Below are 140,598 nucleotides of genomic sequence, written 5' to 3' on the forward strand. Positions count from 1 at the left end.
GGAAGGTCGCAGGGCGGGGGAGTAGTCAGGAGACAGGGCCAGCAAGGGCAAGGCAAGGGCAAGGCAAGGGCAAGGGTGTTAAGACAATGGGGTGTGTGCTGGAGGGTAAGGAGCTGAGAGGAGGGGGAGGTAGGCTGCTAAGCGGCTGCTGGGGGGGGGACTTCTGGGGCAGGGCAACCTAAGCCCCTTGCCATCCTGTGTGCCTCTGTGTGAAGGGCCTGGAGTCAGTCGCAGCCTGTCCCCAACAGCTGGCTTGCAGCTGTGTGTGCCCTGCCTTCGAAGTTGGGGGGGGTTCTGGGAGAGAAGCAGTGCACACGGCAGGCAAGCTTTGGGTCATGGCCCCCCTTTCAGCAGGAAACCCTGCCTCTGGTGGGGCTCCCTGGAGTGTAGAGTCTGGAAGCCTGGGACGTGGCCCCCAGGTCAAGGTCCAGCGGCTTGAAAGGGGTCCCTACCAAGGTGACAGCAGTTGAGAGAGCTCCCCCTGAGCTCCAGCCCACCCAGCTGCTGGGCCCATGAACCTCTGGGGCCTGGAAAGAAGAGCACGGCCCTGAGCTCCAGGGGCCCTCTGCCAGCCCCCTCCTCCGGCCTTCCTGGCCTCGATGCTGGGCTCTGTCTGCCTCTACACGTCGTCACCCCTCCCATCTCTTCTTCCTGGTTCCTCGCTGCTTCCTCAGATCTCCCATCTGTCTCTCTGTCCCTTCCCTGGGCACTGAGTCGGTCAGTGAGCCCGCCCTTCCGCGGCCCGCGCCGACGCACGTGCTACCAGACCAGAAGCCACACGGGCAGGCTTCTCCCAGCGCATCCTGGCTTCTGTGCTCAGGGCGGGGCCACAGAACAGGGAGGTGCCCAGCAGGGATGCAGCTCAGACGCGCATGGGGGTCACTTCTTGAGCAAGTGACCCCGCCCAGAACTTAGGCAAGATCTCTGAGAGGGCCCTCTAGGCTCCTGGGCACCGCGGCCCCTGAAGCCAAGCCAGCGTCTCCAAGTTCACGGCCTCACAAGTGGGCCTCACTCACAGTCTGCTGGCCTCATCCACTCCCAATCTCCACACCCTCAGTGGCGGGTCAGCGACAGTGGGGGGGGGGCAGGCCCGTCGTCAGCAGGGAGCAGTCCTTTCTACCCAGAGCATCCTTGGAGGCTAGAGTCAAACATTCAGGCATTTGGACATTTGGGAGCCCTGAGGTAACATACCTAACTGGGCTCAGGAGACCGTCTGGGTGCAGGGGGCTGGGAACCATCCCTGATGAGGCTACCCTTTGGACAGACCCAAGAGGGAGCCGAGCTGCGGCGGGGTGCGCCGAGCCTCCACTCTCTGGAAGCTTCCCAGTGCTGATAGCCAAGGTGTGGCCAGTGAAAGCCGGCACTCTCCATGCCACAGCTTTTTTTGACCTTCCCCTGAGGACATAATCACACAGCGGCTCTCTGCCCCAGGCTGCCAGGGCTGTAATTTCAGGGCCCAGAGGGGTCTCCACGGAGGCGGGGCCTGTGTCTAGCTATGTTTAGCGAGGCATGGTCTGGGGTGTGCCTAGATGAGGGAGGCATCTCTGGGCTGTCCGCGGAGCCGGTGAGACTCAGGGAGGCCATGAGGCGCCCTGGCACCCGCATGGTCTTCCCCCAGGGGGAGGCCAGCCCCTAGGAGTGTGCCTGCCTCTTCCTGCCGCCTGCTGGGCGAGGAAGCTCTGGTGGGGGCTGTGCGGAAGGACAGGCACAGGGGAGGGGGCTGGGCAACCAGTGTCTCTTAGGTTGGCCCTGCGTGGCTGCCGTCTTGGCGACTGCTCCAGGAATAGGGGCTGGGGGTGGCAGGGCCTGGGGCACCCCATGTTAGACACAGCCTGGCTCCTTCCTGAGCCTGTTTCTTCTGGATGCGGGGGGCCTCGAACCGAGCTTGCCACCACGTGGGGGTGTGAGGCAGGAGGCAGTCCCGGAACGAAATGTGCAGAAAGCTAGGCTGGGAGCCTGGTGAAGGAGCGGGGAGGCTGGCCCTCACCGCGGATAGCTAGGGCTAGAAAGGAGTAGGCTGGCTGGAGGAGAATTTGGAAGCTGATGGCCAGGACTCCGGGACTGTGGCTGGGAGGGGTGGACAGAGATACAAGGTTCTGCTGAGGTCCTGGAAGGAGATGTCGGTCCAGCTCCAACCGGTACACGTCTTCTCTCTGTCCCCATTCTCTACAATGGCACTTGTTGGCTTATGTGTCCCTTTTCTGGTCCCCACTGTCCGAATCCCCTCCCTTCCCCTACCTCAGTACCCCTGTCTCCACCCGAGGGCTGATGAGCGAGCAGCAGGTACAGGGTCAGGGACATGGGTGGAGAAGGGGTGGCTACAGGGCGCTGGTGGGGTGGTAGTGGTGGAGGGGGGCCTTGGTCCTGCCAGCAGGCATCACACATATTGTGCTCACTGCCCTGGCTGGGGCTCTGTCTGGGGATGTCGCACTGGGGCCATGCCAGGCCGCCTGAGCCATCTCCCCTCTAGGACGGAAGGCCCCTGGCCTGCAGCTGCGGACTCCCTCTGCCGTGAGCTCCTGGCCCTCACGAGAGAGTTGTACTCTTCGCATGGCAGCCTCTGTAATGAGCGCCGACGCGGCTTGGCCGGGGCATCCTCGGTCACAGGCCAGCTTCTTCCTGGGCTACTCTCCTCCCCTGCCCGAGGTGGTGTCCCCAAGAGCCTCCCAGTAAACTTCCTGTGAGCTGACCCTTTCCTCTTAGCCCTAGTGGGCTTCTGGGGAGCTTAGTGGCCAACACCCATGGCGGCTTGGCCGCATCTGCGGGCGGATCGTCCAGGGTTGGCTTCTAGGCCTGGGGTCAGCCCACCTGACAGCACCCCACAGGCCAAGGAGCTTCCAGGCTGCAGTGGAATTTACCACAGTAACACCTGTGGGCTGCCCCTGTCTGTCCCTCTCGTCCTAGCTCAAGGCCAGGTTGCCCTGACAAACTGTGGGCCCTGGGATGTGGCCCTTCTTGTCCCAGGCCCTTGGACCTCATCTGCTCAGCAGAGGTGAGAGCTGCCAGGCGGAGAGGACGGCAAGGGAGGGGCATCTCCCAGCCTGAACTTCCTGCGCCTGCCAGGCCCTGACCTCTGTGACTGGGGAACGAGGGGACTGGGGGCTAACTGTAGCAGGAGAGCAGGGGACCAGGCCGGGCAGCCAGCTGGGGAGGAGGGGTCATGAGAGCTGGGAAAGCAGCAAGCCCTCCCTCCCACAGGGGCCAGCGCCTTGAGGGCTGCTGACCTCTGACCCAGCCCAAACAGGAAGTGCCATATCTGTGGGCCCGGGCCCCAGCGAAGAAGGAATGCAAGGATGAGTCCAAAGCAAACACTCCCAAGCTTCCCAGGCCTCTCCCCGCCCCCTGCCTGAGTCTGGCCCTTTCTCTGCTGAGAATTTGGGGGTAGAGCGGGGGTGAGGGTTGGGGGTCGGGGCCTGGCTGTAGGATGGGACCCGCACAAGACTCGCAGTTCCCCAGCCCAGACCCCAGCCATTGGTGGTGGCCGGGCAAGGACTCTGCAGCGAGTACTTGGTCCCGTTTCCTTCACTCCGCCCACAGCCGGGTAGCCCTGAGAGCTAGGGCTGGTCCTGCTCCTGCTGCGTCCTTGATGCCTGTCACTTAGCTGTCTCTCTGGCCCCCAGACCACCATGAGCCTCCGCCACCTTGGGGGCAGGGGCTAGATCAGCTGTGCTCTCTGCTGCTCCTGGCCTCCCCAGCATCTGGTGCAGCGGCATCATGAGCCGTCAAGACTGACCTGGTGACCCTCTCCTGTTCCTGTGTCCCCACCCAGCTGTCCTGTCCTGTCCTCAGGGCTTGGCAGGGCCGAGCTCTCACAGCTTACCTGTCTCTGCCCCTGCCACCCCCACCAGGCAGACAGGCTGTGACGCTGGCCAGGGGTCAGTCACCCCTGGGTTCCCAGGGCCAGGCCTGGCCTCCCACAGACCACGCCCTCCCCACCCTTCGCCGGCACCAGGTCTCACAGGGGTACATCCGGGTCCCACGTCACTGCATGCCTGCCCCTGCCCCTAAGGCCTTTCAGTGGGGCCCTGGTGACCCACAGACTGGCCGGGGGGGATGTGTATGCACCAAGGTTGGGGGGAACCAGGGTAAGGGTCCTGGGAACTGGATTAGGGGCAGAGGGAGAGGCAAGGCCTCTCCGGCCTTGGTGCCGGTGTGAGCGCAGCGGCTTTAGAACAAAGGGCAGGCGCTCCTCCTCCTCCTCGCCGTGTCTGTGGGCCCACACCTGGTACAGGGATGCTTCCTGGAAGAGAGACACGGATGCAGTCTGAACCGCCGAGTGGCTGCAACTTGTGGAGGGTGACTTCAGTACCCTGGCCAGGGCAGGTAAGGGTGGGCACGCTCTTGGAGAAGCTTCTGGAACCAGGCTGTGTTTACTCCCTGGGGGCTCTTTGCAGAACAAATGCAGCTTAAATCCGGGAGAGACAGGGGCGGGTTGGTGGAGGCTCCTGGCTTGAATGAAATGCATTTACTGTGTTGGAGTACACTGAGTGAAGCGGCCTCAGCAGTCGGAGGGAAGGGGGAGCATCTGAAGCAGCAGTGTTTTCCAGATCTTTCTCCAAGTAGTGCAAAGATCAAGTACAGCTAGGCTTGCCCCCGCCACCAGTTTTAAAGGAGCAGGGTGCTCCTAGGAGCCCTCTGCCGCCCCCTCCCCCTGCTGAGGCCAGAGGACCGCGCTGGGTAGACCCCGATGCAGGAGAAGGTGTTGTGGGTCAATAAGGTTGTTTCCCAGGTGTGCGGAGATGAGCTTGGGGTCCTGAGCCACTCAGGGTCATAGATGGAATTCAGGGCCACGTGTCTATAGGGTGGGGACAGCAGAGTCAAGGAGAGGAGAGAAGGCCCCCAAGAGCGAAAGCAGGTATCACACAAGAGGAGAGAAGCAGAGGGTGGCAGGACGACCGAGTCACAGTCCCTGGACCCAAGGTGGTGGGTCAGGCATGTCCCTGCCGCCACCCAGCAGGTCCTCGCTTGAGGCTCAGCCCTTGTTGCTCTGGGCCAGGGCCCTCCCGCGTCCCCCTCGCCATGCCTGCCCAGATTTTTGCTGTCCGCGCCTCTCCCCCTGGGCTACCCTGGGCCCGCCAAGCAGCGGGCACAGCCTCCGGTTATGGCAACTGAGATGGAGAGATGGGGATGGTGAAGGGTTCCTCCCAGAGGCACCCCCCGCCTGGGAGGGACCCCTGGCCTCAGCGTGGAGAGCCAGCGGTGGGCTCCACCTGCTCTTGTGGCTCAGGTGCAGCACCCGAGGGCCGGCAGCTGGGTTGTGGTGCAGAGTCAGATGCTGAAGGCCCCCGGGGCACCAGCCACAGGTCAAGGGTCTCCAGCTTGCTGCAGGAGGGCGTACAGGCGTGGAGTGAGGGAGGGGAGTCCGGCAGGAACTGGAGCCCACGGCCGAAGCCCCAAATCAAGGTGCCTGGTGCACACCCCAGAAGGGGGTGGGGGGTTGGCTCCTTGACGGCGGTGGCAGAGGCTGCCAGAGCTCCCAGCAGCTGGGAAAGGGTGAGGAGACCAGCTGCGGCCTGACTGTGAGCCCCGCCAAGCCTCGTCTGGCTTCTGCATCCTCCCCTGCCTGAAGAGCCTGGGAAGAGGGGATCTGGGTGGGGTCCTTCCTTGTTCACTGCACGGCTAGTGAGGCCAGTCGTGCCCCCAACTCAGGGACTCCTCGAACGTTCGAAGGGATGAAGGAAGCTCACCCCAGCCTGGTCTCATGGCCTATGTCCTCTTGTCCTCTTGTCCCTATGCTCTCTTGCTGTCTTCCTGTCTTACCCGGGCTGATAAGCAGGAGAAAGATGGGGAGGGAAAGAACACTAAGGGTCTCCCAGGGGTCAGGGCTGGGGATGCTGAGGGATCAGGGAAGCAGGCAGTAAAGCTTGGGTGGCCGTGAGCCCAGGTCACTCACTCCGTGGCAGGCCATGGATCAGGACCAGGGTCGGGTGATGAAAACCAGAAACACTGGGTCAGACAGGAAAAGTGCCCCCCCCACCAGCTTGCTTTGCCAGCAGCCCCCTCTCCTTCCAGCAGCTTGACTGGCCGCCAGCCCCCTGCCCAGGCCCCGTGGTGGGAGTGGACCAGCGGCTGGATGGCCCCACCCTAGGCTGCTGTCTGCTTCCCTTTGCCCCCTTGGCAAGAGGGGGAGAGGAAAAAAGAATAATTAAACCCAAACGTCCTGGTAACTTTTTCCTGGAACAGCAGGGTGCGGGGCAGGAGGCTCTGGTCCTTGGAATGTCAGGTCGGAATGTCTGTTGACCCCCACATATCACCACCCCCTGTCCTGCCGCGCTGGTCGCCAGACCCATGGATTGTACCCCCCAGCTCTCCTGCTGCTTCCCAGACCACATCCTACTCTGCAGGCAGGGCCCATGAGAGCTGGGTCTCCTCCTGGACCCCTTTGGCTGGTGCCTCCACCCAGCTTTCCGAACCAGATCATAGAGCCTCGTCCTGGACCCTTCCTGTGGGGGTGAATAGTGGTCCCAAACATATCTGCCCAGAACCCGTGAACGCGAACTTATTTGGCAAAAGGGTCTTTGTCGATGTAAGCAAAGGATCTTGAGATGAGCTCCTCCTGGATTAGGGAGGACCTCAAATTCAACGATAAGTGTCTTATAAGAGACAGAAGGGAAGAGACCCAGAGCCACACGGAAGAGAAGGCCATGCGGCAGCAGAGGCTGAGACTGCAGTGACGCGGCCATGAGCCCAGGAACACCTGGGGCCACCAGCAGCTGGAACAGGCAAGGAAGCATTGTCCCCTGCAGAGAGAGTGCGACCCGGCTGACACTTCGATGTTAGACTTCTGGCCTCCAGAGCTGTGGGAGTAGAAATCCCTGTGGGTCCTGAGCTCCCCAGTTTGTTGTATCTGTCTGGTAACCCCCAGGAAACTCATATGCTGTTCTCTTCCATGCCCCTTCCTGCCCATCTCCCCCTAGCTAAACTCGGAAGCCGAACCGTTCTCAGTGCCCACGCTGTCCCTGTCTTGGCCCACGGTGCCACCCAAGAAAGCTGGCTGGGAGCCTACAGGGCGAATCCAGGTATGGGCAGAGGAAGGGGTTCCTGTGACTTTGGGGATTTTGCTGGGTGGGCGGCACAGGGAAATCCTGGAGGAGTAGGTGGGCAGCTGAGGGCCCGGGTCACCCTGAGCCCTAGGCACGGAGGCCGATGACCCACCTGAGACCCTCCTCCTTACTCTCTGGGTTGTTCTGGCCACCACGTGCCCGTCGGGGTAAAGCTTGGACTGTGCCAGGGCAGGTGGCAGCACTCATGGGAGTGCAAGCGTGGGAGGCCAGCTGGTCCTTCTGGAGCCCGTTGTGGCTGAGCCCCAGCACGCTTAGGCTGCAGCCGTGGCTCAGCATGCCCTCGGTCACCTCCTTGATGACACTGGTGCCCACGTGCAGCTTCTAAGGCTGGGGCTGAGGGTGAGGGTCCACCCGCCCGGCCCGACTCCCCGTCCCTCTGTCCCTGGCCCCATCTGTGGGACCCAGGTGTCACCGTCTCTGCTGCTCCTCCAAGCCCCACAAGGCACAGCCCCAAGGAGTGCCATCAAGCAAGGGGGCCACGTGGCCCAGGGAGGGCCTGAGCCTTGTTCAGGGACACCCGGAAAGTCCTAGACTATCCCCAAAGCCCATCTCCAGGCCTCTGGAAGTTTGGGTCAGCCAGAGGAGAGGACCCTGGACACCAAGGCCTTGCGGGTTTATCTTTGAAACTGCCTTCCCGGGCAGCTGTACCTGCTGGCTGCAGGTTGCCTGCAATCTCGGCTCCCCTGGCCTAGGAGCTCACCTGCAGGGAGGTTGGCAGGCCCGGACGAGGTGGGGTGGGGGACGGTCCTAAGACAGTTTCGGTCTGGCCTCAGGTAGAGCAGGCTGCGAAGGGGTCGGAAGGGCTCCCTTCCATCTCTAGCGTCAGCAGCTGGCTGAGCCCTGCAGGGCAGGTGGGCGGAGGGGCAGTGAGCCCTCTGCAGAGCTCCAGAGGCCCCCTGAGGGAGACTCCCCACCCCTAGAGGCCAGGGCTGCTTTCCCAGGCCGGTGCTCCCTCCTCTGTCCCCCAGCCAGTACCCCCCCCACCCTGGGGCAGACCCTTCCCTCAACCACGCCTTCCCTCGGCCTCCCTGGCTCCCCAGGCCCCCTCAGCCCCTTCCCCTGGGGCCTGGCCACACCCCGGAAGCTGCTAGGCTGTCGTTGAGCTTGAGGTCCTGCAGGGAGGCGGGCAAGGCTGGCTGGCTCTGAGGGTAGCGAGTTCCCATCCAGGTTCAACCGCTCCAGCCGCGTCAGATTCTGGGGAACCGTGTGGCAGAGGGGAGAAAAGAAGGCTGGGGACTGAGGTGTCACCAGCCAGGCTAGGCTTTCTGGGCATGGCTTTGGGCTGATCCTGCCCAGGGGACACCTATCTGGCTGCATTGTGGCTTCCCTGTTCCCACTTGGACCAGGTCCGTGAGGGTTTAGAGAGCCGCTACTCAGTTTCTTACAGAACCGACGCTCCCTTGTGGGGCCTGAGGATCTGTGCTGCTCTCCACACCCAGTTCTGGGCCGTGTCATCCCAAATCATTGGGTCCCCGCCATGCTGGGGACTCCGCGCAGCACCCCTTCCAGGCCTTAACCCCCAGGAGAGAAGCAATCGACACCTGGCGCCATCTCAGACCTGCCAGCCCCCCTCCCCAGGCTTGACCCCCTGGTCGCAGTGGGGGTGGGGGGGCCTGCTGCACACCAGGAAGGCATAGGGGTGCAGGCCTCGGCATCCAGCTTGTTCTTGCGCTGGGACCTTTGGCAATTTCATTCTCTGTGCAGACGTGGGGTGGTTTTATCCCCTCTGCCGGGACTTCCCCAACATGAGCCAGAGTAGCTGGCGGTTCTGTTTTTTTCTTTGAGAGTGAGAGAGCATGAATAGGGGGAGGAGTAAAGGCAGAGGGAGAGGCAGATCCCCCACGGAGCAGGGGGCCTGATGCGGGGTTCCATCCCAGGACCCCAGGATCCTGACCTGAGCCAAAGGCAGATGCTTCACTGACTGAGCCACCCAGGTGCCCCTGGAGCTGACTCTTCTGACTGTCCCAAGTCGGGGCATCTTCTCACTGCCAACCAGGACCCACAGGGAGGCGGGCCTTTTCCGGGGACCTCGAGGCAGCAGTCATAGTGGCTGAGGGTGTGGCCCTCTCACTCGGGTCACAGGGTGGGTATGGGGGCGGGGGTCACCTACCTGCCAGGTAGAGCACGGATAGGCCAGGGTCAGCCAGGGCAGGGATGTGTTTCGTCTTGAGATTGTTGCAGGCGACATCTGCCTGCCTGGGTCAGGACGCAGGAGGCAGGCAGAGAGGGCATGACCCGTTCTGCAGTGCCCAGGTCTGTGAACCTGTGTCTGGGCCCTTGCCAGCTTCTAGGCCTTTTCCACCCGCAGCCTGTGGTCTCCTTGGTATTGCTGCTACCTTGGCTTTGGCTGAGATCCTTCTTTTGATGCCGGCCCCCTGAGCCGGGGCGCTGGAAGGCCCCTGGAGGACAACAGACACGGCCCCAGGCTGGTCACAGAGCGAGAGGCCTGCCGAGGGACAGGAGATGCCTGGGCCCCCCGGGCCTGCCGGCAGATTGACCAGCCAAACTGCAGCACAGCACAAAGGACAACAGCTCAAATGGGGGCCCTGAAGCTAGGGCAGAGGAGCTGCCTTTGGAGGTTCCTCTCTGGCCTGCCCTGGGGCCGCTTAGGTCGGGCACACAGAGCAGGGTGGGGCCGAGGGGCCAGTGATGCCAGTGTGATTGGTGAGGACCAGACCAAGCCTCAGCCACTGGAGATCAGGCACAGCCCCGTCACCCGCTGCAGGCTCCATGTGGGGGTTTCCTGTCCTGGCCAGTTCTCACCTTTGGGAGGCCTCCTGGGCTTTGGGCCCTTTCTCCTGGCTCCCTGACCTCCTGTTTTCCTGCCTTGGCCCTCTTTGGTAGCCACTGCCCCCTCTTGGGCTTGGGGGATCCTGCTGGCCTGCAAGGGCCTGAGCGTGGCAGCCTGGGACCTTGCTTCAGCCCCCATTTCGGCATTGTGGCAGGGACTCCACTCTGCCCCCAGACTGCTGTGGCGCCTCCTTCCTCTGAGCCGGCCCTGGTCTGGCAGGAGCCTTCCAGCTGGGTGCTGCGGCCTGGCTGGGGGCTTTGTGGGCTCCTTCCTTGAAGGCAGGCTGCACCTGTGGCCAGTCCGGGTGCCCTTCCTCAGGTCTGTCCAGGCCGCTGTTGTCAAAGGTGTGCCGCGCCTGACCTGTAGAAGGGGCTGATAGAGACTGGCAGGAGGTGCTTGGCCCCCCACCTGGCGGAGAAGCCCCCCACCTGGCGGAGAAGCAGCACTTCCATCCTAAAGGGGCGATCAGTCACAGGTTGGCACCCCTCCCTCCTCTCTCCGCCCAAGACTCACTTCTGCTTGTCTCTCCTACCCTCAGGAGCTCTCGGCCTTCTGTCACAGACCCTGGAGGCCACCAAGTATCTCCTGCCTGCCCTTCCACAGCCCCAGAGCAGAGGATCCCAAGCACCAGAGAGAGAGCAGAGTGCAAGGTTACCCTGCCTGCCTCCCCTCTAACACAGGGCAGCCCCAACTTAACAAGCTCTGACCATGGGCATCCCTTGGGGGTCCTGGGCCCAACCACCAGCTCCTCCCATCCCACACCTGGGCCTCGGGGTGGGGCACACAAACACGGTCACACGCTAGCGGGTCTCCTGGGGCCCCTTGTGCTGCCTCTCCCAAGCCCTGAGTCCCGCACTTTCAGCCTCCCACACGTCTCCCGGTCTCTTCAGTAGTTATTAGGGCAGCTGACTCCCCACCCAGCAAACCTGGTTCCATTACTCCAGTCCCCTGGGGGGGCTTCCTTTCCTCCCCTGCCCTCCCCTTGGGCTATGGGCCCCAGGCCTCCCAGAGTCTGTCGTGTCCCCTTGCCCTCCAGAGAGGGTTTCCTGAGGCCCGTGGGTACCCCCCAAACCCCTTGGAAACACCCAAGGTGAGCACTAGGTGGGCAGCCTTGGGGCAGACTTGGGGTGACCAGGCTTCTCTCCTTCTGCCCCCACCCCTGGGGGGAGAGTCCAATAACAAAGTAGAGGGTCCCCTCCTGTCAGCCTTTTCCTGCTGGTGCCACCTACTCACCCCTGGGGGGTCCAGGCCAGCTGGGCAGCGGTGGCTGTGGGGTCAGCGGGCCCACAGGGGTTGGTGTGGCCATGGGCTCTCTCAGGCTCGGCCCCTGCTTGGCCAGGGCCCCTCCAGGGCAGCACCCCACCCAAAGAGCTGGGACTGGGAGCATCAAGCTCTTCATGGCCACTTCGCTTGGGCCAGCAGAGGGGAAGAACGGCTGGGAGAGGTGGAAGTGACTGCCACTGCAGGATGGGACGCGAGCGGGACAGTGCACCACAGTCCTGCTCCCTGACCTCCCGGCCCTGGCTGTAGCGCTAGGAGCCTCCCCCACCTACTCCAGTCCTCCCCCAAGAAGGACCCCCCCCCAAAACAAATACCTCCCTAGGCTTTGCCCTGAACCTCCCCCCAACAACCCCTTCTCCCACCTGAAGAGAAAGAGAGATTGATTTTTTTCTTGGACTTGAGTGCTCTTGGTCTTTTGCTCTAAGGCCTGCATTTATTCTCCACTGGACTGGGCCCAGGGTCCCCCATGAATGGGGTTTCTGTCTCTATACACAGCGGACCTGTGAGGCCCACCACAGGCCAAGCCGCCCGCCCCAGGCTGCCAGGTCCTATGGCCACGGCTGGGAAAGGAGAGGGGCTGGGCCTTGCAAGCAGCCTGTGGGCTTCTGCCATGGGCTCCGGGACCAAGGCCTCCCAATTCCTGCGCAAAGCACACTTGGGCAGAGCTAGGGTGGCAAGCATGGACCCCAGCCCTTAGGGCCCCAGCGGCCTCTGGGCACAGGCCAGCTCAGGCTGGTCCTTCTACCAGCTCCCTGGCTCCCTCGAGGCAGCTCCTTTCCCTGGAGCACCCCATTTTGTCCTCTGGAAAAAGCCGGGGGTGGGAAGTTCCACATCCCCCAGCCTCCCCAGCTGCACCCCACCCCCCACACTAAACTGTTTGTGAGCCCGGGGCCGCTGGGTCCCAGTGTAACCATCATCATCGGGCAGCCCCACAAGGCCCCCTTGCCTTGGGCGTGCCCTCTTGGTCAGAGGGACACCTGTGGGTCAGGATGGGTCGAGGTGAAAAGGAAGCCGGGCCTGAGGGAAGGGGGTGGCTGACCATTGGCCTCGGGGCCGACCCTCAGAAGGCCCCAGCCCCAGGCCTTGCTGTGGGAGCCGAGGGCGGGCGGGCGGGCGGGTCGGGGCTGGCAGAGAGGCCTCGCCTCACCACATGGCTCTTTGGGGCCAGCTTTGAGGAAGCTTTTCCTACAGTTCTGTCCAGCGTTGACTTATGTTTGGAAGCAGTCTGAAGAAATGAGTTAATTGTGGGCAAGGCTTGGGTGGAGGGGAGAGGGGGAAGTTGGGGGAGGGTGCAGGGAGAGGGGAGCAGGCCAGGAAGAGCCATGTGGAAGGAGCTTCCCACTACCATCTGGGGTTCAAGGTCTCCGTCCAGGGCCACAGAGGAGTGAGTGAGATGCAGGAGGGGGTGGGGGGCGGTCAGGGAGGGGAGCTTCCAGCAAGATGGTCTTTGCTGGGCTCCTCGACATTTGCACATGGGGGTCTGCGAGCAGGGTGCGATGGGGATGTGGGCGTTGCTGCCTTCAAGGAGCCCCCATGCCAGCTGACAGTCCTTTGAGAGCCACACAGGGTCCACTGGCACCCTCTTCCTTGTCCCATGCAGGCCTCTGGTTTATGGCCTGAATCCGGGACTAAGCCACACACAGACCAGAGGCAGAGACTGTCTGCGGAGTGCGCGTGATCAGGTACCTTGGGAGCCAAGGATGAAGCCTCCCATGAGCCCGCAGGGCCCTGGGGCACACAGGGTGTCCTGGGCTAGAGGATTGCTGAAGCTCTGGGAGGGGGAACCTTCAGGCAAGGGAGGCCAGAGATATGCTGGGGAGAGATGAGAAGTTCGAGAAGTTCGTCGAGAGCACTCCCAGCCTCCCCAGTACAAAGAAGGAAACGAGAGGGGGTAGGGCGTGCCCAAGTCAAGGCATTGTCTGAGGAGGGGTCGTGAGATGGGCCCTTGGAGGGGGACTGCGGCTGGAGCCCTTGCTCTGACCCTCCCCCTGCCTGGGGAGGGATTCTGGAATCCTGGCCCCCAACCCATTTCCCCTGTTCGTGCCGCTCCCCAGGCGCTGACTAAACATCCTGCCATCTGGTTCCCATTAGCTGGGCTGGGGGCGGGAGGAAGCCTGCTCCCAGGTTTCTCTGGCACGGCAGGCTGGAGGAGGGAGGGACCCCGCTTCTACCCACCTAGGCAGGAAGGGGTGAGGCCTGGGCCCTGTCAGTTTCCCAGCTCCTATGGAGTCCTGTCTTGCTGTGCTTCTCCTGCTGGGGACCCAGTGGCCACCTGGCCACCTGCTATGTCCAGTCTTGCAGCACCTGGACATCGTGGGGACCTCGAGGAAACCCCCAGCCTGCAGGGGTAGAGGGCTCAGCAGAACGAGACACAGCTCACTCGTGGACTTGGGCTGGGGCAGGCAGGGCCCCCGGCCAACACTAACCCTGAGCCTAGTGTCTGGAGCGCAGGGTGGGAGGGGTGTCGGGATTTTCCAGGAACCAGGGATACAGCCTGGGGGTTGCTGGAAAGAGTTTTGGGCTCACAGCTCTGCCCTGGACGGACTGGCCATGTGATGTCGGGAGCAAGTCTCCCTGCTCAGGGCCGCGGCCTCTCCATCTTAATGTAGTGGGTGTGCGCTGCTCACCAAGTTCTAGAATCTTCTCCTCCTGCCCTGCCCTGCCACGTGGCCCACTGTCCACACGCTCATGTACACCCATTCACACACGTACCCATACAAGTCGGGAGGAGGGGCCAAAGCAACACTTCCGTCCCTCAAGTCTCCTTAGAACCGCAGAGCTGACAGTTCTCACATCAAGAGAGGACTGGAAAACGGGTTCTTCGCTCAGGGAATGTTCCTGGGCCCCCTGCTCCGGGTGACACCATGCCGGGCACTGTGTGGGGAGCCACGCCTCCAGCTTCCCTGTGCTTCTCGAGCTGGCTGTGTAGGGGGGAGCATGGGGAACCCCGTCAGAAGGAAAGAGATGGCCACAGTGGCTGGAGGGAGGGCTACTTTTGAGGGGGATTCATATGAGGGCCGTGAGGAAGGGATGTTCGGGGGGGACTCTTCCATGGAGCTTTGCCTGCCCCTCAAAAGGGCAGAGGAGTTAGCCAGTAGGCCAGTGTGGTGCAGCAGCCCACGGGAGGGAGGAGGCCGGGGAAGCGCAGCCGGGCTGGCTTCGCAGGGCGTTCTGTGGGCGGCAGGCCGGTTTTGCCCATAACCTTGACGGAAACAGGGAGCCATGGTGGGCTTCAGAGCAGAGGACTCGCACAATCTGACTTCCATTATAGAAGGATTTCACAGGCGACTTATTAGGGCACAGGTGAGAAGATATGAGCCAGCTACACCCCCTGGGGAAGAGGGGAGGGTGGCTCCGGCAGGGTAGAGGCTGCAGGTAAGGGAAGTGGGGAGAGTCAGATGCTGAGGGCAGAGTGAGCCTGGGGCGGGAGCTCAGGAATCCGCCTCCTGACCTGTCAGGTGTGAGGACGGTGATCAGACAGCCGAGTGGCGAGGTCCGGAGGGTATTTCCACGCATGCATCTCCAAAGCTTGAGGCCACGGTCCGGGCTGCTCGTCCTGCCCGCCCACCATCGGTCGCTTGCTCAGTGCATTGAGCCACCACTATGTGCCAGGCCCTTCCACAGTGGCTCTGCAGCCAGAGACACACCCTCAGCATGACCACCAGGACGAGGGAGCAGGCCCATTCCTGAGCCTTCGTCATGTGTCCAAGCTACATGGGCACGGGGCTCTGTCTGTGGGAGCCCGTGGGAGGGCTTCTCTAGTATATAAACAAGGGTATGGGGGCCTTTTCCGCCTTCAAGCTTTGAGAAGAAAAGAGCTAAACTTTCGATGCTCTCTTCATGTTGCCAGCAGTTTCTTCCTCAGAGAAAGCCCATCTTGTTGCAATGCCGTTAAAACCTCAGAGGATCTGGTCCCAATTAAACAACTTTTTTTGCAGACGCTTTTGTGAGCACTAAATACATCAGGCCATCCTGAGACCTGGTGTTCCTGAGTGGGGGCGGGGGGAGAGGGAGAGGGAGGGCAAGAGACCAAGAGAGACAGGGAGACTGAGAAAGGGGAAAGAGGAAAGGGGTGGTGCAGGGAACCCCAAGCAGGACGATGATGGCTGACGGTGGGGCGGTGCTCAGGGTAGAGGAATGGGGGCACGTGGGGGCCACTTGCCCATCTCCCTTCCCCCTCTGAAATTCAGCCTGTTCCTACCCATAATGTGGGCCCCGCTCCACTCCATGTGGGAGCTAACCTCTGCCCTTCCCAATGGGCATGGGGGGGGGCGGCTCAGGCAGGAAGCAGAGGCTGGGTGCTAGCTGGGGGTGGGGTTCTGGGAAGCCGAGGCTGAGCACCCCCTCTCCCCCGCCTGGCCCTCCGGAGTGGGCACGTTCGTGTTCCAGTCCTGGCGCCTGCGTCTCCAGCTCCAGACGTATGTGACTCAGCCCTGCCGGCTCTGCCAAGCCGTCTAGACCCAAGTGTCTCCCTGTGGAGGGGGCCATCCCGCTGGCCATTTCCTCTTCTGCTGCCCGGGGAGCGCCTGAGCCCCCGCACACGTGCAGCTGCCCCCTCCCTGTCCCCCGGCTCCTGCCCCTGCCCCCTGCCTTGTGGCCTCTGCCAGCACAGCGCGGCCACCCTCACCCCTCACCCTGCGGGGCACATCGCAGCCGGGGCCCCTGCCCAAGAGGAACATGAGGGCTTGAGCTGGGACCCCAAAGGCCTCCAGGGGCCTGGCCTGCACTCCTCCCCACCTCAGTTTTGGAGTCCGGGTCAAGAGGGCAAGTGAACAGCTTGACTGTGTCCGCCCTGGCCCCTCCAGCCCCGTGTTCATTCTCACTAACGGATCCATGGGACTCCTGGGGGTCCACCTCCTGGTTGGCACCCTAGCTCTGTCCACACCCCTACAAGACCCTGCAGGGTGGGAGGACTTCACAGACCCTCTCAGACCCTAGGGGTGGTCTGCGATCTGATCTGGGTCTTAGGCGTGTGAGATGCACCCTTGCAGGAAACTGTGGCCTGGGAGGGACTGGCATCCCCTTGGCTCCAAGGACTGCTCAGCAGCAGGAGGTGAGGCCGGGGCCTTGGAGTAGGAGGCCCAGGACAGGCCAAGGTTTCCTTACGTTTCCTGCGGGCAGGGAGCCTGCTGTCCCTGCCTTAGCACAGGGACCAGAAGTGACAGGAAGAGGCGGCCAAGGTCCCAGAACAGCCTCTCCATCCTCATGAGCTGGTGGACTCCCGGCGTCCACACGGAGGTCTAGAAGGACAGCATTCTAGAATGCGCTGTCATCAGTCAGCTCCTAGATCGATAGTCTCACCCGTCCTGTGCTTGGGGCAGGCTCCCATCTGTCAGGTCTGTGGTGGCAGCTCCAGAGCCCTCTGGACTTCCGAGACTCCAGGTGTGTGTGCTTGGCCAGACCGGTCCCCGGGGCCTTGAGGTGGGTGAGTAACAGCTCCCCGAAGGTTATGTTGACATCACCTGTGTTCCAGGGGCCCTTTAGGTCTCATGGCCCGTGTGGAAGTTTGGGCTCTCACGTACAAAATCCCTTACTTCCCGGTTTTCCGCTCCTCCTCTCATCGGTGGGAACGTGGCTGGTTTTGAGTAGGCTCCTGGCTGGCACAGATGTCGTGGGCCGGCTGCGGGACCAGGGCACCAGGGCTGACGGTAACCAACAGCTTGGCACAGTAGCTCAGTCAGGGGCAGAAGAGAGAAGTCGGGGAAGGAGGGGGGAAGGGGGGCACAGAAGAGACAGACTTTATCTCGCCACTGGAGAGTCCTGGCCTCAGACTGTCGTCAGCCTGACCTCATTGCCATGTCTCATTCCTCCCCCTATCCAGTGTCAGGACTGGAGAGGCTCCTTGTTCCATAACTGAATCCTTCCTCTAAAATGTCACACACTCCCCACTTGCCTTTTCTTCAAGTGCCTGCGTGTGGTGCTTACCAGGGCGTGTGGTGACGAGTCCCTTTACTTCCTCTAAACTTGGGGCTGAGGAGAGTGGGAGTTGGAAGGAGCCTCTGTCCCTCAAAGGCTCCCCTCTTTCAGGGGCAGGAGTTTATGGGGAACAAGGCCTTCAGCTTCCATCAGAAGCAGCAGAAGCCAGTCTGCTTCCTCCTCCTTGATGGAGAAGGTAAACCCTTGAACTCCAGCTTCCTTTGATTGGCAATGTCTGCTGGTGGGGGGCGGGGTGGGAGGGGAGCCCTGGTTAAGGGTCCCCCCCACCGAACCCTGGGATCTGAGCATTATGGTGGGGATGCTCTCAGGGCCCCTCCTCCTGCCTGATGCCCTGCACAGCTCCCACCAGCAGCTGCTGGTCCAGGGCTGGGAGGCCGTTGGGTGAAGGCATCTGGTTGGCTGCCCATTTCTATGCCCACTGCACGAAGTGAGGTGCCTCACGTGGCTGGCTGCCTTGGCCTGCACCGGCTGCCAGTCCATCCCTGGCACAGTGGGGCCGGTGCCTGTCAACTGGCCTCATTTTCCAACCTGTTTTCCAAGTACTGACACATGGCTGAGGCCTTGCTGGGTGGGACCCATGGCCAAGTTTCCCCCATGATCAGGAGGCTGGCTCTTGTGGCATGAAGTGCATCTATCTGCCCAGGGAGCCACACTCTCCACTGACCCCCTGTCCCCACCGAATCCCCTCCTCAGTGGACAGGTCCTTCAGCCTCATTTTTGGCCCCTCACCCACCCAAGCCTCCTTCACAGAACCCAGGGGGCTTTGGGCAGAAAGGCCTCTTAGAGGCCTGTCCTCTCCTTCCTCTCCGTAGTTATCTGTCCTTTCACATCCCTACCCACCTCCCTGGGCTTACACACCTCCCAGGACAGGGAACGTTCTCCCTTTCCAGGCAGCCAGCCGGGGTTTGGGCAGTGTCCTCTGGGAGAGGTGCTTCCCTGTATTGAGCTCGAGTTCAAGTTTCCAGAAGCTTCTATCAGTTGGTTCCTTCTCCCCTCCCACCCCAGTGAGAGGCCCAGCAGTCTCTGTTCCCCTCCCAGTCTCCAGCCTTTCCAGTGGCGGATGCTCAGGAGGCACCATGATTTAGTGTGGTGTGCACAGGTCTTCGGCAGCCACCTCCATGAGCTGAGGGCTGGCCAGCCCGTCCTCTGTACAGGACGATGGACCTCATGACCTCTGAAGATGGTTTTGTCCCTTCGAGGGCATGCCAATCCCTCCACGTCGCACCCCATGCCATAGACAGAGCTGCTGAGTTGGGCAAAGGCTGCTTAGAGCACTGGCTCCATCAGGCTGGGTGGAGAAGGGGAATTTTCTTCCAGAATACACAGGGGCTTGTTTCTTCCTGATCCTCAGGAGCAGAGGATATGGGGAGGGCGGGGGAGGCCACCACACTGCTGTGGTTTCTCCCGCCAAATTCCCCAGTCCTAGGAAAGATCCACAGAAAAACCCACAAGAATTTGAATGTCTGAGCTGGGGCTGTGATTGAAATGAAATTTTTTAAAAAGAAAGAAAGAAAAACAAAAACAAAAAGAGGAAAAAAAAAGATAAAAAAAACAACAACAACAGCCCAAAGCCCCTACAGCCTTCAGCTGCCAGAAGGGCCCAAGGCGGCAGCCATGCTGGACAGGGGAAGGGGCCTTATGGCGCTTTGCACGTCCCTTCAGCTCACTTCCAAGGCTCTGTGTCCTCAGAACAGCCTGGAATTACAAACCATTCAGTCGGCAATCACATCCTGCCCCACAAGGCCAGGCTCGGGTCTTTTTCTAACCCAGACTCTTGGAGACCCCTTTGTCCGAGGACAGAGCTGAGAGCCCCTTCCTGTCACTCAAATAACTGTAGTTGTGTCTTGCGAGGTCCCTGGGTGTCCCTGTCTCTAGATTTGCCTCCTGATCCCTCTTTTCAGAAGGTGGCAGGGCAGGGAACAGAGGACGGAGAACTCCCGAGAGGACAGAGCTGGCAGCAGCTGCCTGCCACTGGCTCTGGACTCCCTGGGCAGCAACCACCATTCAGCTCCTTCCCGCCTCCTCAGATCAGCAGGTCCCAGGGATGGGGGCGTTGGCGGACTGGAGGCAGATGGGTCGTCAGATATTATGCCAGACTCATTAAGTTCAAGGGCTGTGAGAGATGCAAAGAAATTTGTAAGTGGACAGGGTGGGAAGGAGCCACAGAGCCTTCCAGGAAGATGAAAGACAGAGTGGGGGAGGAAGGGGGGTAAGCAGCAGGGTCCAGCACAATAACAGTGAACATCTACATGGCGCTTTGTACGTGCCAGGCATTGTCATAGGAATTATTACCTCATTCCATGTTCATAACAATCCCGTGAGGCAAGTGCTCTCATTTATTCCCCATTAGGTGAGGGCAAGAAGGCACAGAGAGGTTAGGGAAGCCGCCCAAAGTCATCCAGCTAGTGAGTAATGCGGCCGGACTGGAACCCAGGAACTGCCCTCTATCTGCAGCAGTGAGCGTGGGAAACGGGAGATAGAGCCCCGCACAGGGAGCCAGGTCCGGGTTGAGTCGCACCCGCAAGGCGCCTCCCCATTCTCTAGAGGAGCAGCCGACCGAGGCAGGAGCGCCCTCTCCTGGGGAAGGCTCTTCCCGACGTCCGCTCGGCCGGGGCCGAAGAGAGTCCCGCCCAGTTCTCCCGCGCCCCGCCCCTTACTCGAGGCCCGCCTCCTGGGTGGTGCCCAGGCGCGTGTGGAGTTGCGGCCCAATGGGAAGGCGCAGCGGAAGAGGTGTGGGAAGGCCGGCGCGGACCGGAGGGCGGGGCTTTGCGTGTGATCGGCAGCCGGGCCGGCCAGTGAGGCCGAGGCGGGGGCGGCCGCGGATCAGAGCGCGAAACATGGCTGGGGTGGGTGGCGGCGTCTGTGGCGGCGGCTACAAGAACGACGGCGATGAGGGCGACGAGGGCGTGCTGCAGGCGGCCGTGCAGGTGTTCGCCAAGCTAAAGGTGCCGCGGATCCGGGAAGCCCCCCGGGGCAGCCGGGGGCCGGGCGGCGGGCTGGGCAGGGCCTACTGCGGAAGTCGACAGCGCCACAAGCGCGGCCTCGTCTCTCAGTTACCGGCCGCGGCCTTTTCCGGCGTCCCTGCTCCTCGGGCGGCCTTGGGCCTTCGCGCTTGCTGTCTCCGCGGTCCGCGCCTTCTAGTTCCGGCCGACGCCACGCGCGTGCTGCGCCTTAACTTACGGACCTCGCCGGGCGCCCGAAGCATCTGACGCGGGGACGGCACGGGCCCTGGCCTCTGGGAGCTCGCGGGGTCTAGAGGGAGACAGGCAGAGCCCGTGCCACCCTGTGGAGTCAGTGTCAGGTGCCCGTGGTGACAATAGTGGGGTCAGATAACCATCCCGGGTGCCGCGCGCACAGCCGCTGCCCTGCCTCACTCCGTCGCCGGTCTCCCATCACTTTCCGTCCTCCCACTTCCCTCCTCCCACCCTGACACTCCAATAGGCGCTATTCTGCCTTCTCCCAGGCCTTTCCCTCTGGTCCCATAGCTGGGAGCCTGGCTCAGAATCTCAAGAATCTTGCCAAAGCCTCTAGTTGCCGCTAAGTGTAACTGCTGTGCGAGCCTAGAACGGGCGTACTTACCGGAGGTTAGGTTACTTACAGGCCGCTGGGGATGCGCACTGAGAACAAGGAAGACTTAACTCTGGGCAAGGTGGAGGGAGAGCCGTGCCCCCTCTCCGGGGTTGCCAGCCGCAGAGCCTGTGTATGCTAACAAGCTTGGTGTGTGCTTGGGGGTTACTAAATGTGTGTGTGAAGGAAGGAGCATTTCAACCCTTAAGTCATACTCACTTTCTAAAGCTTCCTGGTTTTCCTTGCCTTGCTTAGGATCTCAAGTGCCCGGTCCTTGAGGGTCTTTATATCACAGAACCTACGACCATTCAGGAACTGCTCTGTAGTCCCTCGAAGTACCGCTTGGAAGTCCTGGAGTGGATATGTGTTCGGTAACGTCTCCGTTTGCTCCTCCCCGTCCCCCCGGTGCACCAGGCACCACTTAGCTCACCCGGGGAAGCGCGGGCGTTCGATACTCCCACACAGCTCCACACCTCGCTGCAGGCCACCGTGAGAGCAGCGGGTTGGGTAAGAAGTGCCAGCCGTGCAAACCATGCTCAGATTTGCCTTGGAAGTGCTGCTCCCCGTGCCCCGGCCAGTGCTTTAGCTGCTGTTTGCCACCTTGCTCTGCTAGTTTCAGAGCCGGCGGGGGCTTCAGTCCTTTTATTCTCAGACTGGACTTGTGACCTGTCTTGCGTCTGGCCGTTGAGGAGTGACAGGCAAGGCCAAGACCCTGTTTTCCCAGTCCTTCAGGTCAAGAAGTGCCATGGTGAGTGTGTGTAGCTCCGTGCAAGGGAAGCGAAGGCTACCCAGATGGCAAGGTTGGTGCGGGAGTCCCTCGGGAGGCCAGGTCTGGGCCCGTTCCTCCTCAGCTTGGCCCCTGTGCCCTCACAGCTCAGGAAGATGCCTGGGCACGAGCCTGCCGGTGGAGCAGTGGGCATGCGGCCTGCCCCCAGCGGGCGCACCTACCGTACCGTAGGAGGTCAGCAGGCCTGGCCCTGGGCTGGGTGTCCTACGAATGGCTGGGACGGATGGAGGCATTTTCATGTCTGAGCCGTTGTACTTCAAGCCGCCTGTCCTGGTGTCCCCCAGGCCCTCCCCCAGGCCCCACCCCAGGGCTCTGCTCAGAGAGCTCTCATACCCTTTTGCTCTCTCCCCTGGAAACATTCTCAGGTCTGCGCATAACCTTCAAAGACCCGGCTCACACATCCCGACTCCTTTTGAAAAGTCTCCAGCTCCCGGGCCAAAACCTATCCCTCTTTCCCTCGGACCCCCACAACATTTCGAGCACACCCGCCCAGAGCCCTCAGCACATTGGTTCTGTCTTGGCCTGCTGTCCTGTCTGGCTCTTCAAAGCACTGGGAGCTGCTGGAGGGCAGGTACCAGGCAGGACTTGTGTGTCAGCCCCAGAAATGTGCCCCTTGAAATGTGCTGCAGGCTGTTGGCTGATAAGCAGGTTCACGGACACACGCACACCCATGTATCATTCCGGGCGCCTCAGGCACGGATGGGTGTCCTCAAGGAGCGGGGGCTCTGGTGGCTGCAAAAGGCCCCGGCATGAATCTGGGTGTTGGGCGTACCTCAGCAGTCTGAATGTTACGGATGTTGGCGTGGGGGAGGTGGCACTTGCTGTGGGAGGGGACAGGTAATGGTGGGTGCTTGTTTCAATAGGAGTGCAGAATCGAGATGTGGGAGGCAGAGCTGGGCAGCAGTGTCCTGGCCAGCAGCTTGGGGCAGCTCCTGCCTTGCAAGCCACAGGAGGGCCTTTCCCCTTTCTGCTCTGGGCAGGGCAAGCATGGGGCCTGGGACGCAGCATACTAAAGTTGGCATTTCGGCAGGGTGACTCAGGGGTTCTGTGGTGGATGGCTTTGGAGGGGAGACAGTGGAGGCGGGGAGACTGGTATGGAAACTGTTGAAACAGTCCCAGGCAAAGATGGCAGGAGCCTGGCTCACATGATGGCCACCGCCAGCCCTGGAAGGACCAGTGTGTGGTCCAGCACTCTGGGAGGAGCGGCAGTGGCGGGGATGCCTGGGCCAGTGCAGGGGTCTCGAGTGTTCCCCCCAGGAGGAGGGGGGCCACAGCCATGTCTTGGAGAGGCTCTCATGGGAGGGAGCCCAGGTTTGCCTGGCTTAGGCTGAGGCTGGGCAGTGGGTCACCCTGCTGGGTGGGAGGGATGGGTGGTGAGTCTCTGGGTACATTCTTTAGATGCTTTTAGTACTTTTATAAATACAAGCAGCTGAATTCTTTGAAAGAATACAAGGGAACATACAGTTGCTTCTTGTGATCCCAAGCTGGCAAAAGGCCATAGGCCTTTTAAGGTCCCAAAAAAGAGGATTGGATAGAGTTCAGCTTCTCCCACATTTCAGATCGGCTTTCTCTGCACGTGCCTTCACCCCTTCAGCCCTCGGTCAGGGTCGCCTTGTCCTGCCCGCTCTGGGTGGAATCTGGAAGCTGCAGCCAGCATTGGCCTTGGGGCTCTGGATGGCCCGGGTGCTGAGCGGGCCCTCGGTGTGGGGGCAGGGCAGAGCTGCAGGGCCCCCGGGGTGGCCTAATTCAAGGCACCTGCGTTTCCTTGGCTCCTGAACTGTACTTGCTCTGGAGGCCTTGAGTGCCTGTACTTTCTGCCCTGCTCCCTGCTGCCTCAGGAAGATCCGCTTCAACGGAAGCCCTTCCTCAGTGAGGTCACTTCGGCTTTTGTGGATTTGTTCTTCAATGTGTGGAAGTGGGCTCCAGCCTGATGGGGTGCTGAGTGCGCTCTGCTCCTTGGCGCCTCGTAAGTGGGAATGTTGCCCAGCGACCGGGCCCCGGACCCAGCCTCTCATCACTTTCCGTGGTAGGGCCTCTTTCTGCCCCTTCTGCCCCGTCCCTCTTTGGCAGAAGAGCTGGTTGCCTCACTGAGTCACGAAGTCACAGGCAGCGCAGCTGAGGCCCACCCCTCCGCTGTAGTCCTGCTGTGCGGGGCCCCGGACCTCAGGTCCGGGACAGCCCCGCCTCCTCCCAGGGCCCCAGGACGGCCAGGGCAGGTGCGGCCTGGGAGGTGGGCATTCATCTGGAGGCATGGTCCTGGGGAAGGGGCAAGTGAGCCCTCTCCATGGGACAGCTACTGTGCCCTCTTCTGCCGCTAGGTGGGCAGGTCCCTAGCCCCGGCAGGCGTCCACACTGTGATGGCAGAGTAGATGGCGGAAAGAGCCTCTCAGCTTTCTGTAGGGAGGGCCGGCCCTGGCAGCCAGCTCCTGGGGCTCCCCGGCAAATGGGCAGCAGTCTCGGCTATGTGAGCGAGGCTCCCACGGCCTAGGTGCTGTGCTGGGCCTGGAGCTCATGTGTGGGGCTGTAGGGCTCAGACGGAGCCCCGCTCCCGGCGGAGACGTCCGGGAGGCCTGCCCGGTATCGTAGCCCTTTACTGCCTTTGGATGTGGTCTGTGTGTGGAAACGGTTTTGCCCATCAGCTTGCTGTCTCTAGGCAAGGTGCTTAGGAGTGGCCACTGTCCCGTTTATCTGTCTGGTCTCGCCAAGGCTGGGGCCCTGCCGGACCCACGGGAGGCGGCTAGGATTGCTGTCTCCCAGTCCAGAGGCTGCAGCTGTGGTCCCAGAGCCTGTCACGCGGGGAGCCCTCAAACGGTTTGAAGCTGTGACCTGGAGTAGGATAATCTCGCGGTGCTGTAAGCTTTTCTAAAAGGAGAAAATGTCTTTGTTTTGAAAGAGTGAAGCATGGACGTGTACTAATGGCAGATTATTCGGTGGCAAGAGGCCGTGGCGTTTATTTGTTCACATGCACTGCTTGCTTTGTTTGTGCCGGCTGCCGTGGCCTTGGGCCCCGAAAGTATGGAATGGAAGCTTATCGCGTGGCCTCCGCGAGCCTGCCGTCTGGGAGCCTGGTGGGAGGACCGTGCCCAGGTCCTGCTGGGCCGGAGGGTGCCAGAGCGCCCGTGGGCTTGCCTGGCCCTTTCCTAGCTTCCCTGGGGAGACGGTGTCAGCCGTGGGCTTCTTGGGATGAGGCCGAGCCAGTGAGCTGGGGTGGGAAGAAAGTACTCCAGGCCCAGAAGAGCAGACGTCCACGTGTGCGGAGTGTGCGCGGAACCCAGGCAGGATGCGCGAGGGTGCCGGAGCGGGCGGGGCCTTGGTGGGCCTCCTTCAAACGAGCCTGCGCCGTGGTTCCTTCTGAGAAAGAGCTCAGAGCGCCAAGGAATTCAGGATTTTCCACTTGGGCAGTCATTTTGTGTTTTTATGGTGAGAATTTAAAGATTTTATTTACTTATTTATTTGAGGGAGAGTGTGCACACAAGTGTGAGAGACAGAGCACGAGCAAGGGTAGGGGCAGAGGGAGAGGGAGAAGCAGGCTCTTCGCTGAGCAGGGAGCCTGCCGACAGGGGACTGGGTCCCAGGACCCCGCGATCATGACCTGAGCCGAAGGCAGACGCTTCACCAACTGAGCCACCTGGGAGCCCTATCGTGAGAATCTAAATTTCAGTATTCAGATTCACATTTCTGAGCTATGCTTTCAGGAATATTTTGTGGTTTTTTTCCCTAGATAATTTATGGAATTGAAATTTACAACACATAAAATTTACATCACATAAAATTATACATCTTGAAGTGAATATTTCAGTGTAATTTAGCACATGCACAAATAATTCACTTTTCTAGAGCATGTGTAAGGAGGGGTCATGAGGAGACCTCTGCTGCCTGCTCAGGACTGATGAATTTTGCTCTTTCCCTGCAGGGTCTGTCCGTCCTGGCAGGACAAGTTCAGCTCGCTAAAGGGGGCCCCAGTCGAGGTGAAGGTCCAAGGTGGGTCTGTGTTACGGGAGTTGGAGTTGGGTGGTGGATTCTGGACAATTCTGAGCTGGTGCGTGGCCTCCTTAGCAAGTTGTACTGAATTTCCTATTGGATGGTGTTTACTTCTGGCTGGTGCACACCCTGGAGATCTTGCCAGAGCCTTCTAGAATCAGGGCACGCCCTTCCACACACTTAGACACTGTGCATGGGCAAGGGGGACAGTTCCTCTCGTAGGGGCGTGCAGATGAGACCAAGGATGGTTCCCCTCTGCGGCCCATCCAGCAAGGCACCGGAGGCAGAGACTGGTTCTGGCTGATGCTTCCGGTGCTTCTGTCCCTGTCTTCCTGCTGTGTGCACGCTGGGCCGCTCTCCTGGGCAACCGTCCGTAGGGGCTTGTCTTGTAGCAGCTTCTTTTTGATCTTTTGTGGGCAGAAACTGTTTGTAATATGGCTCAGCTACTCCAGGGTGGGTGACCTGGACCCTGGAACCCCAGTGCAGGCCCCCGCTGTCACTGCCAAATTAATTACCCAGGGATATTGCCCCCCCCCCCCCCGAGGCTGAAATGGGCTGACAGAACAGGGTGTTGTGTCTTGGAGCCTGTAGGTCTGGCCTATGGGCTGGCCTGGGCTACACAAAAGTGTTCCCCCCCCCCCCCCGTGTGTTATGTCTGGCACTTTCCTACTGATGGGACCGTGTCAAGGCCAGGCGAAACTGGCCATCAGACTGCATAGGAATTCTTTAACACGCACCTGCACACGGATGCCAACCCCGCCCTTAGCTCCGCCAGAGACTTGACTTGCCATTCCCAGCCTTAGTTTCTTCTTCCATCAAGCAAGGGTGATAACCTGAGCCTTGCCTGCCTCTGGGGAGTGCGATGAGTGTCAGAGCAGGCGCCAGATACGAGTGTCTGTCAGAGGGTATAACCCTCCGAGGAGGATCAGGGTGATTCCTAACTCTTTTGACCAGTGTTTAGGAGCACCTCCTACGCACCCGGTGTCATTTTGGGAGCAGGTAGTGCTGCTCACGTGGGCCTTGTGAGCAGGCTGAGAGAGACCAGTGGTAAATGAAGGCAGGGCTGTTCTGTAAGGGGTGCTGAGAAGTGCCATAAACCAAGCCAGGTGAGGGCAAAGTGGTACGTGGGTTGGGTTGGGAGAAGGGTGGTACTGTTGATCTAAGATCATTGGGGAGGCCCTTTCTTTTAAACACAAATTTGCAGGAAGGGAGGAAGCGAGCCAGGGAGCTATCAGGAAGAGCAGTATTCAGGGCAAAGGAACAGCAGGTGCAAGGGGCCTGAGGTAGGCTTGCATGTGCCTTGCAGCTGTGAGGAATACAAAGGAGACCTGGATGGCTGGTGCAGAGTGGAGGGCAAGGGGAGAGTGGTGAGGGCAGAGAGGCAAGAGGGCCAGCCAGATCAGGCCATGGAAGGACAACTCTTATTCCGAGGAAAGGTGTGGCCGAACTTCGGATTTAACAGCGTCCCTGAGGCCACTGAGCTGAGTACAGGAAGCCTGGGCAGAGGCCGGGAGACTACTGGAAGGCTTTTGCAGTGATGCAGGCAAGACATGGGAGGGGGCAGTGGAAGTGGGAGTGTTGTTGGCCGGATCCTGGATTTATCGTGAGGGGAGGGTTGGTCAGACTCACCAAGACTTGGATACAGGCTAAGTAGGAGAGGAAGTGTGGAAGACAGAGGGTTTGGGGTTCGGGCTTGTGGGCAGGGGGCATGCTTGAGCGTATAACTGGTATTCCTTCCGTGTTTCCAGGGTTACTGATATTTTCACACAGACATCCTGCTTGCTTCTTGCACCAAACCTTCCAGAGCAAATGCCAGAGTTGTGCCTGTTCCGCTACTGAACATGCTGGGGGGAGGAGATGGGCCTTGCCTACAAAGGAGTAAAGACGCTGCCATGGAGCTAGGTCGGGGATGCTGAGCTGGCATTGGCTGCAGGCCTTCTAGCTTGGAGTCCTGGCCTTTATGTATCAGCTGGTGGCTGGGCAGTCCCTGTACCATGCACTGACTCAGTTTTCCAATCTATAAAATGGAGCTGCGGCCCACCTTCTAGAGTTGCCAGCAAGATGAAAGGAGATGATGTTGATAAAGGCCTGTACGAAATTGACACATGGGAGCCATGGTTCCTTTTGCTTTGGCCTGGCAAGTTCTCTGAAAGGGGGGCATACAGCAACTTCAGAAGGTTCCCTGACCTCTCAGCTCCTCATGTGGCCGGCTGGCTTCTGCTAGAAGCCAGATTTCCTTCTGTGGAAGAACATCCAGTATGACCCCTTATTTCAGTGCAGGAAACTCTCGCCCAGGAGGAGCAAGTCCCATGGCAAGAAGCAGTCCTGGGCATACTGTCCCCCCGCCTCCCTGTCCATGCAGGCTTTCTGGGCCCAGCCTGGCCTCTTGGGCACTGGCCTGCCAATGCCAGAGCAGAAGCCGTCTCCCTGGAGCAGCACTTGGCACTCTGCTGGGTGCACGGCCTCCTCTCCTGTGCGGGCGGGTGTCTGCAGCAACAGGGTCCTTGTGTTCCGACAGAGATGGTGAAACTCGGCCATGAGCTGATGCTGTGTGGGCTGGATGACCAGGAGCTCGTGAAGGTAAGAGAGGGTCCTCTGTCCCCACAGGCTGGGGGCCTCAGTGAGGCTGGGTCAGGGGTGGGAGGCAGAGCTCTAGTTACGGTGACTGATAGAGCAGAGCACATGCTGTCCTCGGTTGGAGACTTCATACCCACTGGCACTGCGTCAAGTACTTCGTATGCCAGCAGTTGTCACGCTCACCTATGGTACTAGGTCCTTGTCCTAGTCCCAGTTCACAGGGGAGGTGTCAAACCGCTTGTTCTGCATCACCTAGTGACAGAGCCTGGCCTCAGTCCCAGGCCCCTGGTCCGAAGCCCCTGCACTTCCCCTTTCTGGCTGTTCCCCTGCAGCTTTCTATACAGAGGTGGCCTGAGCCCCTGCCCACATCAGTCAGAGAAACCCTGCCCCTGCCCTTAAAGTCTTTTTTTTATTTTAAATTTTAAGTTTTTTATTTATTTGACAGGGAGATAGCACAAGTACAGCGGCAGGCAGAGGCAGAGGGAGAAGCAGCTCCCCGCTGAGCAGGGAGCCCGAAGCGGGGCTCGATGCCAGGACCCTGGGATCATGACCTGAGCCGAAGGCAGAGGCTTAACCGTTTGAGCCACCCAGGCACCCCTCTGCCCTTAAAGTCTTGTCAGGCTTTTGGAATAATTAGTTTCACATTTTGGGTAGTGCAAATAATGCTATGAATGTCACTGTATACTTTTTTTTTTTTAAAGATTTTATTTATTTGACAGAGAGAGATCACAAGTAGGCAGAAAGGCAGGCGGCGTGGGTGCGGGGGAAGCAGGCCTCCTACCGAGCAGAGAGCCTGATGCGGGGCTCAATCCCAGGACCCTGAGATCATGACCTGAGCCGAAGGCAGAGGCTTTAACCCACTGAGCCACCCAGGCGCCCCATCACTGTATACGTTTTTAACTGAAGACGTGTTTTCCGTTCTCTTGGGTGTATAGCTAGGAGCAGAATGGATAGGTCAGTGTAATAATCATATGTTTAGCTTTTTGAGGAACTTGGTGCCAAACTGTTTCCCCAAGTGACTGCACCATTTTACATTCCTGCCAGCAGCGTGCAAGGCTTCTAGTTTCTCTACATCTTCACCCACATCTGCTCGTCTTTTTGATTGCAGCCATCCTGGTGTGTGGGAAGGGCTGTCTCATGGTTTTGATTTGCATTTCCCTGGTGACTAATGATGTTGGGCATCATTTCATGTACTTGTGTCCATTTGTAGATCTTCTTTAGAGAAATGTCTGTATTCAGTTCTTTTGCCCACTCTTTCATTGGGTTATTTGTCGTTCATTGTTGAGTTGTAAGAATTCTTTATATTTTCTGGATACAAGCGATGTCAGACATTTGATTTATAGATCTTTTCTCCTATTCCCATACCTGATGTATACTTTGGAGCACAAAACTTTCTAGTTTCGATGTAGCCCATTTTATTTACTTTTTCTTTTGTTGCTTGTGCTTTGGCATTATGTCTAAGAATCCACTGCCAAATCCTGAGTCATGAAAATTGACACTTGTGCTTTCTTCTAAGAGTTTTATTGTTTTAGTTCTCACAGTTAGGCCTTTGATCCATTTTGAGTTAGTTTCATGTGTGGTGTATGGTAGGGGTCCCACTTCGTTCTTTCGCCATGGCTGTTTAGTTTTCCTAGCACCATTTGTTGAAAAGACCATTCTTACCTCATTGAATTGTCTTGGCATCCTTGTTGAAGATCAATTAACTGTAAATGTGTGCGTTTATTTCTGGAATCTCCATTCTGCTTCATTGATCTGTATATCTGTCCTAATGCCATGCTATTTGGATTACTGTAGCTTTATAGTCAATTGTAATCTGTGAATCCTTCAACTTTGCTCTTTTTAGTGATTGTTTTGGCTATGGGGAATCCCTTGAATTTCCATATGAATTTTGGAATTAGCTTGTCAATTTCTGCAAAAAAGCCAGTTGGAATTTTGGTGGAGATTGTGTTGAACCTGTGGATCGTTTTGGGGAGTGTTGCCATCAACTGTATGAAGTTTTCCTATCCATGAACATGGGGTGTCTTTACATTTATGTAGTTTTTCCTTAATTTCTTTCAAAGCTGTTTTGTAGCTTCTGGTGTACACATCTAAATTTGTTCCTAAGTATTTTATTCTTTATGATCTTATAATTGGGATTGTTTTCTTTTTTGAAAATTTTTATTTGGATTCAATTTAGTTAACACACAGTGTATCATTAGTTTCAGGGGTAGAATTTAGTGATTCATCAGTGGCATAGAACACCCAGTGCTCACTACATCATGTGCCCTCCTTGATGCCCATCACCCCCACCTCCCCTCCAGCAACCCTCAGTTTGCTTCCTAGAGTTCAGCGTCTATTATGGTTAGCTTCCCTGTCAATTTTCATCTTATTTTATTTTTCCTTCCCTTCTCCCATGTTCATAAACTCCACATATGAGTGAATTCATATGACATTTGTCTTTCTCTGACTTCGTTCGCTTGGCATAATACCTTCTAGTTCCATCCATGTCTTTGCAAATGGCAAGATTTCATTCTTTTTGATAGCTGAGTAATGTTCCTGTGTGTGTTTGTATGTGTGAGAGAGAGAGAGAAGGAGAGAGAGAGAGATACACACTCCACATCTTTATCCATTCGTCTGTTGATGAACGTTTGGCTATTGTGGACATTGCCACTATAAACATTCAGGTACACGTGTCCCTTCAGATCACTACATTTGTATCTTTGGGATAAAAACCCAGTAGTGCAATTGCTGGGTCATAGGGTAGCTCTATTTCCAACTTCTTGAGGAACCCGCATACTGTTTTCCAGAGTGGCTGCACCAGCTTGCATTCCCACCAACAGTGCAAGAGGGTTCCCTTTTCTCCACATCCTTCTTGAACATCTATCATTTCCTGACTTGTTAATTTTAGCCATTCTGACTGGTGTGAGGTGGTAGCTCACTGTGGTTTTGATCTGTGTTTCCCGAGTGATGCCAAGTGATGTTGAACATTTTTTCATGTGTCTCTTGGCCATTTGTATGTCTTTGGCGAAATGTCTGTTCATGTTTCCTGCCTATTTCTTGATTGGATTATTTGGGTTTTTGGTGTTGAGTTTGATAAGCTCTTTATAGATCTTGGATACCAGCCCTTTATCTGATATGTCATTTGCAAATATCTTCTCCCATTCCATAGGTTGCCTTTTAGTTTTGCTGATTGTTTCCTCTGCTGTGCAGAAGCTTTTATCCTGATGAAGTCCCAGTACTTCATTTTTGCTTTTGTTTCCTTTGCCTTTGGAGACATGATGTGTCTAGCAGGAAATTGCTGTGGCCAGGGTCAAAGACGTTGCTGCCTGTGTTCTTCTCTAGGATTTTGATGGATTCCTGTCTCACACTGAGGTCTTTCATCCATTTTGAGTTTATTTTTATGTATGGTGAAGAAAATGGTTCAGTTTCTTTCTTCTGCGTGTGGCTGTCCAGTTTTCTCCACGCCATTTATTGAAGAGACTGTCTTTTTTCCATTGGACGTTCTTTCCCATTTTGTCAAAGATTAGTTGACCATAGAGTTGAGGGTCCATTTCTGGACTCTCTGTTCCAGGGATCTATGTTTCTGTTTGTGTGCCAGTACTATGCTGTCTGGATAAATTACATTGTTGTAATAGAGCTTGAAATCTGGCATTGTGATGCCTCCAGCTTTGGTTTTCTTTTTCAGCATTCCTCTGGCTATTCAGGGACTTTTCTGGTTCTATACAAATTTTAGGATTTTTTTGTTCCAGCTCTGTGAAAAACACCGGTGGTATTTTGGTAGGGATTGCATTAATGCGTAGATTGCTCTGGGCAGCTTAGACATTTTAACAATATCTGTTCTTCCAACCCATGAGCATGGAATGTTTTTCCATTTCTTTGTGTTGTCCTCAATTTCTTTAATATTCTGTAGTGTCTAGAGTACAGATTTTTTACTTCTTTGGTTAGGTTTATTCCTATATACTTACGGTTTTCGGTGCAATTGTAAATGGGATTGAGTTCTTGATTTCTCTTTCTGCTGCTTCATTGTTAGTGTATAGGAAGGCAACTGACGGGGTGCCTGGGGGGCTCGGTTGGTGAAACGTCTGCCTTCGGCTCAGGTCATGACCCCTGGGTCCTGGGATCGAGCCCACATCGGGCACCCTGCACAGCAGGGAGCCTTCCTCTCCCTCTCTCCTGCCTGTTGCTCCCCCTACTCATGCTGTCTCTCGCTCAAATAAATAAATAAATAAATAAAATCTTAAAAAAAAAGAGGGGTGCCTGGGTGGCTCAGTGGGTTAAGCCTCTGCCTTCGGCTCAGGTCATGATCTCAGGGTGCTGAGATCGAGCCCCACATCGGGCTCTCTGCTCCACGGGGAGCCTGCTTCCTCCTCTCTCTCTCTGCCTGCCTCTCTGCCTGCTTGTGATCTCTCCCTCTCTGTCAAATAAATAAATAAAATCTTAAAAAAAAAAGAACTGCAACTGACTTCTGTGCATTGATTTTATATCCTGTGACTTTGCTGAATTTCTGTATCGGTTCTAGCAGTTTCTTTTTTGATGGAGTCCTTTGGCTTTTCTACATGGAGTATCATGTCGTCTGCAAAGAGCAAAAGTTTGACTTTGTTGATTTGGATGCCTTTTGTTTCTTTTTGTGGTCTGATTGCTGAGGCTAGGACCTCCAGTGCTATGTTGAATAACAGTGGTGAACTCGAGTGGGCACCCCTGTGTGTTCCTGACCTTTGGGGAAAGCTCTCAGTATTTCCCCATGGAGGCTGACCTTCGCTGTGGGTCTTTCATACATGGCCTTTATGGTGTTGAGGTTTGTTCCCTCTATCCTTCTATGCTGGAGGTTTTTGATCAAGAAAGGATGCTGTATTTTGTCAGATGCTTTTTCTGCATCTATTGAGAGTATCATATGGTTCTTGTCCTTTTTTTTATTATGTTGTGTGTCATACTGATTGATTTGTAGATGTCAAACCACCCTGTAGGCCAGGAATCAATCCCACTTGGTCATGGTGAATAATCCTTTTGATGTACTGTTGGATCCTGTTGGCGAGTGTTTTGGGAGAATTTTTGCATCCATGTTCATGAGGGTTATTGGTCTCTAGTTCTCCTTTTTAGTGGGATCTTTGGTTTTGGGATCAGGGTAATGCTGGCTTCATAGAATGAGCTTGGAAGTTTTCCTTCCATTTCTATTTTTTGGAGCAGTTTCAGAAGAATAATTCTTCCAATGTTTGGTAGAATTCCCCTGGGAAGCCCTCTGGCCCTGGACTCTTTGTTTGTTGGGAGATTTTTGATGACTGCTTCAATTTCTTTGCTGGTCTGTTTGGATTTTCTATTTCTTCCTGTTTCAGTTTTGGTAGTTTATATGTTTCTAAGGAATTTCTCTGTTTCTTCCAGATTGCGTAATTTGTTGGCATATAGTTGCTCATAATATGTTCTTATAATTGCATTTCTTCAGTGTTGGTTGTGATCCCTCTTCTATGATTCATGATTTTATTTATTTGGGTCCTTTCTCTTTTCTTTTTGATAAGTCTGGCCAGGGGTTTATCAATCTTATTAATTCTTTCAAGAAACCAGCTCCTAGTTTTGTTGATCTGTTCTGGGTTTTTTTTTTAATTTCTATGTTATTGATTTCTACTCTAATCTTTATTATTTCTCTTCTCCTGCTTGAGTTAGGTTTTATTTACTGTTCTTTTTCCAGATCCTTAAGGTGTAAGGTTAGGTTATATTCTTTTCTTGCCTCTTGAGGAAGGCCTGTATTGCTATATATGTCCCTCTTAGGACCACTGTGCTGCATCCCAAAGGTTCTGAACTGTCGTGTTTTCATTTTCATTTCTTCCATGTATTTTTAAAATTCTTCTTTAATTTCCTGGTTGTCGCATTCATTCTTTCGTGGGTTATTCTTTAACTTCCATGTATTTATGGTCCTTCCAAATTTCTTCTTGTGGCTGCCTCAAGTTTCATAGCATTGTGGCAGTCTTAAAATATGCATGGTATGATCTCAGTCTTTTTGTACCAGTTGAGACCTGATTTGTGACCCAGGATGTGATCTGTTCTGGAGAATGTCTCATGTGCACTAGAGAAGAATGTGTGTTCTGCTGCTTTAAGATAAAATACTCTGAATATATCTGTGAAGTCTGTCAGTCCAGCGTTTCATTCATAGCCCTTGATTCCTTGTTGATCTGTCTAGATGATCTGTCCATTGTTGTGGATGCAGTGTTAATACTATTATGGGATTATTATCAATGAGTTTCTTTTATTTTGTTAGTAATTGGTTTACATATTTGGCTGCTCCCACGTTACGGGTATCAGTATTTACAGTTGTTAGATCTTCTTCTTGGGCAGACCCCTTTATTATGATATAGTACCCTTCTTCATCTCCTTTTATAGTCTTTGGTTTAAAATCTCGTTGGTCTGATAGAAGGATTGCTACCCCAGCACTCTTTTGATGCCCACTCTTTTTGATGCATGATAGATGGTTCTCCACCCACTCACTTTCAGTCTGGAGGTGTCTTTGGGTCTAAAATGAGTCTCTTGTAAGCAGCATATCAGTGGGTCTTATTTTATCTATTTTTTGTCCTTTGTGATACCTTATGTCTTTTGATTGGAGCATTTGGTCCATTTACATTCAGAACAATTATTGAAAGATATGAATTTAGTGCCATCGTGTTACCTATAAAGTCGTCGTTCTTGGCCATTATATCTGTTCCTTTCTGGGCTTTGTTATTTTGGGGCTCTCTCTCTGCTCATAGGATCCCCTTTAATATTTCTTGCAGGGCTGGTTTAGTTCACTAATTCCTTTAGTTTTTGTTTGTCCTGGAAGCTTGTTTACCTCTCCTTCTGTTCTGAATGACAGCTTTGCTGCAGATTTTTCCCACTTAGAACGTTGAATGTGTCATACCAGTCCTTTCTGGCCTGCCAGGTCTCTGTGGTAGGTCTGCTGCCAGCCTTATGTGTCTAGCCTTGTAGGTTAAGGACCTCTTGTCCCGAGCTGCTTTCAGGATTTTCTCTTTATCCTTGTAATTTGCAAGCTTCACTGTAATATGTCAAGGTGTTGATCTATTTTTGTTGATTTTTAGGGGTGTTCTCTGTTCCTTCTGGACTGGAACTTCCCAGATTAGGGAAGTTCTCAGCTATAATTTGTTCAAATAAGCTGCCTGCCTCTTTCTCCTCCTCATCTTCTGGAAATCCTATAATATGGACATTATTTTGCCTTACGGGATCACTGAGTTCCCTCAGTCTACCTTCATGATCTAATAATTTTCTTTCCCTCTTCTTTTCAGCTTCATCATTTTCCATCATTTTATCTTTTAGATCACTGATTTGCTCTTCTACTTCATTCATCCTCTTTTTTAAAAAATAGATTTTATTTATTTATTTGACAGAGAGAGAGAGACACTGAGAGAGGGAATACAAGCAGGGGAAGCGACAGAGGGAGAAGCAGGCTTTCTGCTGAGCAGGGAGCCTGATGTGGGGCTCGATCCCAGGGCACGAGGATCCTGACCTGACCCAAAGGCAGATGCTTAATGAGTGAGCCCCCCAGGTGCCCTTATTCATCCTCATTTTTATGACCTCTGCTTGGGACTACATCTTGGTTATAGCATTTTTAATTTTGGCCTGACTAGATTTTAATTCTTTTATCTCTGCAGTAGGGGATTCTCTAGTTTCTTTTATACTTTTTTCAAGCCCGGCTAGTATCCTTATAATTGTCTTCAGTTCTCGTTCAGACATTTACTTGGGTCTGCATTGATTAAATCTCTGGCTATCATTTCTTTCTGTTCTTTCTTTTGGGGTGAATTCCTCAATCTTGTCATTTTGGAGGGAAAAAAATACAAAAAGAAATAAGAAAAAAGAAAAATGAAAAAAAAACTTTAAAAATTATGTAAGATAAAATAAAATACATATAGGAACCTAAATCCTAGGTGTGCTTTGGTCTGCTTGTGACGAGAAGTTTCTGTGGGTCATTTTTCTGGTTTGTCGATGTGTGAGATATTCTCCAAGACTTCTGATCGATTTCATGGGTGTTCAGAATGATCCAGTCTTTATCTAGCTGTGTTCCATTCACCCTACTCCTCTGTCATCTTACCACTCAACCTGGAATTGTTTTCTCAATTTCATTTTTGTGTTACTGTTTGCTAGCGTGTGGAAATACAATTAACGTTTGCATATTGCTCTTGTATCCTGCCGGGTTGCTAAACTTGCATACTAGTTCCGGTGATCTTTCTAGTGGATCCCTTAAGGTCTTCTATATATAAGGTTGTGTCATCTGCAAATAGAGATCGTTTTATCCTGGCCTTTTGAATTTGCATGTTTTAAATTTCTTTTTTCTTGCCTAATTGCTCTGGATAACACCTCCAGGGTGGTGTTGAATGGAAGTGGCAAGAGTGGGCATCCTTGTCCTGTTCATGATTTGAGGAGGAAAGCATTCGATCGCCACTGAGTGTGATGTTACCCCTATATCAGGTGGAGGGTGCTCCCTTCTCCTTCTGTTTGTTAGTGTTTATATCCTGAAAGGGTGTTGACTTTTGTAAATGCTTTCTCTGCATCTGCTGAGCTGATTGTGAGGTTTTGTCCTTTATTCTTCCTTCTTTTGTGATGTTCCAAGTTTCTTTCTGGTATCATTTCACTTCTCTCTGAAGGACGGCCTTTAGCAATTCTTTTGGAAGTGTTCTGCTGGGTCCAAGTTCTCTCAGCGTTCACTTATTTGAGTATGTCCAGTTCCCCTTTGTTCTTGGTGGATATATTTACTGAATACGGAATTTTGTGTTGACAGTTCTTTCTCCATAGGTTCCGATGAGAAATCTGCAGTCATTTGAATAGTTTTGCCCCTGTGGGTCATGCATTGATTCTCTCCTGTTGCTTTAAAACTTTTCTTTGTCATTAGTTTTCAGCAATTTGATTATGTGTTTGTGGAACTATTTCTTCGGGTTTGTCCTATTTGGATTCACTCAGCTTTTCAGATCTGTAAGTTTTTGTCTTTTTCTGAATTTGGGAAGTTTTCAGCCATCATCCCTTCAAATATTTTTTCAGCCCACATGTTTTTCTCCCCTCCTTTTGGGGCTTCTATGACACACGTGTTCGACCTTTTATTATTGTACCACATGTCCATGAGGCTCTTAATTTTTTTCGGTGTTTTTTTCCTTGCTGTTGCTCACAATGGATAGTTTCTGTTAATCTGTTTTCAAGTTCACTGACTCTCACCTCTGTCCCTTCCAATCTGCTGTTTGGGCCACAAGTGAGTTTTTTATTTCAGTTATTCAATTTTCCAGCTCTTAAAGATATTTCCTGCTTTTAAAAAAATTTCTTTGCTGACGTTTTCTCTTTTAACTTTTGTTTCAAGAGCGTTCGCGGTGACGTACTGAGCATTTTTGTAATGACCGCTTTAACTTTGTCAGGTAATTCCAGCATCTGCACCGTCTTGTGATGGGTGTCCGCTGATTGTCTTTTCTCGTGCAAGTTGAGATTTTCACGGTCTTCTTCATGTGCCAAATAATTGTGGATTGCATCCCGGACATTCCTGACTATGACTTTGTCTCTGGGCCTTGTTAAATTTTACGGGGCATGTGGGTGTTTGTGTTTCAGCAGGCACGTGACCCGCTCAGGGTTAAGCCGCACGTCCGGCCTCCTCCTCGGGCCTGTGGCTCCAGCCGGCGGCAGCTCAGCGTCTGCAGCCTCAGTGCTGCTGCTCGGCCCTGTCCTGCGCGCGCCACCCGACGGTCGCCCGGGACCTGGGTGTTGGCCTCGCCCCTGTAATCATTCTTTGGGATGTTCATCAAGATCAGATCTACCCCTGCATGTGTGGGGGTGAGCCCAGGCATTTGTAAACAGATTTGTAGGGTTACTTTCCTTAGATCTTCCCTTCCTGTCATCTCTTTGGTTCTACCTGGCTTCTGGGGAAAGGGCCATCCTTTGCTGTCCCACGGCCGTAAACTAGCCACTTCTGTGACTGTAACACCGTGCCGGGAGGGCAGAGTGGAAGAAGCCGTGAAGGGTTTGCTCCCCCTCCCCCGCGTAGCTCCACTGAATGGAGGGGAAGGTTCCCTGCTCCCAGAGCAGTTTTCTGTTATTTGCTACCTTTGTTGATGCTGCCGCCCCTGCCATGACATTGCCTGGCATCGGGGGTCGTAGAGCGGAGAGAGAGAAGGCCTGGGATTTCCCTTGTTCTCCCTGAGTGTTAGGGGTTTCCTTTTCTGGAGCTCTCTGTACCATTTTGCTCCCTTCTGGGTTTGACCTAGGCTGAGTGCAGGTTAGAACATGGTAAGTTGTCACCGGTCTTAGTGGTAACCTTGGACTCTGGCGTGCCTCCCTGACGTGCCTGCTGATATTGGCCCTTCCAAGACTTTAGACACCCAATGCACACATTCTGTCCCACTCCTAGGTGTGGGTGCTCACTGGGTGGGGAAAGCTGGTCTCTCGGTCTTACCTGGGACTCTAACCCCTCTTTCTTTTTATCTGTAAAGATTTTTTTCATTGTGGCAGATTGCACATAGCATAATATTTACCCTTTACAAAAGATTTTAGTTAGAGAGAGAGATGGAAAGCACAAGTGGGCAGTTGGGGGGAGAGGGAGAAGCAGGTTCCCCAGTGACCCTGGTGTGGGGCTTGATCCAAGGATCCCAGGACCATGACCTGAGCTGAAGGCAGACGCCTGACTGAGCCACCCAAGCACCCTAATATTTACCATTTTGACCATTAAAAAGATTTCCCAGCAGGATCTAAAGGGTTCTTTTTTAAAAACATTGTTTTGTTGTGGTGAAATACACATAACATAAAATTTACCATCGGAACTATTTTTAAGGGTGCAGTCAGTGGCACTGAGTACATCTGTCTAGTTTCAGAACATTTTCTTCACCCTTAAGGGGACCCCACGCCCATTAGGCCGCCATTCCCATTACCCACAGACCCTGGCCTCCATCACTCTAGGGTCTCTGTTTCACGTAAATGGAGTCACATGGCGCGTGGCCTTTCGCAATGGCTTCTTCACTTAGCATGATATTTGCACATGGATCAGTACTTCATTCCTTTTTATGGAATACAAAATAAAAACAAAAAAATAAAGTATGTCAGCATATTGGAAGCTGGGAGCCGGGGTACCGGGTATAAGATCATTAGGTTTGGTGGAAGCCCATCGTCTGGAATTTGAGCTGGGAATATCAGGGTGAGCTTTTAATGTATTTTAACTCAAAAACAGTGTGTGGATATATATGTATTTCTTTGCTTCTTGGCCTCTTAAAAGGCCAAGAACAACGACACTCCGGTTGTAACACAGGCCTGGGGCGAGAGATGTACCAGTTGTGTCAGGAGCACCTTGTCACACGAGAGAGCAGGGCAGATACCCGAGACTTGCGTTACATGTGAAGGACAGTGATGCAGCAGACTGAGCCCCTTCTGTGAACTCAAATCCGTGAGTTCGTAATATTTTTAAAAAGTCATTTTGATACGAAAGCACAAGTAAAAAGAAAAAAAATAGATCAGTTAGACTTCACTAAAATGAGCCACTTTGGTGCTTCAAAGGACATCGAGAAAGCGGAGAGAATCCACAGACCGAAAGAGAGTCTTCGTCAGGGTGCCTGGGTGGCTCAGTGGGTTAAAGCCACTGCCTTCGGCTCAGGTCATGATCTCGGGGTCCTTGGATCGAGTCCCACATCGGGCTCTCTGCTCGGCAGGGAGCCTGCTTCCTCCTCTCTCTCTCTCTGCCTGCCTCTCTGCCTACTTGTGATCTCTCTCTGTCAAATAAATAAATAAAATCTAAAAAAAAAAAAAAAAAAAAGAGAGTCTTCGTCAGTCGTAGATCTGGCAAGGGTCTACCATCCAGAGGGTACAAAGAACTCTCACAACTCTGTGAGAAAAAAACAAGTAGCTCGGCTCAAAAATGGGCAGGAGCTCCGAATACATTTCTTCCAAGATCAGCAAATGGCCAAGGAGCATGTTTTCAGGTGGTGCCCGTCATCGGGGGCGCAAACCCAACTGCCATGAGGTCCCACTGCACAGCCCCGAGCGCGAGCAGACACGGGCAGCGCCAGGCGGTGTAGCCACAGGGGCACGTGGTCCAGTGGCTCCTCCGAGTGGTGAGCCCCGCAGGGGCCCCGTGACCCGTGCTTCCGCTGTCAGCTGTAGGGCCGCACAGAAACTTGTCCTGGAGCGGGAAGTATTGCTTAAGAGCCAAAAAGTAGGGAAAAACCCCAATTCTCCTTAACTGGGGAATGCACAAACAAGCAATAATGAGGGACCTTGAAAACGCGATGCTGAGTGAAGGGGCCGGTCCCCAAAGCCCCCACACGTGAGATTCCATTTATAGGAAGTGTCCAGAAGAGGCAGATCTGTGGGTGCTGGGGACTAGGGTGGGGGTGGGGGGTGGGGACAGGAGCGCTTTGGGGGTGATGGTGATGTCCCGGACTTAGCAAATGGCAGTGGCTGCACAGCTCTTTGACTGTCCTGATAACCACTGAGCCTTAGAAAGGGTCATTTCCTGGTGTGTGAATCTCAGTACAGATACCAGTGGGGCTGAACGAACAGGGTTGCTGGTGTGATCGGCACCACAGTCCCGGCTCTGCCCCAGGCCGGCCGAGCCCTGAGCACTGGGCCGGGGTGGGGGCAGCTGTCAGAGTCAGGGCTGTGCTGAGGAGGGGGCAGCGGGCAGGATGTCCCAGCTCTGGCCACTGGTCAAGGCTTTGTGGGGTCCTGGGTGATAGCTGCTCTCGCGTTTCTGCCCAGGCTGTCTCCTGTCCAGGTCGTGTCCTGTGCCCTGCACCTCAGCTCTGCTCCAGGGTTGTGTGTGGGTGTGACTCTCGGGCTCTGTCACTGGGGCAGACTGGGAGGACAAGGCAGCAGGAGGCAGTGATTGGTCCAAGGAGCCAGTTTTAGGCTGATGAGCTTCCAGAGTCCCCCGCTCTCGACGTGGCCACGCAGCCGAGGGCCAGGCCGGCGGGGAAGGCCTCCCAAGGAGCCGCGCTGGAGGATGCGAGCTGGGTCCTGCGCGAGGCTGGGAGCGCTCAGTGACTGCAGTCCCCAAGCCAGTCGCAAACGCCACCGGCCCAAGTGCTCCTTTCCAGCGGCCCCAGCAGGGCAGGGTGTGGGGTGGGGCCCCCGCGCGTCTGGCTAGTGAGCGCGCCCGCTCTTCCCTGCCCAGGGCCGGGCCTGCGCCCAGAAGCAGTTGCACCTCCTGGACCAGCTGCTGGATGCCGTCCGGAGCCTGACCGTCGGATACTCCAGCTGCCCCAGGTAAAGGCTCAGGGTGGGCCCTCCGCGGAAGGCCCAGTGGGCGCCCTTGGAGCTTTATGTGGAGCTGGCGAGTCTAGGGGCCCACGGGGCGCCTAGGCCCAGCAGCAGGTGCATCTCCAGCTGGGGTCTTCACTTCCGCGTGGGCGGCGCAGCTACATGCTGGCCCGGTCGGGGGTGAGTCCAGCCTCACCTGCCGGGGAAGGTGGGCTCTTGAAGGACCGGGGCCCGGTCCTGGCCACCCTAGCAGGGCAGGGACTGGGGGAGACATCGTGTCCCGGCTCCCCCGCCCGGGCTCCTTTTGCCCTCTGGCCAGGGGTCTCAGCAAGTCTGCGGACAGGCCCCGGAGGCCATGCTGTGGCCAGTGACAGCATGGCCTTGGGGCTGCCTTGGCAGTGTGAAGGAGCACTTCGAGGGGACCAGAGAGAAGAACGAGGCACTGCTGGGGGAGCTCTTCTCCGGCCCCCGCCTGCAGACACTCCTGAGCCCAGAGTGTGACCTGTGGCCCCTGGATATGCAGCCCCTCCTTGACCAGCAGAGCACTGACTGGCCGAGGTATGTGTCCCACTGGGTTCCGTCACCTGAGACCAGCCCTTGCCCGTGTGGCCTGCGGGTGCTCCGATGCCTGGCATGGCGCCCAGCCGGATGTGTCCTCTCTCTCCCTGCAGGGCCAGCCCCCCTGTGCAGCCGGAGGAGGGGAAGGTGACGGAGCTGGCCGGAAAGTTGCGGGAGAGTGCTGCCAAGCTGCAGATGCTCAGGGCAGAGGTGAGGGGTGCCAGCTGCTGGGGGCTGCGGTGCTTGGGCGGGAGGGCCTGACCAGGCCCTTCGTGGCTCAGGGCAGGGAGTGTCGCTTCCCCAGGCCTGGCTGGCCCGCCTTTACCATGAATGTGTTACAAGGCAGAACTGAGGCGGTATAGGCACCAGGGCTCAGTGGGTTCTAGAACGCTGTGGGTGCTCAGCCCATGGGAAGGAGAGAGGCAGGCAAACTTCGGGCAGATGTGGGGAGGCTTTCCGAAGAATGGAAAGGATTGGCCTCCTGCAGGCGATGCACTGGGCCCTGGGGTCTGGGCTTTCATGCGCTTTCTTACAAGTGGCCTTCCCAGCAGCCCTTGTCCTGGCCTCCTCCTTTTCCCAAGGAGGAGGCTGTGGCCCCCACAGGCAGAGGCCTGTGGCAGCTTTGCTCAAAACCCACTTGCTCTTTTTTGCCTTTGGTCCTGAGTATCTGGTGCGGGAGGAGACTTGGTAGCCCTGGGGTGGGCAAGGCAGCCTCAAGGGTCCCTCCGCCTCTGGCTTTGCAGTGCTTTGCACAGCACAAGCAGGGGGCTGCTGTGAGCACTGCCGGCCCCAGCACCCTGGACCAGAAGCTGCGCCTGGTCATCTCGGACTTCCACCAGCTCGTCGTGGCTTTTCTTCAAGTCTATGATGACGAGCTGGGTGAGTGCTGCCCGCGCCCGGGCCCCTACCTCCACCCGTGCGGCCCCGTCATCCAGGCCGCGTACCAGACTCTGACGTCGTGCAGCCAAGTAAGAATCCCCCTTTCCCCCCCGTGCTTCCCCTCCCTCCCAGCTGCTGCTGCAGCTTCGGCCACAGCTGGTGGGCGTGCTGGGAGGGGCTTGGTGCGGTTGGGCTCTGGCCTCGGCCTGGGGGCTGGGGCAGGTGGGGAGGGCGCTTCTCCTGGTGCCTGGAAGGGATGAGGGCTGGCATGGATGTTCCCCTGAGAGTCCGTCGCACTGCACTTCGGGGTCTGTTAGCTGAGCCAAGACCCTGGGCCTGTCCTGCCTGCACTGGTCCTAGCTCCTAGCCTCTGTTGCTGTATCAGTGTCACTCGGGCCACGTGATGCCCGAATGTATCATGGCCAGTTTGTGTATGACCAAGAACTCTGCCAGACACACAGACAGATGTTTGCCAGTCTGTGCTCCTGACCCAGCTCACATAGGAAAAAGTGGTCTCACGATGCTGAGTCGACCACATAAATATTTACTTATTCATTTTTTTGTTCCGCCTTTCAGACCCCTGGAGTCCAAGCTAAACCTCTGATGTTGGCTCAGGGCTTCCGCCACATTTGCTTTGTTTTTTCCCAATTTTAGTTTAAGTGCTGCTGAAGCAAGCATTGCCTTGGTTTTTTAACACGAAGACTCCCAGACTTCCAAAGCTCTGACCAGCCTGTCCTTTGCAGCTCTGCCAGCAGGGCAAGAGAGGGAACATTCCTTTCTCATCAGGAAGGCCCTCCCCTTTTGTTAATCTTGGGACATTGATTTTTCCCACTGTGCCCGTGGCTTTGCTTGGCTACTAGTGTGGGATGGGACACGTAATTGTGTGGCATCCCCACTGGGCCTGGGAGAAGGGACTTAGGATGGAGAGCTCTGCTCCGTGACTCTCCAGCTCCTGGCAGTCCTGTCCTCTCCCGGGGCTGTCCTTGGGGGTGAAGGCCCCGTGCTTGAGGGTCTGGGGAAGAGCACATGCTCCGTGCGAACCCGGGGGGCGGGCAGGAGATGGCGTCTGCAGATCAGCCCACCAGCGTTTAATGCCTGCGTGCTTCCCTCTCTCTGTCCCTCCCAGCTGTTGAAAGCGGTCATGGAGGTCACGGACACCTCGGCCAAAGCCGTGGAGATGGCGAAGCGGCAGCAAGGCGAGCAGATCTGTTGGGGCAGCAGCAACTCTGTCATGAGTCTAGGTATGTGGTTGCCGCTCGCTGGGGCTGGGCCTGCCTGCTCCGTGGTCAGAGGCAGGGCCGTCCCCATGCGCCTCGGCCTGGTGCCTGCCTCACACGCGGCTGCTGCTTGCTCCACCAGGATTTGGGGAGTATTTGGGGACCGTCCCTCACTTTCTTATTCTTCTGATGCATAAGGTTTTTCTTCCCTGGGGGAAAAATGCTTTCTACAGATTATAAAATAAAACAATTGTGGGAAAATTGGGATGACCCCAAGCTGTGCAGAGGTCTACTAAAAACAGTCCATGACCCGGTGGCCCAGAGATGGTTGATATTCATATTTTGGTCTATTTATCTCTATTTTTTGTCCTTTCATCCTTTTTTATTTCTTTGTGTAAGTGTCATCACAGCACATACACACTTTTATATTGTGTTCTTTTCCTGGGACCACATGATAAGCATTTTCTTGGGGCATCTGGCTGGCTTAGTTAGTAGAGCGTGTGACTCTTGATCTTGGGGTTGTGAGTTCACGCCCCACGTTGGATGTAGAGATAACTTAAAAAAAATGTTATAAGCATTTTCCCGTGTTCTGGAAGTAACGTTTTCAATTGTCAAACACACTTCTGTTTAGGTGTTTGCTATAAGTTGCTTAACATTTTCTATTGTCCAGCCTATAGGTCATTTTCAGTTTTTTGCTATTATATATGATGCTGTTGCAAGACTTATAATAGCAGAAAATGGATACAGCCCTCCAGGTTTTCACGTTGGGAGGTGCTTTGGTAAATGATGGTGTATGATTATGGTGGGATAGTGTTTGTTGTTTCCAAGGTTGGTTACGGCGACGTAGAGTTGCACGGCACAGAATGTCAAAGGGAAGCTGCGGGCCCATCTCCCCTGTCTAAAGGACAGACAATGTAGAAGACCCTCTGTGGGGAGCGAGCCGGGATGTGGACGCTGCTTTCCTCTGTGTTGGAATCAGAGGCGGTGTTATTCATTTCTTTTCTCTCTCCTGCTCTGTAGTCTTCAGATACTCCTAGTGAACACGGGTAATGCACTCCTTCCCCTGGCAAGCTTGCCAAAGGATGCAGGAAACATGTTGACATAAAGTGTGTTCCCATCGTTGACTGTGCCCTGAGGATGGGGCTCCCGGTGTCGTGGTGGTGAGGCCTGTCCCTGTGGGCTAACTGCGGCGTCTGTGCCAGATCGGATCCTTCTGACATTTCTGTTATTGGATGTGGCAGATGGGATCTGCATTTAGTTTCAACTAAACTTTTTTTCTGAGTAAATTTACCATTTTATTATGGAAATATGCATTCAGAAAAGCTCTTTTTTATAAGAAAAATAGTGCTTAGTGAGGAGCCTCAATTCAGAGGGAGTAGAATAGGAATGAGAGATAGTTGGGTATTTTCCCTGCGCTCTGGCCAACCCCCTTTATTCCAATTCAAGTGATTTTAAAGTGAATACTTGTGTAACCATGACCCAGGTCAAGAACTAGAACATGCTAGCACCCTAGGAAGCCCCATGTGTCTTTTCCCGTTGACGGCTAGCTGCCATCCTAACCGGACGGTGTTGACATCTCTGGGAGACTCGCGTGCCATGTGTGTCTGTCATTTGTTCGTGTCTTCGCCCCGTAGCTGATGTTGGCAAACTCTTAAGGAGCCAGGTAGGAATCTTGTGTTCGGCTTGTGATGTGAACCCAGCTGCAGACCCTATGGAGACCCTTCCACGGGCCCTCTGCTCCTCTGGGGCACAAGAACCGCTTGGTCTTTGGCTCTGGACAGTCAGATTCAAATCAGTCTTGGTGCAGATGGCCTTGACTTTCTCCCTTTCGGAGTTCGCTGAGTTTCTCAGATAGGGAGCCTGGCTTCTCATCAGCACTCAGCCAGACAGTTGACAGCTCTTCCTTTTCCTTCACTTCCTGCTTGTTCTGAGCCTCGAGGTCAGCCAGAGGCGATCATTCAGGTCCTTGTCCGTCCTCTCCTGGGTACTGGCACAGCCCTGGGTGTGCATGTGGCCTTCTAGACTGCTAGGCCTGTGGAATTCCTCAGAGCCCTGTGGACACCCCACTCCCCACCTCTCCCAAGCCCTGGCGTTTGCTTGTAAATGTTTACCCACAGGGCACCCCCAAGAAGTACCTTAAGGTCACAGAGCTCTGAGCCTCCCTCTGTGTGGACTTGCAAGGCAGTCAGCTGCCTTGCCGCTCTTGGCCTTGCCACGTGTATACCGGGCACTCGTGGGGTCTCTTCTTCCTGATGGGCCCGCCACAAGGTCATCCATTTTAAAATTTGTCCTAACATTTATCCTAGTCACCACTGTCACTGTGACTCCCCCCGCCACTGTACATAATTGCTGTTAATAAAATGCCATCGTTAATGGAATGATGGTCCTTAGTGTCTTTCACAGGACTGCTGGAGGGCTAACCGTGACGTCTGAGCTGTGTGAACCCCTCTGTCCCCCACCTTCTGCGGGGTGCCCCTCAGGCTCACCCTTGAGATCCTGGCCCCCTCGGTGGGTCTGGAGAGTGGGGAGGGAAAGCACGGCCCCTCCAGATGTTGTTTCACATGAGTTCTTGGGCCACAGACACACCAGGGAAGCAGTCCATGCCGACTCCCTGCCAGGGCCAGTCGGAACGGCCTTCCCGCCCTCCCTGTGTCCCACCTGACCGAACCCAAGGCCTCGGCCTGTGGCCTCCTCAGGACCTTCAGGACCCGCAGCTGTGGGAGGTCTGCGTGTTGGTGGCCCTTCCCTCCCCAGGACAGGAGGCTGGGCTGCCTCTCTGTATGTCAGTAGCCAGGCTCTGTTGGGAGCACATCCCCACGTTGCAGTGGGGGGCTGGGAGGGCCCGCTGGGCCTGTGTCCTGAGCCGTGCTGCTGCGTGTGTCGAGAGGGCCTCCCATCATCGTTCCCCAGTCGCCGTCTCTGCCGAGTGGCCCTGAAGCCCCATTCGCCTCAGTGCGGGGAGCGTGGGAGGGGAGTTGATCGCACCAACACGGAGAGATGGAGAAGGCCACAGCCCAGGGGAGAAGAGTGGGGCCTGTCTGGTAGCCGGGCTGCTGTCCCAGGACCGTGTGGCCCGCGGCCCTGGGGGGCAGGGGCAGGGGGCGGTGGGGAGTGGGCCGGAAGCAGAGGGTGCGAGCAAGGCCAGTCCGTACAGAGTGCTGCCCCCCGTGAGACTCTTGCCTGTCCTGTCATAAAGAAATGGACTGAAATAAATGGCTAACCCAGGCTCCTGGCATGGCTTCAGCATCCCAACCGAAGCCTGCTTTTTTCTGGTGCAGGTGTCCATGACATGATGGCCATGTCCATTGCCTTGTCCCCCCACCCCGCCCGCAGAGCCCCTGCTGGGAAACACAGTGCAGGACGTGGGACGCAGGTGTCTCCACCAGAGCGAGGCAAGACCAGCACAGCAGCTTCCCAGGCCTTCTCTCCCCAGCCTGGCCTAGCACCATGGAACAGAGAAGAAAGACCTGGAAAAGTCATTCAGAAATGAGCGCTTCCCAGCACACCCTAACCTAGAAAACCATGAGAAAACAACAAAGAGGAAAACAAGCAAAGACCCTTAGAAGTTAGAAGTGGTTGCCAGACAAAAATAAAGGGCGAGAGCTCTGTGGGGGCAGGACAGCAGGAGCAGGCAAGCAAGTGTGTAAGAATAGAGAGAAAATGCACAGATCAGCAAAATGAGGGCCAATCCCAGTGGCTAGCAGGCCCTGCGGAGGAGGAGGAGGAGGGAGAAATGGAGGCTAGAACCCCGAATCACGTGCCGGGTCCAAGCTTTCGGAACGTGAACTGCAGCCTCCGGAGGCTAATTCCTTGGCTTCTGGCCAAGAGAGCCTAGGATGTGCGAGCCGGTGGGGCACCCAGCATTGAGGTGGCCCCAGGAAGCACAGTGGGCAGGCCGGGGGTCGTGGCAGAGGCGGAGGACTCTGGAAGGGACCTAGGAAGACCCCACGGGAGGAGGAAGGTGATGGGGACAGGAAGCACAGTCGAGTGCGCTCAGCAGGAGCGCTGATGACGAGTGGAGGGTCGCAGAGGGGCGTTGGGGCCGGGCTCGTTCCCCTGAGGCACACCACGTGATGCTTGAGCCTCAGTGTCCCCCTCTGGACAGGCGGGACCAAATGTCGATCAAAGACCTTGCCGTGGAGGGGGGGGCAGGGGCCGGGCTGGAGGCAGAGAGGTGAGGAGAGAATAGGGAGAGAATAGGTGTGTATTTAAGGGAAGGCGCCACTACCCGGAACCGAAGGAAAGAGCCCGGAGGCCCCAGGGTGGGAGAGGGGAGTGAGCAGAAGTCCCTGTACTTGGCACCCTGCGCTCATTACCTGCATCGGGCGGGACCTCAGTTGCGGCGTGCTGTGCGCCTCGGAAGAGCCCCTGGCTCCTGGGCTCTGTGGTGGGGGTTGTGGTGGGCAGGGATGTGGCCTAGGGAGTAGAACCTGCCCTGGGGATCAGCCTGGAGCCCCCAGGGCCTTCCATTCTCTGCTCTCAGTCACCGACCTCCTAGCAGCTCCCGGCTCAGCAGCTTCCAGATCTCGGTGGCAGTTGGATGCCCAGGTTGCAGGCCCCCCGAGGGTCAGGCGCAGGGAAGCCTGGGGCTGAGGAAGGGCTCTGGGTGGGGGCAGGCAGTGGCCTCTTCCAGGCTGGGAAGCACGAGGCATCACTTTGCTGTTCGTTTTGTTTTTTTTCTCTGCAGCCACCAAAATGGAAGAACTAACCCAGAAATACAAGATCTTCCATGACAGTCTGCAGAAAGGCATGGAGTAGGCTGTGAGCAGGAAGCTCCGCGCCGAAGAGCCAGGTGGCGGGGGGCGGGGGGCGCAGGGCGAGCCTCGGGCAGGAGAAGCAGCTTGGGAGGGAAGGAGGGAGGAGGCAGAGGTGAGCTGGAGAGAAAGGAAGGCTCGGGTTCCAGCAAGCTGCCTCGCGCCTGCCTCCTCCTGCCTCCTGACCAGAGCTGAGGGGCCAGGGCACCCCGCTGCTCCATCGGCTCCTCTTCCCGGGCTGGCACCCTGGATCCCGGGCCGCACCTGGCCGTGGGCTTCCTGCCGTCCCAGGCGGCTCTAGCCGTGCCCCTCTTCCTTCCTTTCCCCTGCCCAGTTAAACTGATCCATGTCAAGCCCCAGAAGACTGCATCTCGCCGTTGCACCTGACTGCCCCCTGCTGCATCCATTGTGACTGGCCTTTGGGGTCCCACGTGAGGGCCACGGCCCAGCCACGGGCACCCACTCCATCTGGGATCCAGTGGCCAGGCCCTGTGTTTCCCTCCTCCTTCCTCCCCAGGGCTCCCTGCACCGGCCTGGGGAATTCTTGCCGGTAGCCTGACTGGTTGTCCAGGAAGCTGCTCTCTGGGCTTCCCAGGGTGAGCCAGTATCTCCCTAACCCTGAGCAGTGCGCCTGTCACGGCCACCTCCCTCCCTGCAAGCATGGGAACAGGCATGACTGGTGGGGCCTCTGCCTCCCTCAGACCAGCCACAGGCCAAAGGGGCCTCGAGGAGGGGCCTCCCTCCCAACACTTGGTCCACTGCAGAGGCTGGCCCTGGCTGTGGGCCTCACCTGCTTCTGTGCCTTCACCTCGTCAAGCCCCCCCTTGGCTGCTGCAGACAAGGAGACCGCTGGCGGAGGCCCAGGTTCACTGCTGCCCGGCTGCACCCACAGCTTCACCTGCCAAGGGACTCGTGCGGGCCCGCAGCGGGCAGGCCGCAGCCAGCCTCTCAGTTGCCTGCCTGTGCCCCTGGCAGGAGGCTGGGCCTGTGGGCACCCACTGCCGAGGGCGGACACGTCTCGCTCCGGAACGAGATCCTCAGGACAATGCTGCCCACTTTCTGGCCAGGGAGGGCCTTCTTGTCCGGGTTCTGAGGGGCTGGCCTTCCCTCCCCCTCCCACGGGGCTGGGGGTGCTGCAGAGGCAGCCTCGTACCCCCACCTTTCCCGTTGCTCATCCTTCGTCATTTGGTGGGGCAGGATTGGCTCAGCTGGAGCCCACGTGGCTTGCCAGGTGAGGCCTCGCCTCTTCCTCCTTCCTGGCAGCCTCAGCTAAAGGCCTCTTCGATATTATGGGTCATTGTGCCCGTGAAACAGATACCATCTCCCCTTCCTGCTGGCAGGCGAGCCTGTGAGAGCCTGTGGGAGCCTGTGGGAGCCTGTGGGAGCCTGTGGGAGCCTGTGGGAGCCAGGCAGCGTGGAAAGTGTTCAAGGTCACTGGGGTGACACCCAGGTCCCATCCCGAGGGCGCCTTTCCCTTTCTTGGCTAAGCAGGGCACATGCACACACCTCTTGCCCACTCCCGAGCTCTCTTTAGCCTCATGGGGGCCAGCCTGGTCCCTGTGACACGGGTGGAACTCTGCTCTGGAGAAAGGGACTTGCCACCTTGCTGGGAGTCGCCCCAGTCAGCTGCTAAGTCCTGGCCCCGGTCAGACTTGGAGGCCAGGCCGGGTGGCTCGTGTTTCCTCCTTGAGCCTGTGATGACACGTTCCTCCAGCCCATGGCCCGGCTTGTGGGGAGGCTGCGTGTGGCCCAGGAACCTGCTTTCCAATTTGTAAACACAGGGCGTGTGTCTAGCAGCCTGTGAGTGAGCGAGGGGGCGGTGAGCCTGCTGCACAGGTCCTGCGGCCTTAGGCCTCCTCGTTGCCCAACAGGCGGCTGGGGGCGGGCCATGGCCACTGATTAAAGGCCGCCTGGAGCAGCCTGTGTGGAGACAGGTGCCCAGCAGCCCAGGAAGCCGGCCAACACCCGCCCCAGGTAAGCCATCGCAGCAGGGTCGGTGAGGACAGCCGCCGGGAGCCCAGAGGCAGGTGGCCCAGTTGGGGAAGGCACCTGGTGTGCCAGGGAGGCCAGTGGAGGCCAAACCAAGGAGGCTAGGCTGCCTGTTTCCCGACAAATGACCCTAGGACTGCAGGCTCCCAGCCAAGGTGTCTCAGTGAAGATATCATCCCGGGCTGGCCCCTCCCTGGGTCCCTAGTGACACGGGCCTGGTGCACTTGGCCTCTCAGGTACCTGGAGGTAGGTGGCAGAGGCCTCCAGGCTGGGATCTGCGCAGACCGGCCCTACCTTTTGCTGTTTACTAGTTGGTAGTAGTGACAGTGGCCAGGGAGGGACTGGGACACAGAATGGAGAGCGTGCCAAGGCCCTGGGAGGCCTCATCCTGGACAAAGGGACTTGGAACATTGGCCCTGGAAGCAGCTGTGTGTGGCTGGGCCCAGGCAGCCCCATCACTCTGGCCCTCAGGTTTTGTGCCTCTTACCCTGGCAGCTTTAGGCTCTGCTGTCCCCGTGAGCACATCGCCATGTCTGAGGCGCCCCGGGCAGAGACTTTCGTCTTCCTGGATCTGGAAGCCACCGGGCTCCCCAGTGTCAATCCTGAGGTGGCCGAGATATCCCTGTTTGCAGTGCACCGCTCCTCCCTGGAGAACCCAGACCGAGATGAGGCTGGTGCCCCTGTGCTGCCCCGGGTCCTGGACAAGCTCACGCTGTGTATGAGCCCGGAGCGCCCTTTCACGGCCAAGGCCAGTGAGATCACTGGCCTGAGCAGTGCCAGCCTGGCGCGGTGCCGGAAGGCTGGCTTCGACGCCGCTGTGGTGCGGACGCTGCAGGCCTTCCTGAGCCGCCAGGAGGGCCCCCTCTGCCTCGTGGCCCACAACGGCTTTGATTACGACTTCCCGCTGCTGTGCACGGAGCTGCGGCGCCTGGGCGCCCGCCTGCCCGCGGACACCGTCTGCCTGGACACACTGCCCGCGCTGCGGAGCCTGGACCGTGCCCACAGCCATGGCACCAGGGCCCAGGGCTGCAAGGGTTACAGCCTGGGCAGCCTCTTCCGCCGCTACTTCCAGGCGGAGCCCAGCGCAGCCCACTCGGCCGAGGGCGATGTCCACACGCTGCTCCTGGTCTTCCTGCACCGGGCTGCCGAGCTGCTTGGCTGGGCCGACGAGCAGGCCCGAAGCTGGGCCCACATCGAGCCCATGTATGTGCCACCCGATGGCCCGAGCCTTGAAGCCTGAGTGCCAGGGGCTTGGCGAGGCCACCTCCCAGCGGGGATGAGGCCCACTCCCAGCACCGTGGGCGGCACCGGCTCTGACTGTTCCGTTGGGCTTTGGGGCCTGGAGCTAGCCCCAGACCAGTGCCCTGCTGTCCCTCCCTGTCCTCTTAGCCCGCTAGCCCTGGGTGTGTGCAGGGCCTGCTCCTGGCCCTGGCCTGTGTAGCCCTGTGGCCCGAGAGCTTTCTCCCGGCCCCCCGGACTGTGCTCTAGCGGTTTGCTGCTGCAGGCTCCCGCCCTTCACCTGGTCTCAATAAACATCAACAACCACTCAACAGCGAGTTTCCCGTTGCCCCTCTACGCCCTGCGCAGAGGGGGCAGGTGGGGAGCCAGGCCAGAGCAGAGCCCCCCCCCCCAGCCGCCCCCTTGTGACCTATGCTTGGCGGTGCGCCTCGTGGGTGGGTGTGCGGGTGAGGATCCCTTGCTCAGAGGCTGGTCCAGGGAGCTGACGGGCAGGGCTGGGGGTCCCCCACCATGGGCCTCCTCCCCTTCTGGTCTGCTGTTGCCTCGCTCATCACCCACTCCCTGCATTGTCACCCCCAAGGCTCAGGAAATTGGTGGTGGGGGGGCCTTAGGATCATCCGCCTTGGCCCCGAATCTGAGCTGGGGACGGAACCGGAGGAGCGCCTCCAGGGAGCCCGGGGTGCTGTGCCCGCAGAGCCCCGTGCCTGCCTAGGTGCACAGCCCAGCTCCAGTTCTTGCCCCTTGTGGATCCTGGGCAGCTCTTTCCTCTCCCGAAGCCTCTGTCCCTGCCCTGCGCGGTGGCAACAGGATGAAAGATGGGCCCGTAGAACAGCCTGACCTGCTCCGGGTGCGGGAGAAATCGGGAGGCGCGCCCTTTTGCACACAGGCACATACGCGGAAAGGGCCTTACAGGTGCAAGTCGGTCTCTAGGAGAGCCCCCTGGTGCGTGTGGGCTGAGGGGCGCCTGACGTGTGCAGGAGAGAAGGTCCGGCCAGTACTGTGACGGCAGCACCTGGGAAGAAGTTTATGGCTTGGCCAGGCTTCTGGGAGCAAGCTAACCTGCCTCTGGGGCCCCACCTGTGTCACAAACAATGGGGCAAGGCAGGGGCGGGATGTCTGGGAGACAGGGAGAGCAGGTGAGAAGGGGTGGGGTGGGTGGGGCGGCCACACCCAAGAGTGACTCGCAGGAGCAAAGCCTTGAGCCAGCCAGGCCCACTGGGGCTACTCTAACTAGGTCAGAGTGACTAGAGCGACAGCAATGTGTGAGGTAGAACGGTGAGGTCAGAACACAGGCAGTGACCACCTGGGGCCATGCCCATTTCCTCGGACAGGGGGGTCTGGGCTGACCCCGAGGGTAATGGGGAGCCACAGAAAGTTGTAGGCAGGAGAGGGGCAAAATTTTTTATTTATGTTTTTACAGTGCCTCTCGGGCTGCCTTCTGGAGAATGGACCATAGCAGGCCTCAGGGGGAGGATGGCTACTAAGGGGGAGAAGAGCAATGGGGTTGGGGCTTGGTTGGAGGGAAGCCCCCGGTCTGGCCAAGGACAGGATGGCAGCAGTGGGGGAAGGTATACAGTAAGGGAAGGACCTGTGGGGGCTAGTTAGGGAGTGTGGTCTGTGCACTGTTGGACTTCCCAGGGAAGGCTGGTTGGCTCCCTGCGCAGGAGAACACCCACCTGGCAGAGGGCCACAGGCCAGGCCAGCATGGGCCCATGGCCCCAGAGCCTGCACCAGGCCGGGGCTGAGAGAGTAGGGGCACCACCAGGATTGAGGCAGCCAGGAACCCTCAGATTCCCTGGTGCCCAACCTGGGTTGGGTCTCCATTATCTAGCGGATAATTATCAGCTGATGCCAAGAGGGTCCCTCTCTCACCCAATAGGCCTGTCAGGAGGGGCCTGACTGTAGGCCCCGGACAGCCAGGTTCACAGCCTGATCTGTGGCCACTGCCACTGGCCCAGAGTGGTCTCCGGGCCCACCTTGGGCTCTCCTGGCCTCAGGCACCCTCCCAGGCCAAACCTGATGCCTTCTATGCTGCACAGACAGGCTGGGCAGGTGACAGCAGCTCTCCAGGAAAGGAAATGTGTGGGTCTGCGTATGTGTGCGTGTGTCTCTCGGTGTGCATGCATGTGTATATATCCACACTCGTGAGTAGTTTCCAATTTTACTGATACGAAGGATGTAAATACACGAGCATGGTTCCCATGTGTTGGTCGCTATTTTCATTTGTGTTAATGAGTAAGAGGAAGCGAAACAAAGATGTACATGGGAACTTCCCATGTTCATTGGTGACACGAGGCACACCTTTGCTGAGCTAGAGCATAGTTTTTGATACTGGAAGAGTATCACACACACACACCCCTTTTCTGCTAGTCACAATGTAATGACTACAGACTCAAGTTTACACAATCAACCAAGCAATAAAGGATCAAGCCCTGGTTTGTAGCGTATGCCGAGTCCCATGGTGGTGTCAGTCCGTCCACCAGGCCAGTTTCCAGGCACCCGCACCATGTCATGGAACGCAAGGCCGGGGAGAGACTCACCGGAGTGCGCTGTGCTGTTGGCTGTGACGGGGATGGCAGTAAGCTGGTGGAATAGGGTGTGATGAGTTCCGAGTATCCCCTTTGTTTTAATATAGGTGAACGTTCAGACAGTTTCATTTCCAAATACGGTGGTGTTTCCCCATCAGCTCTCAGAATCCCTGAGCATGTAACATCTATTAGAACGGCTACGAGATAAAAGTCTGCTGGTGGCAAGTGTCGGCGAGGGTGCCGAAGAACCGGTAGAAATGTTGGAGGATACGACCACTGTAGAAGGCAGTCGGGCCGCGTCTTAACATGGCCAGTATGCACCTGCCACCATGACCTTGTGATTCCACTAGCAGGTACTCAATCAGCCGACAGATGAGTTTATGTGTCCACACACAGACTCACATATGACTGCTCGTGGCGGCTGTATTCATACCAGTCCCAGGCTGGACCCAGCCCACGTGTCGCCCAGCAGATGGGAAAAAGCACAGCACACCCGTGAGCTTTGGAGGTAGGAGATGCTCACAGTAATTATGCTGTGTTTCTTCAGGGAGGCCACTGGGTGTTGGTGCTTCCTGCGAAGCCTGGCCTTGTGCAGAATTCCTACAGGGCAGACACGTATCTGCAAGAGGGTTTCGCGCGTTGGCATTGTGGGGACCCTGCTTTCTGCGCCTCAGCCCATGCACGTGCACCGCACTCACACGTCCCTCCCCATGCACACACCCACCTCCACGCACATGCATACACCAGCTCATGGGAGTGCAAACCCACTCCTCACAGATGCCCCTCCCACACATTTAGCTATACTTCACACACACACACACACACACACACACTTGTGATTCTGCATAAATGGGGTCTCATCAGATGCTGCTCTAAAAAATCATTAGCGCCTCTACGTGTGTCAGGGTCTGTAAAGTTAGTTTCCTGTAAAGGTTCAGGTGTATTGCCACGAGTCTTTCTGTTTCTTCGGCATTTGCAACAATAGCTCCTTTCCCGTTTATACATTCCATTGGTCTTTACAAAGGAAAAAAAAACCATAAAATTTTGATTTTTCCTTTATCCTTTTTTTCTTTTTAAATTTTTGGTTTTCTGCTTCATTAACTTCAACTTTTAATTTTATTAATTACATCTGTCCATTTTCTTTGGGTTTAGTTTTTGTTCTTTTCCTCTAATTTCTGAAGAGGAAAACTACGTTCCTTTGTCATTTTCCATCTTGAATAACTGAGGCCAGAGACTAACCTTTCCGAGTGAAATCTCCCTCTTTGCTTTGCATTACGGGTGTTTCTAATTTTCGCTTTCACGTCTTCACGGACATTAAGCTTGCAGAGTAGAGCTTATCTGAGTTGTCAAGACTTTGTGGTCATCTCTTACTGTGTATTTCTAATTGTATTGGGTAACGGTCTGAGGATGTGTTGCTTAAGGGTGTTTGGGGACAGTATGAGTTTCCTAGGGCCACCATGACCAAGCCCCCCACACCGTGTGGCTCAAACGAGCAAAATCCCTTCCCTCACAGACCAGGGGGCCCGAAGTCTGAGATCCAGGTGTGGGCAGACGTGGCTCCTCCTGGCGGCTCTGAGGGACCGTCGGCTCCGGGCCTCTCTAGTTTCTGGTGGTCACTGGCCATCAGTGGTGTTCCTGGGCTTGGGGAAACCTCACGTCGAGCTCTGTCCCCCTCCTCATGTGGCCTTCCCCCGCGTGCCCGTCTCTGCGTCCAAATGACCCCCTTTTAGAGGGACCCGGTCCCGTTGGCTCAGGGCCCCACCCTAACGACCTCATATAACTCGATGGCCTCTGGGTAGACCCTGTGTCCAGGTAAGGTTACACTCGCACGTGCTGGCGGTCAGGACTCCGACATGTCTTTTTGTTTGGGTGTGGGGGGGGAACTATTGAACCCACAAGAGAAGCCAAATGTATAAATAACTTTGAAAACTTGTTCCACAGACTGGGAAAAACTGCCTCTCCTTTCATGCACTTTCCTGTGTTTCTCCAGAACCAAGTTTGACGATTGTACTGTTTGGTTCCTTCACATTCCGACTCATTTTGTCTACTGCATCGATCCAATTCGTGACATTATGTGAAACTGTCCCGTGATAACTGCAGTTCATTGGCCTGTCTAGTAGCTGCATGTTCATGCTTCCAGGCTTATAACTGTATCAGTTGGGATTCTCCTGAGCAACAGACCAGGAAATGGGCCCACACAGTTTTGGGGGCTGCAGATTCAGGGAAGAGCCGCATTTATGGAGGCCGATCTGCTTGCCTCGGAGTCTACTGATTTTGGTATTAATCTCGCCTAAAAAAAGAAAAAAATCCCTTCACGGTGACTCTGATAGTGGTGTTTTACCAAAAACCTAGCCTAGCCAAGTTGACACACAGAATGAACCAGCACCGTGCCTGTTCTCTGGGCTTTCTGCCCCACACGGAGGCAGCACGGCCCAGCTTGCAAGGTGATGGCCGCCGCTGCTCCCCGGGGCCTCTGCCCTGTGTGGTCCAGCAGCTTTTCTTCCACTACGTATAGTTCCTGAACTTGGGCTTCCTGTCCCCTGCTGGGTGAGTGACTGGCTGGGGGAGGGAGTCGCAGGGCTGCCCCCGACCACCCAGCCTGCAGGCATGACTCCAGCTTCTGGCTTCCAGAGCTGCCTGGATAGCCCACTCACTCGGATCCCCTCCTGCTGTGGCTGATTTCTTTTGTTTGGAAGCTTCTAGGAGGTTCCAGTTATCCTGGGAGTTCAGGAATGTTCACCAGGCTCGGCCCAGCTCTGGGGCAATCTGGTTTGGAGCTGAGGGGCCTTTGTCTTCTCAAGGGGGTTTTCTTTAATCGGTTGTTAACGTCTTTCCTTTCTGACCCTTCTCTTTATTTCTTGTATTTTGGCTGGCATTCCAGGCATCTCTCTTTTAATTTTTAAACGTTTTTAGAATTTTAATTTAATTTAATTTTTCTTTCCAGCTTTATTGGGGTCTGCCCAGCATATAAAACCTTGCATATGATCCATAGGCGCGCAGGGGAGTTAGGATACACGGATACAAAGCTGCTCAGTTTCCATCTCCTTTTTAACCGCCCTCAGATGCAACCTGAGCTCTTAGGGTCTCCTAAGTGGTGTGAAGTGCGACTGTCTCTAGTCCCAGACAGGCGGGGGGTGGGGGTAGAAGCCAGTGCTTCCGTGGGCCCACGGTCATCCCTGTGCCAAATCTACATCCTCTCACTTCGGCCCCTCCCCCTGACCTGCCCGTTTTGAGAGAAACTAAAGGTCGTGCCCACCCACAGTCCTCTTCCCAAGTGTCGAAAAGAAAGCAAACAATGTGACTATGAAGCGTTAAACGGAATTGCCCACCAGGCCACGCAGATACGTCACAGGCAAACTTGCCATGAACCAGGATGGCTCATTACGCCTGGTAGTCAGTGTGGCCATCTGGGCTAGTGAATTGCCTTTATCCTAAGGACACTGAAAGCTTTATCTCTGTGGCAGGCAGGTGGCCAGAGGCTAGAGCGGGAGCCAAGGGGCCCACCTTCCTCGAGAGTGCGTTTCAAATAGGTGCCTCTGGGACCCTTGTGAAGAACCTTCCTGGGCTCTGAGGCTGGCAGGAGGCTTCTTTCGGTTTCTCGTGCAAGTGCTTTGAGAGAGGGCCAGGAGCAGGGTCTCCTTCCATCAGGGAAAATTCTGCCACATTTGAGCTACAGGCTGGTTCTTCCACGCCGAGAGACGCGGGCGCCGGGGCCGAAGCTCTGTGCTGCTGATCACAGGCCTGAAGCACGCTCAGTGTCCTCGGAACCGCCTAGACTCCCGCTCGGACGGCTCTCCGCCGGATGCAGGGGGCAGCCCCCCGCACACTCAGCTCCCCTACCTGCTGTCTCTGCACCTCTTCTCACTTCCAGCAGCCTGGCAGACGCAGGAGTCTTGGAAAGTGCTTGCACAGCTGCCCTGGGCCTGACCCACGGGCAGGGAAGAGAAGGCAGGAAGTGCTGGGATGACAGGGTGGGGGGGTGGCAGGGAGGGGTCCCGGGGCTGCCAGGCAGGAGGGCGGTAGGAGGCGGCGGGCTGGCTGTTGACGGCTAGCAATGCCTCTGCTCTCTGACCCCAGCAACCTGGGTGTGCGGAGCAGTTTGCCTGGCTGCCGGGGGTGTTCGGTTGAGAACCTGGAAATCCTGCTTGCGGAGAAAGAGAAGGAGCCGGGAGTCACGGACCTTTCCCACACATGTGCCTCTTCTGTCCTGGGCCCCAGTGGGGAGCGAGAAGGAACTCAGCACTGGCTTCCCAGCCACATGGCCTCCAACACACCAAGCATGTTCCTGGGAGCCGAGGGGGCAGCATCTGAATGGTCTGTCCATATCCTAAACCCTGGACCGTGTGAATGTGCCCTTATTGGTTCTCTGTGGATACAGTTGCATTAAACATCATGAGGTGACATCATCCAGGTTTACCTGTGTAGGGCCTCATCGTAACTAGTTAGATCTGCGAAGACCCTATTTATATATAAGGTCACATTCTGAGGTCACTGGGGGCTAGGACTTCAACATGGCTTTTGGGGGGACATAATTCAATCCATAACATCACCCAATTTACATTCCGGCCTCTCCTCTGGGGATAAGACCCCAATTTTGTTCAGGGCACCAGTGGGCTCAGCCTCAGGTGACAGGTCTTGACAGTCCTGTCCCCGGTTTTCCCCAGCCTCTTTTCCAGCGCAGGGTGGCCATGTGACCTAGTTCCAGCGGAGACCTAAGTGGAAGTCTGCCGGACAAGTAGCAAAGATCACCTTCACCACGGACGGAACTGGAGAAGCTGGACACCCACACGGAAGAAAAGGAAATTGTGAATTCACTTCGCACCACACACAAACATGAAGTCCAAATAGGTCAAAGACCCAAACGTAAGAGCGAAAGCTCCACGGTCCCCGGAGGAAGACGGAGGGCCCGACTGTCGTGACTTGAGTTTTGCAAAGGCTTCTTAACTGTGGCACAGGAAGCACGAGCCATAAAATTAAAACATCCATTCCCTGGGCTTCTGCAAAATAAAACAACGTCTGTTCTTCAAAAAACACTGTTATGAAAATAGAAAGGCAAGCCTCAGTCTGGAAGAAAATATTTGCAAAACATGTGTGCCAAAGGACTTGTATCTAGAACTTTACAACCACAGGAAAAGACAAACGAATCAATTACAAATGGGCAAAAGATTTGAGTGCTTTACCAAAGGATATATGGGTGGCTCAGAGGGACATGAGAGTTCCACGTATCCCCACAAACCCCTGTGCACGAATGTCATGGCCCCACGTGGGGCAACACCCCGAAAGTGCATCAGCCAGTGTCCAGGAGGTCTCGTGGTCCATCCACCCAGTGGAACGGTGCTTGGCAGTGTGAAGTGAAGGACCGACACACATGCAAATGCGGTTGTGGGAATGGGAAGCCGGGAGGGGCAGGGAGGCCGCAGTGAGGGGGGACAGGTAGCTTTTGGGGTGCTGGGTATTTATGGTCACCATCTTCAGTGTGCTGATGTTTTCACAGGTGTACACATGCCACTTACACCTCTATGTAAGAGAGATGAGGAAGCCGTGACTTCCCAGCCTGGGTGTGCCCCGTGCTGTGAAGTCACAGACACCCCCGTGCTGTGAAGTCACAGAGTTGTGTTGGAGGCAACCAGTGGGCAATGCCACGGCAAATGGGACGCCTGAGAATGTCAGCTGTGGCTGCCTGCACCAGACCGTCACGGCTCCTCACGTAATGGACATCAGAACCGTCTGGCTGATGATGGTGTTATAATGTATGTGAACTTCCCCTCCTCCATCTGAGAATAATTCTTTCATGCTAACAAAAACTTGCCCCTCATCAGGAACCAGAGACCAAACTTCTCTATCCAGCATCCCAGGCTTTCCTGCCTTGTGCTCCCAGGGACCCCACAACCATCCTGCAGGAACCCCTCTGCTCTTCCAGGGCTCCTGACCACACGTGAGCTCCCCCTCCTTCCCTTCGTTCTGCCCGAAGTCCCTTGACCTCTACCACCCTGATACTCACCCCTGCTCTGGCCTCGGGACCCCAGTCGTCACCTCTGCTACCTAGCAAGACACACAATCAGCACCCCGGCGGAGGGCCGGCTGTGTCCCTCAGGCTGGGCAAAGGCGTGAAGGTCCTGAGCCGTTCCTGGGGAGTCGGGAGAGCCGTCTGTGGCGGAGGCAATCCTGCCGCGCCTGAGATGCCCGAGCGCCAGCCAGAAGGGTGAAGGCAGAGCCGTCTTGTGTCCAGACCCACGCGGGGCTGCACGGGCCCACACCGGAGGGCGTGTGGGTGCTGCCATGTTGCCCAAAGATACAAAAGCAACTGGAGGGAAGACACAGCTGTGTCTCTCAGGGTGTTGCTGTGCCTCTCTGCCCTTCCCGGCCTCCGAGTCACGGTGTCCCACCGGCCTCAGATGGCTTCCCTTGATTCCCAGGTGTGTCGCCCTCCAAGGTTTCTGCCTTACCCTCATGCAAACATAGTCTCTCGGCTCGCCCCCGAGTTCCACACTCAGAGTCTTTCCTGGTACCTTTAACCCAACTGCTATCTGCTCACTTTAAAGCACGAGAGGGCTCTGTTCAAGGCTAGCACTCTTACAGCCTCCTTGTTTGTTTGCCCCTAAAGTAAATGAATTCAGTCAGGACAATATAGCAGTTACATGGGGGAGGAGCCATGGCCTTTAAACAGCTCTTGCAAAGGGTCCAAGGTGTCAGAGAGCAAGTGGTCTGGCTTTTATTCCACACAGGAAAGAAAATGACACTCATAATCACACTGCAGTGAAAATGTCATGAAGACAAGCAAAATTAGACAGAGAACTGACAAGAAGATGCAGTGCTATTTTAAATGTCATTTATCTGGGTAAGTGTTTGGGGACCCTGGAGCCTTTCGGGTGCTCCAAAACCAGAGCACAAATGTCCAGCACCCTCTGCTGAAAACACCTGTACATCACCCCCTGTAGCCAGTCACCTTTGGGTACGGGTCCCATGAGAAAAGGAGTTCACGGGAGAAGTGAAGTTGGCTTGTCCGGGGGGACAGATGGGATGATGTCACATGCTCTTCACTTACGAGAGCGATGGAAACGGACACGGGAGCCCATGGATCTGGTCTCCGTCTGGTTCCCCTCACGTGGTGGTTGTCGTCCCAATCTTGGCCAGGCCATGGTGGAACCGAATGACAGTGGAGTCCACGTGCGTGGCCTCCTGCCTCTGTTCCTTGCTCTGCACGGGGACTGGTTTCCTGACCCCTTGCCTGCCTTCAAAGATCGTCTGTGCCTCAGGGAAACACATGCTTCCCAATGACTTGCCCATGGGCTTCAAAGACACTGTTGCTGATACTTCTTTTTCCCTTGGAGAACCTCGAGATGCAGATCCATTTGACCCCCTCAGATGGGGCTGGAGGTAAAGTGCTAAGGGGGCCATATTCATTTCACATGTTTCTGAAGTGCTAGCAAACATGAACGTGACACAAAGAAGACAAAGGACAAGGGGACACAGACCCAGTGAAAGGGGCTATGAGATAAAAGCAAGATATAAGAACTCTAGAACTTTCCATAAATAGTATCAAACTCTTTTTGATATAGGTAGATCAAACTTCTTTATGTCTTTGTTTCTGTCTACCTGTATCTCTCTTTTTTGGGGTCATCCTCGTGATCAGAGCTCCAAGATGCCTGCTCGGAAGGAATTCTGCATCTCCAGGTTTTCCCTCACTGTCCTGATGTCCAGTCGAACCTCTCCTGTGTGGCAGGGTAGGCGCCCAGGCTCCTCGGAGGCCCAGTGGGGACCTACCACTTGCCTGCCAGAGAGCCTGGCAGTGAAGAGGGCTGGAAGGAGGTGGCAAGCCGGTGAGGACACTGCCAGCCGCCCTGTCTCCATGGGGCTGAGGAGGAGGGGGGAGAGGAGGGGCCGGTTTTCTCTCCCCTGAGGTCTTCTCACAGGGTCGGGGAGTCTTATTTAAGGAGCGATTTTCTAACTCTCTCATGAGGCAAATATCTCTATCTTTAACTTACATTACTCCTGAATGCGAAAATATTCAAAGCAGCTGAATCTTCAGTATTATAAGAAATGTCATATGAAAGGCAGATCCAACGAGAGAGCCACTGCCGGCCGCTCTGTGCGAATCCCTAACCCAGCTTGTTGCCTTCCCGCAGGACCTTGCCTTGGCAGAGCGCAGTGCTGCGGGAAGCTCTAGGCACTGAGGGTGGGGAGCAGGGGCGGAGAGCCCAGGGTGGTCTTCGCCGGTGGGGTCTGGGGGAGCAGAAGGCAGTGAGGAGGGTGAGCCTGGTGGACAGGGAAGACACGCCTTGCCTGGAGCCCTGTCCCGTGAGAGATCAGAGTGTGTCCCATATGCAGCCCTGCTCCAGGCCTCTGGGAAGATGCGAGCTGGACGCTGCGGCTCCTCGGAGAAGCAGCCGGCGGCACCCGTGGGCAGCTGTGGCTCTCAGGCACAAGGACAAGTGGCCCGGGAAAGAAAGGGGTCCCTGCTCAGCGTGCTAGCGGGGTGTCCTGTTCCTTCTCTCGAGCGGCAGGCTCAGAGACATCCCTTCGTGCGGCGGGACAAGCCGGCTGGGGCAGGCCACGAACGTCTTTGCCCAAGTCCATTTCCAGACAATTTCTGAACTGATGAGTCTGCGGTGACGTCACACAGTCCAGTCGCAGAGTTCCCTCAAGTCCCCTCCGCTGACAGACGCTTAAAGGATTAAAGTGCTCGGAGTGCTTCTACCCGGAAACACTAAGCAGTCTGGGGCTGAAGCCCACGGTCTCGCAAGAGGAACCCAAGGCGCGGGTGCGAGCGGCGGGGGGCGGGGACAGGGGCTCTCGGCACAGGGTGGCCCCCGCCCCCTCCCGCCGCCGCCACAGGGGTCCTGAGGCCCGCGGGCCCGGGAGCACGCGCTGCAGCGCCCGCAGGCACCGTCGTCGGGCTGAGAGGAGCACCAGGCGCCCCGTTTCGAAGCCCGGCCGTGTCACACCACGCGGGGGGCCGCCGCACAGCCCGCGTCGCCCGGGGCCGCCTCGCCCTCCGCCCCGCCGTCGCTCCTCCCCGCGGGCCTCCTCCCGCCGCGGGGCTTCTGGGGCCGGCCCGGCCGCCGCGGGGCCCGGAGGGCTTGGCCGCACTCGGCGCAACGGCCATTCCCGGCGCGGGGCCGCCGCGGCTCGGCCCCCTGCGCGGCCCGGGGCTCCGGGGGGCGCCGCCCACAGCGCGGACACGCGTAGGGCCGGTCCCGGCGGTGCAGCGCCCGGTGCTTGCAGAGGTTGGCTCGGCGGCTGAAGGCGCGGCCGCAGTCGGGGCACGCGTAGGGCCGCTCTCCGCTGTGCGCGCGCTGGTGCTGGCTGAGCCCCGAGCAGCCGCGGAAGGCCTTGCCGCACTGCTTGCACGTGAAAGGCCTGTCGCCGCTGTGGCTGCGCTGGTGGTGGATGAGCTGCGACACACCCTTGAAGGCCTTGGCGCACTGGCCGCACGCGTACGGCTTGTCGCCGCGGTGCGTGCGCTGGTGCTCGATGAGGTTGGAGCTGCGGCGGAAGGCCTTGCCGCAGTCCCCGCACGCGTACGGCCGCTCGCCGCTGTGCGTGCGCCGGTGCTCCAGCAGCGCGAAGCGGCGCCGGAACGGCTTCCCGCACTCGGGGCACGCGTACGGCTTCTCGCCGCTGTGGATGACCTGGTGCTTGATGAGGTTGGAGCTGCGCGTGAAGGCCTTGCCGCAGTCCCCGCACGCGTACGGCCGCTCGCCGCTGTGCGTGCGCCGGTGCTCCAGCAGCGCGAAGCTCCGCCGGAAGAGCTTCCCGCACTCGCCGCACGCGTACGGCTTCTCGCCGCTGTGGATGACCCGGTGCTTGATGAGGTTGGAGCTGCGGCTGAACGCGCGGCCGCACTGCGGGCACACGTAGCGCTTCTCGGCGCCGCGCGCTCCCTGCCGCCCGGGAACCCGCTCCTGCCCGACGCGGGGGCTGCTCCTCGGCCGCGTCTCTCCCGCCGCCCCAGACGGGCTGCCGGGACCTTTCGACCGGGGAGGGTCACCCCTGCTGGACCCCGTCTGCGGAGAGGGAGCCCGTCTCACTCCCTGCTCCGGCGCGTCCCCTGACGGCCAGGCCACCGGACGATCGTCACCAGTCCGACGATCGGGACCCGGGAGTTCTTCGGGACCACGCTTCTGTGCGGAAACCGACGTCCCAGTCTGTATCCCGCCTCCTGTAACGACACAGAGCACCCACCAGGGTCGCTCTCCCCGCAGCTCTATTTAGGGTTCGTTCTCCCGCCTCAGGCCCACACCAAAGCTGAGAAGAAACAGATCAGGACGGGGGACGGGGCGCGGGAGGGAGCTGGAGGCAGTGGAGGGACACGGCAAGAGGTGCTGTCTTCACCCAGGGTCTCAACGGGGACTCCCTGGGCGATTTAAGTGGGCCACAAAAGGGAATTTCCCACCCAAAGTGGTCACAATACCCTGCTTGGGCGGCTGCTCCTTGCGACTGGCTCAGGGCAGCCAGCCCGGCGCCCCACAATCACCTGTCTGCGTGTCCGCGGTGGCCGGTGTTCTCCAGATGTCTGCTGTCCAGGGCCCCTCCCCTTGTTCCAGCCAGGAGACCAGGTGAGGCTTGGTGGATAAAAATCCTGTCCATGGAAATGACGCAGATCAGTGACATTCCTGTACTCAGCCCAGCCTTCCGATCGCCCGGAACAGAGAGCAGAGAAGCCTCTAAGAGAGTGCCACTGCAGAGGCCCAGAGCAAGGACAGATTCTCTTGATGGAAGCAAAGGAATTTGAACGTATGGGAGCCCGCAGTGGCCATGGGCAGCCCAAAGTCCATGGGGACTGGGGTCAGGAGCATAACCACGTTACTATTTGCCCCAGGGGAGGGCAGCAGGCATGTGGGAAATGGGGGAATCTGTTTGAAGATCCCACGGGACTAAGGGCAGGGATTTGCAGGAGGTGGCACACAAAGGCCCTGGGGAGGGTCAGGAACCGACACAGCTGAGGCACGCCTGCGCCTTGAGCGCTGAAGCCCCATTTCCATCATTGAACAGAACAGATGGCTCAGTCCCTTTATGCCAAACTCAACGGACGAATCCTGAACTCCCCTTTGAGCCCTGGATCTGCATGGTGAGGGTCAGAAAGAACCAAGGGGAAGAAACTAGTCTCCCTCTGTGTGCTTAGATTAGGGAGATGTAATCTGTAGGAAAGAAATGGAGCGAACAGACCCTTGCAAGCCGACGGCAGCGGTGTCTGTGTTTGTGTGTGTGTGTGGGGGGTGTCCTGCCCAGCTCCTTTCCCGATTTCTATAGGCTGGAGAGCCGAGTGCACGTCTTAGCCTTGATACAAGGAAAAAGAGCAGCTGAACTCCATAATATGAAATGAATGTACAATTCCACCTTGATAATGAAAAAAGTCTACAGCAGCATATAAATATTCAAGGATAATGTGCATCTATCTTTTACTTAACATGTGATTTTAGATGCAAAATAAGTTCGATGGGGGCCCACGCATTTACCACTTGCAGGTCAAAACCATTTAGCTAAAAACTGTCCTACTGAGACAAAAGCCGGGCTCCAGGAGATTACTGCTCCGATGGGAAAATGCATTTATTCTTGGGCTCACAGTAACCAACAAACAAAGAAACTTAAAAATAAACAGAAACAGAGTAGGGGAATTAGATATGTGTGTCCAGTCCTTACCCAGGGACACCAAATGATGATAGTTTTCCAGCATCACTGTCTTGTAGAGGATCCTTTGTTGGACATCCAGAAGCTTCCATTCTGTCTTGGTGAAGTACACGGACACATCTTCAAAAGACACTGGCACCTAAAACAAGTCATTCCTGTGGCTGCAGGGGACTTCATCCCCATGAATCCCAGAATGGGCGGGCAGCAACTAAACTGGAGGCAGGGAGACCCAGAGAACTCATCAGTTAAGGGGAGACACGAAGAGGTGGCAAATGGGGAAAGTCAGGGAGCTCCACTCACCTTGGGTCTGGCCTTCAAGAGAACGGCTGCCATCGCAGGGGTGCAAAGAAGCTAACGGGGTTGAAAAAAGCCAAGTATGAGATGAGGTCCACCCTACTCCAGCATGACCTCAGCCCAGTGAGGTCCTGTTCACAGCCACTGGGGGACAGGATTTCCGCACGTCTCTGTGGGCTCCTGTCCTCTCTCCTCATCGGGGTGGTGGGCCGCCAGACAGGGCGTATGAAACCTTCCTCCCATGGAAGCAGCGCCGCTCCCCCAACTTCCCAGCCGTTCCTGGAAGCTCCAGTGCCAACTCCTTTTCCTCTCGGCTTGGGGTCCTTACAGAAAAACTCCAGAACACACACACACACACACACACACACACACACCCCACTCTGCCTGAAGCAGTCCTACTCTCGAAGAATAGAGAAAGATCAGAATAATGAGATGCACTTTGGAGGGACCCACATTAGCTGGGAGAGGGGTGCTCTCTGAAGGAGGGACCTTCAGGCCGAGAGCTGAAGGCTGGGGTGAGCGGAGAGAGCAGCAGGCTAAGGGCGTGGCCCATATCCGGCCCTCGGACGGGACCCAGCTCAGCGGTCATGGTGCTGAAACGGGGGGCGGAGTGGGGTGTCCAGAAGGTGAGGCTGTGTGGGCACTCTGGGGACAGAGAGGAGCTGGGGCTCACACTAAGGGCAGGGAGAGCATGTCATTGCCAAAGCGGACAGAATCAGATTTCGCCACATCAATTTTCAATACCGGAAAACAGTGCGGCAAAGGAAGGTTTGCTCCAAGGCTGTTGTCCCCACCAATGGGAGGCTACAAGGTGGAGTCCCCCATGGAGAAGCAGAGGAACCAGGTGGTGGCTGGCCGGGGAGTGGGCTCCGAATGCTTATGCTGTCTGGGTGACCGCAGCTTATTTCTGCTACAGGAGGGAGGTGGCGCAGCATTTAAAGTGCAGCCGAGTCCCTTATCAATTGGCTTTGGTGATGGACTCATCACCAGTGATGAGCTTTCAATCGGCATTGGCTGAGAATTAATAAACTCATGTATCTGATGAAGATGGAAAGAATCCCTTAAAGCAGAATGAACACTAAAACCACTGGGTGAAAGCCCTAGGGAAAGCGGATGGCCACGTGATGTCAAAATGTCTTCCCCTGTTTGCTGCTGGTCACAAGGCAGAAAGCTAACCTGGGCAGAGCTGGGACATGCCTGCTGTGGGGATGGCACCGTGGGGAGTGCACAAGGCTCTTCCAAAGCTTGGCTGGATTCTAACGCAGCTTTGAGAACCCACACCCAGTTTATAAAGGATCCTGGGGACAGAGGGAAGACCACAAGGAAGCAACAAGCCCAGTGTAGACGGTGGGCTATACTCGGTCTCCTCTTCGTATCAGTGTCATGGCGAAAAGAGGAGGCTGGCAAGAGAGACTGTTCTAGAGGAAAAGAGATGTACATGGCCAACAGTCAAGTGCAACGGGAGTCCCTAGTGAGATGCTGGTGTGCAGCACAGAGGACTCAAAGGCACTGGGGGCCTGGAGGGGTGACTGTGGGGCCAGTGCTGCTCATGTGTTGGCTGGATAATGGCAGCGGGTCATGGAATGAAATGTCCTTCGTGAAGCACTTACGGAGAAAATGGCATATAAACTTACTTTAAAATATTTCTGTAAAAACAAAGGCAAGAGAGACGGGGAGAGAGAGAGAGACCGAGAGAAGGAGGGAGGGGCAGGGGAAAGGAGGAACAGAAAGAAAGAGAAACATGCCAATAAGGCAAGCTGGAGGCCTCCGGCAACCCCGGGGAGGTGGGCGCCTGCGCTCTGTTTGTCCATCTGCACGGCGCACGCGATTAAAAGGGAGAATCGTCCCGTGGCCCCTCTATCACGTGACCGAGCAATTGCCCTCCCGAGGACCGACCACAGGTGTTCCCAGCAAAACAAACGCGCAGGGTTTAACTGCAGCCTGACCGGCAGCAGCCAGAGGGCGGAAGAACCCAAGACAGGGACCCAGCAAACCGGGGTCTGTGCCCATGGTGGGATGCTGTTTGGCTATAAAAAGGAGGGAAGTACTGCTCCGTGCTGCGGTGTAGATGAACCCTGGAGACCTCACGCTCCGTGGAAGAAGCCAGGCATGGACATGAGGGCCACACGCTGCGCAATTCCGCCCATGTGACGTCATCTAGTAGTTCACAAGAGCCGTCTTGACCTAGTTTCCGAGTTACGTCGAAAAGTTCTCTTTTCTCGGCCTTTCTTGGCCAGTTGGCTAAGCCCCCACCCTAAGTATCTCCCCGATTAGGGCTCCTCTCTCTGGGACCACTAAACATACTCCCCAACCCTCCCCCACTTTATCAGGCTCCCACGCTCTGGGGCCAGGCACCCGACAACTAAGGAGCCCCCATGCCCCAGTGCCTGAGAAATCATCTAGATTAGCCAACGCACAGGGACCCTGCAGAGACTACCTACCCCTCCTCCAGTCCCCCCTGCCCAGGTCCCCGCCCCATAAGGCCCCATGTGGCTGCCTCCTCTCCTTCAGAGCTGTAACAAAGAGGCCTGCCTTTGATCACTCTGAATGTCACTGACCTGTGATTTCCCATCAAGAAAGCTTGAAGTCTTACAAACTGTGTGACATCTCCAGCACAGGTAAATCTGGAGAGTCAGAGAGCAGATCAGTGAGGGCCAGCGGCTGAGGGGGAGCGCGCTGGGAGCACTGGGTTCCCGAAAAGGGTTTCTCTCTGGGGGATAAAAAGGTTACAGAACTTGGGCGCCTGGGTGGCTCAGTGGGTTAAAGCCTCCGCCTTCAGCTCAGGTCACGGTCCCAGGGTCCTGGGATCGAGCCCCACATCCGGCTCTCTGCTCAGCGGGGAGCCTGCTTCCTCCTCTCTCTGCCTGCCTCTCTGCCTGCTTGTGATCTCTCTGTCAAATGAATAAATAAATATCTTAAAAAGTGTTCTGGAACTAGAAAGAGGGGATGGTTGCTTCATGTGCTTCATGCCACTGAGTCACTGGCTCTGAAGTGGCTAGTTTTATGTTATGTGAATCCCATCTCAACAAAAAAAGGGGGGAGGGGCAAAAGGTGTCACTGTCAAATAATCTTGATGTCCACAGGTCACGTGTGTCTCATGATGACACACTGTCAGCCACCAGGGGACTGGCACAAGCTATAGGTGTGTGTGCGGGCGAAGAATACTGATAGCAGCAAGGCTTCTCAGGCCACTACCAGAACGTTCTGAAGGACAGCACCAACTTCTTTTTTCTTTACCATGACTGTCCTGCCGGGTCATGAGCCATTTTGGAAAATACACAAATCGAAAGCCACCTCCCACAACTTGCTGGGGTCCCTTCGAATCTCCCAAGAGAGAAGAGATTGTTGAGCTGTGACTTCCTGAGGAAAACACACCATGGACAGGGTTAGCCTGCAGACAGAGCCTGACACTGAAATTCGACGCCACTAGGTGCATCCAGGGGGCCAGTCATGTGCAGTGGTCACACCCAAGTGTCCATCCGTGAGACCTAGTCTCCCAGACCCTGAAGCCTGCAAAGAGAGATATGGCAAGTTCTTCTCACAGACCCTGATCCTGAGTAACGCCCAGGCAGGAATGGGGCATATGCCTAAGGAAGAATCAGGAGACTGTGGAACTGGAGAGGGGCCTCTCCTAGGGCCCTGGTGGGCGACCGGGGCAAAGGAGAGGCTAAAGGATGAAGCCCCGAAGCTCAGGTCTCCCGGCAACCCGACACCAGGCAGACAGGAGACGGTCCATCAGACAGCAGTGCCCCGAAGCCAGGAAGGCCCAGTCAGCCTGGGTTAGGAGGGCAGCAGAATCCCACCGTGCTTGCTGACTGGCCCAAGTAAAGCCGAGGATGTGGGGCTGCCCCCCTGGGGGAGGAAAGGCTCTGGGCTGCCAACTGAAACGCATCATGGCTCAGAAAGGGCAGAGGCGGCCAGGGGGCTTCAGTGCTGATGCTTACAGAAGACCACGAGATGGGGCTGTTTCCCCAGAAAAAGAAAACAGCAAACAAACAAACAACGGAAAAGGCGGTCAGCAATTCCATGCAGGCAGGGTCAAGAATCGGGGCTGTTTCATCGGCAAGGAGTGACGCAGGGTCTCTGCAGTCAGGCTTCTCCCTCCCCGGCACCCCCCGCCCCCCGGCCGCCCCGGTGAAACTTCCTCTGAGGTCTGGCAATTTAAGACCCCAACCGCCTCCTCCTTGCTCCAGCGGTCTTCCCCTGGGACTGCATCACTTGCCACCCACCTGGTGGAAAGGCCTGAGGACCCGGGGCCCTAGGGAGGCCACAGGTCAGCCCAGGGCCTCCACGGTGCCTGACCCAGCAAAGCCCTCTGAGCCTCACCCTCGCAACGGATGTCTCCCTTGCCCTGGGGTGTGGGGGACATAGGCTGAACTGTTCATAGGGATGGCTACCTCCTAGTGGGATTCTGTCCTTCTCTGCTCACGGCCCTCCCTGGGGTGCCCGTCTTACCCACATGGCTCTTTCTGACCTGGCCTTCCCCTCCTCCCACGCGTTTGCTCCCTACTCCTGCCACGCTGTCTTCTGAGCGGTCCCTCCCACACACCATGCCGCCACTCATACCTCAGGGCCTTTGCACTGGTTGTTTCCTCTCGGTGGAATACTCTGTCATTTCCTTCAAGTTTTTCAGAAACCTCACCACCTAACTACATAAACTCGCAACCCAATTCCTCACCTTCCTTCCTCTGCTCTGTTTTCCCCATGGCACTTACCACCATTTAACACACTCTATAATTCCGAATTTAAAATGTTTGCTGTTTATTGTTGGTGTGGTGCCACTAGAACTGGACCCATCGTGGGGGGGTTTGGCTGTTTTGTTCCCTAACAGGCCTGCAGCAGCCTGGCCGACACTGGTGGCTCAGCGAGGAGCTGGTGGATTGGCGGACCCTCCAGCTAGTTCCCTGCTCAGCTCAGCCCACTCCCTCTCCTGCTCTTGGGGGCCTTGCATGCCACCGCGGGCTTCCTCTCCTTACGCCTTTTTTCTGCTGTGCGCCTCACCACCAAGGGTTCACGCCACCGAGGGGGCACAAACCCCCACCCTTTATAGCCTCTGGGACGCTCGAGGCCTGTGCCTGCTGAGGTCTCCAGGTGCCCCTAGGCGGGAGCGCCGCGACCTCACAGCGCCAGCCTGCCCAGCGCTCCCAAACACAGAGCGCAAAACCCCAAACTTACCGCCGGGTGGCCGGTGCTCTCTGGCCAGCTCCAGGGTCAGAGGCGAACCGCAGTCAAGGCGTGAAACTAGGAAACACTGGCTGCCTTTCCCGGGACCCTCTCCCTCGCCCCATCGCCCCCTGCCCAAACGGAGCCCCGCTCTGGGCTGCCACAGTCCTGCCAGGCCGGCGTACTGGGACTCCGCGGGCCGCCGCGCTGCTCGCTTCCCTTCGCCGCCCCCCCGCACCCCCCCCCCCGCCCCCGGCCTCTGGCAGGCCCGAGGCCAAGGCTGCCGCCTCCGAGAAGCCCTCGGGGACAGCGGCCCCAGGAGATGGCGGGATTCCCTGCCGGGTTTCGACCTGGTCCGTGCGCGCTGTTCTCGGGAGGCGCGTTCTGCGAGGCCGTCCGTCGTCTGTCCTGAGCCGAGGAGCTGGGCCAGGACGCGGGCGGGGAGCGGGCGGGGCCGGGGCGGCGGCGGCGTGGGAACCCGGCGCGGGGGGTGGGGGGCATGGAGCATGCGCGTCGCAGCGGGAGGGCGGCGGGGCCCAGTGCCGGTCTCGGCGCGTCCCACTGGGGTTCTGGGCTGACTCCCCGAGCGCCCTGGGGCACTTCTGCTTCCCATCTGGGCTGCTTCCAGGAATTGGGTGGCGGTGGTCAGCGCGCCGCCGTCTGCCGCTGGGACGGGGAGGGGCAGCTTTGGCCGAGCGCCTCCCGTGGGTCAGACCCCGGGGCTTTACGTCCATCCCGTCCTCTGTTCAGCCATTTGGGATCCATGGGATGCTGCAGGGCACCCAGTAAGCCAACAGGACGAAATGAGAAAATGGGGTGCGCCGAGGGGGGCCTTAGGAAGGGCCGTGTGCAGATGGAGGGAAAGAGAATAGCAAGAAGGGAAGAAGCCAAGAGCTGCGCGCGTCTTCCCTCCACCACCCCTGCCCTACCCAGGACCTGTCCCTCCACCGCCCCTGCCCTGCCCGAACCTGCGAGCAGGTCCGCAGGGCGGGCCTTGAGCTCTTCGTTTCCCTACAGGTCACCATTCACGTGGTAAAACCAGGACTGAAATGCATGGCTTTCTCAGGACACGTGCTCCACTGATAATGAGTGACTTGAGCTCAGGACTATGAAAAGGGCCACCAAACGGGGAAAAAAAAAAAAGGAGCAAGAAGACCCAGCGGGGGTCTATCATCCTCTCATCCAGTCCCTAGTGGGGGTGGGTGGGAATTGAGCGCAAGGTGGGCACCCTCTCTGCCTCTGAGCTGTACCCCTCCTTACAAAACCAGAGCTCAGGCCTCTCTCTCTCTCTCTTTTTCCAGTGTCCCCAGGCCCTGGCCAGGAGAGCCTTGGTCTGTAGTGAGAGGTCTTCGGCATGCCCATGCTTGTAGGAGGGCATCTGCTTGCCGCTCGCTGGAGGGAGAGGGCTGGGACACTCACTTAGGGTGCTTCTGGTTGCAGGGAGCAGGCGTCCTAGGAGGCCAAGGGTAGCACAGTTATGGGGGCCCTTCCCTGGAACAGAGGCAGAGGAGTCCCCTGTGGTCCTTCACTGTGGGCTCTGACGCTCATTCTTGTCCTCTCACCTGGAGACTGGCTAGGCAGGCCTGGACCGGGGCTCTTGAGGTGTAGCTGGGTGAATGGTGGCCCCTCAAAAGATGTGTCACATCTGAACTCCTGGAAACTGGGACTGTGACCTTTTTTGGAAATTGTGTCTTTGCCGACGTGGTGAAGAATCTTGAGATCGTCTCAGGTTCTCTAGGTGCCTTAAGTCCAATGACAAGGGTCCTTATGAGACAAAAGAGACACAGGGAGGGAAGTCTGCATCCCAGTAAAGGCAGAGGCCGGGCTGGTGCAGCCACAAGCCTACGGATGCTTAGGACTTCATGAAACTGAGTGAGACAAGGAAGACCCTCCCTACCACGACTTTGGAAGGCGTGCAACCCTGCCTTTACTTTGGGCTTCTGGCCTCCAGAACCATGAGAGAAAACATTCCTACTGTTTCAAGGCACCTGGTTTGTGGGAATTTATTGCAGCAGCTCCAGAGCGCCCTTGTGTATACAAGGGAGGAGGCTGGCCCCCTTACCCCCGAGCCAGCTCAGGAAAGAGGGGTAGGCCTTTATGCCCCACATTAGCTAGTAATAACTGCAGTCAAATGCTCTACCACTGAGCTATACCCCCTCAGCTAGTAGTAACTGGATGGGGGCAGGGTGTTCCCTTGGATAAGGTAGCTCCTTCGGCCTTGGGCATTCAACCTTTACAGAAGGAGGGGGGTGAGGGCGAGGTGCTGTAATAGGGCCGTAAAAATAGAGAAAAGAGAGCCGATACGTAACTGTGTTCAGCTGTCATAGGTTACCATAAAGGTGGCGGTAGCTATGGCCACAGTGAGTCTGCAGAGCATCTGAAGGCCTAAAGCAAGAGTGAGAGACCCTATGAGGAGAAATTGATAAACCCGTACTTGTCACCAGGAGAAAAACTGCCCTTCTAGATTTTGTTCAATTTTTTTTCTTTTTTTTTAGGATTTTATTTATTTATTTATTTGACAGACAGAGATCACAAGTAGACAGAGAGGCAGGCGGGCAGGCAGGGTTGGGGGGAAGAAGCAGGCTCCCTGCCGAGCAGAAAGCCCGATACGGGGCTTGATCCTAGGACCCTGGGATCATGACCTGAGCTGAAGGCAGAGGCTTAACCCACTGAGCCACCCAGGCGCCCCTCAATTTTTTTTTTCTTATGAGGAATTTCAAACACATGCCAAGCCTAGATAGAGTAATCTAACCGAAGTCCGAGGATGCACGGGTCAGCTCCAACAGTGACTCTGCCCAGTGCTGTCCTGCCCCAGCCCTCCTCCCACCTGCCTCTCCTTGCTGTGGGAAGAGACTGAACCTCCCTTGACAGAGGCAGCCTCACATCCCGGAGGCCGGGGGTGGTGTCCTGAGGGCAGCAAGCCCAGGTTTGGCCACTCTGCAGCAGGTCCCAGGGACCCCAGTGGGTTAGGGGACTGGAAAAGGAATCTGGGGACATCCCACGTTGTCAGTGGGAAGTGAATGAGCCTCTTGCTGAGGAGGAAGAGGTCTGGGCCAGGGGTGGGCAAATTTGCAGGGGGCAGCCTGGGGCAGTGCCTGCAGGAGGGTGCCGTCCCCGCCCCCACGCCAGCTATGCTGTGACTGCCGTGCTCAGCCAGCACATTCCTGGAGGGAGGCAGTCCAGGCATGCGCGGAGCCTTGAGTGGTATTCTCTTGGCCCCAGACATTGAGGTTGACAGATAGAGCCCAGGCCTGACAACGTGTGACGGGAGCTTATTTGTGGACAGACAGACAAGATAAGCTGTTTCTGTGCAGGTCCGCTCACCTCTGCATGGACAGAGTGGAGCCTGTGGGTGGAGGAGAGGGGGTGTCCAAAGTGTCCCCTTTGGGGACAGGGGCCCTAGGGTAGGTAGTAGCTGGGAATGCACGTGGCAATCAATGCTCCCGGTCACATGGGCTCCTCTGCGCCTCTGCGCAAGGGTCAGAACAGTGAGGGGCTCGTGTGGTGGGGGATGTCATGGCACGCGTGGGGCCGGTCCTCATACCCTCAGGGCTCCTGAGGCTTGATGGGGGCCCTCATAGGGAGGCTGGTGGGGGCAACAATGCTGCGCTTGGGTGCAGGAAAGGAGCAAAACGCTCCCTTCTGAATAGGCCACCTTGACATTTGTGTGCCTGAAGCTCGGCTGCAGCTGGAGATGTCCTGATGATTGCGGTTGTTGCTCTGGCCCCTGGATTTCCCAGAGGGGAGCCACCGCTGACCCTTTGCTGTCCCTCCTCAGTGTGGCCACCACTGTCCTTCAACTCTCCCTTCCAGTGTGGCCACCCTCTCCCTTCACTGGCCCTCCCGGTGTGGATGTTCCCTCCACCATGTGTCCCCGGGGGCCACGCTGCCCCAAGACCCAGCCTCTTTCTAGTGTCAAGTCTTGGCTGTGGCATCAGGCTTGCTCTGTGCGTGCTGGGGAAGGTCTGTCAACAGCAATCGGGACCACAGGCTTCCCTGATCCTGCCCAAAGACAGAGAGGCCCTCCTCAGAACGTGAAGCCTTCCCTTCCACCCTGCTGGGCCATTTGGGGGATGGTCTGCCCAGGTCGCTAACAGTTGCCCTAGGAATGCCACGCACAGCTGGCCTTAGACCAATCAGATCTGCCTCTGGGCTTGAGGACGGGGTCGGGGTGGTGGTGGCTACCATGCCTTGAGCTGCACGGGGTAGGGACAGACACTTAAACCAAAAGGGGGTCCTCCCGGAAAAAGAAGAAAGGGGAAATGGCTGCGGGGAGGGCGGCCAGCTGTGTCATCTCTAGGCATTCCTTTAGGTGACAGGAATTGTGGCCAGAAGGATCACCGGCTTCATTGATACGTTCTACTGTATCTCTGGCTTCTCCCTCATTGATCTCAGCTCTAATCTTGATGATTTCCCTTCTTATGTGTGGAGTTGGTTTGATTTGTTGTTGATCCTCCAGTTCTTTAAGGTGTAGAGACAGCTGGTGTGTTCTGGATTTTTCAATTTTTTTGAGCAAGGCTTGGATGGCTATATATTTTCCCCTTAGGACCGCCTTTGCTGTATCCCATAGGTTTTGGACCAAAGTGTCTTCATTCTCATTGGTTTCCATGAATTGTTTCAGTTCTTCTTTGATCTCCTGGTTGATCCAAGCATTCTTAAGCAAGGTGGTCTTTAGCTTCCAGGTGTTTGAGTTCCTTCGGAATTTTTCCTTGTGATTGAGCTCCAGTTTCAAAGCATTGTGATCTGAGAATATGCATGGAATCATCTCAGTCTTTTGGTATCGGTTGAGTCCTGATTTGTGACCCAGTATGTGGTCTATTCTGGAGAAGGTTCCGTGTGCACTTGAGAAGAATGAGTATTCTGCTGTTTTAGGGTGGAATGTTCTGTATATATCTATGAGGTCCATCTGGTCCAATGTGTCATTCAATGCTCTTGTTTCTTTATTGATTTTCTGCTTCGATGATCTGTCTAATTCTGAAAGAGGCGTGTTAAGATCTCCTACGATTAGTGTATTCATATCAATATGACTCTTTATCTTGATTAACAGTTTTCTTAAGTAATTGGCTGCTCCCATATTGGGAGCATAGATACTTACAATTGTTAGATCATCTTGGTGGATAGTCCCTTTAAGGATTATGTAGTGTCCTTCTGTATCTCTGACTACAGTCTTTAGTTTGAAGTCTAATTTATCTGATATGAGAATTGCTACCCCAGCCTTCTTTTGAGTCCCATTGGCATGAAAGATGCTTCTCCACCCCTTCACTTTCAGTCTGCGTGTATCTTTAGGTTCAAAATGGGTCTCTTGTAGACAGCATATGGATGGGTCCTGTCGTTTTATCCAATCCGCAACCCTGTGCCGTTTTATGGGTGCATTTAGGCCATTCACATTGAGAGTGATTATTGATAGATACGTTTTTATTGACATCGAGTTACCTTTGAAGTCTTTCTTTCTGTAGACTGTCTCTATATTTCTGTTCAATGCTATTCTTGGGATTTTTCCTCTTTTATAGAACCCCCCTTAATATTTCCTGCAGTATCGGCTTGGTGGTTGCATAGTCTTTTAAGCCTTGCCGGTCTTGGAAACTCTTTATCTCTCCATCCATTTTGTATCAATGAAACTAGAAGCTGGTTTTTTGAAAGAATCAGTAAGATCGATAAGCCACTGGCTACACTAATCCGAAAGAAAAGAGAGAAATCCCAAATTCATAAAATTATGAATGAAAAGGGAGAGATCACAACTAACGCCAAGGAAGTAGAAACAGTCATCAGAAGTTATTACGAACAGTTATATGCCTATAAGCTTAGCAACCTAGATGAAATGGATGCATTCCTGGAAAAATATAAACTACCAAAATTGAACCAGGAAGAAATTGACAACCTGAATAGACCGATATCTAATAACGAGATTGAATCAGTGATCAAAAACCTCCCAAAAAACAAGAGCCCAGGACCTGACGGATTCCCTGGGGAATTCTACCAAACCTTCAAAGAAGAAATAACACCTATTCTTCTGAAGCTGTTTCAAAAAATTGAAGCAGAAGGAAAACTTCCAGACTCTTTCTATGAAGCCAGCATTACCCTGATCCCCAAACCAGGCAAGGACCCTACCAAAAAGGAGAATTTCAGATCAATATCACTGATGAATATGGATGCTAAGATTCTCAACAAGATCCTAGCCAACAGGATCCAACAGCACATTAAAAAGATTATCCACCATGATCAGGTGGGATTCATCCCTGGGCTACAAGGATGGTTCAACATTCGCAAATCACTCAATGTGATACAACAAATTAATATGAGAAGAGAGAAGAACCACATGGTCCTCTCAATTGATGCAGAAAAAGCATTTGACAAAATCCAACATCCGTTCCTGATTAAAACGCTTCAAAGTATAGGGATAGAGGGAACATTCCTGAACCTCATCAAATCTATCTATGAAAGACCCACAGCAAATATCATCCTCAATGGGAAAAAGCTTGCGTCCTTCCCGTTGAGATCAGGAACATGACAAGGATGTCCACTCTCACCACTCTTGTTCAACATAGTATTAGAAGTCCTAGCAATAGCAATCAGACAACAGAGAGAAATAAAAGGTATCCAAATTGGTAATGAAGAAGTCAAACTCTCTCTCTTCGCAGATGACATGATTCTTTATATGGAAAACCCAAAAGACTCCACCCCCAAACTACTAGAACTCATACAGCAATTCAGCAACGTGGCAGGATACAAAGTCAATGTGCAGAAATCAGTGGCTTTCTTATACACTAACAATGAAAATACAGAAAGGGAAATTAGAGAATCGATTCCATTTACTATAGCACCAAGAACCATAAGGTACCTTGGAATAAACCTAACTAAAGAGGTAAAGGATCTGTACTTGAGGAACTATAGAACACTCATGAAAGAAATTGAAGAAGACACAAAAAGATGGAAGACCATTCCATGCTCTTGGATCGGAAGAATAAACATTGTTAAAATGTCTATACTGCCTAGAGCAATCTATACTTTTAATGCCATTCCGATCAAAATTCCACCGGCATTCTTCAAAGAGCTGGAGCAAATAATCCTAAAATTTGTATGGAATCAGAAGAGACCCCGAATCGCTAAGGAAATGTTGAAAAACAAAAATAAAGCTGGCGGCATCACCTTACCTGATTTCAAGCTTTATTACAAAGCTGTGATCACCAAGACAGCATGGTACTGGCATAAAAACAGACACATAGACCAGTGGAACAGAGTAGAGAGCCCTGATATGGACCCTCAACTCTATGGTCAATTAATCTTTGACAAAACAGGAAAAAATATACAGTGGAAAAAAGACAGTCTCTTCAATAAATGGTGCTGGGAAAACTGGACAGCTATATGTAGAAGAATGAAACTCGACCATTCTCTTACACTGTACACAAAGATCAACTCAAAATGGATAAAAGACCTCAACGTGAGACAGGAATCCATCAGAATCTTAGAGGAGAACATAGGCAGTAATCTCTTTGATATCAGCCACAGCAACTTCTTTCAAGATACGTCTCCAAAGGCAAAGGAAACAAAAGCGAAAATAAACTTCTGGGACTTCGTCAAAATCAAAAGCTTCTGCACAGCAAAGGAAACAGTCAAAAAAAAAAACAAAGAGGCAACCCACGGAATGGGAGAAGATATTTGCAAATGACAGTACAGACAAAAGGTTGATATCCAGGATCTATAATGAACTCCTCTAACTCAACCCACACGAAACAGACAAACACATCAAAAAATGGGCAGAAGATATGAACAGACACTTCTCCAATCAAGACATACAAATGGCTATCAGACACATGAAAAAATGCTCATCATCATTAGCCCTCAGGGAGATTCAAATTAAAACCACATTGAGATATCACCTTACACCAGTTAGAATGGCCAAAATTAACAAAACAGGAAACAACATGTGTTGGAGAGGATGTGGAGAAAGGGGAACCCTCTTCCACTGTTGGTGGGAATGCAAGTTGGTGCAGCCTCTTTGGAGAACAGTGTGGAGATTCCTCAAGAAATTAAAAATAGAGCTTCCCTATGACCCTGCCATTGCACTCCTGGGTATTTACCCCAAAGACACAGATGTCGTGAAAAGAAGGGCCATCTGTACCCCAATGCTTATAGCAGCAATGGCCACGGTCGCCAAACTATGGAAAGAACCAAGATGCCCTTCAACGGATGAATGGATAAGGAAGATGTGGTCCATGTACACTATGGAGTATTATGCCTCCATCAGAAAGGATGAATACCCAACTTTTGTAGCAACATGGACAGGACTGGAAGAGATTATGCTGAGTGAAATAAGTCAAGCAGAGAGAGTCAATTATCATATGGTTTCACTCATATGTGGAGCATAACCAATAGCATGGAGGACAAGGGGCGTTAGAGAGGAGTAGGGAATTTGGGTAAATTGGAAGGGGAGGTGAACCATGAGAGACTATGGACTCTGAAAAACAGTCTGAGGGGTTTGAAGTGGCGGGGGGGGTGGGAGGTTGGGGTACCAGGTGGTGGGTATTATAGAGGGCACAGCTTGCATGGAGCACTGGGTGTGGTGAAAAAATAATGAATACTGTTTTTCTGAAAATAAATAAATCGGGGAAAAAAAAAAAAAAAGGATCACCGGCTTTTCCGAGACGGGGGAGGGGGAGGGTCAACTTCCAGCAGCCCAGGACAGCAGCTCAGCCTCAGGCCGGCCTGCAGCCAGCTTCATCCCGCTGCACCCTGCTGCCCAGGATCTGTTCCCACCAGTGGCCCATCCCCTGGCCCATGGCCACACTTGGGAGGGAGAGCAGGTGAGGTATAGCTATGTGCGGCGGGTTCATCCATGATGCCCCACTTCTGTCCCTAGTCCAGACCTCTCCTCCCTACCCCTTATATCCAGGTGGATTCTAGACATTTCCACTTGGGTGCTTCCAACTCATATGCCCTAAACAGAACTTAGGATTTTCTACCCAGTCCCCAGCCACAGTGAGTAGAATCCCTACACACCCATGTTAAAGGCCAGAATTCGAGGATGTGTCCCTTGCTCACCTTCCTCTTCCGGTTATTCCTGGTGTTTTAGGTCTGTTAAATATCTGCCCTATCAGTTCCATGACACTGCCACCACTATGGTTCAGACCACCATCATCTCTCATGGGACAGCCCCCAGCTGCTGCTCAGTAGGCTTTCTGCATCCACTTCATTCCCCTCCCCTCCTAATTCTTGCAAAAGAAAGCCAGAAAAAGCACCTGGAAATACAATGTGAACGTGTCATACACACATGAGTGCACTTGCACCTCTGACTTCGAACCTTTCAATGTTCCCAGCTCTTTTAGGTAAAGACCAACCATAAAGACCGCATGGTATTTTCTCTCTAGCCTTAGTGCGTGGTGCTCCCCTCCCCCTGCATTTCTCTGTTTGCCTCTGCTCCAGCCACACTGTCTGCTCTCAGTCCGATACTCACCATGTTTCTTTCAACCCCAGCACCTTTACGCATGCAGTTCCCCCAACTGATGTGAACCCCACCTCCCTCCCAGAAGAGTGGAAAATGCCAGGTCCACATTCTCTCAGCTTCCCTTGCAGCTACTGCGTGGGCTCGTGACCTGGTCCCACCAATCAGATGCACCTGCTGCCAACTGACTCTGGGGCCAGAGATAGGAAGAAGCAGGGGCCACACATACTCCATAAGGGCGGGTAGGCAGCAGCAGAGGCAGTAAGACCCGCTTCCCAAGGAGCAGGGGTGGCTGTGGTTCTCGCGACAACACGTGCATCTTCCATTGCTGCGAACCAGTGCAAACCAGTGTCTGCGCCCAGCCCCGGGAGGCAGCCTTGGAGATGCCTTCACTAGCCCAGCCCTGCAGTGTGATTCAGACCCTTGCTCCTCTCTGCAAAGCCTCCAAACCTGGCTCACCAGTCATCCTCAAATGCCTGCGGGACATCCATCATCCTTCAGCTAATTCCCTTTGCGCTGCCAACAGCCAGTCTTCTTCTGTTGTGCGCAGCTAAGAACTACAACGGACTGGTTTTCTGCAGAGGCTGCATGATCTCCCACTGCATTAGGTACTCCCTGCCCTGGGTTCAGGGTCACCACGTGCTCTTAGAGCTTTGCAGGTCTTTACTCAATCCATTATTGACTCTTTCTCCATCCTTCTTTTAACATTGGTGTTTGTTAATAGTTATGAGTATCTAGAAGCTTCATATTACTTGTTGGAAAACAGATCGACAAAAATGAGCCATTTTGAGAAACTGAGAAGAAAAAATATTTAAAAAAAGAAAGAAAACAACAGAACAGCATAATCTCTTCCAGTCCCGTCCATGTTGCTACAAAAGTTGGGTATTCATCCTTTCTGATGGAGGCATAATACTCCATAGTGTATATGGACCACATCTTCCTTATCCATTCATCCGTTGAAGGGCATCTTGGTTCTTTCCATAGTTTGGCGACCGTGGCCATTGCTGCTATAAACATTGGGGTACAGATGGCCCTTCTTTTCACGACATCTGTGTCTTTGGGGTAAATACCCAGGAGTGCAATGGCAGGGTCATAGGGAAGCTCTATTTTTAATTTCTTGAGGAATCTCCACACTGTTCTCCAAAGAGGCTGCACCAACTTGCATTCCCACCAACAGTGGAAGAGGGTTCCCCTTTCTCCACATCCTCTCCAACACATGTTGTTTCCTGTTTTGTTAATTTTGGCCATTCTAACTGGTGTAAGGTGATATCTCAATGTGGTTTTAATTTGAATCTCCCTGAGGGCTAATGATGATGAGCATTTTTTCATGTGTCTGATAGCCATTTGTATGTCTTGATTGGAGAAGTGGCTGAAAGGACCCTGGTGGGATTTTATTCTTTTGGATTCAAAGGAGAATCGGTGGGTGCTCACCTGGCTCTATCAAAGACTTTTTTTTTCCAATTTATTTATTTTCAGAAAAACATTATTCATTATTTTTTTACCACACCCAGTGCTCCATGCAAGCCTTGCCCTCTATAATACCCACCACCTGGTACCCCAACCTCCCACCCCCCCGCCACTTCAAACCCCTCAGATTGTTTTTCAGAGTCCATAGTCTCTCATGGTTCACCTCCCCTTCCAATTTACCCAAATTCCACCAGGGTCCTTTCAGCCACAGTCTGTTAACTGCTAACACTTACTTGAGGCAATAAATGCGTGCTATAACTCTGCACCTAGAAGACCTGCAGAAATCCCCATGCCTGTGCAAAAACGTATGGCTCAGAGGAGGCTGCTATTGTCGAATATGGGACAAAGTGCTTGGGTTACATCACAGGAATGTGGGAAAGTTGCAGATACTTTTTGCCAGGTTGTATATTGCCCTAAACTGGAGACCAGAGATAAGCATAAAATAGATCAAATGTAGTAACCATAAAATTAAGATAACAAAACCAACCTATATCTCAGAGATACTGTCCATAGTAACTAATAAAATGATTATAAGCCAAGGAAAGAAGTTCTCTAGCAAATCCAAAAGTAGATGTCTCCTGATAATAATAAAATCTGTGAGCAAAATTAATACTTTTCCATTTTAATGAGGAGCCAAGGCAAATTTCTGAAAAATATATAAGTGTAACTTCTGGTTTTTTTTTCCTATATGTATTTCAAGTGATATGCAGAATATTGGTAAATGTATTATATTACATTGATACAGACATATGTTCATAAACAGAATAATAAAGTTTATGATTATAATAAATGAAAAAAAAAACCCAACAGAACAGAACCTCAGTGATCTGTGGAACAACATGATAAGGTTTAACATGTGTATTCGGGATCTGAGGAGAAAAGAGAGAGAAGGGGGAAGAGAAACTACTTAAAGAAAAAGTGACTGACATTTTCAGTTCGGAAATAGACACAATTTTCAGATTCAAGAAGTTCTGTGGAGCCCAAAGAGGACAAACACAAAGAAAAGTCATATGTAGTCGCATCATAGTCGGAGTACTGAAAACAGGGACGCCTGGGTGGTTCAGTGGGTTAAAGCTTCTGCCTTTGGCTCGGGTCATGATCCTAGGGTCCTGGGATCGAGTCCCTCATCAGGCTGCCTGCTCAGCAGGGAGCCTGCTTCCTCCTCCTCTCTCTCTGCCTGCCTCCCTGCCTACTTGTGATCTCTATCTGTCACATGAATAAATAAATATCTTTTAAAAATACTGAAAAACAAAGGATAAAAAGAAAATCTTGAAAGCAGTCAGAATTAGCTGAAGCACTACCTTCAGGAGATTCTCCACCGAGTTCTCGTCAGAACATCAGGAGGCAGTGGGACAACATTTTAAAGTGCTGAACAACAACAAAAAACAACTTTCAACTCAGAACTCTCTATCTCTGGGGAAATGATTCTTCAAATATAAAGGTGAAATAAGGACTTTTTCAGATAAATGAAAGCCAGGAGAAGTTATCAGTAGACCTGGGCTGACAGAAATGATAAAGCAGGTCTTTCAATCTAAAGAAACACAATAGTAGAGGGAAAATTTGATTTTTGGGTAGAGCTGAAGAACACCAGAAATGGTAAACATGTAGGCAAACATTAAAGAATACTTATTTGCTCTTGATTTCTTTATAACATATATGACTATATAAAGTAAAAATTATAATAGCCTATTGTAGAGTTTATAACATATGTAGATGTAATATGTAAGGCAACTACATCATAAAGGATGAGATAGAGGGCGAATGAATCTAACTGGTGGAAATCTTCTCAAATTTATGTGAAGTAGTACAGTATTTACTGCAAGCTGACAAGTGAACAGTTAAGGTTATATATTATGGTCTCTAGAACAACCACAACGAACCAATGCAAAATGATAATTACTTTAAAAAGTATTAGACAAGGGGTGCCTGGGTGGCTCAGTCAGTGAGACATCTGCTTCGGTTCAGATCATGATCCTGGGGTCCTGGGATCAAGCTCCACATTGGGGGGGGGTTCCTGCTCAGCAGGGAGCCTGCTTCTCCCTTTCACTCCGCTGCTCTCTCTTTCAAATAAATAAATAAATAAATAAGTAAAATCTTAAAAAAGGCAACAGACAAGTTAAAATGGAATTTAAAATAATTGATTATCTCTGCCAGGAAAAAGGGAACATAGTGCTACAGACTGAGGGTTTGTGTCCTTTCCAAAATTAACATGCTGGACCTTCATGCCCAATACTTCAGGAGGTAGAGACTTTGGGAGGTGGTTAGGTCACAGGAAGGAGTCTATGAATGGGATTAATGCCCTTATAAGGGAGACTCCACAAAGGTTCCTCACCCCCTTCTGCCATGTGAGGACATGGTGAGAAGGTGGCTGTCTGTTAACTGGAAAGTGGGTTCTCACCAGATATAAAATGTGCCAGTACCTTAACCTTGGACTTCCTAGCCTCCAGAACTGTGAGGAATACATGTTTGTTGTTCATAAGCACCCCAGTCTATGGTATTTTGTTAAGGGGCCTGATGAGCCCCTTAAGACAGATAGTAAAAGCATACACTTAAATCCTACCATTCAAAAATTATACTCAATGTTAATGGGTTAAACACTCTGATTGAAAGGCAGAGATTTGTCAGAATGAAGAAAGAGCAAGGATTTTGTTGTCTACAAGAGACACAATTTAAAAAAATAATGACTCAGATATGCTAATAGTAAGAGAATCCCAAATTATATACCATGCAAAGAGTAAGCCTAAGAGAGTGGGAATGGCTATATGAATATTAGACATAATATATTTAAGGACTAAGCATATTACCTGACCTGAAAGGTAATAATGATATCAGGGTCAATTAGTCAGGAACACACAGAATTTATAAATGTACTAGTATCCAATCACAGGGCTTCAAAATGTATGAAACAAAAATTGACAGAATGAAGAGAGAAACAGACTTTTTCATAATTATAGGTAGATATTTTAACACTTTTGCCTTAGGGACTGATACAGCTAGATAAGAAATCAATAAAAATATAGAATGCCTTCATGACATTACCACGAATAGAAAATAAAGTTTCCGAAAAAAATTCGAGCATTTTTGTGCAACGAGCTCTGTCCATCTGCAAGTTTCCGCCATTCCCGCTGCCTTGCTGGTAAGGCGTGTCATTGGCGGAAGGTCGTTCAGCGCCGGCTCGGCTTTTGCTTCGGGAGGCTCGCGAGCCTTCGAGCATCGGTCTCGGGACACGGATCTCGGAACATCAGTCTCGTGAGACTCCGAGGCAGGTCGCTTCAGTAACACGGTGCCTCGTCACGTGCCCTCCTCAGCCAATCGTTTGCCTGGTCGAGAGACGCCCCGAGAACATTCTGCCTCCGGCGCCTGGGGGCTTCTGGGAGTGGCCGGAAGCGCTTGTGGGCTTCGCGCCGCGTGCTCGGGAGGCTGCACCACTCGGCTCCTGGCTGTGCGGCTGGCGAGAGCTCTTCAGGCCTTTCGGAGTGGGCGAGTGGAGCTGTTCTGAGTGGGACGAAGTAAGTGGATGGGCACGGGCTCGGCAGTTACGGGGAAGGAGGGATGGGGGCCGGGGGGGGCCGTCCGCGGTCAGGGAGCCGAGGTGGAAGAGAGGGCGCCTGTTGGGGGGCGGGGTGGGGGTTGCCTGAATGGAAGGTTCCTAGCGATGGGGGCCTGGTGGGGAGGGCTCCGGGGTGAGGGGAGGTGGGGGGCAGGACTAATGTCCCCGCGTGGGGCGGTGTGGGAGCGGGGTGGGGGGGCGGGTCTGGGCCGAAGAAGCGGCCGCTCAGGGCATCCCAGTGTTGGGGGCCCGAGAGGGGGACTGCTGGCTGTGAGGGGAACGGTCGGGGGGGCCGCTCTGGTGGGGGCGGGCTTCAGGGGTCCTGATGGCGGAGCCTGTGTGAGGCGTGGGAAGGGGGGGCTCAGGGCGGCTGGAGGCGACGGCGGTGTCGGCTCCCTGGCGGGGAGGAGAGGGCAGGGATACGTCCCCATCGCGGGGGGCGCCGAGGAGCGGGCCCTCGGCTGCGGGTGCGGGAGCGTGGGAGGCGAGGGCCCCGCGGGGCTCGGGTGGCGGCGGGAGGGCTAACGGCTGCTCTGTGGGGGAGGGGGCGGCCCCCCCTCGCGGAGAGTGGGGGCGCCGGAGAGTCCGGAGGGAGCGACGGGGCTGGTGGGAGCCGGGAGGGGAGGACGCCAACTGCCCCTGACAGGAACCGGGCGGGGGGGGGGGCACTGGGAAGGCCCCCCCACCGCTGCCCGCGCTGCTGCGGGAGGGAACTGCGTCGTGTGGGGGGAGGCCAGAGGCGAGCGAGCGGGCCGCTGCCGGCGCGGATGCCCCCCTCGGGAGGGCGCTTCGCTTGGGTGGGAGCCCAGGGGCCGTGACGGGCTGTGGCTGTGGAGAGTGTGGGAGGGGAGTCTTCCTGGGAGAAGGCAGAGCTCGCGGGTGTGGCGAGGACGCGGAGCCGGAGGCTGCCGTCTCAGCCCGTGGGGGCGCCCTGCTTGCCTTAGACTCGGCGGGCTCTACTGGTCGGTTCGGGCGTGGCCCCGAGGACGCTCTGCGCCTGCGCAAGCAGCACGGCGCCTCGCCAACGGGAGGTGGATGGGCGGGCACGTGGGGCCGGCAGCTGAGCACGTGCGGGGCTCAGGAAGGGGCTCCGCCCGCCTCTGCGCGAAATGGCGGACGGATTCCAGCAGGGGGAGTTGCAAAACCTTGTCCTCCACAGAATGTAAAGCCTCGTTCCCTTCCACCCACATACACTGTATGCTGGGCCATAAAAAAGTCTCCAGAAATTTTAAAGGATTGTGCTTTTGCATAATAAGTTTTTCGGTCTCAGGGAATTTTCTTTAAAATTAAGAATTACAGGGGCGCCTGGGTGGCTCGGTTGGCTAAGCGTGCACCTTGTGCGGGGAGTTGGCTTCTCTCTCTCCCCCTCCCCTGTTGGTGCTCACTCGTGCGCGTGCTGCCTCTCTCAGATGGAATCTTTTATAAAATAAGATTAATAATAATAACAAATATTTGGAAACCCATGGCTCAGAGACGGAAACCCGAAGGAATTTAGAAAATATTTCAAACTGATTAATTTAAAAAATACAACTTACCCAAGTTAGTGAGGCAGCTAAAGAAACAATCAGCAGAAAATGTTTTACTCCTAAGTAGGTGCATTAGAAAAGAAGGGGATAAAATCAGTGACCCAATGGTCCATTTAAAGAAACTTAAAAAAAAAGAGTCAACTAAATGCAAAATGAATTGGCTGAAAAAATGTTATAGCTGAAAGAAGAAATCAGTAGTAGAAAGCAAATTGTAGATATTTAACAGAGCCATACATTTTTTTAAAGGAGAAACAAAACTGATAAAGCCTTAGTGAGACTAATCAAGAAAAAAGGGAAGGAATACTTATTACCAACATCAGGAATGGAAGAGTGTTATTGCTACAGATGAGACAGACATTAAAAAGAGAATGCAGGGAATATTTTGGAAAAAATTATGCCAAAAATTTGGATACTTGACATATTTCTGGGGGGGAGGAACTTCCTTATTTTTTTTTAAGATTTTATTTATTTATTTATTTGTGATGGCATGCATGCACACACACACAAGTAGGGAGAGGGAACAGCAGAGGGAGAAGCAGCCTCCCTGTTGAGCAAGGAGCATGATGTGGGACTTGATCCCAGCACTGTGGGATCATGACCCAAGCCGAAGGCAGACCCTTCACTGACTGAGGCCCCCAGGCGTCCCTAAAAACCAAGTTTCTTAAAGTGATGTCAGAAAGAATAGAAAATTGGACTAGGCCTATGTCTGGTAAATAAACTAAAGTATCATCACAAAACTTTTCTAAACTCAACCAAAATGCGGAGTGGAAGCACTCCAGGGCACCACTGCAAAGGACGTGAGGCTTTGACTATGTGGTAGGGTAGCCTATGGTACGGTAGGTATGAACATATCTCTCACCCCTTGAAACCACGGCTGAGGCTCACATCGTGACAGTCTGTGTGCCCCTATCTAGTCATTTCTCTCCACCCTCAGGTTCTCAGCAATGGCGATGCCACTGGCAATGCTGCTTGACTGGTGCAGGTGGATGGGTGTGAACGCACACCGTTCCCTGCTCATCCTGGGCATCCCTGATGACTGCGGGGACCAGGAATTCCAGGAGGCCGTGCACGCTGCCCTGTGGCCCCTGGGCAGGTACCGACTGCTGGGCAAAGTGTTCAGAAAGGAGCTTGGATGCAAGGTCGCCTTGGTCGAGTTTCCTCAGTATTTAAACCGAAGTTTGATCCCTCGACAGATACCAGGCGAAGGAGGACCCTGGCCTGTGGTCTTTCTGCCCCAGGCCCCTGATTCAGAGTCACAGGATAGACCAGATTTCCCTGCACAGCCCCAGAGTCAAGCAGTGGCTTGCCAGGCAGGTGGCACAGGAGCTGCAGGGGAGGAAGCTTCGAGTGAGGCAGGACCTGCAGGGGAGGAAGCTTCGAGTGAGGCAGGAGCTGCAGGGGAGGAAGCTTCGAGTGAGGCAGGACCTGCAGGGGAGGAAGTTGCAGGTGTGGCAGGAGCTGCAGGGGAGGCAGGAGCTGAAGATGGAGGAGAGTCAGATGAAGAAGAAGCTGCAGATGAGGAAGAAGCTGTGAGTGAGGCAGGAGCTGCAGGGGAGGCAGGAGCTGAAGATGGAGGAGAGTCAGATGAGGCGGGAGCTGCAGGGGAGGCAGGAGCAGAAGATGAAGGAGGAGTGTCCCATGAGGGAGCCGCAGGTGCAGCAGCAGCTGGGGGTGTGGCAGAAGTAGCAGGTGAGGAAGGAGCTGCCGGTGTGGCAGGAGTGGCAGGAGCTGCACGGGAGGCAGGAGCCCAGGATGAAGGGGGGGTGTCCGATGAGGAGGGAGCGGCAGGTGACACAGGAATTGCCGGCATGGCAGGATCTGTGAGCATGGCGGGAGCTGCTGGGGAGGCAGGCACTGCTGGGGAGGAAGGAGCTGTGGGGGTTTCAGGAGTCATAGATGCGGGAGGATCCTGGACCCAGCAGTGGAACCAGGCCCAGCAGCTTGTGCTGGAAAATATAGCCTTTGGGGAATTGAGAGCCTTTTCTGGGTTGGAAGAGCCAGGCCAAGAGCAAGAGTCCTTTGAGAGTTGGCTGGACCATGCCAATGACATGCTGTACACGTGGCGCTACGTGTCGGAAAGGGAGAGGAGGCGGCGGCTGCTGGAAAGCTTGGGTGGCCCCGCGCTGGAGCTCCTGGGCAGCCTCCTGGCAGAAAACCCCGACATGCCTGCCCAGGATTGCCTGGCCGCGTTGGTACAGGTGTTTGGGGACAAGGACTCCTGCGTGACCGCCCGGCTCAAGTTCCTCACTTGTGCTCAGCGGCCTCAGGAGACTTTGTTTGCCTACGTGATGCGCCTGGAGGGCCTGCTGCAGTCGGCTGTGGAGAAGGGGGCCTTCCACCCTGTCGTCGCAGACCAGGTTCGCGCCAGGCAGGTGCTGATGCGGGCCCGGCCGAACGAGCTGCTCCAAAACAAGCTGAGGAGGATGCGACTGGAGAGGAGACCACCTGGCTTCCTGGGGATGTTGCGGCTGATTCGGGAGACTGAAGCGTGGGAGGCCATCCCAGTTAGCGGTGAGCAGTTCCAACCGGAAGTAGGGGCCTGTGTGGCTAGTGGAGGGCTGGCCGCTGCCCAGGCTGCCCCTGCCTGTGAAGAGGCTGCTGAAGCCTCTGCAGCCAACAGAGGTGCTTTCCGGGCTGACCCGGCTCTTGAAGTCATGACGGAGGGCACCCCTGCAGGTGCAGATGAAACCGGGGCCCTCCCAGCTAACGAAGATGCTTTCTGGGCTGCCCTGGTTCTTGAAGTCGTTACCGAGAGCACCCCTGTGGGTGCAGATGAAACCGGGGATCCCCCAGCCAACGAAGATGCTTTCCGGGCTGACCTGGCTCTCGAAGTCATCACCAAGGACACCCCTGTGGGTGCAGATGAAACCGGGGATCCCCCAGCCAACGAAGATGCTTTCCGGGCTGACCTGGCTCTTGAAGTTGCCACTGAGGACACCCCTGTGGGTGCAGATGAAACCGGGGCCCCCCCAGCCAACGAAGATGCTTTCCGGGCTGACCTGGCTCTTGAGGTTGTCACCGAGGTCACCCCTGTGGGTGCAGATGAAACCAGGGATCCCCCAGCCAACAAAGATGCTTTCCAGGCTGACCCGGCTCTTGAGGTTGTCACTGAGGGCACCCCTGCAGGTGCAGATGAAACCGGGGATCCCCCAGCCAACAAAGATACTTTCCGGGCTGACCCAGCTCTCGAAGTCGTCACCGAGGGCACCCCTGTGGGTGCAGATGAAACTGGGGCCCCCCCAGCCAACGAAGATATTTTCTGGGCTGACCCAGCTCTTGAAGTCGTCACCGAGGGCACCCCCACGGGTGCAGATGAAACTGGGGCCCCCCCAGCCAACGAAGATGCTTTCCGGGCTGACCTGGCTCTTGAGGTTGTCACCGAGGTCACCCCTGTGGGTGCAGATGAAACCGGGCCCCCCCCAGCCAACGAAGATGCTTTCCAGGCTGACCCGGCTCTTGAGGTTGTCACCGAGGGCACCCCTGCGGGTGCAGATGAAACCGGGGATCCCCCAGCCAACAAAGATGCTTTGCGGGCTGACCCGGCTCTCGAAGTCATCACCGAGGGCACCCCTGTGGGTGCAGATGAAACTGGGGCCCCCCCAGCCAACGAAGATGCTTTGCGGGCTGACCCAGCTCTTGAAGTCGTCACCGAGGGCACCCCCGCGGGTCCAGATGAAACTGGGCCCCCCCCAGCCAACGAAGATGCTTTCCAGGCTGACCCGGCTCTTGAGGTTGTCACCGAGGGTACCCCTGTGGGTGCAGATGCAACCGGGGCCCCCCCAGCCAATGAAGATGCTTTCCGGGCTGACCCGGCTCTTGAGGTTGTCACCGAGGGTACCCCTGCGGGTGCAGATGAAACTGGGGATCCCCTAGCCAACGAAGATGCTTTCCGGGCTGACCCGGCTCTTGAGGTTGTCACCGAGGTCACCCCTGTGGGTGCAGATGAAACCGGGGATCCCCCAGCCAACGAAGATGCTTTCCGGGCTGACCCGGCTCTTGAGGTCGTCACCGAGGGCATCCCTGCGGGTGCAGATGAAACCGGGGATCCCCCAGCCAACGAAGATGCTTTCCGGGCTGACCTGGCTCTTGAGGTCGTCACCGAGGTCACCCCTGCGGGTGCAGATGAAACCGGGGATCCCCCAGCCAACGAAGATGCTTTCCGGGCTGACCCGGCTCTTGAGGTTGTCACCGAGGGCACCCCTGCGGGTGCAGATGAAACCGGGGCCCCCCCAGCCAATGAAGATGCTTTCCGGGCTGACCTGGCTCTTGAGGTCGTCACCGAGGGCATCCCTGCGGGTGCAGATGAAACCGGGGATCCCCCAGCCAACGAAGATGCTTTCCGGGCTGACCCGGCTCTTGAGGTTGTCACCGAGGGCACCCCTGCGGGTGCAGATGAAACCGGGGCCCCCCCAGCCAATGAAGATGCTTTCCGGGCTGACCCGGCTCTTGAGGTTGTCACCGAGGGCACCCCTGCGGGTGCAGATGAAACTGGGGATCCCCCAGCCAACGAAGATGCTTTCCGGGCTGACCTGGCTCTTGAGGTTGTCACCGAGGGCATCCCTGCGGGTGCAGGTCAAACCCAGGCCTCCCCAGCCAACGAAGATCCTGCTGAGCCTGTCCCAGGCAACATGGAGGCCAGTGAGGCAGTTCCTGGCACTGTGGAAGCTGATAGGGCTGCTCCTGAAGCCCATGATGCTGCCAGGGCTGCCCCTGCCCCCCAGGAGAGCTCCAAGTTCTTCCCTGCCACTCAGGAAGATAAAAATGCTCCCATCTCTGTGAGCCTAGGTCAGGCAAGACCCTCAGAGGCCCCTGGGGGCCCCATTCCTCCCCAGATGGGCCGAATTCCCAGGGTGGGCCCAAGAGGTCCTGGCTATGAGCCAGAGGGCCTAGCCCAGGCCGGAGACCAGGAGGCCAGAGGGTCTCCTGAGGAGGGGCTGGAGCCTATCCCAGAGGAGTCGGGAAATGAGGATGGAGCTTGGGAGACGATCCCCCCCAAGTCCTCCTCAGGCAAATAGGCTCAGAAGGCCCAGGGCCCCCCTCTCCTCTCAGGTAGAGCTCTGGAGGCAGGGGGAGGCCATGCCGGGGCAGAAGCCTCACCCCATGTGGGGGGGCAGGGCCGAGGGAGCAGCCCACTCAGCCCAAACAAATTCCTAGGACCCCACCTCCCCAAGGCACCCTAGCCACCACCATGAGCCCTTCCAAGTGACCAAGATGACCACACTTGACACCACATGGGGCGGGGAAAGGTGCCCCCCCCGCAACCCATGGCAGCACCATACCTGGCCCCAGCCCCAGTCCCAATCCATGCCAACTCAGGCAGCCAGTCTGGGAAGCACCCCTGAGTGGCTGACCCTAGCCGAGGTGAGGGGCACCCGGAGCCATCTGCCACCCACACTGGACTGGGAGATGTTAGGGACCGCCTCAAGGGTGCCAGCCTCTTGGGTCTCCCAAGGCGGAGACCCTCATGTGCATCCCCCGGGGCACGTCGCTCCATGTTCTGGGAAACCCGCTTGTGTCTCTGTGGGGCCCTTATGACCCACGTGTCCCGTTACTCCCCCACCCCACTAGGTCCCGTTCCTGTGCAGAGCCTTGAGGTGGGCAGGAGCCCGCGGTGGGTGTCCTGGCCCACCGGGGCAGCCACCCCCCAGCCCGGGGGCCTGCCGTGAGCCTCAGTGGCGACCGGGGCTCCGCTCGCGCTCTCTCCCAGGGTTGTGAGCTCCTCCGCTGCTTTCTCGGTGTAGATTTAAGCCGGCCGCTGCTTGTTCTCGTGGAGATGTGTGTGTGTGCTTCTCTGAGCGGCTGTCCCCGGCCCCATCTCCGAGATCCCCAGCCCGGTTCCAGGAGCCGGCCGGAAGGATGTCCGAGGGCACGGCTGCTGCTCGCCCCGTGACCTCGGGAAGGAGGAACCGACCAAGGACCGAGGTGGCCAGCGGGAGTCTCCACGGGAACCGTGCTCTGATGTACCACCCCGTTGTTTCTCGTGACTCCGTGTCCCCGGCTTGGCCGAGTGTCCCCTGCTGCATTTTCCACCTTCCTGGGACTGTCCTGTGCAGGCCTTAGGGTGGCACCAGGCCCCAGCATGTCAGCCAGAGGGGAGGGTGCCCTGGGGTGAGGGGATGTGGCCAGTTTCTATCGTCCTGGCCAGAGGTTGATCGTGGGGCCGCCAGGGAGGCAGGAGGGCCACAGTGTTGGAGGAAGCAGAGACACCTCATTTGGGACCCCAGGAGGAGGGGGGCATAACCTATGGGCTCTAGTGGCTGTTAGATGTTCCTTTCTCTGTTGTCATTCCCTCTTTGATGGTTTCAGTAAATGTTTTCTTCAATAAAGTTCATTGCATGTTTCAGCTGAGTCTCGCCTCTGCTGTGGGCAATATAAGGAAGGGTTTGCTGGTTTGCTGGGGTTGGGGGAGGGAGCCAGAGAGACGATTTTTATCCAGTACATATGGGAGACTTTTCCAGCGAGAGGTTATATGAGGCACTTGGACGGGAAGACTAGGATATGATCAGGAGCTTTCTTCTATTTTATAGGTGGATTGTAAAATTTTGGGGTTCCATTGGCCCTTGTCTTGGGATGGCCCTGTCCTCTTTCCCTTTTGAAACTGAGTGGGAGTAATCATGGTTTTCTCCTTTACTAAGTTAAAGGGGTCGCTGACATCCAGTTCCTGGGATTGTACATTGCTTAAGGTGTGCAGTGAATGGAGTGAGGCCACGCATCAAAGAGCGGTCATAGCTCCAACGCCCTTAGCATCCTCGTTGAGAAAGTCAGTATTAAAAAGTGATAGGTTTTTGAAGAACCACAAATGTATTTTGTTATTCTAAGCGTGAAACTCATCACGGAACAACATTAACACTTACTGAGCAACTGAAAAAATCTAGACACTTGGGTTTCTGGGAGAATGGGCATATTTTCCTACCGCGTCCACTTGCTAACAGGCTTGGTGTTAAGGAAAAAAAAGACGAGGCTACTTAGATGGACAATGAAAGGGGGATGCACGGTAGCTGGGGGAGGGGAGGGGTCTGCTCTCCGAAGGGGTCCTGTTTTGGGATGGGGGTAGTTGGGTTCACACTAAGGGCGCTGGGAAGCAGTTGCACCACTTAGGTGGGTCCAGTGGACACTGCTCATTTCCTCTGTCCTGGGAAGCTGCCACTTGAGGCTGAGGCTGGAAGGAGCAGAAAATGCCTGGTTGGCATTTTCCCAGCCTCCCCTGAAGCTAGGGCCTGGGCACATGACCAGCACCCATCGGTCAGATGAATCTGGGGCCAGAGATGGGAACTAGCAGGGGCCACATAGATTGCACTTGGGTGCGCTGGTGACAGCAGGGGCGTCGAGACTTGTTCCCTGAGGAGCAACGGGGCTGTGGTTCTCATGGCAGCGCCTGTGTCCTGTATTACTGCTCTAAGTCAGAGCGTCTGTGCCCAGTTGGGAGAGAGTTGTAGCAGTTCTTGGCACCTGCCCAGGGCAGTGTGATTCAGACCCTTGCTCCTCTCTGCAAGGCCTCCAAGCCTGGCTCTCCAGCCCTCCCCAAATACTCATGAGACACCTGTCACTCTTCAGGTAATTTCCTTTGAGCTTCCATCAGCGGTGGTGGGATGTGATTGTTAAGGACACGTGGTGCAGGAGCCTGCAAATGACACTTGCTGAAAGAGCTCCCACCCTCTGCACAGGAGAAGACATTGCTGCTGCTGCTCCTGCTGGGCGGCTGGGAGTTGGGAAGGCCATGTCCGTGCCCTCCAGGGCAGGTTGGGGGAAAGCAGACCAGGGGAGCTTAAGGTTTTGGCCGCGGGGTATGTGGCACTGTAGGTGGGCCTTTGCCTCTTTAATCTTGGAACCGGGTGCTATAGCTGAAGTCTGAGGGGGCATCAGTCTGGTGGAGAGAGGGGAGCCCCCAATCTGGGGTCGGCAGCAGGGCACATGCCTGAGAACCCTTCCCAGGCCCAAGTGAAGTCTGCATGTGAATTGGAAGAACACACTGGTCACTCCATCCAGCCAAGTGAGCAGGCTCCTGGGGGAGCCCTTGTTCCCGGTTCCCCAGAGCTTCCGGTGCTTTACTTGTGTCTCAGATGGGGTGGGTCAGAGACACCCTTGCAGGCAGACCTCTATAACACTGTTCACATTTCCTTCTTGGTTTCCTTCCCGTGCCCTCTGCCTGGCCATGGTGCAAGTCCACGTACATCCAGCCCCTTTCTGTCCTTGCCTGTACCTGGGGGCAGCTGGTGGACCCCTGAGGAGTGGAGAGCTGCTCCACCCCAGCAGTCACACGGTTTCCAGTGCGTGGGGTCGGATCCAGGGCTGATGGCTAAGGGGTGGAGGTTGAGAGCGAGGACTGCCTTCCCCGAAGCCCAGTGCAGATGCGACTGATACCCACACCTGGCCCCATGCCTATCCCGGTCCCAGCCCGTCTCCTATCTGTAGAGGAGGTGACTGTATTCAACAAAAGACAACTAGTACCCCAGTATGGAGTGCCCTGAACGATGAAAAAGAGAGAAGCCTGCTGGCTGCCTGGGGTGGGGGCACTTTTTGCCTGCCCCGTGGAGGGCACTCAGGAACTGGCCTTGAGCGGCTCCCCAATAGGGGCTTCATGTGGGGGCCCGAGTCTTGCTCTGCCAACACATTCTGATGGCCTCATAGGGCTTCAGGGGACAAGTCCTCTGGAGTAGGGCTCCAGAGACTCTTCTAGAAGCTAGGTCCCCAAGGAGCCAACTTACTTCTTCTGGGTAAGAGGGGATCCAGGCTCAGGGTGGCCTCGAGGGAGCGTTTGGTGAACCCATGCCCCAGTGACCACCTTCTAGGACCCAGAACTCGATCTTCTCCAAGGTGTAGGGCTGGGGAGGCAGTGCAAGTCCGTTCCCACTAGGACCCGCTTCCGTCATCTGGAGCATTCTGGTGCATTCCAAATGTGCTGGGATGGTGGTGGACTGGGGAAGCGGGCCAAGGGGGTCGCATCAGGAACTCGTGCTTGAGCGGGCTCCAGCACTGCTGCAGGGGCAGCACTTCCGGGAAGTTCTCTCCACGTGGCTGGGCCCCGGGGCTGTTTCCCCTCGGTGATCCTCTCTCCCGGTCCTGCCCACCAGCACTCACAGAGGCTAGTGCCCACAGGGCTATGGGGGGCTCAGTGAGCCAAAGGCACGTGTGTTTCTGAAACACAAAGTGGATGACCCCCCACCATGCAGACAGGTGGTGGAGAGGGGTGGAGGAAGCAGGGAGGCACCCCCAGATGTGGGCTAAGCTACAACTAGTTCTTCCAGAATTCCTTGCCCTTTATGGTCCCAAGTCAGGATTGGCTACAAGAGGAATTTGCACAAAAACTGGAAGAGGGAAATGAAGCAAAGGTCGTTTACAGACATGCTCGGAACGTCAGGGCAGCACGCTGGTGTTGACGTGCTGCCTCCGGACCGCCTCCTACCACTTCTCCAAGTGCTGGGCCAGGTGTGAGGGTGGCGCCGGGGGGCGCGGCACTCACCTTCTGCCGGTCATCTGCCTAGTCCGGGTGTGACGTGGTGGGACACAGATGCGGCTTGCACTTCGATCCTACACCACCCCCACCCCGCTTCTCACCATCTTCACTTCCTTTGTGCCAGCTCTGCTGAGATCAGGCCCCAAAGGAGCGGATCCCCTCCCTGAGGGGGGTGTTGTACCCCACGGAACAACATCTGGACCCCTTAGGAAGGGAGTTCTGATTTCGAAGGCACCTTAGCCGGCAGGCACACCACAGCCTGGGCTCCCACCAGGCCCTCCTCCGCCCTGCCGCAGAGATCTCCCTGCCTGGGGCTGTCCTGCCCTGGCTGCCACCCCCCACCCCCTGCCCACGGCCGCAGGCTCCTAGTTGCCCCTTGCTCCAGTCTGCGAGCTGCTGGCAGCCAGGGCCCCCTGCCATGCAGTCCCATTGCTGTTGCCTCTCGGGGGTTACTTCAGGCCACATTCTCTTTAGCTTCTTCCCAAGTGAGTGAGAAGTTCCACGAACTAACGCGCTGCTGGGTTACGGTTTAAGAACAGCTCAGACTCGGGACTGCCCAAGAAGCCTTATCTTGCCCATCAAAGGGGCCAGAGCCAGTCCAGGACTCCCTCGTGACTCGCTCAGCCAGAGGGCGGGTGGAGCTCTGTGCATGCTGGAGTCTCCACTGCCTCTAAAAGAGGCCGACTCAAGAAAGGAAATTCCTTCAAGGCCTTGGGCTCCTTTCCTCTGTAGTCTTACGGAGGAATGATGGGCTGGCTTTCCTTCAAAGGCAGCTTCAAAGAAACGGCATTGGGAACTGCAACAACCCCTAGCCACAAATTAGGACACTCTCCAGCCAAACACTGTCTGGACGGGGTTGGGGAGCCAACTGGGTCAGCGATGGCTCCTCGTGGATGGAGCAAGAATCAGACTGCTCCAAAGTCAAGGATCACAGTCCGGCAAGTCCTAGCCAAATAGAAAACAAATCTCTGGTTAGACTAATGAAACTTAGGGACAGGCCACAGGAGCAGTGGCACATCAGTGTGCAGACGCGGTCAGACCACGTGGAAGCCAGAGACAATGTGGACATGTTGGCAAAATCATGCACATTCCCAGTGCATCGTGGGTCCTACACGCAAACTGGCAACAGCAACAATTACACAAATAGTAAGAGGAGGAAAGGAATGGAAGCAAACAGACGAAAGCACATCACAAGGGAAAATTACACAAAATCTACAGGGAGACTCAAAAAAACAACAAAACAAAACAACCAGCCAACCAAACAAACAAAAACAAAGCCAAAAAACCCTCCAGTGATGTAAAGCAATTCCAGAAAACATGATTTCGCAAAAGAAAAGACAGTTTAATGAAGAGATGATGAGAAAACAGAAGGAAATGAAAGAAAGGCAGAAGTCAGAAAAGAATTGAGAGAAATACAAATATTACTGAGATGAAAACCCCACTAAAAGCAATTCACTCTGAGTAAACATGATCAAAGAGAACACGTGCGCCATGGCCACGTGGGGACAGGTTTGTAAGGTTTGTACAAAATGCAAGAGAGCAGAGGGTTGGAGAGAAGGCAGGAAAGGGAATTATACATATGTATACAAAGTCGGTATTCCTGAAAAAGAGAACAAGAGGAGAACCGGTTCCATTCAACTTCTCTGTCAAGTCAAAAAGCAGAAAGTCAAAATGACCCCTGGATAATAAGGAGAAATTTAAGCAAAGAATAAAGGAGTGGAAGAACAAACACCAATTCTGCGTATGTGCAGAATTAATATGAGGCAAGTGTGAGATTATGCAGTCACACCTGTCCTGTTCCAGGGCACAGTGCAAATCTTAGAAACTTTGACAACGTACAAGTCCTAATGTAACACAAAGCAGAGGTGGAAAAGTGAGGGGTGGGAGGAGGAGCATGGACTGATTTCTTCAGCTGTTAGAGTAGTCATTGGATACTCTGTTGGAGCATGAAATTAAGCATAATGTTTCAGGTATTTCAAAAAGCATAGCATTTTTCATGGTTTCTTTCCTTAACCTCCGTGGGATCTCTTAGGAACTAGGACTTCTTGTAAAGAAACACTTATTACAATTTCAACAGTATTTTCATTTTGTTTTTTTTTCTTTGTTCACAAATGAGATGAGTGAGTGTAATACTTTAGATGAAATGCGGTGCATACGTCATGACGCCATTTTTACTGAGACATAATCCACGTAACTTTTTAGTGTACAGTTCTGTGTCTTTAGTGCATACTCACAATGTGTACCATACATTCTGTGTATACTCACAAAGTCGTATGGCTGTTATGACCGTCGGCTCCCAGGACATTTCCATTGCTCCAAAAGGAAATCCCATGACCATTAGCAGGCATACCCCATTCCCTGCTCCCGCAGCCCCTGACATCTACTGATCTGTTTCTGTTGCTAAGGATTTGCCTGTTCTGGACATTTCATATCAATGGAATCGTATGCTACGTGGCTTTTTTTTAAAATTTATTTTTTATTTTCAGCATAACAGTATTCGTTATTTTTGCACCCCACCCAGTGCTCCATGCAATCCGTGCCCTCTCCAGTACCCACCACCTGGTACCCTGACCTCCCACCCCCCGCCCCTTCAAAACCCTCAGATTGCTTTTCAGAGTCCATAGTCTCTCATGGCTACGTGGCTTTTGATTCTGGCTCCTCTTACTGGGGATGCTGGATGATCCTTTGGGGGAAATAGTTTTGTCTCACCTACGTATTCCTACATCTGTCCATCTTTCTATCAGTGCACACCGGGGCAATGTACATGAGAGGGATTTCTGGGTGCCGGGATTTGGGCTGGATTCGAACTCATCTCTGGACTTTTCTGGAACACTTAACTTGTTCTGCCGTGTGTGTATCCTCTTGTGTCCTCTCCTTGGTACTTGTCTCATGGTGATCTCTGTCTCTTGCTTATTTATTTGGGAAGTAGTTACGGTATCCCTTTTACATGCAGTTGGCAATGGAGCGAGGACAGGGCCTGGGACACAGTAAGCATCAGGGAGAGTGGAGAAGGGTAGACGGCTGGGCTGTAAGTCTACCCAGGTGTTGAGACAACAGCAGTCCCTGGTAACTGGTGAGGGATTTGAGCTTGTGGCTGAGGAACAGAGAGGAGTCAAGGGTGTACTCCTAATCTGGGCTGTTCTCAGGTTGGGAGACGGAAGGGCCCTGGGCTAGTGGGCCAGGAAGCCATTAGACCAGAAGTCAGACAATGCCTTACTCAGTGTGCCCTGCTGGAAGTGACCTCTGCCACAACACGGGCATCTATGGCCACAGGCTCATAGGATCCCTCCTTGTAGGCGCCTTTCTAGGTCAAGGTGGCTTTTGTGGCTGGCCTGGGAAACCAGCTCTGAGGGCACGCATGGTTTATGTGGGGAAAGGAACAGACTGGAGTGTCAACAAGCTACTCTTGTGTCAGTCTGCCCTTGGTGTGAGTGTGTGTGTGCGTGAGAGAGAGAGAGAGAGAGAGAGAGAGAGAGAGAGGGAGGGAGAGAGAGAGAGAAGAGCACACTTCAGGCGCTCTCGATGGGAAAACAAATCCAGAGCCCAGTGGGGCCCTGCCACGGTAGCACACGTCCTCAGCTCCGGAGCTGCACCGGGTAACAGGGAACAGGCGGAAGGTCAGAGTTACTGCTCGCTTCTCCAGCAGCCTTTCAGCAAGAGATGGGAGAGATCACTGCAAGCCCCTCTGCTTCCAAACAGCAGCAGCAGAAGCTTGTCTGGGCTTGAAGCTTCCCAGCGTGTGCAGAGTGAAGTTAGGGCCTCTCTCTTTCTGCTGCTGCCTTTGTCTGTAACACACACACACACACACACACACACACACACACAAAGCCTAGAGGCCCCCGAGGAAAGTTGAGACCCCACTGGGTACAAGATAAGTCTGTGTGGCTTCCAGTCAAAGCCAAGAATGATGTAGCCCTTCCTGTTCTGTTTCCTAGACAACGTGTTTTGTGTAATCATGGTCAAGGCAACGTACGCTTCTGCTCAGAATCAAGGTCACAGTGTAACACAAATTCACCACGGCAACGGCAGACTACTCATCTGACATGATGGGATTTTCAAGGAAAACCACTTGCGAAGTGCTAGCTCCCAGCCGAGTGATCTGGCCTTCTGGCATGACAATTCAGGCTTTACTCCGGTGGAATCTGGAATCCACATCCTTAAAAGGCACAGAATCCCTTGTAAATTCAACATAAGTAATCCGCCGATGGTGACCAACACATCACCACAGGAGCCATCCGACCCGACCTGGCTTTAGGGTTTAGTTCATCTGCAAACTCACATGTCACCTTGCCCTCATAAACAGCCCTGAGCTGTTCTGTGCCATGTTAAGCATCTGAGGAACTCTGCCACTGGCTCACGGGGGGACTAAAGGCACCCGCCCTTCGTGGGTCTTAGGCAAATGAGTTCTGACAGACAATGGTTCTAGAACAAAACCTTGTGGTTTAAGATTTAATCTTGCTCCTAATTTCGGGGCCCAAGGCCAGTTGTCAGTCGCCTCCTAGCTCACACTTCCCCTCTTTGGTAGCAGCCTCTCTGTTCGGGTAAGTGGGAGTCTGAGGCTGTTAGGCAGCGTGTGGGCCGTGTGCTTGAAGGAGGGGGACGGGAGGCCCCGGGGAAGGCTGACAGGCCCGTGGAGTCACAAACATCACCCGGAATGGTCTTCGGTGAGCCAGTCCCCACCCCAACGAGGGGGCCCCCCTACCAGCCTGGAAAGAGGACGTGGGCAGAACGGAGGGCTGGCCATGCTGGGCACGGGTGATGCGCGCGAGCCCGCGGCAGGCTGGGCATCTGCTGGAGGAGGGGTGGGATTTGCGCACTCCCGCGGCCAAGTGATTAGAGGCGCCCTGCTGGGAAAAGTGCTCGGCTCTACTGCTTTGGTTCCCAGCTTTCCGAAAGCTACATTCCGTTCCGATCTCACAGTCCAAGGAAATACCAGCAGCGCTTTGTAACCCTTTTCCATAATTTACCTCATTTTGTCTTTACAAGCCTCGTGTGGTACACGTGACCAAAGTGTGCCCGTGTTAGGAAACTGAGGCCCACGCGGCTGTATAGTGTGCCCGAGATGGCGCTGCCGGGGAGCGGCTCCGCTGCGTTGGGTTTTGTGACAGAGTCCTGCTCTGCTCAGAGCTTCTGTCACCAGCATCGGTACCTCAGGACCCCATGTCTTTCCTGCAGAGCGGCCCCTTTCCCCTTTGCGACTACAAACTCTGTGGGGGCAGGGAATGCCTGTCTCCCTAAGGCATCCCTAGTTCCGAGCCCTTTGCATCCGCAGGCCGGGTCACATAGGAGGGATCCTCCAAAGACCCTGACATTCGTGGAACACCCATTCCGGCCACCCTGGGCTAGGAGTGTGGGGCATAGACATGTTGCTCAGAGTTTGGTGAGGGAGAAGGGAAGCTGCCTACACCTGGACCCCAAGCAGGGGCTGCGGGTGACTGCAAAGGTCCATTGCAAAATCTTGGCCCCAGCTGACTGCACCAGCCTCACCCCCTGACTCTTGCTGGAGGACACGAAATGCTGGGCATCCGTCCTCTTCCCCACTCCCTCTCTGCACGGGCCCTGCATCATCTCCTTTGCTCTCATCCTCCCCAGGCCTTCTGCTGTGCCTGTTGCCCTTGGCCCCCGTACCTCCTCCTCCTCTCCCTCCTGCCTCAACTGAGCAGCTACCACCTTGCATTCCTTCTCTTGCCCCACATACCACGGGGGGCAAGACAGGGAGGGGCTGGCACCCTCTTGGCCCTACAGTGTTACTTCCTTACCTGCATTCCTCTGGCCCTTTTAGGCTCCCCTCATCTAGTCAAATCCATCTGGAACGTCCCTGTTTGTGTCTCCCCGCTCCTCCCACAGTGGCCTTGTTTCCAAGCTGCCAAGGGCCTACCTTGGGCCTGCCGCCCTCCCTGCCTCCACCTCTTCTGCCCCCGAGGTGCTTCCTCTGGGCCCGCATCTCCTCCTTCCGTCTTCCCACCAGCCCAGCTCCTCTATGGTCTCTTGACCTTGATGGGGGACAGTGCCAGTCCCTGCCTCTACCCACCTCTGCCCAGCCCCTTCCAGGCTCCCTTTCATTGCCACCTGGGATTCCAGAGCTGCCCTCTGACTACCTCCTCAGCATTCCTACCTCCCGAGTGCCCGCTCATTCGTCCCATGTACTGAGCGCCAGCTGTGTGCCAGGGACTTGGTAGGCGCTGGGATACAGCTGGGACTGGGACCGATCAGCTCTTTGCCCTCATGGATGTCATAGTCCGGACCTTGAAAAGTAGCCCCACAGTTACCAATAGTGATAACTGTCACGGAGGCGAATCTAGCCCAGGAGGAGAGCAAAGAAGTGACTCTTGTGTTACAGTCTGTGGGAAGAGGAGGAGAAAAGCCCCCATCTTTAGCCTTCTGGAGCCCTGTGCTCAGCTCTCTCTGGCCAGGGCCCAGATGATGACTGGCAAGTGTATAAGTTAGCTATTGCTGCATAACAAATCACCAGCACCCATTTACTAGCTCGTAGTTCTGTCGATTGAAAGTTCCAGGCATGATGTGGGTGGGTCTCAGGCTGCCTCACTTGACTGTCTCACAGTCAAGCTATTGCCAGGCTGCCCTTTGGTCTGAAGGCTCCTGAAGGTCATGGGCCCTGTTTCCCTGTTTGTGGTTATAGGAATGAGGTTCCTGTTTCTTTCTGACTCATAGTCAGGGGCTGCTCTTAGCTTCCAAACACCACCTGCTTTCGTGGTCATATGGTCCCCTCCATCTTCGAAGCCAGCAGGAGAATTTTCCTCGCCTTGAATCCCTTCATGATTTGAGTCTCTGACTTCTCTGTCTCTGGCTTCTAGATCCAGTTATAAAGGGCTCCTGGGACTGGGCCGTGGGCCTGGCTGCCTCACTAGGCATTTTCAAGCTGGAGCATCACACAGGGAGTATAAACCAGGTGGCGGAGAGTTGGGGAGGTCAAAGAAAATCAAAGTGGACCCTAGTTGAAGTGGCAAAGATAGATCTTCATTAGTAATATGCTACTGCACAGTGTAAACCCACACAATTTTGACTCATAGGAGGTGAGTGGGCATTTTCAAAGATGAAGGAAGGAGCAGGGAAGACGTTTCGTGGGCTCAGTAGAGTAAGGGGAGGGAAAAAATCACAAAAAGCAGGAAGGGGTGGTGGGTCATATGAAACCTGTCTGAGTTTGCTGACTGGCGCTCCTCAAAGTTAGGCTCCTGTTCTCCCACAAAGGCTGACAGACTAGGGTCTTCTGGCATTGGCTGGAACAAACCGGAAATTCTTTTGGAAGGCAGCTATGCTCACCACTACCACCAACGCTGGAAATTCTTTTGGCAACCTTCAATTTTCTCAGGCAGGTACTTTAAGGAGAGGGTAGGGTCATCCTAGGGATACAGAGTTGAGCTGTAGACATTACATTAGTGTTTTGTTTAAGTCTTTATAGGCCAAGGTTGAGGCCTAGTAGGAAGAGGCCTCTGAAGAGCCTGCCTAGAGTTTTAATGTCTGGAGCTGTTTTGGAATGTTGCTGACCCAGCGAACCACTCATGGGGGTCTCATTCTGTTGGCCAGTGGGAGGGTGGATCTATGGTTTGTGGGGCCTAAAACTTATGCAATTTGGAGGGCCTTCTTTAATAAAGGGAATATAGAATTTTAACTACAAAGTTATGATTACAAAGTTGCTAGGGCCCATCTCAGGACCAGAGAAGGAGCCTGTGTCAGTGAGGACCCTGGAGCTTATATAGCCAGGTATGGGGGTGGGAGTGGGGGCGTTCAGTCTCACCGGGCCAAGGTCAGTGTGTCCGCATGTCTGTGTTCCCTCTGCAGGCTCCAGGGGAGAACCCATTTTCTGGTCTTTTCCAGCTTCTGGAGCAGCATTCCTTGGCTCGTGGCTCCTTCCTCCGCCTTCAAAGCCAGCAGCAGAGCACCTTCCAATCTCTCTCTGCTTCTTACTTCTTTCAGACCAACCTTTTCTAAGGTGATACACATGGTTGCAATTTGGGCCCACCCAGATGATCTAGGATCACCTCCCCATCTTAAGTCCTTAACTCAGTCCCATCTGTGGTGCCTTTGGCCATATAAGGTCACATTCACAGGTTCCAGGGATTAGAATGTGGACATTCTGGGGGGCTACCACATGTCTACTGGCCTTGGCTCCCTGGGCCCTGAGAAGTACAGGGAGAGACAGAAGCCTGGGAGCACAGCCAGAGCAAAGCCTGCCCCCTCTGGAAAATTCTGCTCTCTGCCCAGATTTATAACACAATTCAAAAGGAATGTAAGAATTGGGGAACAGGTCTAAAATATTTAATCCCTGTCACAGCTGAGTCTCATGTACCTTGAAGTTGATTATGCTTATTTGTGAACAGGGAAAGATTGGGAAGGCCATGGCCCAGCTGGAATCCAATGACCGCGGAATCACAGCCCATGGAGGGAAGGGCCACTGCAGTCACGTAACAGGGACGGAGCTGGTGAACTGACCAGTCCACTGGGGAGTACCAGGGGCTCGGACAGGCTCGAGGCGTGGCCTTGCACAACTGTCTTGTTTCCCGTTGAGGTTGCTTTTCCTGCTTCTTTAGATGAGCAAGCATTAAGCAATGTTTACTTTGGCACAAAAATTGAGGCCCCTCTTTGGCGTCAGAAGGGCTCTTTGCGTTTTGTCCCTCCTGTCAGCTTCGGGTTCTCTGTACCCCAGCTCAAGGCCTAGCGCCCTTTTTCCCCACCTCCTTTTCTCTTGCCATTTGGCAGATTCAACTCTCCCACGTGTCCCCCTCTCCACTCACTTTGCTCACTCGTCTCCCCTCTGTCCTCCAGACCACTGATGGCCTCCTCTTGCTTGCCTGGCCTCCAGGTCAGTCTCCTCCAAGCCGTTGCCACCCAGGAGCAGAGAGATCCTCGACTAGTGTGAGTCCCATCTTGCCCTGACCCGTCCAGCTGCTCTGGAGGCCGGAAGTCTGAGGTGGACACGTGGGCGGGGTTGGTTCCTTTTGAGAACTCTGAGGGACAGTCTGCTCCTCCGTTTTCAGATGGCCGCGGCAATCCTAAGCATTCTTTGATCTGTGGCCATTTCGTTCCGCTTTCTGCCCCACTGATCACACGGTCTTCTCCTCTGTGTCTGTGTGTGTCTTTCTTGTCTTCTTTACCTTGTGTGGACGCCGGTCGTTGGGTTTGGGGCCCCCCCAGTCCACGGTGATCACATACTGAGATCCTTCACTTAATCGTATCTGCAAAGACCCTTTTCGAAAACAAGCTCACATTCACAGCTTCCATGTGGCCGTGTCTTTTGGGGGACCACCATTCAACTATCTACAACAGGTGTATTAGTTTTCTATTGCTGTATAACAAATTCTCAAAAACAGTGGCTTAAGACAGCACACATTTATTATCTCTCAGTCTCCCTGAGGTAGGAGTGTGGGCTTAGCTGCTGCTCCTGGGCTCAGGATCCTGCCAGCCTGTGACCCAGCTGCTGGCTGGCTGGGTTTGCATCTGAATGGGCGGTCTCCGCGTTCCTGGAAGCAGCCCTTAGGCAAGGATGGATGGGATGAGGTCTCAGTTTAAAAAAATCACCATTTAAGAACTTGAAGCAGTATTCAGAAATTTCCCAGAAAAAATAGGCTCCAGACATTAAAACATTTTTTTTTCTACCAAGATTTCAAGGATTTCCTAAATTATACAAACTATTCTGGGTATAAGAAAATGAGGAAAATCTACCAAAATTTATTTTTATGAATTTAGTATAACGTAAAAATGGACAAGTATAGGAAGTTAGAGCTAAAAAAAAAATCCTGAAGAAAATATCCGCATATTGAATTCAACAATGAAAACCTCTAGTTTGTATATTAAAAGGGTGACTTTTGCAGTGTATGAATTATATCTCAAAGTTGTTACAAAAACACTGAATCCAACAGTATATTAAATGCACGCGTGTGCACACAGACACATACATTACAAGTAAGTAAGATAAATCCCGGGAACATAAAGATGGTTGAACATCAAAAAAATATATCATTGTCATTTAATGCATATCAAACTAAAAAAGAAAAATCATATAACCATCTCAATAGATCCAGAAAAGACATTAGATATAAATCAATACTTAACACCTGATGAAAATTCTTATCAAACTAAGATTACAGACAACTTCCTTAACCTAATAAAGGTTAGCTACCAAGGGATGCCTGGGTGGCTCAGTCGGTTGTGCATCTGCTTTCAACTCAGGTCATGATTGCAGGGTTCTGGAATTGAGCCCCTTATGGGGCTCCTTGCTCAACGGGGAGTCTGCTTCTCCCCTTCCCTCTGCAACTCCCCCTGCTTGCACTCTTTCTATCTCAAATAAATTAAAAAAAAAAAAAAGACTAGCTACCCAAAAGCCTACACCAGGGATGCCTGGGTGGCTCAGTCAGGTAGGTGTCTGCCTTTGGCTCAGGTCATGATCTCGGGGTCCTGGCATTGAGCCCCCAAATCTGGCTTCCTGCTCAGCGGGGAGTCTGCTTCTCTCTCTGCTCCTCTCTGTGCTTGTGCTCTCCCTGTTCTGTCTCAAATAAATAAATAAATAAATAAATAAATAAAATATTAAAAAAAAAACCCTACAGCCTACAGAAAAAATTGCCTCTGCCTGTTACCACCACTGTTTACCTTTGCACTGGAAGTACTAGCCAATGCAACGAGAGAAAGAAATGAGCAGGGTGGGGATTTTAAAAAAAGAAGACTTGTCAGCATTTGAGAATTATTGAATTGTGGATTCTATATTACAAAAAAGAAGGGAATCAATGAGCATCTTATTAAAATTTTAAAAACCGCACCAATGCAGCCAAATAGAAGATCAGCATATATAAATAATTAGTATTTTTTTAACTGTGTTATGTCAGTCACCACACAGTACATCATTAGTTTTTGATGCAGTTTCTGTGATCCATCGTTTGTGTACTACACCCAGTGCTCCAGGCAGTCCGTGCCCTCCCTCATACCCATCACCAGGCTCATCCATCCCCCCTACCCTAAAACCCTCTATTTGTTTCCTGGAGTCCACAGTCTCTCAAGGTTCATCTCCCGCTCTGATTTCCCCCCTTCATCTTTCTCTTCCTTCTCCTAATGTCCTCCATGCTATTCCTTATGTTCCACAAGTAAGGGAAACCATATTATAATTGATTTTCTCTGCTCAACTTATTTCACTCAGCATAATCTCCTCTAGTCCCATCCATGTTGATGCAAAAGTTGGGTTTTCATCCTTTCTGATGGCTGAGTAATATTCCATTGTAAATATGAATCATTAGTATTTTTTTAAAAAAAGATATTTATTTATTTGACAGAGATAGAGAAAGAGCACAAGTAGGCAGAGTAGCAGGCAGAGGAAGAGGGAGAAGCAGGCTCTCCATCGAGCAGGGAGCCTGATGAGGGGCTCGATCCCAGGACCCTGGGACCACAACCTGAGCCAAAGGCAGCCGCCTAACTGACTGAGCCACCCAGGAACCCCATGAATCATTAATATTCTTTTTTTAAAAAATATTTTATTTATTGATTCGACAGAGAGAAACACAGTGAGAGAGGCAACACAAGCAGGGGGAGTGGGAGAGGGAGAAGCAGGCCTCCGACCAAGCAGGGAGGGCTCCATCCCAGGACCCTGGGATCATGACCTGAGCTGAAGGCAGACACTGAACAACTGAGACCCCAGGCACCCAATTATTAATAGTCTTTAACACTGTCAGTCACCAAGTAGAGAGTGAGACAGAGACAAAGGAGATACAATTCACAAGAGCAATACCAATGAAAAGGTATCTGTGAGTAAACCTAACAGAGAATGTGCAACACCTTTTTTGATAGTTTTTGATAATGATAATCTTTGAGAAAATTATCAAGCTTAAGCAAAGAATGTAAAAGACTGCCAAGTAAATATTTGAAGAGATATACTATACTCATGAAAGAGAAAGCTTGGCATTACAAATATGAAAATTCTTACCCAAATTAATCTCTGAATTAAATATAAATTCAATATATTTGTGGGAACCTGACAAACAGATCTTAAAATGTATATCGAGGAGTAAAGTAAAGATTGTACAGAAGAGTTTTCACAAGAATGAAGAAGAGTACTTGCCTTATCAGATATCAAGAAAATTTTCAGCGCTAGTAATTAAAGCAGCCTGATATTGGCTCTGAAAGAGTGGATCTTTGTATATCTAGTATATGACAAAGGAGGGATCATGAGCAAGTAGGAAAGAAGAGTGTCTTTAATAAATGATGATGGGACAATTCAGTGCTCCATGTGGACAAAAAGAAAATAAGTTCTTATCTTACTATGTTCTCAAAAATCATTTCCAGAGTAATTAAATACATAAATGTGAAAAAACAAAATTCAAATACCATTAAAATAAAATACAAGACAAATGGCCTGGTAGTAGGAATTTTCTGAACCTTTCTATAATAAGACATAAAAAGCACAAAGACAAAGAGACACATTTCACTACATCAAATTTAAAAATTGTATTAATGAAAATCACCATTAACATGGCATATAACCAAATGACAGATGGGCAGAAGATATTACCAATGTATAAAACAGACAGGGAATTCATTTCAAGACTTCAATAAAGAACTACTAGGGATCAGGAGGAAAATGACTAATCAGGCAGCAGGAAAATAGCCCGAGATATAAGCAGAAAATTCACTGAAGAAGAAATGAAAATGACCAATACATGTATAAAGAGATATTAGATATGATTAGATATTAGGGAATATAAGTTAAAATATCAATAAGTTACCATTTTTATTCACCAAGTTTCAAGTGCTGGCAGGGTACTGGGAAAATGGTATTCTCTCACATTTCTGAGGGGGATGTAAACTGATAGAGTCATTCTGTTCTCCAGAACAATTTGACAGTAAAACATAAAGCAAGAGCCAACACTGTATGGTACATGCTCAAGAAAGTCTTGTCCTTGCCTACAGGGAGACATACACATGGATTTTCCCTGAGACATGTTTTAAGTAACAGGGCAAAATTGGAAACAATCTAAGCATCCATTAGGAGGAGCGAGACCCAGCGAGTGAGGGAACACAAGCAGGGGGTGCAGGAGAGGGAGAAGCATGTTCTCCGCCGAGCAGGGAGCCCAAAGCGGGGCTCGATCCCAGGACCCCGGGATCATGATCCAAGCAGAAGGCAGCCGCTTAATGGCTGAGCCGCCCAGGCGCCCGATAAGACATGTTGTAATTGTATGATGAACTGTTGCCCAGAGATCCATTTGGACTTAAGAGAGGAGGCGGACGGTGGCCGTGGGCATAGCTTACCAGACAGTGCTAAGTGCGAAGAGGTAAGATGAAGCAGGTATGGGAGATAAGAGTGTACAAAGAAGGGGGCAGTGACAAGCAGTGAGATATATTGGTATATAATATATTATATTATTTATATTATATCGTGTTATATAACATATATATAATGTTTATCCTTCAAAGCCGCAATCCCACTGCTAAGAATCTACTCTCCAGATGCGCTTTTAGCAATCTGGAAATGCATACACAATGTAGCCTGTTGCAGCTTTATTTATAGTGGAAAAATGTTGGAATTTGGAAACTACCCAGACGTCTGAACACACACAAGGGACCGGAGCGACCAGGGTACATGCACTCAAGAGAGGACGGTGCAACCGTGCGAGAATGACGAAGCTGTGTGCACACTGACACAGAGCGGGACGCAGGGGTGACTGCTGAGTGCAAACTGCAAAGTGAAAAGATGACAGAGAGGGTCATATCTTCTGTGTGATATAGAAGGGGATGTAATGCACGCATCTGCTGATCATTACAAAAAGAAACATGAAAAAGATAACCCAGAAAACAAGGTTATCCACAGGGCAGCGGGGGAAGCGGAGCAGAAAGGCTTACAGGAGGACCTGTATTTCTCTGAGTTGGCCTTTTTCATTACTTTTCACTTTTGTGATCATACTAATGTTCTTCACATTCAGAAGGAAAAATCAGTAAGGATGGGAAAGGGAAGAAGCTTAAAACTGAAAGAAAACGAATCTAACTGTATATCAAGTGTATACCATAGCCACATTGAAAGGGAAAGAAAATACCAAGTAACTCATAAACACTATTTCTGGAAGATCTTTAAAGCTTTTTGACTATTTACTCTCAGTCTTGGGCAAGGTTGCAGTAGCAAGAGATTCCCAAGCTCTTAGTAAGTTTGTTTTTGGTAGTGGGAAGTTTGAAGCAATTTTGAAATTATCTCTGATAGGATTGGGCATGTGACTGTGTCATTGTTTGCAGCCATGGTTCTCACTGGGGCTCGACCCCAGGACCCTGAGCTTACTACCTGAGCCGAAGCCAAGAGTCAGACACTTAACCAACTGGGCCACCCAGGAGCCCTTGTGAGCATGTATACATTTAAGTCGATGCATATATTTCTTGGCTTTTTCCACTGAAAAGGCACACTACCAACAATCACATGTTGATCCCTATTACCATTCCTGACTGAAAGAAACCAGGGGTCCTCAGAATAATGACAAATCTCAGAACTGGGGCATTGAGTAAGGAAGTGATGTGTCAAAAGGACACTGAAGCTAGCGTCATCGAGCTTACACTGGCTAAATCTGGGATGGTTTGAGCACCAAATAAGTCAGGACAGTAATGAATTATAAACCATTAAAAACATGGAAACTTGTGAGTGCAAACCAATGATAAAGAGATAAATGGAAAAAAAAAGATGAATGAACAAATTAAAGTTGAGTTTTGCTTTGGATGCCCTTGCCTCAGGAAACACATCTAGAAAAATGTTGCTATGGCCGATGTCAGAGACATTACTGCTGTGCTCTCTTCTAGGACTTTTATGGTTTCAGGTCTCACATTTAGTGCCTTAATCCATTTTGAATTTATTTTTGTGTGTGGTGTAGGAAAGTGGTCCAGTTTCATTCTGCTGCATGCTGCTGTCCAGTTTTCCCAACACCATTTTCTTAAGATATTTTATCCATTTATTTGAGAGAGAGAAAGGGAGACAGATCGCAGAAGGGGAGGGGGGAGCACACTCCCTGCCAAACAGAGAGCCCGATGCGGGGCTCCATCCCAGGACCCTGGCACCATGACCTGAGCTGAAGGCAGACGCTTAACCCACTGAGCCACCCAGGCGCCCCTCAACACCATTCGTTGAAGAGTCTGTCTTTTTCCCATTACATATTTTTGCCTCCTTAGCTGAAGATTAAATGACCATATAATCGTGGGCTTATCTCTGAGCTCTCTGTTCCATTCTACTGATCTGTGCATCTGTTTTTGTGCCAGGACCATATATATTTTTTTAATTACTACAGCTTTGTAATATATTTTGAAGTCTGAGATTGTGATACCTTCAGCTTTGCTCTTCTTTTTTAAAGATTGTTTTGTCTGTTCAGGGTCTTTTGTGGTTTCATACAAATTTTAGGACTGTTCTAGTTCTGTGAGAAATGTTGTTGTATTTGGATAGAAATTACATTAAATCTGTAGATTGCTTTGGGCAGTATAGCCATTTTAACAATATTTGTTCTTCCAGTCCATAGGCATGGACTGTCTTTCCATTACATTGTGTTGTCTTCAATTTCTTTCACCAATGTTTTACACTTTTCAGAGTACAGATCTTTTACCTCCTTTGTTAAGCTTATTCCTACATATTTTATTATGCTTGATACAACTGTAAATTGATTGTTTTATTAATTTATTTTTTTGCTGCTTCTTTATTAGTGTATAGAAACGCAACAGAGTTCTGTATACTGATTTTGTGTCCTGTGTACTGTCATGTTTTCTTTCTTTCTACCTTGTTTGTTTGAATCAGGAACCAATTGGTGTCCATATGTGGAATGATATATTTTTAAGGGTTTTTTAATATGAAGGTTCTTCCTCTAGCTCTATTTTTTTTCCTTGCAGTTTATTTGTTGAGAAAACTGTGTTGTTTCTACTGTAAAGCTCCCATGGCCTGGATGTTGAAGACTGCTTCTCTGTGGGACAGTTCAACAAGTTCCTTTGAACTTGATATTTCCTATAAATTAGTAGCAGGAATCAGAAGGCTGATCAGATTTGGGTTCAGTTCTTTTTTTTTTTTTTTTTTGCAAGACTAATTCATGTATGGAGTTGGGAGATTTTAACACACCTCTCTCAGTAATTGGAAGATCAGGCACACAAAATATCAATAAGGATATGAATTTGAACCATTGTCAGCTTAATCTAATGAACAAGCACAGAGCATTGCACCCAGTTGCAAGACTGCACATTCTTTTGGGCACACATGGAAGTCATACAAAACACTGACCATATACTGGAACCTAAAGCAAGTCTTAACATGTTTCAAAGGATCAAAATTATTCAGAACACGATCTCTGACCACAGTGTAATTAAGCTAGAAACCTGTGAGAAAGGAGGGAAAAAAGAACAAAACAGCAGCTTCTAACATTTGCATGCCGGCCTGGCACTCACAGCTGGGCCATGTTCTCTTAATGGACACAAACAGTCTTGCAGAATACCGAGCCTCAAACAAGGTTACTCGGAGACCATGATAAGAAGAGATAAAGCAAGGCTGCTAAATGAATTTTTGTAAGCACAGATAAAGCCAAGGTCAATGTGCAACGCACAAACACCAAACATCTCCCTCTTGCTTGGCTACTATGGGTGCCCTGCTGCTGTTCTCTCGATCCCAGCTTTAGCCTTGCTGTAGTCTGCTCTCCCTATAGAAGAGATTTACTGAGATCTTCAATTACAGAATTTCCCTTGATTTCTGACAACATTTAGAGCAACCACGTACCTCCTTTGACTCTCCCCAAGACCAGAAAAAGTCCAGATACTACAGTAAGTTCTTTTTGAGACACCTCATGGCTCCTCATGGTGTGATCTCCCTCAGTGCAAAGAGTAATAGGCCTAACTTGTTCACCTCCTGATGGGTTTCTGGGTGTCTTTGGCAGCAGGGAATTGAGACTTATAACAAAAAGTTAACTAGAAAAATTCCCACATGTTTAGGAATGAAGAAATACACATTTAGGGGTACCTGGGTGACTCACTGGGTTAAGCGCCCAACTGTTGATTTCAGCTCAGGTCATGATCTCAGTGTCCTGAGGTTTAGCCCTGTGTTGGGTTCTATGCTCCATGGGGAGTCTGCCTCTGTCTCTCCTTCCCTCTCCCTCTGCCCCTACCCCTACTTGCACGCATGCAGGCGGTCTCTTTGAAATAAATAAATAAATCTTAAAAAAAAAGGAATACACTTTTAAATAACCTCTGGTCAAAGACAATAACATGATGGAAATTAGGAAATATTTTATTGAATGATCAAAAAAATACTACACATCCGAATCAGTGAGTGGTCTGGCAGGAAGTAGATGGCATATGCAAGCTAAGTAATTTGAGGAGAGTTACATAAAGGGGTTGAGGTTGCTCTGTAATGTGTCAAGTTGGCTAGCCTGAGCTACATTTCCCAGAACTCCCCTTCTTTTCGGTTTCAGTTCAGGTGGGCCATTTGAGAGATTCTGCTGGAAGATTTAGAGAACAGAAGGGAAAAACATGTAACCGAGAATGTTCTCATAAATAGAAGACAGAAGGAATAAAATAACAAAAAAAAATACAGATAATGCAATAGAGCAAATGGATCAAAGGCTTGGACAGACTTTTTTTTTTTTAACAATAGAAGAAACCCAAATGGCCTATAAATATATGAACAGTGCTCAACCTCATTTGTCATTACAGAACTTGATATTACCAAGAGATAGTACACACCCATTAGATTTGTGGAAACCAAAAAGTCTGATGATTCTAAGAGTGGGCAAGGCTGTGGAGCAATGGAAAGTTTCACATACCTGATGGGAGTGTGTGTTGGAAAACTGGTGGGCACTTTGTAGAAAAATTAAAAGCATGCTTCCTCTGTAAGCTAACATTTCCTGCCAAATATACAAATTCTGCAGAAACTTGGGTACATTGGCACCAGGAAAGAGTGTAGATGGTTGTGATGGGTTTGACAGTGGCCCCCCAAAAGATATGTGCACATCTTAACTCCCAGACCTTTGTTAATGTGACCTTACTTGAAAAAAAGGGTCTCTGCAGTCGTGATTAAGTTAAGGCTCTTGAGATGAGATTATCCTGGGACATCTGGGTGAGCCCTAAAACCAGTGGCAAATGTCTTCATAACAGAAAGGCAGAGGGATATTTGAGATAGACAGAAGAGGAGAAGGCCATATGATCAGAGAAGCAGAGATTGGAGTAATGTGGCCACAAGCTCAGGACTGACACCCCGCAGTCACCAGAAACTGGGAGAGGCAATGACAGATTTTTCTCCTCAATCTTTCAGAGGAAGTAGAGCCCCACTGATACTTTGATCTTGGACTTCTGGCCTCCAGAACTGAGACAGTGAATTTTTGTTGTTGTAAGCCACAAAATTTGTGGTGCTTTGTTATGGCAGCCACAGAAAACAATGGTTTGCCACAGCTGAAAACAATCCAAATATCTAGCTGGGATAGAATGGGTAAATACACTATGATAAAGTTATACCATGGAATACTGTCGGGGACTGCCTCTGGCCGGGAAAGTCCCCGCCATTACAAGATGGCGCTTGGCTCACTGCCAGCAAAATACGCTGCAAGTGAACACCGAACTTTCTGGTGAAGCCCGCCTAAAGGAGGACATAGTCATTGGCTGTTTCAAATTTAATCAGCATAGTAACAGGACTCTCATTGGCTCTCCCCATTGTTTGGCCCCTTATTGGTCACCCTGCTCGCTGATTGGTCATGTAAACGTATATAAGTGTGTAGACTTGCGGAAATAAAGGGAGAGAAGATACATCTGAACCAGGGCTTCTTGTCGTCCTTGCGGGTCGAGGGCGACAGAATACTTTACCAGAATAAAGTGGAAAAAATTCTCTATATACTACACCATGGATGAATTTTAAAGACACAGTGTTGGGTGAAAGAAGCAAGATACAGAATATATATATTAGAATTGCATGTATATAAAATTTAAAAACAGGAAAAATCAAACCATATATTTATGAATGGATGGATGTTTAGGTGGCAAAACTCTGATGATTACCATAGAAGTTAGGGAGTTGATGGTGGGGAGACATGCTGGGACTAGAGAGCGGGGCTCTGCTCTTGAGCTCGGGATGGTTACAAGAGTATGTTCTTTTATAGAAAGTGCAGGAAATGCGTGTGAAACACATGATTTACACCTTTCTCTGCATCTGTGCTGTACTTCACAATTTGAAAAGTTAAAACGCTAAAAAGCAGAATGAAAATGAGGGCTATTTCGATGATATGCCTCTTATATCTGGAAAATTTAAGAGAAATATACTCTTAAAAATGTTACAAGGAGTAAAGGAACACAGTAATTGGGCTGGTACAAAATCATTTATACGAATGACAAATTAGAAGTCACAATGAAAGAAGAGCATCTATTTAACAAAAAAAGAAATAAAATATGTAGAAATAAATTTTAAGAACTATGCAAGATGTATGTAAATAATTTTAAAAACATTTCTCAGGGATATTAAAAAAACTTGAATGAATGCAAAGGTCTACTGTGTTCTCAGGAAAATGCGACTTCATAAAGGAGCAAAATCTCTCTACATCAATCTATAAATTGATATATGGTATGGTATATGGTATCAAATGCTTTATGACAATAGAATTTTTTGGAATTTTTCAAGATTATTGTAACATTAATATAGAAAACTAAAAGTGAAAATGGCCAGAGATATTCTTAAAGGAAGACTATGAGAGAAGCACTAGTCCTATCAGATATTAAAACATAATAAAAGGACAGTAATTAAAAAGCACTGTAGGGGCCCTCTGGGTGGCTCAGTGGGTTAAGCCCGCTGCCTTCAGCTCGGGTCATGATCCCAGGGTTCTGGGATCGAGCCCCACATCGGGCTCTCTGCTCAGCGGGGAGACTGCTTCCTCCTCTCTCTCTGCCTGCCTCTCTGTCTACTTGTGGTCTCTGTCTGCCAAATAAATAATAAATAAAATCTTAAAAAAAAAAGCACTGTGGTACTGGTATATGAAGAGAATGATGGAACACTCTAAAATACAGCTAAATCCAAACAGGAAATTAGCAATGATAAAAATGTTACTTAAGTTCACTGGGGAAAAATGGATTCTCAATAAATGGCGTTGGGACACATAGGTGGCCACTTGGGAAAAGTATAAAGCTAAATCCCTATTCACAGTATACAGCACATGAGATTTCAGATGGACCAGAATTAAAGATTAAAAAAAATGAAACTATAAAAATACTAGAAAACAACCATGTTAGGCTTAAAATATGTTGGAGGAGGAAAGACTTTTTATATTTATTTATTTATTTATTTGACAGAGAGAGAGATCACAAGTAGGCAGAGAGAGAGAGGAGGAAGCAGGCTCCCTGCTGAGCAGAGAGCCCGATGCGGGACTCGATCCCAGGACCCTGAGATCATGACCCGAGCCGAAGGCAGCGGCTTAACCCACTGAGCCACCCAGGTGCCCAGGAAAGATTTTTTAAAGTGTGATTTAGACCTCAGAAGACAAAAAAGCAAAGCTCAGTTTATTCAATACCTAAAAACTAAAAGTTTCTTTGATATAGAAATTACTGTTACAAAGTCCAAGGAAAATGATTAATCAGGAGAATTATTTGCAACTCATATCAGAGATAAGGGGGGCTAATTTGTCTATTATGCAAATAGCTCCTACATTGTAGTAAGAAAATGCCAACAACTCAATAGGAAAAATGGGCAAAAGCTATGAATACAGTTCACGGAAAGAAATACAAATGATTTCTAAATAAGAGAAATCAAAATTAAAACATAATGAGTTACCTTTTTAATTTTTTCATTGGTCAGTTTGGCAAAAGTGGAACAGTTTGCCAGCACACATTATTGGCATAGGTTGGGCAAACATACACTCATTTGCATTGCTGATTGGAGTCGGAGCTTGCACACAGGTACTTTGGTGACATCTATCAAAATTACAAATCCATACACCTTTTGCCCCAGCTCCTCCACATCTAGGAGTTTATTCTACAGATACAGTTGTACACATGTGAAATGATAAAGGAATACTGATAGATGTTAAAGAAACTGCTGATATGGAACCATCTCCACTATACATTGGTAATTTTCCAAAGGCAGGCAGTGGAGAAAATGAATGGTATGCTGGCATTTGTGTCAAACGAGAGAGAAAGAGAGAGAGAGAGAATGTGTGCAACACACTTGTGTGTATGTGTATATGCATAGAATATTGATGGATAGTTGTTGAAGTTGGGCGATGGGTACACAGAAGTTAATCATACTATTTTCTGTTCTTGTGTATGTCTGAAAAGTTCCATAATAGAAAGTAAAAAATATACTAAGAATAACAAAAATAAAAAGAATATCTCTGGAGGGGCTACACGAGAAACTGATAACACTGGTTACCTCTGAAGGCATTAAAACATACGAAGAGTGTTTGAAGGAGTAACAGAGATGCAACAATGGTTGTTTAAACACAAAGATGTTTGAAAGTAGACTGGTTTTGGTTAGTTGCTGAAAGGTGTCAAAAGAAAGGTCTTTATGATTTTCTTGGTATTTTCCTTACTATACCAAGATAATTGCTGAAGCTCCAGCCATCAAATATGTGTTACAGGCTGGGAGAAAGAAAAAGGGGCAGTAGAGGACCGAAAGGGGGAGGCCCCCACTAACTCAGCTCTCTGTAAAGAACTTTCCAGAAGCCTCACCCAGTGACGTCCACTCTCATTTCATTGGCCACTCCTATGTGCAAGGGAGGCTGGGAAATGTAGTTTTGAAACTGGCACATTGCTACCCCCCAAAAACTCAGAGCCTTGGTATAAGAGAAATCATGAGACAGGTCAAAATGAATGGATAAGAAAAATGCTAGAAAAATACTAACAGAAAAAAGCAGGTAGAGCAATACTACTCTCATGTAAAATAGAATCCAAAGCAAAAAGCTTCCAAAGAGAAAAGTAAAAATATGGAGGATTTGAGCAACACAAGTCATGAGCTCCATGTAACTGCGTCTTATGATCAGAAAATACAGCTTCTTCTCAGATGTGTGTGAAACATTATCCAGAAGTGATTATGTATTTGTTCACCCAAAGGAAAGCCCCTGACACTGAAAATCATGACTAATGAAATGAATAAAGAGCAAAAAGCCCAGAATAGTTGAATAACCAGGATAAAAAAGTTGTAAGAACTCATAGTAATTTTGGTTAAGAGAAAAGAATGTGAAGAAATGAAAAAATATAAGAAACAGGTTGGGTTGTAATTTCAGGCACAGATACAGTTTTTCTAAAAATCGTAAGCGAACACAATATACATACAGCTTTGTATGAATTCATTGGAAAATGTAGATAAAATGGGTTACTTCCTAGGAAAATATAAATCATAATAATTGGCCAAGAGGTGTAAGATCAATAAAAATCAATATCCATAGAAGAAATGTAAAGATAGTCAAAGATCTATCCTTCAAAACTGCATCAGGCCCACGTGGTCTTATGGATCAATTCTATAAACCTAAAAAGAAATAGGTAATCATACTGTCCAAACCCTTCTCTGCATTGGAAAATATGGAAAGCATCCAAATACATTTTTGAGGCTATTATAATCCTGATTACCAAACTGGACTAAGATAGCATAGTAGAAGCCCTGTGTAGACCAATCTTTCTTATAGAAAGATACTAAATCATATCCTTTATCATGTCAAAATAGGGTTTTCCCCAGAATGCAATGATAAATTAATATTGATAGTTATTTTTTGATAGCTATTTTAAAAATTTATTTGATAGACAGAAGACACAGTGAGAGAGAGGGAACACAAGCACCGAGAGTGGAAGAGGGAGAAGCAGGCATCCTGCTGAGCAGAGAGCCTGATGTGGGGCTCGATCCCAGGACCCCGGGATCATGACCTGAGCTGAAGGCAGACGCTTAATGACTGAGCCACCCAGGGGTCCCAATGTTGACAGTTATTAATGTAATTCACCTTATTACTGGTTAAAGAGGAAACATGAATGTATTGTCTCAATTGATGTAGGAATAGCACTTGATGAAATCCAACACCAATTCATGCTATCCTTCCCACTCTTGTAAAGGGCTCATCCTGATCAACATGAACCAAGAGAGAAATATAAGATAAATATATTGGAAGAGGAAAAAACTCTTGTACCTACTTGGTACAGACTCTCTTGGAGTGAATTTGGCAGTATTTTTTAAAATGCCCATACTCTTCAAAACCACTTCTGGGTATCTGTCAGGGAGACTTTTCTTTGTCTCGGCCCAGGGCTGTTCTTTTTGGGTGCTGAGTGGCTCAGCTAGACCGTTTCCGAGCCTACCCTGGGAGGCAGGTGTGGCGGTCATGAGAGTAGGAGTTCACCAATGGGATGCAAGAGTGGTGATGGGTCCAACTTCCGCCTCACCTGCTCAAAACGCAAGTGCTCACCTCGGGTGTGCACCATTCTCCTCCTTGCACTCCACAGGACCCAGAGCACAGACATGCCTGTGGGGGAGCTTACCCTGAAGTCAAGGCAACACCCTCGAGCTGAGCTCGTGGGCAGGGTTCCTGGACCACCGCTCAGCCGCACGCCGCCCTTAGGGGTCACCATGAGGCTAACGCAGAGAGCAAGAGGAAGAGCTGTGAAGCTTGTAGAGCAATTCCACATCACCACGATACCTTTAAAGAAATGATTTATTTCTTCACTTTATATATAGAGAGGGCACTCCTGGGGAGGCATGTGTGAGTGGGGGGAGGGGCAGAGGGCGAGGGAGAGAAGCAGACTCCACACCGAGCACACAGCCTGTCAGGGGTCCTGATCTCGAGACCCTGAGATCATGACCTGAGCCGAAATCAAGAGTCGGTTGCTCAACTGACCGAGCCGCCCAGGCAGCCCTCATCTCTTTATTGCATTTCACAAAAGCCTTCGTCCGAGTTGGATTGGGGCCGTGGCTAAAAACTGGTCTCCCACCACGAAGAGTGTGCGAGGCACCGCTCTAGGGGAGAGAGGAGAGCCAAGATGTGAGGAGCTGGGGTGTCGGAGGGAGTGTGCAGTGGAGCTGCCCCTTCCCACGCGGACGCTCGGCTCAGACTTCCGTGAGCGACCTTCAGTCTTCTCAGCCACCGGCGGCGCTATCGCTGGCCTCTTGATCGAAGCCAACGAGCCCCTCCATGACTCGGCGTCGGCGTCCACAGCAGGGCTCCGGCTCTGTGATGGGGCAAGAGTGTCCCCGCGGCACTGTTTCCTCGACTGAAACCTGCCGGACGCCTAGATGCGCACCGAGAAGAAACTCTCCAGGGTGTGTGAATCCAAACGCGCAGGACATGCCTGCGAGGTTCTCACCTCGCCAGGATGAAGCAAAGCAGAACCGCCATGAGGGATAACTTCCCGCGCTGTTTACAACCATTTCTTTGGTCAGTCACCTCTGATCTTGAAATAATAAACGTGAACACATGAAGAAAAGAACCAAGTTTTAGAGAAAAGCAAGGTTCTTAAAACATTCGATTTCAACCAAACTTCAAACACGACTTTATAAAATGCTTTAGGGAAAGAGCTGCTGAAAATTTTAAAAGAAATCTTTGTCACAAGGATGGCTATAGCAACTAAACACGAAGCTTTTTTTATTTGTTTGTTTAGATTTGACCAAACTGTTAATCCTAGGTACAGTGTGGGAACCCAAGTAGCCAGCTGCCGGCAACGGAGACCATGGCTCCTGCAGCGGCGGGTGCGCCCTGGAAACTGCAGGGTGAGAGCGGATAAGGAAATTATAGTAACAGGTGCATCGGGAGAGAGACTTCAGAATTCTTACTGCACTTCAGAAGCTCATTCCCTGATAGTGAGAATTGGGCAAATACATCTTCCACATCTTTCCGTAGCCAGCTTGGTGCTGTGGAACTTCTTGAAGTTCACCCTCTAGGCACCTGCCCTCTCCAACCAGGAGTCCCGCCACCACCCCCCAAGTGACTGGAACACACAGAGGCCCGGAAGAACTTGGATCTGGCTGGGTCTCCTGCTCTTGAACACGCCAGAGCCGCCGGCCCCTTCCCTCCTGCCCTTGGCCCCCCTGGGCTCCCCGGCCCTCCACCCTTCCCAGGGGTGTGGGCTTCTGGCCCTAAGCCGAGCTCCCCACCCCCACCCCCACCGGGTCTCCCCGCCTGTAAAGGGGGCCACCAAGGCCCAGCTGGGGGTGTGCCTGTGTAGGCTATGGAGGTGCCTCAGGGCCTGGGGGGTGGGGGGGTCACCCTGATCCCCGGCTCCCAGGGCCCATCTGGCAGGTGAGGGTCAGCCTCCTGTCCCCTGGGTGTCCCCCCCAGCCCCCACCTGGACGTGCCGCAGAATCCTCTGGACACACCAGTCCCCCAGCTCCGCGTAGTTGCCCGCCAGCTCCTCGTCCGCCTCCCCGAGCTGGTCCACGAGGTTGAGCAGCATCATGGGCACCGCCATGGACTCGGAGGCCGGGGCCCCGGGGAGGTGCGGACGGCCCAGCCCCGACGGGTCCTCCCGCACCCAGCACGCGATCTGCTCCATCATCTCCGCCGCTTCCTTCTGGGTGGGGAGAAGGGAGGCGAGGGGAGGCCAGGGCCGAGGCGGCATCCGTGCCGTCTGACCTGGGGTGGGAGAGCTTCGTCCTCCCGCCCGCTCCTGGGACCACTTCACCAAGGGCCGACTCTGGGCCCCAGGCCTGGGTTGGGGGCTGGGGGCCCGTGGAGATCTGTCCCACCCTGCCTCGGGGCGGAGGGGGTGTCTCCCAGTTTGTGGGTGCGGGCCACTCCCGGGCAGTGAGGTCGGGTCTGAGAGCCCAAGGGGCTCCAGGGAGGAGGGAGAGCTCCCTTTTGGCGGGGGCAGGTGTGGAGGTTGAGGTGTGAAATCAACAGGACCTACAGACAGGGGAGGGGGTTAATTTGCTAATATTGAGCTTGTGTGTTTAGTTTTGTCATTTTTCTAACTGAAGTGTAACCTGTGTCCCAAAAATATGCAGATCCTAGGAGCCTGGCTTGGTGAGTGTAGGTCCCACTTGTAACATTCTATGTGTCTGTTCCTAAGGGTGAGGGACGTTTCAGTTGCCTTTGGAGCTTGGTACACAGCAGGTGGTCAATAAATGCTTGTTGAATGAAGGTAAGAAAAGGGGTGAGGCAGTGCAAGGATTTTCTGATCTGTCTTTCCTGAAAAGAAAAACTGGGGACCATGTTTTTTATTATCTGTTTTACAGATCTTTTAATCAAAGCAATGATAGTGCTCTGTGGAAAGAAATTCGAAGAGCTCACTGGTGTATCAATCCCACTAGTAAGTACACAAATCCACGAGAGGTCCAGGTACCCTCACCTCTGTGTCTCCTCAAATTCATACATTAAAATCCTAACCCCCGATATGAGGGCATCAAGATGTGGGGCCTTTAGGAGGTATTAGGTTGGGAGGGCAGAGCCCCGGGGGTGGGATTAGCACCCAGGCATCTCTCAGCCTTCCGTCCTGTGAGGACACAGCAACCTGGCTGTCATCTGAACCAAGAGGCCGGTCCTTGCTGGACCCTGGCTTGGCCAGCATCCGGTCTTGGACTTCCCAGCCTCTGTAACTATGAGGTATTGTCTGTTGTCACAGCAGCCTGAACAGACTAGGACAATGTCAGTGGCCACCCCCCACCTAGGTGGGACACGAGCTGGAGAGAAGTGGGCGGGAGCCTGGGCTAGGGCAATGAGGGAGGCCCAGACACTGGCCCGGGAGGTGGGGGTCTGGAGACTGTCAACTCCCGGGTACACAAAAGACTTCTTGGGGGTGCTCAGAGGAGGGTGGTGGGGGAAAAGCGACAGGACTCCAGAAAGGGGGGGAGCGCTAAGAGAGGGGCAGAAAGAACAGTTTCAAACCCCTACTAGAAGCCCACAGGTCCCCTAGAGAGAAGCCCTCAGCTGTCCCCTCCCCTCTGGGCCCAGTATCGGAGGTCCAAACAGACCTGTGGCCTTGGCTTTGCACAGCCGGAGCTTGCCCGAATAGAGCTTTCACGTGTTTTATGGGCAGAGTTCTCAGTGACAAGAACATCATGAAACCAGCAAAGCCAACGAATGGTTCTTTCCACATAGCTGGCTGGCGAGCAGGCGGCTGGGCAAGCAGTGGCGTGGGGCGGTCCCACACCGCCTGCTTAGAAGCTGCATCTGGGGTTGCAAAATAACAGGCAGGCTGATGAGAATTGGGCCTTGGAGCCAAGACAACACAGGCCTTTTCAAAATCCTGTTCCTCGCTGTTGTAGCACATCATGGCCTATGGGGTCCCAACCCAACACGCCTGGGGACCCTCTGGGCTTGTCCTTCTGGGACTGGGCAGCTGGCTGAGCAGCTGAGCCTCGTTTGTGTCTGGGAGGGTCAGGAAGCCAGGGGCCTGTCCTCACTGCCTGCCTTTTTGAGAAAACAATCATTAGAAAGAGGGCCAGCCACTGGCAAGAGGACTGACCTCCCCACTCCCACCCTCACCTAGCCCAGAGAGGCTGGCTGATCCTCAAGGTCCAGAAGCCACTTCTGTCACTCTCTTCCTGGTCCCCAGGGGAGGAGCTCAGGATCCAGGCTGGTTCTGCTCCCACCTGGAATTCAGACTCGGGGGAGAGCAAGCCGTAGCCAGGGTGGGAGAAGGAACTTGGCTGAAGGACAGGACTCTTTTGCCAAGGGGCAGCTCAAATTTCCAGGGAAGCCAGCCCTCTCTCATCAGGGCACCTCCTGTCCCCTCCAGGCATCTGGTAAGGGGGTGGGGGGTGGGCACAAGGTAACACCAGGAGGGGGCAAGAACTTCAGAGCCTGGAGAAAGGAGCAAGGGAAGAGCTGTTAACCCAAACTTTGACAAAATAAGTCAAGGCACACCAATGCCATTTAACATATATTTATTGAAATCTACTCGATGCAAGGCACTGTGCTAGATCTGGTAGGGGAATAGACATGAAGGGTCACCCCTGTCTTATAAGAGCTCACAATCTAACGGGCAGGGAGGCAGGTGGGGAGGGCGAAGCTCTAGTGCAAGGCTGATTATAGTAAGTGCCATAAAACAGACAAGTTAGGAGACCAGCGCGAACAACTGAAATGTGGACCGGGGCAGACGCGGCTACCATTCTTAGATACGCAAAGAACACTGAAGGCCAAGTTAAAAGAGACCATTTTTAGTTTTGAAGGTAAACACTTAAACTGATACAATGAGAAGAAGTACAGAATGTAAGTATACTAGTAATAGAGAAATTCTCAAATCCCCGATCTGACAGGTTCTCCGGAAGTTGACTTAAACTCATTTCATGGGACAAATAGGGGATCCTGTACGGATGCCTGGACAGAAAGGCATTGGTCAAACTCACTGAGACCAAAAGGCATAGATTTTTACCCATCTGAGTGAACAGAAGACAGTACCACATTTAAACGGGTGTTGACGACAGTCAGGTGGGACTTGGGCCAGGAACTTGAGCCGGTAGAACAGGAGGAAAACCAGCCACGTGATTCTTAGGAAGCAGCCAAGTGGTAAAAGGCAACTGACTCTTGACGGATGACAGAAAGCAGAGACCCACTCAAGCTGGCTCAGGTCAAGGGAGCCTAAGGTGGAGACACAAACGGACTGATGGGGGCAGCTGCCAGAAATCCAAGTACATGTGCCCAGACTCCTGTGGGGTGCTGGAGTGGAAGCAGCTCTGGAGTGCTTGGCAGGAGCCCACAGATCTTCAAGCTGATGCCACCCATGGGGTCAACTCCTCTAAATACCGTGTGGCTCCCACTTTCTTCCAACACCAACTAGAAACTTCTCTCTCATTTCTCTTGTTCGCACTTCACAGACAGAGAACCTGAAAGGCCCAGCCTGTCGCCTCCAGACAGCTCTGGTTGCTGCCCTGAGTCAAGTGTTTGGCTCTGGTTCAATGAATGTGGCCTGGGGTGCAGGGTGAGGGTCCCAGGGCACGCGACAAGGCTGAAGCCCCGGGCCCATGGAATACCAGTACTGCGACTGCGTGGGGCTCGCTCTGGAAATGCAGAAGTGGGTGCGACACAGCTAATCAACACAGTTCATCTTAATAAGCAGCAAAAATGGTAAACAACAACTTTCATTTAAAAATTTCAGCAAGTATTCAAAACTTTAATAAAAGCAATGGAAAGTTTCTTTCAGAATATAAGAAAAGGTTAGATCTCCAATGAGAGTCAGCGTTCTATGTAACCCAACTGCTCTTCATTTCCCTTGCAAAAGGGATGTGTGTGATTAGAAAGAAAAAACGAAATGAGGTAGATACACAAATGCATAGACGAGCACACACTATAGGAAGCTTGATCACATCTTGCATATGACAGCGCAGTACACCTACGGAATCCAAGGAAATCCACCCCCGAGTCAATAGAGGCAAAAATGGAGCTGGGTGACACTACAGGACACACGTTAAAGCCACAGACTGCTTGTGCTGGAGAGAGCACGGACGTCACCCGCAAACACAGTGACAGAAAAGATGCGGTCTTTAGTGTTAACTCTAGGAGAGGGTCTGTTTCAGAGAAAATGCGAGAACTGAGAATGGAAGAAGTCAGGAGGGTGTGACGGGATGCCAGGGCGCCGCGTCCCGGAGGGGGAGGAACGGAGCAGTGGCGACAACGCGGGGCTCTGAGCTACCAACACTGTATCTGGATCCTTCAGAGACGCTGATGCATGGCTAGCGAACGAGCAAGAGGTGGCCGAGCACTTCCGGCGGATGTTGCCCGACTTGCCCCCTGTGAATGTCAAGTTCCTTACCGAAGACGGTTGTGTCGACCATGTCCTGACAACTTGCAAAGAGCAAATGGATGCAGAAGGAAGCAGTGATTTCAGACACAGTTCCACAACTGTGAGAACTGAGGCCACAGGGCACGAGGCGCAGCTGTGTAACAAGTGCCGGGGGGTCAGGACGGAGACGTCACAGAGAGCCACTGTTGTGGCCTGGGGGCCGTTCCAGACGACCTTCTGGCTAAGGTCACAGGGGTCACCAGGGGACCCCGCTTTCCAGGATGGGGGCCCGAGAAGCCCCTCCAGGTGTGCTTGTTGGGAAGCTCGGTCTTGGCGGGCCCATCGGGAAGCGCTGACCTCCTCTCTGGGCCCGCTAGTGGCTCCCCCGGCCTGGGCACAGCTGTTGGCAAGTCACACCACAGCCCCGGTGTGGCTGGCTTCTACCTGTAGGGTCCGCAGGCCACTGGAGGCCAGGTTTCTGGCCAGCCCTTGCTGCTATTACTCCTGGGGGAGGCTGTTGCGAGTAACAGCCCAGCCCCAGGATGACCAGCTTCCATTTCTTTGCCACACGGGCCATCAGAAGGGCACCATCGCCCTCTGAACCCTTGTTTTATTGCCCCTCCTGGGCAGGGCCGCTGAGAGTCACAGCCCGGGCCTGTGGCGCCAGCTTCTGTCATCACGATGCACAGGGCATCAGAGGGGCACACGGCTCTTCTCTGAGCCTCTGCTCTGAGCTCCTCTTAGCTATAGCTGCAGGAGGTTAACATCAGAACACGTGGGTGAATTTCCCCCTAGCTGCCCAAAGCAAAAGCCACCAGACCGACCTCTTTCTAGTTGCAGAGTCACTCCTTGGGAGGAGGACGCAATCAACGTGACAGCATCAGTCAAGGGAGTCTTCTCATGTTCGAGGAGATGTGTCTCGTGTGGCTCTGCTGCTCAGGCAGTGAATCCATGCCAGGCATGGCCAAAGCTCCCAGGAGCTTGACGGACAGCCAGCTGCAGCCAAGACCACATCTGGACTAGCCCATTGATCTAGTTTAAGCCCAGGCCTGCTGCTGACAGGCCGGGCTATACTGAGGAACAGTCAGAATGTTCTGGCCAATCCGAGATGGAAGTTTCTCTTGCGTGTCTGTGTGGCCAGGCTGGATAGTCTAGTCCCACTCACAGAGACGCACCGAGTCTGCATCTTGGATGAGGAGAGAGCCTGCTTCTCTGGCCCCTTCCCATCCAGCCTGCCCACCTGGCGCATCCACCTTCCAGTGGGGCAGGGCTTTCGACTTTTCATTTGTAATCAGAATTCCAGAAGAAAACATCATCATATCAAAGTACTGAAGCAATGGAAGTTACGGCTTAACGGACGACGGTGAGTGCTCGGGTTTGTAAAACCTAAAACTCGCAGGACCAAAGTGTAATAAAACTGCTACCAAGAGCAAAGCAATCAAAATGGAAAAGAGATCATCACAATCGCTCTAGAACGAACAGCTGTATAAAGTCAATATATCCAAAGGTAACTTGATAACTGGTCAAAGGAGATGAACGTACAATCTGCATGCAAGAAAACAGGAACACGATTTAAGTCACCACACAAGAGAAATAAAATGAGACTAGGAGTCAGGAGGCCTGGGTCCATCCCCAGTTCCGGTACTAATGAGCCATAGAATGCCAGTGGTAATTATGGCGATGTCAGCAGATGACCTTCACTGAGTGTGCACCTTCGGACCAGGCGTGGCGTCACGGTTCTCATGATAACCTTAGGAGGTAGTCCTGTGATCTCCCCTGTTTTACGGAGCCCAGAACGGAGGGCTGGCTGCGTGGGGAGAGAGGCTATCACTCCCAAAAAAGAGGCATCATCTTATACTTGAGTCCTTGAGACGCCCCTGTTATGGGCGTGCTCTCTTAGCTACTTGAGCTTGAACAGAACGTGCTGCTGGAGGACAAGACCTATCAACCCGAAACGGACCCCAGCTGATGCTAGTTTTGGATGCACGGGGAAGTCACCAGAATGATGTGGTTGAAGAAAAATGGACGCAAAAGCAATGGGACCCAGATTCAGTACTTGTTCCTGGGAGAATGACCCCGTAACGACAAGTTCTAGATGCTTCCAAAAAGTTTTTTAAAAGTCATTTGAAAAAGCCGAACCCGTTAAGTGATGATGCTGTAGAGCTATAGGACAAATCGAGGAAAAAAAAAAAAGCAGAACAAAATAACCACAAATGTCCTAATGTAATGAGAACATGTATTTATGGCTTGGGAGGCGGTTTATAGTGAGAGCCTCGTGCAGGGATTGTCACAGTGCTGCATGGGGTACAGCTTAGACGTACGGAAGTTGTGGGAGATGCTTCCGAACTGTTGGATGACTGGAAAGGGGCGACGAGGTTGGTGAAGATGTTGAGGTCAGAGATGCATGTGAGAATTTAGAATAAAATGATCTTGCGTAGCGGTGTGAGGGAAAAAAGGAGTATTCTCTAAATTAATATATTATTCTATGTAATATGTGATTTACAGTATGTATGTATAGCTGAATTAATAAATTAAATATTATAAGACATCTGAGTGTTCTATCTACATCCCTAAAAATTTATAAATTCAAGTAGGCCAAACAACTGTGGGGCGCTGTCTTGTCTCCAGGAAAGCGGGGGTCATGTTATGTTGAGGCCGTCGAGGACTAGTTCTGTGCCTCGCTGTGGGGGCGAGGCGGAGCAGCCCGGCGTAGGGGACCTACAACCCCCTTTCGGCGACACCTGCACGTCGCTCTTGTCTCCTTCTTAGTTCCGAGGCCCGTGGATTCCTTGAAGGTACTCGATGCCAGTCATACTAGTCCAAATAAATTAGAATGTCCTAGAAGCTACTCTCCATAGGCAAGATGGGAAACGTGTACACTTAGAAATTGCTGGTGACAGTATAAATTGGATCCGACCTTTCTGACGAGAAAATAGATAAGCGCTACAAAAGTGTTCATCTCCTTTGACTCCGCCCTCCCCCTCTCGGGGACTGGGCCCCCCGGGCTGCCACCGCTGCCGCCGCCACCGCCCGCCGGGGGGGCGGCCGAGGGGCTCGGGGCTGGGGGTGGGGGGCGCTCCTCTAGTCGCGGTGGCTCGGCTGGTGCTTCTGCAGCGCCGACCGCCTCTTGAACACGCGGCCACACTCGCCGCACTCGCAGCGCCGCGCTCCGCTGTGGGTCCTGCGGTGGCGACTCAGGCCCGAGCTCCGGCGGAAGGCCTTGCCGCACTTGTCGCACTCGTACGGCTTGAGTCCGCTGTGGATGCGCCGGTGCTTGATGAGGTCGGACGGCCCGCGGAAGGCCTTGCCGCAGTCGCCGCAGCCGTACGGCCGCTCGCCCGTGTGGATGCGCTGGTGCTCCAGCAGGCTGGAGCTCTGGCGGAAGGCCTTGCCGCACTGGCCGCACTCGTACGGCTTCTCGCCGGTGTGGATGCGCCGGTGCTTGGTGAGCTCCGAGCTCCTCCGGAAGAGCTTGCCGCAGTGCGGGCAGCCGTACGGCTTGGCGCCGCTGTGGATGCGCTGGTGCTCCGCCAGGCCGTTGACGCCGCGGAACGACTTGCCGCAGTCGTCGCAGTCGAAGGGCAGGTGGCCCGTGTGCGCGCGCTGGTGCTTGAGCAGCTCCTGGCGATCCGGGAAGTCGCGGCCGCACGCCTTGCAGGCGAACGGCTTCTCGGCCGTGTGCAGCTTCTGGTGACGGAACAGGTGCGTGCTCACCTTGAACGAGCGGCCGCACTCCTCGCAGTCGAAGGGCTTCTCCCGGCTGTGCACGCGCAGGTGCTGGCTGAGGCCCGCGTTCTTCTTGAACCTCTTCCCACATTCCTCGCACTCGAAGGGCTTCGCCTCCCTCTCCGCCGGCCCCCGTGGCTCTGCGGCCTCTTCCAGGGCGCGGCTGGGGCCCGGCTGCGGCTCGGCAGCCACGTGGCTCTTGCGGTGCTCGTTGAACTCGGAGACCCCCCGGAAGACGCTCCCGCAATCGCCGCACTCCCAGCCCTTCTCCTCGCTGTGAATCCTCTGGTGCTGCACCAGGAGGACCTTGAGCCGAAAGGCATCCCCACACTCCTTACAGGAGAAGTGATGCTCTATAGGCAGGTCCTGAGGGCTGCCCCCCCGACCCCCAGCGTCCCTGTTCTGCTTGACCTCGGGGCTGGGCTCGCCGGCCTGCGGGGAGCTGCTGGAGGCCATCTCCTGCGGCTGCGCTTCTTCGCCCATCGCCCGCCGCTCGCGCGCCCAGATGCCTCCTGAGAGGAGAAGGATGAGGTTACTCTCCTTTGTCGGCCACCCCTTTCCTGTGCAGGCGGCTGCTGACCGCAGGGCCCGGGGCGGCTGCGGCACAACGACTGCGCGCGTCCAACCAGAAGCCGGGACTGCGGATGAAAGGGGCAGCAAGGCCTCACCGCCGCACCGAAATGGCCCAGGACGGCTCCCCTTCGGGCTGGAGAAGCAGCCACAGCCCCTCCCCAGAGGCTCAGCTGGGTCCCCCCCACCCACCGCCAAATTTTTCACTTTTCAGATTTCTTTCTCACTCACCAGAACACTACTTCGCTCCGTCTGCACTAAGGGATGGGGCTGATACCAGCGTCGGGGCCGGACACCAGGTAGGATTCAGAACAGGAACTCCTGCGCGTGGAAAAGGAAAAACGGTTTGGCTGGCGGCCGGAAATGCCATCAGAACACAGCCGAAATGCGGCAGGGCCTTCAAAGATGAAACCCTTTTGGGATGCCGGGGTGGCTCAGTTGGTTGGACGACTGCCTTCGGCTCAGGTCATGATCCCGGAGTCCTGGGATCGAGTCCCGCATCGGGCTCCCAGCTCCATGGGGAGTCTGCTTCTCCCTCTGACCTTCTCCTCGCTCATGCTCTCTCTCACTGTCTCTCTCTCAAATAAATAAATAAAAATCTTAAAAAAAAAAAAAGATGAAACCCTTTCAAGCCACAAAGTAGAGCCTGGTTGTGCCCTCCGGCAAGCCACGCATCCATTCCCGATGCCTTCCCCGAGGGCTGGCTCCCTCCAGGCAACACAGAGGCAGACCCTGGGCCCATCGGATGGAGCACCAGATGGCCATCCCGAAGAGCAGATCCTCCCTTTCTCCCGGTTCACACTCCTCGGTGTGAACCTGGTCCTGTGCTATAACTCCCAAGCCTAACCCGCAGCGGACTCCTGTCTTAGCAACCCTCCCACCTCACATGTGCAGCCCCTGAGACAGAAGAGGCGCACGTGGCTGTGGGGAAGCTGGCGCAAGGGCTGGGACATCTTACCCCCGGAGGTCGTGTTCCTCTAATGTGCCAGCGTCCTCCGCTCAGCATCCAGCCTGGGCCACGTCGTCAAATGTCACTGAAGCCTGAAAGAACTCCCGGGATAAGTACTCCTCCTGTCCATTCTAGAATGAGGTGGGAGCAGTGCTAGTAACAGCATGGGATATGAGGTGAGGGTCTGGACTGGGTGTGCATCACTAGCACAGAGATCTAACACAAGCCTCAGGAAGTCCTGGAAAGAGAATCTGACCAAGCATCAGAAACCTGGGCCATGGCCCGGGCCTCCCACTGTCTTCCCAAGGGACTTCGGTTCAATCACTTTCCTGGACTGAAATGCGGCTCCCCCACCAGCATAATGGGAATTACAACCCCAGCAGGCATCCGTTTCTTGGTAGACTCAGGCAGAAAGCAAAGGTAGGAAAGGCAGAAGCTGGAGTTCAGGTCCTTTAGTGTGTCATGCTGGGAAAAGAGGTAGAGGCCACAGCCAAAACCAGGGAGCAGTGACAGATTCCTAAGGCAGGCAGAGGGAAGCACAGCTCACCTGGGCCTCAAGCGTCTCAGGAAGGCCTGCCAGAACCTGGTTTCCTGGGCTCCATCCTGGGGGAGGGCAAGGCCCGGGGAGGGGGCAGGCAAAGCTAAGGAAAGTGAGAAGAGCCATGAGTGACAGCGGCCCTGCTTTTGGGTCCCCCAGGACAAGACTAGTGATTTCCTTTCCCCTAGTTTTGTATCTCATTCAGTCTTCTCTTGCACAGGAGCAGAGTGACAAGCCAGAGCACACAACTGCAACACTGGGGGACACAGACGGCAAAGAGTTAATACAGGCAGGCTAGACGGAACCCGGACAAGACAAATGAATGTTGGCCCAGGAACAGCCCGGAGAAGACAGACACAGATGGAGAGCCAACGGTAGCGAGACAGGCTCTCTGGGACAGGCCGGCCGCAGGCCTCCTCACAGCCAGCCTCAGAGAGGTCAGGGCTCACACTGCATCAGAAGGAAGTGTCCCCAAAACAATATCAGAAGAAGACCTAAGTGAGAAGATAGATGAGATCTTCCCCACTTTGGAAGGGCAACAAGAAAGACTGGGCCACTGGAGCGAAGAGAGGCAATGGAAGAGTGGGATCCTGGTTTCACTGTCCAGAAGCGAGGCCTTTTAAAGGCCTTACCCCACACAATGCAAACGATGAAGCCGGTGCCTGTGAAGCAGACGCAGACAAGAAGGTTTCTGAGAAATGTCGGACCAAATGGAAAGGTGAACAAAACAAGTAGAAAAAGAAGCCTCAAAGACAAGATCTTCAAACACCACATTGCTAAATAAAAGATCTGAACGATATGTTCAGATTTACCTTTTTCTTCCAGATTGCAAAATATGCAAAATGTTGTGATTATATTACCACAAATGTGTGTGTATCAGAGGCCTCCACTTCAGCCAATACAAACAGGAACACAGCTTCTGTTCTGATGTCAGGTCAATTCTGCTCAATTCACAATTAAGTGAGAAGGAGGCATTTTTTACACTAGCTCAAGGAGTAGAAGGCCCAGACATTCCAGAAACACTTTTACGTAAAATTGGGTATTATAATTGAGAGGGACGGATGGACACTTCTACTTCTGGCCAGGATATTGGAACAAAGAACAATGTCCTGCTGTAAACAAGTATCAAACTGGACAGAAGCAATTTGAAACAAGTTTTCAGATACTGGGCAGCAGGAAGTGCAGGATCATCATCCCGAGAGAAGAGAAACAACTGCGATGAGCCTTATCATTGCCCTGGCTCTGCCTGGAGGCCATGTCCAGACTGAGCATGCAGGGCAGGGGGCCTCCAATAGAGCTTGGTGGCTTCATCAAGACACAGACTAGCATTCATGACAGCTGATGCAGCTAGAAGTTGCAGAGAAGAGTGCCAGAAAGGAGGGAGTGAGGCAGAAAAAAGGAGCTCCAAAAAATCAGCACAGTGCTCCCCTTGGGTCTTTCCTAACTCCCAAGCCATGGTACATAATAAAACTCCCAAAGACTAGGAAAGGAAGGGCCCAGAGGCTTTAAGCTGAATGATTCCCAACCAATCAGAGTAGAGTCCTCAGTGATGCCTGGGACCATTCAGTAGAGAATCAGAGGGGCTGTGCCTCAGTAGTAGCACTGACCGTCTCCTGGAGCCACAGCTACCCTGAACGTGCTCTAGAAAAGCTTAAGAATAGGCCTTGATGTGATGAAGCTGTTCCACAAATAACTATGCCCTCAAAGGAAGTCCAACCCTCTTCAAAGTGAAGTAACAGACTCTAGCCGCTCAGCAATATCATCTGGAATGCCAAGAAGCAGGAAAATCAGGTCAACGGACGTAACTCAAAAGTGATGACTGGCAGGACTTACAGACAAGGACAACAGCTAGTTTAACTCTGTACAAGACTGAGAGAACAGAAACACAATGGAAAAAAATGAACGATATAAACAAGATACAAATGGGGCTTCTGGAGGTGAAAACTGTAACAGTTAAAATGAAAATTTCACTGGATGTGATTAGCAGCAGATTAGACACTGACCCTTGTCCCCCCCAAAAGATTAAAAAACTCGAGGATACAGCAACAGAAACTATCCCAAATGAAGATCAAAATGAAAAGGAAAAAGATATTTAAAAAACAGCGTCAGTGACCTGGATATAACAGAAAATCACCGAACACATATGAAACTGGAATCTGAAAAGAAGAGGAAAAGGGGAGAGGATAAAAATGTAGTTGAAGAAATACAACTAATACAACAATACAATACAAATACAACAATACCCTAATTTGATGAAAACTAGCTCCAAGAAGCCCAGCCAACCCCTATCAAGACTAAACAAACCAACAACAAAACCAAAAAGCCACATGTGCACACCAAAACACGTCATAATAAAATTGCTGAACACTAGTGATAAAGAGAAAATCCTACAGCAGCAGGGTGTGTGTGTGGGGGGTCATGTTCTATAGAGAAGCTCAATGATAAGAGTAACTGTGGACTTCTTATCAGAAAATGTGCAAGCTCCAAACAACTGAATGACATTTTTAAAGTGCTAAAGGGAAAAAACCCCGTCAACCTACAATTCTATATTCAGGGGAAATACCCTTCAAAAATGAGGGCAATATAAAAACTTTCTTCAGACAAAAAGAATTGGTCACGAGCAGACCTGTACTATGAGACACATTAAAGAAAGTTCTTCAGGTGAAGGAAAATGATACCAGATGGAAACTTGGATCGACGCAAAGGAATGAAGAACATCAGAAATGTAAAAACACTTTTACCCCCTTTATTTTTAAATCTTTTAAAAAATAACTGACCATTTAAAGGAAAAATAATAAGGTACTGTGGGATTTATACCATACATATAAGTAAAATGTATGATTTAGTGTTTTAGGAAGCCCTCTGAGACTCTGATACATGCTAATAAGCCAGGAGTGGAGATAAAATACAATTCTAAAAAATAATCCAAAAGAGTAAAGCAACAAAGGAAAAAGAACAGAGAGGATAAACAGAAACAAATAGCAAGATGGCAAACTTAAGTCCAACTACATGGATAACTAAGTTAAATGTAAATGGAGTAAACACTTCAGCTGAAAAGCAGGGATTACTAGACTTCATTAAAAAAACAATACTCAACTCTATGCCATCTGTAAGAAGCTTTAAATATAAAAACTTTGAATGTAAAGACATAGATAGGTGAAAAGTAAAAGCATGGAAAACAATATACTATAGGACGAAACAATCCCACTGTCAAAAATAAGAGAAGGAGAGGGTGAATGATGAATGTGGCTCAGAGGGCTGGAGACCTTACTAAAGAGTCCTAGAACTCAGAGCAGGAAGAAAACTGAAGAGCTTAAACATAAAATCAACAAGTGGTAGAAAACAAGAAAAGAAAAAGAAATAAAAATGAAAAAAAAATCAACAGGTGGCTAAAATAGATGACACACAGATTACAAAAATGCAAATCCTTTAAAGAAGACGGAGACAGACAGTAACTGTTCACTAAAAAATCCAAAGAGAGTAGGAACGGAGAGAGAACAGCCAACTACATACTTGCAATTCAGGGGAATAAAGGAGTAAACGGAGTGACTTGTTGCTGAACTAAGCACACCTCTACCGTAATGTGTGCCTCACTGGGGTAGAGTCTGGATTTAGAAAGGTCTTCTGCTTTCTGTTCTAGTACCATGTGAATTTTTAGTAACCGAGCTGCATTTCTTTGGTAATCAGAAAAGAGTAATAATTTTAAAAGATTTGGGTAGACTTTAGATAAGACAGCCTTATGGGAATGTGTGGGCAGTCCCAGAAAGCTCAGAGATAGGAAGGACCATGGGGTTGGGACTTCCTGGGCTCCTCTCCGCAGGCTCTTGGTGCCATCACGGGTGTGAGCAGAAGGGCCTCCTTTAGTCTCAACATCCACAGAAGCCCCAAGCCCGTCTTTAGCCCACTGCCCAGTACAGGTGCTTCCCTGGTGTGTGAGTGACACCCCCGGTGCCCAGCAGCTATGCCCTCTGTGGCCCACTGTCAGCTGGGTAGGGCCCCTCTGAGCACTTGGGAGTGTTCCTGGTGTACATCTGAGGTCTGGTTTGACTTTGGCTTCCGATACAAAACAAACTGGTCCTTACACGTGAATCCTTACACAATTCATTACGAAAACTCACTTCCACTGACGTGGAGGTTTTGCTGCCACGTGGAACCGGCAGAACATCTCACACTTACCTTCTGGAAAACATGGCCCTTTACAACCTTGTCTCACTGTCCTCAAGCCAGAGACCCGAGGCCTTAGCCCCTTACAAAGACCCCAGCCTGACCCACCTGGCCCGAATCCTGCACCCCACATCTCAGTCATTCTTTCCAGACACCCTGGCATTCGTTCTGTCCCAACTATGCCAAGGTGATGCCCCCTCAGGGCTCTGAACGTGCCACAGGCGGTTCCTTCTAAGAATTCAGACCTCAATCAAGTGTCATCTCCTCAAAGTGTCTTTGCTCTCGAGCCCAATCACCGTTTACTCCTAATACTTCTCACTACCTAACAATCATCCTCAAATGAAACTGTTTTTACCTGACTCCCCAGGAGAAAGGTCACCTCCCACAGGATACAGACCTTCTCTTTCCTGGCCCCGAATCCCCAGCATCTGCAGGAGCTCCTGGCATCAAGTGGACATGGGATAAGCCGTGGGGGGAGGGGAGTGTTAATGGGAGCAAACCTCTAGTTACAGAGCACCTTCTAGGTGTTTCGTCCTGTGCTTCTCCCTTCTCATAATTTAATCACCGAGACCAATAATTCTCACGGCCTCCATTGCACACAGAAGTAAGTTATGGACTCAAGAGGTTAAGTAACTTGCCTAAGGTCCAGCTCCCAAGATTTAAGACTTTCCGAGCCACACCAAAGAAAGGCAACAGGCTGTTATTGAATGTCCTCAGAGCCTGATGGTTTATATGGACTCAGGCGACTGGCTTTAAATCATCCTATCGATATCCTATCATTCTCTCTCTCTCTCTCTCTCTCTCTCACTCGCACAAAGTTCTTCCAAGCCACCCATGTTTAATTGAGCACATGCTCCTCAAGTGTTCTATTTAATTGAGCAGAGCCTATCAAAGTGTTTTCACTTAATTGGAATGATTAACTGTTGAAATCCTGCAGCTCCAACCCCCATGTGAATTATTAATTATGCTTTCCCGTGTAGCAACAGGAGTGGCCCTTCCCGTAGCAGGCTTGCCCAGGAGACGTAACCTGCAAGAACTTCAGGTCAGCACACGCACTCCTAGTGTGCACGGACGCACAGTGGTCATCGAGAAAGTGCTCACAAAAACAGATGGAGCCCCTTTCACCAAAGTAGCTAAATTCTGTATGATGAAATACACATTAACCCCCACTGCAGTTAAAAGTAAAATTATCACCAATCCTGAAGATCATGTGATTGCTCAGAAGCCATGCTATAGGGCTGCTCTACTTTGAAATGGGGGAACGAACCTGGAAAAGATGCTGGATGCTGTGACAAAAATGACAAGTACAGATGTCCACTGCCTTCCGAAAGTGGAGCTGCAGGGTCAAGGTCAAAGCAATTCCAGGAAGAATATGAAAACCACAGGAATGCACCTGATGGGTACAGAGGATGCTGCAGACCTTGACTGGAAGGCACTTTCATTCACCCAAATCTCATGAGGTGCGCGCCTACCCCCACCTGGGAAATGGCAGTCGGGAGAAAAAGTCGGGAAAACAAATCTCTGCCTCTTAATTGAATGACATTAGGCTCCTTCTTTCCGTGGGCTCTGAAGTGTTGTCTAAGGCCTATCCACTCCCGGAGAGCGAGGCCCCCTGCCAACGGTGGATCACAGACCCCTCCCCAGACCGAGCGAAGTGCCACGGACACCGTGGCTGCTCGATGAATACTGGGAGACCCTCTGGACGCGGACCCCCTGCCTGACAATCCGAAAAATCATGCATTCTACAACATGAGAGCTCAGGGGAGTGCAGAAATAATCCTGCCCATGTGCTTTGGATGGCAACGTAAATTTTAATCTACTTACTTAAATCAAATTTTCTGTATAGAATCAGAAACATTAAGAGAACCGAAATAACCATTCCACTTTGATATGAAAGAACAGAAATTAAGAGCAGAATTCAATGGAGACAAAAAAAAACAACCCATGTCAAAAAAAGTAGTGAATAATTAAGTGTCTTTTGGTTGCGTTGGAGCTCAGAATCCCTCCTCAGAATGTGCTAGTGAAGTCTGCATCTGAGTGGGCAGATCCCCCTGCCCCATCAGTGGGGCAGGGGAGCGGCAGCAAGACCACCCAAACTAGATCTATCTAGCAGCTTCCAGAAACTTCTAAGGGATGCCAGAAATACCTGGACTCCCTGGAACATCTAAATAAGGACCTGTAGCAGAATGTCCTCAGGCCCTGGAAGACAATAGGTAGCTCATGGTGTTCAGTTCAGTTCTGGGCCAGAGCAAAAATGCCCTGGAGCGTGTCTTTATAGGCCAGACAAGAGACCTTACTCTCCAGCATCTAATTCAGATGGGTGCCTGTGGCTTTCTGTCCCGTGCAAACGATCACCTAGATTCCCAGTTCTCCTCACCAGGTGACTGTCCTCCTTTGAGTCCTGCTGCTTAGACTGAGAACTGTCTCTGGGCAAAGACGGTTCAGCGACGCTGACATACATGAAAATACAAGCGTGTCCAGAAAGGAAAGGATATTTCCCACCATCTTGCATCCTTACCCGTGGGGCCTTCTGACAGCATGACCAGCTTTAAGGCCAGCAGACATGGTCTGTCAACTCCTAGACTTATCAAAAGAGACATGCAAGGATGGCTCATTGTGTCTCAGGCCGATTCTGAGTTGTAAAGTCAGGCGGGTAAGGTCCCACCTGTTGGGACTGAAATAATTCAGGGGGACAGAAGCAGACTTGGGGGCACCTTCCAGGAACATGTCTCTTTGGGTCATGTGTGCTTGACCGGAGGACGGGCGGGGGGACAACACACACTGCCAAAAATTCCAATCCAACCCAGCCAGGCAAGGCCAGGATGCTGACCCAAGCCTCTGGACTGGAGCTGACATTGGCCTTCATGTGCTCTCAGCGTGTCTCACCAGGAAATGGCCACCAAGGCCTTAAAGGGAGAGGGCCAAACCTGTATTGTGCAAATATGCTGCTGCCAAAAGTGGCAGAATCCTAAAGGGCCAAGGAAGGGTGTTTCACCAGGAAAGTCTGTTTCTCTTGGGATGTTTGTGTCTGTGTGTGTCTTTTTCCATGTGCGTGGGTGGGAGGCATCTGTCTCCATCTTCCCCAGTTCTCCTCTCTTACTTCACTTGGGCACCTGTCCCTCTCTGTTTAGGTTTCCGTTTTCTTTCCCTTCTATAAAAAGCCAGAAGGTAGACCAGAAGGGGATTTTGTAGTGTTTGTTGTACTTAACTGAGAAAAGGTTTATGCTCCTCCTTTCCCAAGAAGGCGCATGGCATCTTACTAAAAACCAACATAAATTATAAGTATAGGTTCATTTAGGTTACAGTGCCCTGGATATGGGATGGGCTCTACAGATATGAGGGGCTGCTCATCTGGGGATCCCAGGCAGGTTAGGATCCGGGCTGGATCAGTGTGCTACAATCCTGGCTTGGGGTTTGCTAAGAGCTCAAGGGGCAGAGTAGGAGGTGCGGGTGGGGCCAAGGAATCTGCATTTGCAACCAGCACTTTGAGGACTGGAATGCAGACCTGTGCCTTGTCAGTACTGGGCCCATCTAGAATATGGAGACTTCCTCACCACCAGCCCTCGGCAGACAGGATTCAGGCCTGTGACCTTCCAGTGTGGGATCCCCTGTGCTGACTGTCAGACTTCTGGGAAGAGAATTCACACTTTCTAGTGATTTTTCCAAGGGGCCTCACCCAAAGAAGGCTGCAAGTCACTGTTCAGTAGGGTTCTGAACACAGATCCAGGGACATTTTTGGGGGAACGGACTGGACTGTACCAGGTACTGTGCAAGCTGCTTCTACTTAAAGGCTCAATGGGGGAGGGACGATGGGGAATGGGGTGAGGCAGCATTAGTACCCAGAGGGGGTGCTGTTCTGGCAATATCGTCTGAAATCCTTTGGTAAAGGAAAAATGTCGGGTCTGAGGTTTAAGAGAAAATATTTCACTGACCAAGGAGACTGGGGGGGCTGGCAGCCAGGCTAGGCCAACGCTGGCTGGAGGGCGTCAGTTGGAACAGGGTGGGACCTCTGGGAAGAGGGCCAGGATTGGGGGGGGTTGTTTGAAAGGGACCATGGGCTTTGGGCGGCAGGCAAGTGTGTGTTTGTGGGGGTAGCATGGAAAAAGACATGTAATTAATTACCCAAATATAGACTAGAGGCAGCAAAGGAGTGTAAGGGGGAGGCACAGGAGCAGGAGATGGTGGCCCCCAGAAGGGCGAC

At 53.2% G+C, this 140,598-nt stretch overlaps 3 protein-coding genes across 10 annotated transcripts in view; 2 read left to right on the forward strand and 1 right to left on the reverse strand.

Moving 5' to 3' along the window:
• The first annotated feature begins 19,910 nt into the window (after window positions 1-19,910).
• On the forward strand, window positions 19,911-48,584 carry HAUS7 (HAUS augmin like complex subunit 7). Its single transcript, XM_044235760.1, has 10 exons — window positions 19,911-20,018; window positions 20,896-21,011; window positions 25,341-25,408; window positions 27,927-27,988; window positions 41,073-41,164; window positions 41,558-41,716; window positions 41,830-41,926; window positions 42,460-42,684; window positions 43,722-43,836; window positions 48,500-48,584. Exons 1-10 carry the CDS (start codon window positions 19,911-19,913, stop codon window positions 48,568-48,570), a joined length of 1,113 nt encoding a protein of 370 aa, XP_044091695.1. The 3' UTR covers window positions 48,571-48,584.
• Window positions 48,585-50,489: 1,905 nt separating this feature from the next.
• Window positions 50,490-52,094, forward strand: TREX2 (three prime repair exonuclease 2). The gene is made up of 2 exons (XM_044234655.1): window positions 50,490-50,540; window positions 51,051-52,094. The coding sequence occupies exon 2, from the start codon at window positions 51,085-51,087 to the stop codon at window positions 51,793-51,795; it is 711 nt and encodes a 236-aa protein (XP_044090590.1). The 5' UTR covers window positions 50,490-50,540; window positions 51,051-51,084; the 3' UTR covers window positions 51,796-52,094.
• A 72,504-nt stretch (window positions 52,095-124,598) lies between these two features.
• The window catches only part of ZNF275 (zinc finger protein 275), a 16,757-nt gene continuing 757 nt past the window's right edge, over window positions 124,599-140,598 (reverse strand). The window contains exons 2-5 of one of the 8 annotated variants that reach the window (XM_044234526.1): window positions 132,243-132,336; window positions 131,705-131,848; window positions 130,978-131,067; window positions 124,599-130,688 (exon numbers count right to left, since the gene is read on the reverse strand). In XM_044234526.1, coding sequence (XP_044090461.1) covers window positions 129,532-130,659 — 1,128 coding nt within the window. In that variant the 5' untranslated portion in view covers window positions 130,660-130,688; window positions 130,978-131,067; window positions 131,705-131,848; window positions 132,243-132,336 and the 3' untranslated portion in view covers window positions 124,599-129,531. Of the gene's footprint in view, window positions 130,689-130,977; window positions 131,068-131,704; window positions 131,934-132,242; window positions 136,522-140,598 lie in introns of those variants that run through there. The other 7 variants (XM_044234527.1, XM_044234520.1, XM_044234519.1 and 4 more) reach the window with 7 other exon arrangements.

Source organism: Neovison vison, chromosome X, assembly GCF_020171115.1.
Source record: "Neovison vison isolate M4711 chromosome X, ASM_NN_V1, whole genome shotgun sequence".
Taxonomy (NCBI): domain Eukaryota; kingdom Metazoa; phylum Chordata; class Mammalia; order Carnivora; family Mustelidae; genus Neogale; species Neogale vison.

Coding starts and splice junctions, on each gene's coding strand:
- HAUS7 (XM_044235760.1), top strand. CDS start 19,911: ATGGCTGGGGTGGGTGGCGGCGTCTGTGGCGGCGGCTACAAGAACGAC. Junction 21,012..25,340: donor CTGGAGTGGATATGTGTTCG/GTAACGTCTCCG, acceptor CTTTCCCTGCAG/GGTCTGTCCGTCCTGGCAGG. Junction 27,989..41,072: donor ATGACCAGGAGCTCGTGAAG/GTAAGAGAGGGT, acceptor TTCCCTGCCCAG/GGCCGGGCCTGCGCCCAGAA.
- TREX2 (XM_044234655.1), top strand. CDS start 51,085: ATGTCTGAGGCGCCCCGGGCAGAGACTTTCGTCTTCCTGGATCTGGAA.